The sequence below is a fragment of the Tamandua tetradactyla genome, chromosome 3 (genome assembly GCF_023851605.1).
Source record: "Tamandua tetradactyla isolate mTamTet1 chromosome 3, mTamTet1.pri, whole genome shotgun sequence".
NCBI classification, from domain to species: domain Eukaryota; kingdom Metazoa; phylum Chordata; class Mammalia; order Pilosa; family Myrmecophagidae; genus Tamandua; species Tamandua tetradactyla.
Window position 1 is genome coordinate 8,360,750 of NC_135329.1, and position 144,179 is coordinate 8,504,928.

The following is a 144,179-nucleotide window of genomic DNA, read 5'->3' on the forward strand; positions in this document are numbered from 1 at the left end:
ACAGACTGCCTTTTGAGATATGGTTCTACAAGGCTTCCACTTTTCTAGTGGGTTCACTAGAGTCCTGCTACTTAAGAATTCTTAAAGTCCAGGAATGAGTTAACTGAACTCTTAGCCCAAATTTGCACTATTAAAATGAGTTAACAGTTTCATCTGAATAAGAAAGGTAAAAATAATGTCAATATTTTTCTTAAGACAAGGTCAAAATACTTTCATCATTACTTAATATGGTTAGAATAGCCTAAAGAACAAAAATAATAAATACTAACAAAATACACTGATGAATAAAATTTCCTCCATTTTACAAACTGGAAGTTAAAGGAAACATTTTATATAAGGTTAAGTTGGAGAGGAACTGGGATGGGTTCTATTACAGTTTGTTTTACATTAAAGACCAGTGTCTCAACAGATAAATACAGCCCGCAGACCAGTGTTTGAGATTTGGCTTTACTTTACAAAAATACAGAACTTAAATACATGACACTCTCTATACAAGACATAAACAATTGGCAGATTTAACATTTTCAGTTGTGTCAACAGAAAGCAAACATGTAGATGACCTTTTAAGAGCAAAGGGTTTCTTTATACACTTTGTATTCACAGAGGGGAAGAATGCCTGGACAGCAATCAATGCAAGAAACGTACCCAAACAGTCCAATGTTTCAATAAAGTCATTTCACCAATAGGGCCTTTATTGCAGGGCTTAATATTGCACTCACTGCTTCTTAGACACAATCTAACTTAGCCACATCACAAGTGCAAGCTTTTTCTTCTCTAGAAATGTGTATGTGTAGTGGAAAAAGCCAATGTACCAGTAGTATTAACTAAGTTTTACAATTGTGCTAGATACCAGCTATGAGATGCAGGAACCCCACATTGCGACCCCTGCAGCGGAAGGTGCTCTTAGCTCTACCTTGCAGCTAAATTCAGGTTCAAAAGTTTTACAAAAATGCTGGCAGGCTAGGTCCGCGCAGACGCAGAGCTACCTCGCGGCGGAAGTGGGGCTGGCGGCCGGTCTGTGTGTAAAAAGTGGCAGCGCCGCACGGTGCGCAAGCGCGGCAGCTCTCCTGGGGGCAGGGTTAAGAGGCAGACTGTGGTGGCCAGCAGGGCTCAGAGCTGAGCTGGTCAGGATGGACGAGGACGTGCTGACCACACTTAAGATCCTCATCATCAGCGAAAGTGGGGTGGGCAAGTCGAGCCTGCTCTTGAGGTTCACAGATGATACTTTTGATCCAGAACTTGCAGCAACAATAGGTGAACAGCCCCCCCTCGCAGCCCCCTCAGCCTGACATTCCACCCAAGCCTGTGCAATGTATGCATCACGTGTCCACTCAACCCAGAACGGGGCAAGATGTCCAAGCTGCTAAACCCAGAGGAGATGACCTCGAGAGATTATTACTTTGACTCCTATGCCCACTTTGGGATCCACGAGCAGTTCTGCCTTGCATATGAAGGATGTAAAGAAAAATGAAAATGAAAACTGGACCTCCAAAGCATCTGTCATTATAGCAGTGTTTGAGAAGATGGATTCGCTGACTGGCATTCTACTACAAGTGAATGATGACAGCAGTTTAAGTGAAATAGATCAGGATCAAGAAAGACCTACAAAGAAAACATGTGATGAAAAGAACAAGGTCAAAAAGGAAATTAATTCTATGGGTGAACTTGATGACTTAACTCAGTCATCTGAAACAGCTTCAGAGGATTGTGAATTGCCTAGCTCTAATTATAAAAATTCTATGTTGCTAATTGAACAACTTGGAATGGTTTGTAAAGATTCTGTTAGCCTACTGAAAATCCAGGATGCAGTTCTTTCGTATGAAAAATTATTAGAACTTAAAAAAAATCGCTGTGAGCTACTTACAGGAAAAATTTAAAAAATGGAAAATAAGATTTAACTTAAAACAAGAAGAAGAAAAAAGAAGAAGTGCTGATATGTTGTATGACAAAATTAGGGAACAATTAAGAAGAAAAGAAGAGCAGTATAGTAAAGAAGTTGAAATGAAACTACAACTTGAATTCACTCTTCGAACACTAGATATGGAATTGAGGACTGTAAGAAATAATTTGAATCAGGTTGTAGAAGAGCGAAATGACACCCAGAGGCAATTTTCTCGAGAACCGAATGCCAGAAGAATATTACAGGATGAAATTCTGACTAATCACCTTTGTAAACAGAAGGAGATAGAAACAGCTCAAAAGAAAGTTTCTGATAATCATGAAAAAGGAAAAGATCTTTTGCATAAAAACCACATGATACAGGATGAAATTGCCATGCTAAGATTGGAAATAGACACAATAAAAAATCACAACCAGGAAAAAGAAAAGAAATATTCTGAGGACATTGAAATTGTAAAAGAAAAAAATGATGACCTTCAAAAGACATTAAAACTGAATGAGGAAACATTAGCAAAAACAATATTTCAGTATAGCAGGCAGCTGAATGTTCTGACATCGGAGAATGCAATACTAAACTTTAAATGAGAGAATGAAAAACAGAACAAGAAAAGGTTGGAAACAGAAGTTGGATAATACCATTCTAGACTAGCTGCTGCTATAAACGACCATGATCAAAGTCAGACATCAAAGAGAGATCTGGAACTTGCTTTCCAGACAGCAAGAGATGAGTGGTTTTGTTTGCAGGACAAAATGAATTTTGCTGTGTCTAACCTAAAAGATAACAATAGGATTCTTTCACAACAACTTTCTAAAGCTGAAAGTAAATTCAATAGCCTAGAAATTAAGCTCCTTCACCCAAGAGATGCTCTGAGAGAAAAAGCTCTGACTTTAAAATGTGTACAAAGAGACCTAAGCCAAACACAGAGGCAAATGAAGGAGATTGAACACATGTATCAAAGTGAACAAGGTAAAGTAAATAAGTATATTGGAAAACAGGAATCCTTAGAGGAAAGGTTATCCCAACTGCAAAGTGAAAATATGTTACTTCGACAACAACTGGATGACGCCCACAACAAAGCTGACAGTAAAGACAAGACAGTAATTAACATCCAAGATCAATTTCAGGATATCATAAAAAAGCTTAAAGCTGAAAATGAAAAACAGAACCTTCTGCTGGAAGACAGAAATAAAGAATTAACCAGTGAATGTAATCATTTAAAAGAACGAATGTATCAGTATGAAAATGAGAAAGCAGAAAGAAAATCTGAGGAAGAAAAGGAACAGTTAAGGAAACTTACTCAATTAAAACAATCTCTGGTATATCATTTGGATCAAGAAATGAAGAAAAATGGCGAATTAGAAAAAGAGATTATTGGATTTAAGAAACTTTTAGAAATGACAAAAAGGAAGTTAAATCAATATGAAAATGGAGAACTTAGTTTCCATGGAGATTTAAAAACCAATCAAATTGAAATGGATATTCAGATTAATATGCTAAAACATAAGATTGATGATGTTACAGCAAAACTTGAAACTGGATCTTCAAAATGCCTGCATCTGGACGCAAGAAATCAAGTTCTTCAACAGGAGCTATTATCTATGAGAGCAATATAAAAGAAATGTGGAAAACTGGAGAAGAATAAAAAGAAGTTGGAACAAGAACTAGTTAACCTCAGAAGTCATGTAGAAATGAATATGCTAGAATGTGGTCAAGTAGAACAGTATAAAAGGGAGATTGAAGAAAGAGTCATACAGGATATATCAGAAAACTTAAAAGAAGTCAATCTGTTTTTACAGATGCGGCAGGAATTGGAAAAAATATATAACTAGAGAATTAGAGGAAGAAGCTGCTACTGAATTTGAATCTGGATCCTATAGAACTTCTCTTCTAGGATCTACTGATGAGTCAAATCTAAATCAAGACCTAGTTTTAAAAGCATCACAAGAATATGCACAAATTTTAAATAAAAATGATATGATCTGAAAGATAAATAATAATTTTTTTACTAGGCTGTTTATATAATGTTTTAATGGTTTCCTCTTGTATGATGTGAAAATATTAACATATTTTTGTATACCTGTTTGATAAAAATTTATGTATTACTTTAAAAAAAAAAATGCTGGCAGATTCAATGAACTAGATGGGGTGCAGTGGAGAAGGAAATGACATTCCAGTGCCTACTGCTCAACCTTTTCCAACTTGAGACTGAAATATTTCCCTCTCCATCTTGCTTTTGTCATTATTCTATGAGGAACAGCTACTTCAAAACCGATTCACAGCTTACAGGACTGCTTACCATTCTGGCTTTCTTTTAGGAATGTAGCTGTCTGATCTATGACTTGATTATTTACCTAACAGTGAGTTAGTTTACCAGTTTACAGGTATAAAGAAACATTTACTACTAGTTGAGAATTCAAAATGTATATACTACAGTAAATTTCCTGAGGTCAATGTAAGCCTGAAAGATTAGTGTGAAATGTCTAGAATTATAGCAATTTATCTTGGATAGCAGCACAATGACGCCCCACATCAGGACTTTCCAATTAATAGGGTAACAAAACCAAGAACACGTTTATGTGAAGAAATGAAATGATGCTGCTGAAGTAAAAGAAGTAATGACAGTTACGTTGCAATGGGAATATCAATTCAAAAGGAGGCATGAAAGGGAGAACAGAGGAACAAAAGAAGGGTGCATTTTAAAGTGCTTAGGTAGGTTGGATGATTAATTTGAAATGTCTCTAGGGATTTCTAACAAGTTTAAAAAGTGTTACTTCTTGGTGACTCAGATGTGAAAGAAATGACTGTTAATAATGGCTGTTCAAACAATTTTTTTAAAAAACAATATTCTCTAACACATTTTTTTGGCTATTGAGATTATTCTGCTAAAGTTGTTACTCTCACTGATGTACTTTGAAATCCCAACTGGATGAAAAATTTTAATAAGTCTCAACTACAGGGTGCATATCTGCATCAAGAATTTAAATTAATGCATAGAGTTCTGTATAATTTTGTATGAAGTTGGTGCCAAGAAATCTTTTTCATGGCAAATTATGCTTTACTATCTCTTAATATTCTGCTCAAGGATCATAATAAAAATTCTGGGGCTCTGAAGCCTAAGTTCCTTATTTTCTTTCCTCTGCATAAGTGAAGCAGCATGTGGTCATACTTGACTTTAAGAAAGTGCTAGAAACTGATTCCCAAGACTAAGAATCAAAATCAGGGTAAATTACAAGTCACAGCTCCTTATACAGGGATGTGACTGGAAGCACTAAAGACCTCTTTCTGCTCTCACTGCTTATCTGCATATGTAGCTTAAGATAAGGGGACCGATCTAGTGTTTAGTGACAGTGATGGGAACTGACACTGGCTTTGTGTACCAGGCCACGTGCTGTGTGAGCCGTCATGCCCATCTGGGCTGTCACCACCATGCATGACCCCCTAATTCATAGGACTCTTAAATTCTGTGGTAAGAGTCAGATCTATGTGTGATAACTTTGGGAATGATGAGAGCTTGAAACAAAATTTGGGTCCAGAAGAACTGGAGTTTTACAGTCGCAGAAGTTAGTTAAAAGGCTAGAAGAAAATACCACAATAAATTATCTATCAGATTTCAATTTATAGAAAATGGCTTTTCTTCTTAAGTGTAAGGTAGATGCTATTTGGCACTTAGTATGGGATAACTGTTAAAAATTCATGGGGCAATAATGTTTCACACATTTTAAAGCCCCAATTAATGCAATAATAAGTGATGATGTAATGAGTCAAACAGTGAGACTGACTCTGTAAGATGAGACTATAGCAAGAAAATGCATTTCTCTATGTGAAATTAGTTTTCATAATGTCTAGTTTAAAATTATTATCCAGAAATTTGGAGCTCAAGCAAAAAATACAGAGATTCCTTCCCACACATGCCTTAAGATCTCTCCCTCCATCATCCACAAACGATCCATACTTGTCTCTGGTTAGCCAGGCCCAGTTCAAGGCTTGCAAAGGCACATGCTGGAAGTCAGGGATTCAAGAACAGAGAAAATGACAGCAGACATGGGGTACTGAAAAAACAAAAGGGGCAGGGAAGAAGAGGGAAAAAATAGAGACCAATACAGGCAAGGAAGCAAGAAAAGAGGCCCGGTTTGATGAGGGGCACTCCTCCTTTTCCTCTGCCTGTGACAACTGACAGAGAAGCAAGAAAAAGGAAAAGCCTCATGGGAGGACTCTGCTAGTACATCAAACCTACCCCAAGCTGAGCTGGGTCAGTCTTTTCCCTGGGGACAGGACCTGCCAGTTCTTCTGTCTAAGATCTGACTTCTGCTCCTAGTGCCCAGTGCACTCTCCTGCTACCAGCAGCCATCTCATGGCTAGGGAAAGGCCTCAGGTCCAGGGACAAGGCTAGCAGCAGCGCGTACCCAGGATATGTGGCTGCCGCTCTCTTAAGACTGGCTCATCTCTCCCCCTGCTGGTTGGAGAAGGAGGACAGAGTGAATGTCATCAAAGGGCTGCTTAATTCAGAAGTGGATCACCTCATTTCACATTGAATGGAAAGCTCATTCATTATAGAAGGATGGTTAAACGACTACCTAAGGAGCTCACTGTAAAAGAAGCAAGTTGTTTGTGAGATCACATCAAACTTTCAAAGGCTGTGCTATCATCTGTTTCTGCTTTTGTGGTCTCCCTTTCTGATGCTAAACCCCACACCCAATAGCACCCCAGCCCCAGAAGGGTGAGAGAGTCTTCCTTCCTCTTTCCAGAAACTTCATGGACTTTCCTGAGCAAAGTACCTATGGGATGCCACAATTAAAGAGCTTACAAATGAATGAGAAAAAATTATCTAGAAATACAGATTATCTAGAAATATGAAACAAATATGGTCAAGTGATGACTGGCTCTCCTCCCTTTATACAAATGCAGGCCATTTCTCTGCAAAATGTCTATGAACTGCTAACAGGCACCTGAATTACTAGTTTGCAAAAGACAACGAACACAGGAGTAGAAAAAGCAGTAAGCTATTATGGAGGTGAAACCTATGTTGGTTATCTCCCCTCTAGAGGATGTATCTGAACTCGAGTCCCTCACTGTCTTTTTTCTCTACTTTCTACTTGATGCTTTTCAGGAGCGCTGTCCGGGCATTCACAACTGCTTTGAAGGCATCTTCACTCCCAGGCGCCATGCATTTGTCGGGATGAAGAAGCACAGCGAGTTTCCTATATGCTTTATTGACTTCATCCCTGTGAAAAGGAGAAAAGGGCAATCAGTAACAGGGTCAGCCCCAATCTACTACATGTTTGGCTACACACAGTATCTCTTTCATTAAGCAGATTCCAAGTAATGATTACCCTTTCTCAAAGAAAGGACTAAAAGATTAGGAAATAAATAATATGTAACATACAAATAACAAAACACCATCACCTAATAAAATGTAAAATGAGGACATGAACACTAAAAAAATGCTTTAGTAAAAGAATGATCTGGTGAAAAGTGACCATGCTTGGAACCAAGCAGGTATGCAGAAAATCTCTGCTGACTGAAGGATGAGTGCACGGCATCTGGGGAAGGCTCCTGGAAAAGAGTTCTGAAAGAAGGTGGGCCAGTGGATTAACACAGACTCTCTGGGGAGACAGAGCTGACAGAGGCTAGCAAAGGAACGTGGGCATGGCATGTCATTCCACAAGGCAATGGTGCTTGGAAGTAACAAGAAACAAAGTTGGCTAGAGAATAGAGATCGGTAAGTGAAATGTTTCTTGAACACGAAACAAACAAAAAATTTGAACTTGATAAACAACAACAAAAAAACCCAGTAAGTGTTTCATGACAAAATTGTGTTGGAAAGCTGTTTTGTGAAGTTAGGGGGTTATTACAATCACCCAGGAAAGTGGTACAAGACTTTAGGTTAAAGTGTTTATGAAAACATTAAGAGTCAACATAGAGAAAGAACTGGCAGAAGCAGATGATGAGGTGGAGGAGAGATAAGAGAAAGGGGCTGAAATGGGTTCCAGGATCTCAGGGTACAAAGCCTGTGCAGGAGATAGTGACACCACCAACTTGGAAAGGGGCACCAGGAACGGGAACCTGAGAGTTACAGTGAGCTTGCTGAGACCACAGAAGAAAGAGAATCCTATCATCCAGAGAGGAAAGGAGCAGTGACAATGTTTCTCAAAAGATCCACAGGCACTTAGAGTAACCCAGCAGAGCTCCAGGTGAGATCTTTAGGCATTTGAGCTTCTCACTGAGCAAAAATGAGGTTGGTAGGGGCTGGAGACTGGACCCATCCCTCCCACTGCTCTTCCATGATCCCAGGTATTAGGCCTCCTACATAGGGTTCCCAGTAGTGTCCCTGGTGTCTTTATTTCCCACCTTCCTCTTGTAATAAGTATGGATATGGTAATTCCTCAAATGCCCAAACCTTTGCTTTTTTATTTTTTCATCAGAACAATTTCTAATTTGGTCTCCCCAATTAGAGAGAGAGAGTCTTGGGGAGATGGTCTTTACTATCTTGGATGTGATGAACAGTCTTAGGTGTCATACTGGAGACTAAGGTCACAGGGGCACGTTGACACAATTTTGAATCCTGCCCAAGGACATCCAGACACTGTGAGGAGCTTTGCTTTGTCCTCTGCACTAAGAGTGACTTTGAAGAATTTTAGACTTCATAAGAAACTCCCAATGGAGATTTCTGGAGAAATAAGACTGATTCAGGGGTTTAACAAATATGCCAATTCTGTCGAAGATGAAGATTTTCTGAAAGTTCAACAGTAAACACAGGTAGCACTGAAAAAAACATTAAAACTTCCTATAACAATGCAAAAAATGTTTTTAGATTTTTCCCAAATGTACTCAATGCTATAAAAACTAGCTTGCTAAATCCAGTGGAACAAAGGTAAGAGAAGTACTAGTTTACAATATGGAATTTATGAAGATCCTGTAAATTTGGTAAATCCTAGTTAACCACAGGGAATAAATAAGGAGACAAAAGTTCATTTTTCCTTCATGAACATTGTTCTAAATTAATTAGTAAGTTGATAAGGTGTAATTCCTTAATTTTAAAGCAATATCTCTTGGAGGTGAAATGGAAGAATTTAAAATGGAGATCTGAAAAGACATTTAAAGACCCCAATAAACTCTGTCCTATATATGTGAAGTCATTTGAATTCCTCTTGTGTTTTAAGAATTGTCAATAATGCCTGGCAAGTGGAGGGGACCAAAAGCTGTCTTCCTCTTCCCTTCCTCTCTTTCCTTTTGTACTGTATAATACTCAGATGGGAAAGAGACAGCTAATATTTTTGGTGTTAGAGTGCAATTTTAAGAGGTACTTTTTTCTTGCATAGACATCAAGGGGAACAGTAAGGCAGGAAGGCTAAGGTACAAAATAAAAAGACTGAAAACCCTTATAAATTATATTATGCATGGTAATGGTGGTATTATATCTTTAAAAGTTATATAACCATTCTGAATAATTATTTATTTTGCACAAGCAACAAAAATAGTGATACTACTTCTTTTCGTAAATAATTCTTTTGGGAGAAAAGGAGCTGGCTAAAATAAAATGTTTTAACACAAATGCACACACAAACAAAGGAGCTAGCAGGATTTTTGTTTCAAAGAGTGAGATAGAGGAACAGACAAGTGTCGTAGGGTCAAGAATCAATTACAGTACTAACTCTTTGGGATCCCTGAACATGTATTTAATTTCACTGAGTCCCAGTTTTTCCACCTATAAAATTAAAAGTTTGGACAAATTGATTGTTAATTGTTCTTCTCTTCTCTGAAATGATTTAATAAAATTCTGCTTTTGTAAGGTTACATTAGTTTCATAGCTCTTGTTCAACACAGACAAAAGCAGACCATACCACTCGTGTGAACGCCCCTTTCGCATTTGTATGAATGCGAACCCACTGCAGAGTTCCCTTATCAGGTAACTGAGCTAAGGCCTCCCTTGTGTTTCTCTGGTAATCAGTCAATCCAGTGAAACAATCTTGATATGTCTGCATTTATCGTCATATTTCTAGCCAATTAGAAGATGATACAGGACACCAGTAATTTTCACTATTGGATCTCCCTCGATAAGAGAACTCAGCATTAAGTATCCTAGAGCATCGCTTACCTTGAGGCCCCAGGTTTGACTCCCAACATGTCCCAACTATCTTTACTATTTCGAATTCTGCGAATGGTGTCTGCTTGTTCTTTGGTGAAACTAGCACTGCTATTCGTGACAGGACGTTTCCCGCCATTTTCACATAAATCAACTATGGATACATAAAAGGTCTGCAAAAAGAAAACACATCCCATAATAGAACCGATTCTATGAAAACAGGAATTCCTTTTAAACATCATTTAAAAGACTTCTAATAGATTCCAGTAACTTCTAAAAATTATTAATAAAGGAAATAAGTAGTTTAGAATTTTTTTGTTCTAGAGTTTATATGGATATATGTTTATATATTTTAAAACAGAAAATATATACAGAATAAAATTAAAACGGCTCATAATGCTACTGTCTGTCAGCTAACTTCACTTGAGGGTAAACTTTTGTAGATGCCACCTATTACTCCAAGATGGTAGTGGCAACAGTGCAGCTGAACTGGGCAGAACTATTTCCTCCCATGTCCCACACCCCCCACCCAAAATTTCCTTAGCTGGCAACCTAGGAGCTGCTTCTGAACCATCAGCTTTATTATGCTAAAAATTTTTCTGGTAAATAGGCAAGAGGGCTGTATTCCAGAGACACCAAGACTCAGCCACCATAACATACCTCTTAAATAAGAAATATCTCCTAGCTTCATAGAGGAACAATTGGATTCTACTTCTAAAAACAGATCTGCTGTCTCTAAAGACTTCAATATTTGACCTTATAACAATAACCAAATTCATCAAGGGTTGTATTTGATGACTTCTCAAAATACTAAAATGCTTTGAACAGACCTGTCCCTGCTCCGATCAAAAGGGCAGAATGAGACACTTTAGGGTTCTGTCCCTTAACAGCCAGCAAGAACTGGCAGAAGCATCTTAAAGCTCCAGAAAAGTCAGAGGACTGCAATGACAAGGTGGGCACCAAATCACAAAATAGGCTCCTTAAAAGTGGTAGGATCTCCTGGTGTCTAGCTGTTCCCCTCCTGTGCTGGTTTGAAATGATGTATGTACCCTAGAAAAGCCATGTTTTAATCCTAATCCCATTTTGTAAAGGCAGTCATTTTTTCTAATCCTTATTCAGTATTGTATGTTTGAAACTGCAATTAGATCATCTCCCTGGAGATGTGACTCAATCAATGGTTGTTAAATTGGATTAGGTGATAATATATCTCCACCCATTTGGGTGGGTCTTGATTAGTTTCTGAAGACCTATAAAAGAGGAAATATTTTGGAGTAGGAGAGAGATTCTCAGAACAACGCAGCCTCGAGAAGCAAGAGTCTACCAGCCAACCACCTTTGAGATGAAGAAGGAAAATGCCTTCTGGGGAGCTTCATGAAACAGGAATCCAGGAGAAGAAGCTAGTGTTCACCATGTGCCCTTCCAGATGAGAGAGAAACCCTGACTGTGTTCACCATGTGCCCTTCCACTTGAAAGAGAAAGCTTGAACTTCATCGGCCTTCCTGAATCAAGGTATCTTTCCCTGGATGCCTTTGATCAGACATTTCTATAGACTCGTTTTAACTGGGACATTTTCGGCCTTATGATTGTAAACTAGCAACTTATCAAATTCCCCTTTCTAAAAGACATTCCGTTCCTGGTATATTGCATTCTAGCAGCTGGCAAACTAGAACACCTCCCCTTCTGCCAGCCTGACAGAGAGCCAGACTGTGCTCCTAATGGGGACCCCTGGTCTTCTTTCTGGAGGGATCAGGGTAACCCTTGTGCACATACTGGGTGCATGTCTGTCTAATCCAATCAGTTTGGTGGTAGCCTGAGAGACCTGCCATTCTAGAACTTGCCCTGTGAGTAGGAGGCGGCTCACTGAGTTCTCTACAGAACACTGTGGGAAAGCAGTCAAGTGGTGATGCCTGGAGAAAGGGTTTGCTGGCTGTAGGGCCTGTAGGACCATGAGGAAACTGTTCCCAAGGGGAGAAGGGACATTTGGAACACTAAGCAAGGGAATTCTAGGGCCATGAGCATGCCCAAGAAAAGATACATGTACAAAAAGACCATGGCCCTACACTTTGGCCTGGAGCTATTCTCTAAACTCATTGTATGAATAAACCCTGAAGAAGAGCACCTACACAGGCCAATCTGCAAAGACTGGGAAAGGTGTTTTCTTTTATTTCTTCTACTTTTTTTCTTTTTTTAATTAGTTCTTGGCATCAAGAAAAGCTCTGTCATAACATTAGCTAGATACAAGCCTAAGGAACAAATGTGAAATTCCAATGATGACAGATAAAAATATCAAAATGTCCAGGTTTCAACAAAAGCTTACAAAACATACAAAGAAAAAGAAATGATGGCCAAGACAAAGGTAAAAATGAAAGCATTAGAAACAATGAGGAGGATCAAACTTGGGACATACCAGAAAAACACTTTCAAAAACTAACCCTAAATATGCTCAAAGAGCTAAAGGAAAACACAGACAAAGAACTAAAGGAAATCAGGAAAACAAGAGATGTTCACACAAAAAATATCAACACAGAGATGGAAATTATGAAAATGAACCAAACACAGCTGAAGATTACAGCAACAGAAATTAAAAGTTCCCTGTGGTCAGACTGGAGCTGGCAGAAGAAAGAATTAGAGAACTTGAAGAGTACCAATATACTCATTGTGGGAGTCCCAGAAAGAGAAGAAGGAGAGAAAAGGGCAGAAAAATATTCAAATAAAAAATGGTTGAAAATGCCCTAAACTTAACAAAGGACATATAAACATCCAAGATGTTCCATGAACTCCAAGCAGGAAAAAACCCAGTAGATCATGTTATAATCAAACTGTTGAATGCCAAAGATAAAGACAGAACTCTGTAAGCGGCAAGTGAAAAGCAACATGTCACATACACAGGAGACTCAATAACATTAAGTGCCGATTTCTCATCAGAGACCTTGGAGGCAAGAACGCAGTGGGGTGACATATTTAAAGTACTGAAAGCTAAAAAACTGCCAACCAATTGTTATATATCCAGCAAAACTGTCTTTTGATGATGAAGGTAAGATTAAGACATTCCTAGATAAAAGCTGAGGGAGTTTATCACCACCAGACTGGTCTGATGAGAGATACTAAAGAGAGTTCTACAGGTTGAAAGAGAAGGACAATAAACAATAGAACAAAGCTGCATGAAGAAATAAAGATCTCCTGTGAGTGTAACAACCTGGGTACATATGAATGCCAATTCTACAGCATTTTTGACTGTGGATCCACTTTTTACTTCTTAGAGGAATTAAAAGACAAATGCATAAAATGTAATGATAAATCAGTGGTTTTGACTCATAATGAATGAACATGTCATTTGTAATAAGAACTACATAATAGTTTGTATATACTGTTGAAGTTTAATTGGTATCAAAACAAAATTACTATAGATTTAGGAAACTAAATTTAAGCTTTATGATAACATAAAGAAAATGCTACAGAATAATAGGGGAAACAAATGCTAAAATAGAGTAGATTGAAATACTTGTGATCACTGAAAGGGAGTAGTGGTAAGGGGTATAGAAAAAAATGGGGGGAACAAACGTTAAAACATATTGGGTAGATGGAAATACCAGTGGTCAATGAGAGGAAAGGAAAGGGGTATGGTATGTATGAGTTTTTTTCTTTTTTCTTTTCATTTCTTTTTCCAGAGTGATGCAAATGTTCTAAGAAACAATCATGGTGATGAATATATAGCTATGTGATGAAACTATGAGCCACTGACTGTACACCAAGTATGGAATGTTCATATGTTAAGAATGTTCATATTTGTATGTTGTTTTGTTTTGTCAATAAAAATATTTTAAAAACAACAAAACAAACAACAACAACAAAATATTACAGAACATGCAAGCTCATAGAAACAGAAAGTAGAGTACAGGTTGCCAGGGGTGGGGAGTATGGAGAATGGGGGGGGGGGCGTTAATGCACAGTGGGTGTAGAGTTTCCATTTTGGGAGATGGGAAGGTTTTAGTAATGGAAGGTGGTGAGGGCACTGTGATATTGTGAATGTGATTAATACAACTGAATGGTGTTCTTGGGAATAGTGGAGATGGGAAAGTTCATGTTGTATTGTTTGTCTTCCATTTAAAAAAAATGAAAAAGCATCTAAAGAAACAATGACAATTAAATGCAATACATGATCCTACATGGGATCTAACAAAAGAGGCGAAAAGGCTCAAAGGAACATTACTGAGATGTATGAAAAACTGGAATATAAATTCTAAACTTTGTATGAGTGTTAAATTTCTTGAACTTGATAATCATATATGGTGGCTATGTAAGTGAATATCCTTATTTTTAGGAAATGTACATGGCAGTATTAAGTGTTCAAGGAGCATGATATATACAACCTACACTCAAGTGTTTAAATAATGAATTGATAGACCAACAGACAGATACATATATAGACAGACAGACAATGATACAGCAATGTTCTAGTTTGCTAGCTGCCAGAATGCAATATACCAGAAACAAAATGGCTTTTAATAAGGGGAATTTAATAAGTTACTAGTTTACAGTTCTAAGGCTGAGAAAATGTCCCAATTAAAATAAAGCTATAGAAATGGCCAATTTAAGGCATCTAGGGAAAGATACCTTGGTTCAAGAAGGCCGATTATGTTCATTGTTTCTCTCTCAGCTAGAAGGACACATGGCAAACATGGCGGCACCTGCTGGCTTTCTCGTGGCTCTACCAATAAGGGACTCTCTCCAAAATATTTCCTCTTTTAAAGGATTCCAGTAAGCAACTCCACCTTCAGTGGGTGGAGACACACCTCCATGGAAATCATCTAATCAAAAGTTACCACCCACAATTGGGTGGGTCACTTCTTCAGGGAAACAATCAAAATGCTCCCACCCAGCAATACTGAATGAGGATTAAGGGCATGGCTTTCTGGGGTCCACCACAGATTCAAACCGGCAAAGGCAAATATGGGGAAATGTTAAGATTAGTGCATCTGAGTATCTGGGGTGGGGTAGAGGTATATCGGAGTTCACTCTATGGGGTTTGTAATATTTTGTAACTGTTTGGTAAATTTGAAAGTATTTCAAAATAATAGTAGTAGATGCACACTGCTAGCAAAATACAAATAGTAAAGAAAATTGTAAAATGAAATCTATGTTTCCCTGCTTCCCAAGTTCCTCTCTGGGAGGTAATTATTGTTCATATATTTTTGAGTATCCTTACAGAACAATTTTTTATAGTATACCACTATAATATTTACATAAAAGCAATCAGATAAAACATACTGCTTAGCTCTTTGGGGTTTGTCTTTTTTTTTTTTGGAAACAAGTTCTGAGTTTATTCATTTATCCTCTCTAGCAAATAGCAAATACACATTGAATGTCAATGATACTAAAAGCACTTTAAATGATTAAAAGAAATCAATTAAACTCAGTACCATCACCACTTAGAGAACTGACTGTTTGTAGGGAATTTGAGCATGGATTAATATACCTACAATACAGAATATTATAGGATATTGCAGTTGACATGTCTGATACAAACTAAGGAGAAATAATACTTGAGTTGAGCCTTAAAAAATAGGATAAAAATAAAAAACAATAAATCATAGGACTGTACAACACAAATAGAAATCTAATGTAAACCACTGACTATATAGCAATAGTTACAATTACAATGTTATTATTTCATCAATTGTAACAAATATAACACACCAATGCAAGGTTCAACAATGGGGGAGATATACGAGAATTTGGATTTTCTGCATGATTTTTCTATAAACCTACAACTTCTCTAATTAAAAAAAAAGAGAAGTTTCAATCGGCTAAGAGAAGTACAAGGGCATTCCAAGAAAGAGATCTGTGTGCACCAAGATTACGCATATGGAAAACAAGGCTTTGTTCTGGGATTTGTGAATAGATTGGATTGCATATAAAGGGTATGAAGCATAGTCCTACTGCGTGTGGACTTTATTCTGCAGGTAACATGTAGGCCTTGAAGGATTCACTTAACAAGAGGGATATATAATAATAAGGACTTGAAAGATAACGATAATATTTTACTTTCGTATTGACCTTTAAAGTGTACTTTTGATAGGTCTCCATCACTTTTTTTTATCACCTTTTTTTGGTGTGTGTGATGTGTGTGACTGTAGCAGTCTAATACTTGAAACTCAAAAAGGAAACAATTGTGCCCCAAAACAGCTAAATATGCAGGTCCAAAAAATAAAGTTTCTTTTTTTAATTGCCACATTCCCTCAGGCCATTCATCTCCTTCAGCATCCCAAAGATTAAGCACATGTTCTGCTTAGCTATATAATAAAGTGGCAAACATGCTGCACCACTGATAACACAGGATAGTTGCCTATAAAACTAGACTTCTGATGCTGGGCTCCAGCTTCGTTTTCTCACAGGTCATCATCCTCATCCAGCAGTGCAGTTGTCTGAGTAATCTCTAAGTCATGTTCATACTGTGCTGCCAAATCTTGGTCCATGACAACCTCTTATAGGGGTAAGAGCAGGTATGGCAACAGATTCCAAGTTAGGGTCACCAATCAGTTTTCTAGAACGCCAAAGGAAGGGCTTTTCAAAGTTGTAGCTACTTTTGGCAGAAATGTCATAGTATGAAGATTCTACTTTCGATGGAAGACAATGGATTTTGCCTTAACTTTACTGTCCTTGATATCACTTTGTTTCCACACAACACAAAGGGGATGTTTTCACACACCTGTACCAGATCTTTATGCCAGTTAGGCACATTCTTCTAAGTAACTCTTGATGTTACAGCAAACATTATAAAGGCATGCTGGACTTGGATGTAATAGCCATCTCTCAGTTCACTGAATTTCTCCTGACCAGTGGTATCTCATACGTTGCATTTAATAGGTGCACTGTTGGTATGGAACACAAGGGATGGACCTCAACGCCGAAGGTGGCTACATACTTCTCAAATTCACCAGTCAAATGACATTTTATGAATGTAGTTTTTCTAGTACTGCTATTGCCAACCACTATAAGTTTAAAGTGAACTAGAGGTTCTCCTTGAGCAGCTACTGTGATGGTTCTTCCAGAAGCGTTCCTGTCTGACTGACCACCTAACTTTTTATTTTAACAAAATCAAATTTTAAACAAAAATTGGGTTTTATCACGGAATTCATCTTTTAAATTTTGTTTTCTGATGGGAAAGCAATCTTTTTGTTGTTTCTACAGACATTTCAATCAAGCAGCAAGGCTATATATTATTTTATGGATTTTTTTTTTAATTGTGAAAAATAATACATATACAAAAAAGGCAATAAATTTCAAAGCACAGCAGAATTAGTTATAAAATAGATTTCAGGGTTTGGTATGGGTTTAAATTATAATGAATTACACTATATAATGTAATTTATACCTTATAGAATGTATAAATGTGTTCTTTATACATTCTAGATATTAAAGCCCTATTGGATATGGGGCTTCCAAATAGTTTCTCCCATTGAACAGGCTGTTTTTTCATTTTCTTGACAAAAGTACTTTGAAGCACAAACATTTTAATTTTGAGGAGGACCCATTTATCTATTTTTTTTCACCTGCTTTTGTTTTGGGTGTCAAGTCCAAGAAACCACTACCTACCACAAGATCTTGAAGATGCTGCCCTACGTTTTCTTCTGGGAGAAAACTTATGGTCCTGGAGCTTATACTTAGGACTTTGATCCATTCTGAGTTTTTTTTTGTACAAGGTGTGAATAGGGGTCCTTTTTTGTTCTTTTAGGTATGGATATCCAGTTGTCCCAGCATCATTTGTCGAACAGACTATTCTGTCCCAGTTGTGCAGACTTGGAAGTCTTGTAAAAGTCAACTGACCATAGATGTGAGGGTATATTTCTGAACTCATAATTTGATTTCCCTGTCAATTTATCAATCTTTATGCCAGTACCATGCATGTTTCTTTTTCTATTTCAAGATGTTTTTAACTATTTGGGACCCATTACCCTTCCAAATAAATATAATTGACTTTACCATTTCTGCGAAGTGAGCTGTTGGAATTTTGATTGGGATTGCACTGAATCTGTAAATCATTTTCGGTAAAACATATCTTAACGATATTCAGTCTTCCAATCTATGAACACGAATGTCCTTCCATTTATTCAGGTCTTCTTTGATTTCTTTTAGCAATGTTTTACAGTTTTCTGCTTACAAGTCTTTTAGATCCTAGATATTTGATTCTTTTAGTTGCTATTGTAAGTGTTTTTTTTCCCCTTGATTACTGTTCTAGTTTGCTAGCTGCCAGAATGCAACACACCAGAGAGAGACTGGCTTTTAATAAAAGGGGATTTATTTTGTTAGTTCTTCAGAGGAAAGGCAGCTAACTTTCAACTGAGGTTCTTTCTTATGTGGGAAAGCACAGGGTGATCTCTGCTGGCCTTCTCTCCAGGCCTCTGGGTTCCAGCAACTTTCCCCAGGGTGATTTCTTTCTGCATCACCAAAGGCCTGGGCTGAGCTGTGCGTGCTGAGATGAGGTATGCTGAGCTGCTTGGGCTGTGCTACATTGAGCTCGCTCATTTAAGCACCAGTCAATTGAGTCAAACATCATTCATTGCAGCAGGCACGCCTCCTGACCACAGATGTAATCAGCACAGATGAGGTTCATGTACCATTGGCTCATGTCCACAGCAACAGAACTAGGTGCCTTCGTCTGGCCAAGTTGACAACTGAATCTAACTACTACAATTTCCTCCCCAGATTGCTCATTACAAGTGTACAGAAACGCAACTGATGTTTGCATGTTGATCTTGAATCCCACCACATTGCTGAACTTGTTTATTAGCTCTAGTAGCTTCGTGGTAGATTTTCCAGGGCTTTCTATATATAGGATCAAGTCACCTGCAAATAGTGAAAGTTTAACTTCTTCCTTTCCTATCTGGATACTTTTAATTTCTTTTTCTTGCCTAACTGCTCTGGCTAGAATTTGAGCATAATGTGGAATAACACTGGTGCCAGTGGATGTCCTTGTCTTGTTCCAGATCTCAGAGGGAAAGTATGCACCATTGAGTATGATGTTAGTTGTGAGTTTTTCATCTATGCTCTTTATCATTTTGAGGAGGTTTCCTTCTATTCCTATCTTTCAAAGTGTGTTTATCAAGAAAGGGTGCTAGATTTTGTTGAAAGCCTTTTCTAAATAAATCTAGAGGATCAAGTGTTTTTTCCCCTTCCATTTGTTAATGTGGTGTATTTCATTGATTGATCTTCCTGTGTTGAGTCACCCTTGCATACCTAAAAAAAACACCTTATCGTGGTATATAATTATTTTAATATGCTGTCAGATTCAATATGCAAGTATTTTGTTGAGGATTTTTGCATCTATTGGTCTGTAATTTTCTTTTCTTATAGAATTCTTATCTGGCTTTGGTACCAGAGTGATGCTGGCTTCATAGATGAGTTAGGTAGTATTCTCTTCTCTTCAATTTTTTGGAAGAGCTTGAGCAGGGTTGGTGCTAATTCTTTTTGGAATGAGTAGTACAATTCACCTGTAAAGCCATCTGGTCTTAGGCTTTTCTTTTTTGGGAGGATTGTGATTCAATCTCTTTACTTGTATTTGGTGTGCTGAGGTCTTCTATGTTTTGTAGAGTCACTTCAAGTTGTTTATGTGTTCCTAGGAAATTGTCTACATCATCTAAGTTGTTTAATTTGATGGCACAAATTTATTCATAGTATCCTCTTGTGATTGTTTTTATTTCAGTGGTGTCAGTATTAATGTCACCCTTTTCATTTCTGATTTTATTTATTTGCATCTCCTCTCTTTTTTTCTTTGTCATCTAACTAAGGATTTGTCAATTTTATCAATATTCTCAAAGGACGAAATTTTGGTTTTGTTGATTCTCTCTACTGTTTTTTTTTAAATTCTCAATTCATTTACATCTTTTTCTATTGATATATATTACATATTAACATACCATGTAATCATTCAAACTGTATAATCAGTGGTTAACAGTATCATAATATAGCTGTATATTCATCATCACAATAAATTTTTGAACATTTTCACTACTCGCCCCCCAAAAAAGTAAAAAAGAACACCTAAAACATCCCATACTCTATTGTTTATTTATTTTTGTCTTTTCTTTTTCTTACTCATCTATCCATATATTGGATAAAGGGAATATCAGTCAAAAGGTTTTCACAATCACATGGACACACATTAAAAGCTCTATAGTTATTCAATCATCTTTCAATAGAATCAAGGCTATTGTATCACATTTCAACAGTTTCAGGTATTTCCCTCTAAATACTCCAATACACCAAAAACTGAAAAGGGATATCTATATATTGTATAAGAATAACCTCCAGAATGATCTCTCAACTCTACTTGAAATCTCTCAGCCACTGAGATTTTGTTTCATTTCTCTTCCCCCTTTTGGTCCAGAAGGCTTTCTCATTCTTATGTTTCCAAGGAGATTAACTTCCCTGGGAGTCATGCTCCACACAGGGGGTAGGGCGGTGAGTTCACCTATGGAATTGGTTTAGAGAGGCCACATCTGAGCATCAAAAGAGGTTCTCTAGGGATTACTCAGGCATAATCATAAGTAGGCTTAGCTTCTCCTCTCCAGGAATAAGTTTCTTAAGGGCAAGCCCCAGGATCAAGGGCCTGGCCCATCATATTGACAGTCCCCAATGATTGTGAGACTACTGGGAATTCCCCAGGTAGGGAACTTTAATATTCCCATCTTTTCCCTCATTCCCTCAAGGGGACTTTGCAAATACTTTATCTTCTGCCCTGATTACTCTGGGATGTATAGGGGCAATACACCAACCTCTACAAACCAACAAGATCTCACTCCCTATTCAAGGTTCCATGTAATTATGTTGTTCTTACAAGTTAAATTAGATAGTGTGCTACTGAAAATATAAATTTTGTAACAAATAAACATCTCTTCCTTTGGTCTTACACAGAAGTTGAAGGTTTCAAATACAGACAATATCATCCTTTACCCTTTGGTATGATTTAGCCCTACCCAGATCAGTTGCATTTGTATCTATAACTGAAGTCTGATCACTTTTTCAGTGTTTTTAACAATAACTGTATGGGGTAATTCTGATTTTTATAGATGCAGAACCCTAGCTGCAAGTCTCAGGTATCACACAAATACCTGAAGTTCCAGGGAATGGCCAGGCTATACATAAAGAGTTACGCATCTCAGAATTTAGAAATAACTATTACAACTCCAGAACAGATGTGACTGTTGTAAAAGCTTACAATCTAGGAACCTTTGCAATAGGCCTTCACCTGATAACCTATGCTCTCAAATTCAATGTTCAGAATTTCACATTACAGTTAGTCCATATTAGTAAGGCATTATAATATTTGTCTTTATGTTTCTGGCTTATTTAGCTCAACATACTGTCTTCAAGGTTCATTCAGCTCGCTGCATGTCTTACAGTTTCATTCCTTCTTGCAGCTACTCAATAGCCCAATTTATGTATATACCACAATTCCCCCTTTCATTCCTCAATCCATGTACTTTTAGGCCACCTTCATCCATTGCAAATTCTAACACTGCCACCATAAACACCAGTGTGTAAATGTCCATTTCTGTCCCTGCTCTCACTTCTTCCAAGTATACACCTAACTACAGGATTGCAGGATCATATGGCAACCCCAACCCTAGCCTCCTGTGGAGCCAGCACAATGCCCTCCAGAGGGGCTGCACCATTCTACTTCTCTACCAACAGTGATTAGGTCCATCTCTCTCCACATTTATTCCAGCACTTGTATCTCTCTGTTCATTTTTAAATGGTTTTATTCTCACATCACACAATCCAAGTAAGTAAAAAATCTAAGTAAAAAATCAATGGTTCCCAGTACAATCACATAGCCATGCCTTCACCACCACAATCTGTATAAGGATATTTCAATTTCTAATGCAAAGACTCCCATATCCCTCTCCCGTATCCCCTGTTTATTGACATTTAGTTTAGCGTACTTCCTTTGTTACAGTCAATGGAAGCATACATATTACAATGTTACTGTTAACTATAGACCCTAGTTTACACTGATTGGATATTTTCCCTGTTGTCAACACCTTGCAATGTAATTTGTTCTCCCACATGGAAAAACATTCTTATATTTGTACATTTTTACTCTAGGTATCACTAAATTATATCATCCCTGTCTTTATCCTCTATATTTCCTTCTGGTGTCATACATGTCCGTAGCCCTCCTCCCTCAACCACATTCACACTTAGCTTTATTCAGTATACTTACAAAATTGTGCTACCATCAGAGAGTGTTGTGCTATCCATTTCTGGATCTTTACAATCAGTCTTGTTGTATAGTCTGTACTCCTTCAGCATCAAATGCCCAATTTCTACCTTCTTTTTTATCTCTTGATAACCTGTGTTCTTAACTTCAATTCTCCAAGTTCACTCATTAATGTTAGTTCATATTAATGAGACCATATAGTATTTGTCCTTTTCTTTCTAGCTAATTTTACTCAGCATAATGTCCTCAAGGTTCCCCCACACTGTGATATGCTTCATGACTATTCTGTCTTACAGCTGTGTAATATTCCATCATATGTATATACCACAGCTTGTTTAGCCACTCGTCTGTTGATGGACATTTGGGCTGTTTCCATCTCTTAGCAATCACGAATAATGCCACTATAAGCATTGGTGGGCAAATGTTTGTTTGCATCCTTGCCTTCAGTTCCTCTGAATATATACCTAGTAATTGGATTGCTGGTTTATATGGCAATTCTATATTTAGTTTCTTGAAGAACTGCCGAACTGCCCTCCAGAGCAGTTGTGCCATTTTACATTCCAATCAACGGGAATAAATGTGCCTCTTCCTCCACATCCTTGCCAGCACTTGTAGTTTTCTGTTTTTTTTTTTTTAATAATGGCCATTCAAGTGTGAGATATCTTACTGTGGTTTTGATTTGCATTTCCCTGAGAGCCAGTGAGGTTGAACATCTTTTCATGTTTCTGAGTCATTTGTTTTTCCTCTTCTGAAAAGTGTCTGTACATGTCTTTTGCCCATTTTTAATGCATTTTCTCTTATTTAAGTAGTAGTATTTTGATTCCTTTCTAAATTTTGAGGAAAATATTAAATGGTATTTTAAAAGAGGAGCATTTATGTATCAGAAGACCATACTTCTAAAGTATATTTATTTGTTCATGTTTTTGTTCATCCTTGCCATGAACATATATAATACTAAGATAATAATTAAGAAGCATAATTTTGTGTTCTAGATGTTTATGTTAACATTCAAAGTTATTTTCTGAATGATTCAAATCTTTGTGTTTAGAACTGCATAAAAAGAAAATTACAATGTGGTCAACATATTAGACTTTCAGCAACAATATTTGCTGCTTAAATACATGCAAGCACTGATCTATTGAATAAATCTTGCTTCATATTACTTCTTATAAAATTTGTCATTCCATAAACCCATGTCACTTCAGACTTCTACACTGATATTCTACATAATTTCAGTAGTAAGCCTTATTCAAAATCTTGACCTGTGGCTGAAATTTGTGCTAAAGGGTCCATATAAAGTATTTCATTTTCCATTATGAATTTTCTGTGCAATCAAGCTGAAAAAGTTTCTAAATTGATTTAGGATTGTTATTTCTCAGTATAAGAATATTAATGCTAAAGGAATTGGTGACCATTGAAGACATGCCTTCATTCATGACACCAATAAGAGCTTTATACAGCGTCAATTTACACTTGCCCTAGAAGTGTTGCTGTATGAATAAAGGATTTTGGATGATTGCTCATGAATAACATCGCCAGTATGAATTATCTAGCAGTTCTTTGAGGAGATTCATCCTCTGGTAAAGACCTGTCTCTCTATCACTTGGAACAGTGCATGAAGACTATTCCACTTTCATTAAATGAATGTCAAGAGTTCTCTCATGTTGTAAATCATCAGATCTTCTCACTAAAGACTTTGGTACAAAGGCGACTTTGATATTGACTCTCTCCAGTATGAATTGGCTTACACTGATGAAAGTAGTCAGGATGACTATAAACTCTACAGACTGATTACAAATGGTGTTTCTTCAATGTGTGAGTTCTCTTCTACGTTTAAAGGATAACTCAAGGGCTGAAATCTCTTCCCTATTCAAAACATTCATTGTATATGAATTCTCTTATGTAATCTAATGTCGGAACATTGACTGAAGGTTTCACATATATGGCATTCATAGGGTTTCACTCCAGTTTGAGTTATCGCACAGTGTCTAAGTTTATAAAAATACACTGCTTTCCCCACACAGATGATATTCTTATGGCATCTCTCCCCTGTTACTTGTCTCACGTTAGGTAAAACCAGACAATGGGTGAAGGCTTCCTCACATAGAGGATGTTCATTAGGTTGCTCTCCAGCGAGAGTTCTCTCATGTTGTCTAATGCTAGAATAATGGTGAAGGTTTTCCCACATAGATGATATTCATAAGGTTTCTCTCTATTGTGAAATCTCTCATGTTCTCTGAGGTCAGAACATCTAGTGAAGGCTTCCACACACAGATGACATTCATAAGGTTTCTCTTTGGTGTGAGTTCTATCATGTTGTACCAGGTGATCACATTGAGTGAAGGCTTTCCCACATACAAGACATTCTTAGGGTTTCTCTCCAGTGTGAGTTTTCTCATGTTTCTAAGATTAAAATAATGGGCAAAACAATGGGGGAAGGGATAAGAGTTAGGGGAGGTTTGGATTTTCTATTTGGTGAGGGTGTGTTTATTGGCTATCTTTCTCTTAGGAACAATGAAATTATCTAAAATTGAGAGTGGTGACTTTGGACATTATACATGAGTCCCAGTAGATGGAGGTGGCTAAAAGATGCACTGAATAAGAAGTAGATTGGTGAGTGATGGTGTATACATATGATTGAACCCTGTGTGTGCTGGTTTGAAGGGATGTATGTACCCTAGAAAGCCATGTTTTAATCTTAATTCTATTTTGTAAAAGTAGCCGCTTCTTCTAATCCCTATTCAGTACTGTATATTTGAAACTGTAATCAGATCATCTCCCTGGAGATGTGACTCAATCTAAGAGTGGTTGTTAAGCTGGATTAGGTGGTGACGTGTCTCCACCCATTCGGGTGGGTCTTGATTAGTTTACTAGAACCCTATAAAAGAGAACAAGAGAGAAAGCCAGGAGATTCAGAGAGGGTAGAGAATGCTGCAGCACTACGAAGCAGAGAGTCTACCAGCCAGTGCTTTGGAGATGAAGAAGGAAAACACTTCCCAGGGAGCTTCATGAAACAGGGAGCCAGGAGAGAAAGCTAGCAGATGATGCTGAGCTCGCCATGTGCCCTTCCAGCCAAGAGAGAAACTGTGACTGTGTTCACCATGTGCCTTCTCACTTGAGAGAGAAACCCTGAACTTCACTGGCCTTCTTGAACTAAGGTATCTTTCCCTGGATGTCTTTGATTGGACATTTCTATAGACTTGTTTTAACTGGGACATTTTCTCGGCCTTAGAACTGTAAACTAGCAACTTATTAAATTCCTCTCTTTAAAAACCATTCTGTTTCTGGTAAATTGCATTCCAGCAGGTAGCAAACTAGAACACTGTGCCACTACAAAAAGGAATGACGCTGTGGGACATTTGGTGAGGCAAACTAAGTCAGAAACAAAAAAGCAAATATTGTATGATCTCATTTAGAAGATACTTATAAGAAAAGTGGGGCCTAGATTGTGAGCAGTCATATTTAGTCTGGGCAGTAATTATTATTTCTGGATTCTGAGGGCCTATTTTATATATATAGAACCTGGTATTTAGAGATACGAATGAAGCCAACCAGGTTGGGATTAAGGTACTTCAGAATACAGGGGTAAGGAAGACATTATTTGTATTTTAGAACTTAACCTACTTTTTAAGACCAAAAGAAGAAAGGTTTATTTTGTCCAGAACCTAAATTTTCTGTAGCACATAATCTAGCTCAACTTGTCAGGACACATCATTTAAACAATCCAAGCACAGGGAGCCCAGAATAAGAATGAGAGCCTTTAATCCTGTAGAGCTTAATGTAATACCTAGACACATCCCGGTGTATATCAAGCAAATAATCAAAAGCATTGGCAAAGTCCCTTGAGGGATGGGAGAAAAAATCATGGAACTATTAAACTTTATCACCAGGAAAATCCCCGATACTGTGTCAAACATTAGGAACACCCAAATCAATAGGCCAAGCCTTTGATCTTGAGGCTTACTCTTGCGAAGCTTGCTTATGCATGTAGCAAAGAAGCTTAGCCTACCTATAGCATTTCTTACAGTCACCTCCTAAGGACCTCTTTTTTTGCTCAGATGTGGCCTTTCTCTCTCTCTCTAAGCCCAACTCTGTAAGTGAAACCATCATCGTCCCCCCTACATGGGCATGATACCTAGGGATGAAAGTCTCCCTGGTGGCATGGGACATGACACCCAGGAATGAGCCTGGTCCTGGCACCATGGGATTGACAATGTCTTCTCAACTAAAAGGGGGGAAAGACGTGTAACAAATAAGGTTATTAGTGGCTGAGAGAGTTCAAATAGAGTCAAGAGGCTACTTTGGAGGTCACTCTTACACAAGTTTCAGTTAAATACTGCTACCTATCATAACTTGCCAAACCCAACTAAAACTATTCCTGTGAATGCTAAAGAATACCTAGGGCATTATATGAGAGTCTATAAAGGTTCCATGCACTAAGATAACTTTCTAGAAACCTACAACCTTCAGATGACCCCCTGGACCAGGTAAGTCCTGATATGCAGAGGGGCCAGTCTCTCCAGAACTTCAACTAGTCCATCCCCTTATCTGATATTATCAATAGCCCCTTCCAACATGAAAAAGTTAGAATGGCCATAGGCCAAATATCCCTAAAGAGTGGGAAAATGATGAAAGGTGATGGTAGAGTTATACAGAGAACATAGGGTTTAACAAATGACTAAGTGCTGAATGATCATATTGATATTTCTTTTAGTCTCCAATACCTTAAAGCAGCTGGAAGTAAAAACCTAAAATTGTGGAACTGTAACCCATGCCAAACTCTGAAATCTGTTATACATTTAATTGTTGCAATATACTCTGAAATTTACTGCTTTTTTTGTATTTGTCATTTTTCACAAAAAAGAAAAGAGAAGCATAACAGAGAAGATAGGATTTAACAAATGAGTATGACTGCTAAATCATTATATTGATATTTCTTTTGGTCTCCAGTGTCTTGGAGCAGCTAGAAGAAAAAATGAAAAATTGTGGAACTATAACCCACACCAAACTTTAAAATCTGTTCTATAACTATTTGTTAAAGTGTACATGGAAATTTATAGCTTTTTTGTATACACGCTATATATCACAACTAAAAAGAAAAGCTTAAAAAACACACTCAAAATTTCCAAGGAAAGGGCGGGCTATGGTGGCTCAGTGGCAGAGTTCTCACTTGCCATGCCAGAAACCCAGGTTTGATTCCCAGTGCCTGCCCATGCAAAAAAAAAAAAAAAAAAAAATCAAAATTTCCAAGGAAAGTATGAAAAAGGAACAAAAATTATATCACAGTTAAATATGACTGTTTAAAACACAGCATGTTGTACAGAGAGTGCTTAAGTCTAGGGTATAGAGCGAAAACTGCTATATCATGCTATGGACCATATTTAAAAGGAAAACGTCAGCACTACCACAGCAACAGCAGAGGTAAATAATGGGGGGAGTTAAGGGGAAGTTTAAATTTCCTATTTGGTGAGGGGGTTTATTGGTTTTCTTTCTCTTGGGAACAATGAAATTATCTACCATTGAGAGTGCTGATGGACTATGGACTTTGGGGACTATACATGATCCCTAATGAACGCAGGTGGCTGAAGGATGCACTGAGAAGTAGATTGGCAAACAACGGTGTATACTTATGAATGAATATTGTGCTGCTACAAAAAAGGATGAAGTCATGAAGCAAGCGATGTGAATGAAAGTGCAGGACATTTGCTGAGGCAAAATAAGCTAGAAACAAAAGAACAACAATGGTATGGTCTCCTTTAGAAAATGCTTACAAGAAAACAAGGGCCTAGACTGTAAGGTTTTATAGCAGACGCATTTAGTCAGGTGTGGTAATTATTATTTCTGGATTTCAAGAGGCTGTTTTATATATATATATGTTTATATATATTTAATATATATATACTATATATATTTTTCACAAAAAAGAAAGAAAAAAGTTGATTGTGGTGATAAAAAAATATTTAATCCTTCTAGCCTCCTATATTCAAGAACAGTTAGAAGGAAAAATCTGAGAGGATTGTATGGTAGCCCATGACAAACTCTGGGACCTGTCCTGTAACTTCTTGTTGAAGAGTAGTTTGAAAACTATTGCTTTTTTATTTCTTTGCTTTGTATATATGCTATATTAAACAATAAAAAAAGTTAAAAAAAATAAAACAGCATGTAAAATTAATCTATGACATTTAGAGTTTAAAAGGTGACATTTCTTTACTGAACTTCTGTGATTTGATGTTTACACTATTTGTGATATATACATAATTTATTATAATGCCAGAAGAGCACCTACGTTTTAAATTAGACTATCTAATCACACAGAAAAAGGGTAAAGATTTTCCCACATGGATGACACTGGTAAGCTTTCTCTCCAGTGTGAGTGAGTCCTCTCATGTCTTCTAAGTTTAGAATAATGAGTGAAGGCTTTCCCACATAGATGACACTGACTGGGTTTCTCTTCACTGTGAGTTCCACTGTAATGTGCCAGGCCAGAGCTTTCAATAAAAGATTTGCCAATTAAATGATATTCATATGATTTACTTCTAGTGTGAAAATGTTTTGTTGATTAAAAGATGACTGGTCACTGAGGGCTTTTCCAAATAAACTGCTGAAGTAGTGTTTCTTTCCTTTGTGAGTTAACTCACATTAAGTCACTCTGGAACTGTGAGTACAATCTTCTCGCAATTCACGACATACAATGCCATTCTTTAGGAGTATGAGAATTCTGCTTCAATGACATGATGGTAGATGTCTCTTTCCTGCAGATATGTTACATGGGCAGCATTTTTTTTTGCATGGGCAGGCACTGGGACTCGAACTCGGGTCTCTAGCATGGCAGGCAAGAACTCGGCCTGCTGGGCCATTGTGGCCCACCCGGGCAGCATTTGCTTTTTTTTTTTTTTTAATTTTTTTTTATTAATCAAAAAAAAGAAAAGAAATTAACACAACATTTAGAAATCATTCCATTCTACACATGCACTCAGTAATTCTTAGTATCATCACATAGATGTATGATCATCATTTCTTAGTACATTTGCATCGATTTAGGAAAAGAACTAGCAAAACAGCAGAAAAAGATATAGAATGTTAATATAGAGAAGAGAATTAAAATAATAATACTAATAAAAAAATATATATATATAAAGGAAAAAGAAAAAAAACAAAAACAAAAGATACAAACAAACAAACAAACAAACAAAAAACCATATTTCAGGTGCAGCTTCATTCAGTGTTCCAACACAGTTACATTACACTTAGGTATTATTGTGCTGTCCATTTTTGAGTTTTTGTATCTAGTCCTGTTGCACAGTCTGTATCCCTTCAGCTCCAATTACCCATTATCTTACCCTGTTTCTAACTCCTGCTGGTCTCTGTTACCGATGATATATTCCAAGCTGATTCTCGAATGTCGGTTCACATCAGTGGGACCATACAGTATTTGTCCTTTAGTTTTTGGCTAGACTCATTCAGCATAATGTTCTCTAGGTCCATCCATGTTATTACATGCTTCATAAGTTTAGTCTGTCTTAAAGCTGCATAATATTCCATCGTAGGTATACGCCACAGTTTGTTTAGCCACTCGTCTGTTGATGAGCATTTTGGCTGTTTCCATCTCTTTGCAATTGTAGATAATGCTGCTATAAACACTGGTGTGCAAATGTCCGTCTGTGTCTTTGCCCTTAAGTCCTTTGAGTAGATACCTAGCAGTGGTATTGCTGGGTCGTAATCCATTCTGCCATTCTATGTCTTTTGATTGGGAAATTCAGTCCATTAACTTTTAGTGTTATTACTGTTTGGATAATATTTTCCTCTACCATTTGGGCTTTTGTATTATATATATATCATATCTGATTTTCCTTCTTTCTACACTTTACTCCATACCTCTCTCTTCTGTCTTTTTGTATCTGACTCTAGTGCTCCCTTTAGTATTTCTTGCAGAGCTGGTCTCTTGGTCACAAATTCTCTCAGTGACTTTTTGTCTATAAATGTTTTAATTTCTCCTTCATTTTTGAAGGACAATTTTGCTGGATATAGAAGTCTTGGTTGGCAGTTTTTCCTCTTTTAGTAATTTAAATATATCATCCCACTGTCTTCTAGCTTCCATGGTTTCTGCTGAGAAATCTACACATAGTCTTATTGGGTTTCCCCTTGTATGTGACAGATTGTTTTTCTCTTGCTGCTTTCAAGATCCTCTCTTTCTCTTTGACCTCTGACATTCTAACTAGTAAGTGTCTTGGAGAACGCCTATTTGGGTCTATTCTCTTTGGGGTGCGCTGCACTTCTTGGATCTGCAAATTTAGGTCTTTCATAAGAGTTGGGAAATTTTCAGTGATAATTTCTTCCACTAGTTTTTCTCCTCCTTTTCCCTTCTCTTCTCCTTCTGGGACACCCACAACACGTATATTTGTGTGCTTCATATTGTCATTCAGTTCCCTGATCCCCTGCTCAAGTTTTTCCATTCTTTTCCCTATAGTTTCTGTTTCTTTTTGGAATTCAGATGTTCCATCCTCCAGTTCACTAATTGTAGCTTCTGTCTCTTTAGATCTACCATTGTAGGTATCCATTGTTTTTTCCATTTTTTCTTCTTTGTCCTTCACTCCCATAAGTTCTGTGATTTGTTTTTTCAGATTTTCTATTTCTTCTTTTTGTTCAGCCCATGTCTTCTTCATGTCCTCCCTCAATTTATTGATTTGGTTTTTGAAGAGTTTTTCCATTTCTGTTCGTATATTCAGCATTAGTTGTCTCAGCTCCTGTATCTCATTTGAACTATTGGTTTGTTCCTTTGACTGGGCCATATCTTCAATTTTCCGAGCATCATCCATTATTTTCTGCTGGTGTCTGGGCATTTGATCAGATTTCCCTGGGTGTGGGACCCAGCTGGTTGAAAGGTTTTTCTGTGAAATCTCTGGGCTGTTTTTCTTTTCCTGCCCAGTAGGTGGCGCTCGTCTGTCTGCGGGTCCCACCAGTAAAAGATGCTGTGGCTCCTTTAACTTGCCAATCCGAATCTCGCAGTCGGCCCGGGAAACCGCGCGTGGAGGGGGTGTCGCCGGCCACCGCGGCTTGGGGGAGTGCCGGTCCAAATTGCCCAGCTGGCCCGAGACGCCAAGCGTGGCGGGAGGGCCCTGCTATCCAACGTTCCCAGTCAGACCGGGGAGCCACGTGCGTGGAGGGGACCCCAGTCCCCAGCCGCCCCGGCCGGGAAAACGTGCGGCCCTCGGGTATCTCACCGCAGCGGATTCTCCCTGCCCATTCAGCCGTTCCAGAATGGGGTACGCTGTCTTTTTGGTCTCTGTCGTGGCTCTGGGAGCTGTTTCGTATTGTTTCTGTTTCTTTAGTTGCTTTTCTGGAGGAGGAACTAAGACCCGCACGTCTTACTAAGCCGCCATCTTCTCCGGAAGTCCTAGCTTAACTTATTTAAGTCTCAGTTTCTTCACCTGCAAAATGGGGTCATAATAGCACTTAAACCTTAGGGTTGATGTGGGGATGAAATGGATAAAACACATCAAGCACTTAGCTGGGTTCTCATAATTCCACTTTCTCTAATGACATATCCTTTGCGGGCCTTGTCTCCCGGGATGTTCTGGGCCTGCAGCCGCTGGTCCAGGATGTAAAGCATCTCCCCGCCCAAGTTCAAGAAGAGCAACGGTAGCGTCTACACTGACATGATGCTGGGAGTAAGACCGGTGTAAGGCCCCGGGGCCTGTAGCCAGTGGCCTGCAGGCCCCGCTGTCGCATCCTCCAGCATTTGCTTTTTAAGACCACTTTCCACGCCTGAATTCTGGCTTTGGAAAAATCCATTTCCTTCTTTCCACAGTTCCTCCCCTCCATCCAATTTGGAAGACACATCTGATTTGCAGGTGTGATGTCCTTAACTGAAGTAATCTCATCAAAAGATCATGTGTATAATGGGTTCACAAGTGCAGGAATGGATTAGACTTAAGAACATGTTTTTATTCTGTGGAATATATACCTTCAAACCGCTATAGTGACCAAAGAATACGGTATACACTGAAGGTCAGTCAAGGGAAAAGTGATGACTGATCTTCAGCATCACATCTCTGAACAGCTTTTTCTGGGATATGTCCAGCAGAGCCCACTATTCCTGGGTGAATTCTATAACTACATCTTTCAATTTCACTAACTCCAGGGGCTGCATTGTCAAAAGCTCAGTAGACAATGGTTTTTCCCTGGGTTTTCAATCACAACCAGATAAACACGTTTCCCAATTTCCATCATCATACAGAATGGGGTAGAGAGCGGTCATTCATTCTTTTCTTCCAATTTGAGGCCTCACTTGAATAATCTTGCAGGGGATCTGGAACAATGTAGATACAGCTGGAGCAGTCCCAGAACTATGGGTGCCTACCTGTGGGGCCCACAGGAATCTTTTGCCCATTTTAAAATTGGGTTGCCTTTTTGTTGTTGTAGAATCTCTTTATATATACTGGACATTAAACCCTTATCTGATATGTAGTTTCCAAATATTGTATTCTATTGTGTAGGTGGCATTTTTACTTTCCTGACAAAGTCCTTTGATGTACAAAAGTGTTTAATCTTAAGGATATCCCATTTATCTATTTCTTTTTCATTGCTCATGCTTTGGGTGTAAGATCTAGGAAATCACCTCCTATCACAAGATCTATAACATAGTTTCCTTCATTTTCTTCTAAAAGTTTTATGGTCTTAGATCTAATGTTTACGTCTTTGATCCATTTTGAGTTAATTTTTGCATAAGGTGTAAGATTTTTTTTTTTCACTCTTTTGGTTATGGAGATCCAGTTCTCAAAACACCATTTATTGAAGAGGCTGCTGTGTCCCAGCTGAAATGGCTTGACTGCCTTATCCAACATCAATTATCCAAGATGAGAGGGTCTATTTCTGAATGCTCAATATGATCCCATTGGTCAGTATATCTATCGTTATGCAAGTAACATGATGCTTTGACCACTGTAGCTTTGTAATATGTTTTAACAGGTAATGTGAAACCTTCCACTTCATTCCTCTTTCTCGAGATATTTTTAGCTATTCAGGGTACCCAGTCCTTCCAAATAAATTTGGTTATTAGTTTTTCTATTAATGCAAAGTAATTTGTGGGGATTTTAATTGGTATTGCATTCAATCTATAAATCAATTTGGGTAGAATTAACATCTTAATTATATTTAGTCTTCCAATCCATGAACTTGGTATGTCTTTTCATTTACTTAGGTCTTCTTTGATTTCTTTTAGCAATTTCTTATAGTTTTTTCTTATAGTTTTTTTTTTATAGTTTTTATATTTATTCCTAAATATTTGATTCTTCTGGTTGTTATTGCAAATGGAATCCTTTTCATGATTTCCTCCTCAGAATGCTCATTACTAGCGTATAGAAATCAGTTATGTAGTTATGTCCCCTCTCCCATTTATTATCTTATTTGCATCCTCTCTCTCTCTGTCAGACTAACTAAGGGCCTGTCAATTTTATTGATTTTCTCAAAGAATCAACTTCCAGTTTTACTGATTCTATTATTTTGTGTTCTAAATTTCATTTATTTCTGCTCTAATCTTCATTATTTCTTTTCTTCTGCTTGCTTTAGGGTTAGTTTGCTATTCTTTCTCTAATTTCTCCATGTGTACAGTTAATTTCTTGGTTTTTACTCTTATTTTTTTTTTTTTACATGGGCAGGAACTGGGAATTGAACTGAGCCACCATTGCCTGCCCTCTTTTTTCTTTTTTTAAATACAGGCATTTAGGGCAATAAATTTCCCCCTCAGCACTGCCTTTGCTGCACCCCAGAAGTTCTGATACATTGTGGTTTCATTTTCTTTTGCCTTAAGATGTTTACTGATTTCTCTTGTAATTTCTTCCTTGATTCACTGGTTGTTTAAGTATGTGTTATTTAGCCTCCATATATTTATAAATTTTCCAGCTTTCTATCTGTTATTGATGTCCAACTTCATTCCTTTATGATCTGAAAGTGTTTTGTATAAATTCAACCTTTTATAATTTACTGAGACTTGCTTTGTGACTCAACATATGGTCTACCCTGGAGAATGATCCATGAGCACTCAAGAAAAATGTGTATCCTGCTGTTGTGAGATGTAATGTTCTGTAAATGTCTGTTAAATCTAGTTCATTTATCATATTATTCAATCTCTATTCCCTTATTGAGTTTTATCTAGACATTCTATCCATTGATGAGAGCACTGTATTGAAGTCTCCAACTATTATTGTAGAGATGTCTACTTCTCCCTTCAGTGTTGTCAGTGTGTGCCTCATGTATTTTTGGTCACTCTGGCTCAGTGCATATTTATGATTGTTATATCATCTTGATGAATTGTTTCTTTTATTGGTATAGTGTCCTTCTTTGTCTCTTTTAATTTTTTACATTTGAAGTCTAATTTTTTGGGTATTAGTATAGCTACCCCTCCTCTTTTCTGGTTGTTGATTGTGTGAAATATCTTTTTCCCACCTTTTACTTTCAATCCATTTTTGTCCTTGGGTCTAAGGTGAGTCTCTTGCAAAGAGAATACACATGGGTCCTGTTTTTTAATAAATTCTGACAGCCTATGTCTTTTGATTAGGAGTTTAATCCATTAACATTTAATTCTATTATTTTAAAGGCTTTCTTGTACCATTTTGTCTTTTGGATTTTATATGTCATATCTTATTTTTTCTCTTTTCATCCTTACTGACATTATTCATTTCTACACCAGCAGGTTGTCTAACTTTCCTGTGGAACCTCTAGACTCTGTGCTTTTCCTGTGCTGCCGAGCAGGTGGCACTTGTCAGCCTGCAGGTCACCACCCACATAAAGTGGTGCAGTTTAATTCTCAGCCTGCCAAGCATAGGTGAGACAGAGGCTGAGGTGGAAGGCAAGTTTAAGCTGTTTTAAGATTCCTAGCTCTTGGAGTATGTCCCAGGTATAAAGGGACACAGCCCTTTTTCAGTATTCTGAGCTCAGCCAATGAGACACCACTTCTGTTTTTTTTGTATTTTCTTCATCAGCCCCTTCTCCACTCTGCTGGGACAGAGAGACTTTAGGGTTACTTTCCTGCTTTCTCTGGCTTTATTTGTGCTCAGAGTTTGTATTCAACAATCCAGATTTGTTCATTAAAACTGAAACTGAAGTTTGGTTGAGCTATACCTTCCCTTGGTCCTAGTAGAGACTGCTTCTTTTTCCCACCAGGAAGTGACTCCAACAGCCTGCTGTGCCAGTGAGAGAGGGGTGCCAGTCTCCAAATTCAGGCTCTGAGTTCAGGGACTTTACTTACAGTTCTTGGCCCTTCCACCTGTCCCAGATTGGTGTACAGTGTGTGTCTGGTCGCAGATTTTTCCCAAACAGTTGTACCAGATAGTTTCTGGCTATTTACTAGCTGCTCTAGAAAACTAACTGAATTCCACATCTTTCAACACTACCATCTTGCCCCACATCCTCAATTCATTTACTTCTGCTCTAATCTTTGTTATTTCTTTCCTTCTGCTTGCTTTGGGATTAGTTTTCTGTTCTTTATCTAGTTCCTTCAGGTTTGAACTTAGGTCTTTATTCTTTCTTTAAATGCAGGTGTTTAGCACAATGAATTTTCTTTTCAGCATTGTCTTTGCTATATCCCATACATTTTTATATGTTGTGTTCTCATTTCATCTCAAGATATTTACTGATTTCTCTTGCATTCTTTTCCTTGACCCACTGATGGTTTAAGAGTGTGTGGTTAATCTCCATACATTTTTAAATTTTCCACTTCTCTGCCTGTTATTAATTTCCAGCTTTTTACATAATGGTCAGAGACAGGCCTTTGTGTAATTTCAATGTTTTCAAATTAACTGAGATTTGTATTATGACCCAACATGTGGTCTATCCTAGAGAATCACCCATGAAAATTTGAGAAGAATGCATACCGTCTGTTCTGGAGTTGCCTAACAGATTATTAATTTAAGTTCATTATCACAAAAGTCAAACAATAACCTATACAATGGGAGAAAATATTTGGAAACCACATATCTGGTAAACATTTTATATCCGTAATATATAAAGAACTCCTTCAAAAGGAAAAGACAAACACTCAATTAAAAAATGGGTGAAAGACATGAACAGACATCTCTCCAAAAAAGATATAAAAACAGCCAGAAAGCACATGAAAACATGCTCATTATCATGTGCCATCAGGGAAATGCATATCAAAACCAAAATGAGATGCCATTTCATACCCATTAGAAGGGGTGCTACTAAGAAAATGGAAAATTACAAGTGTTGGAGAGGATATGGAGAAATAGAACACTCATTCATTGCTGATGGGAATTTGAAATGGTACAGCTGCTATGGAAGACAGTCTGATGGTTCCTCAGAAAGTTAACAGAATTATCATATGTCCCAGCAATCCCACTAGTGGGGACATACCCAAAAGAACTGAATGCAACAACCTGGACATATATTTACACACCAATTTTCTTAGTAGCATTATTCACAATAGCCAAAAGCTGGAAACAACCCAGATGTCTATGAATTGATGAATGGAAAAATAAAATATGTTCAATACATTCAATGGAATATTATACAGCTGTAATAGGAATGAAGTTCTGATACATATGACAACATGGACGAACCTTGAAGACATGTTGAGTGAAATCAGCCAGACACAAAAAGACAAATACTGTATTTATTTCATTGATATGAAATAATTAGAAAAAGTAAATTCCTAAAGTCAAAATCTAGATACAGGTTATCAGGGTATAGAGTAAGGACAGGGAATGGTAAAAGACAAAGCTTAAAATATACAGGGTTCCTATATGAAATGATGGAAATGTTTTGGTAATGAATGGCAGTGATGGTAGCATAACATTGTGTATGTAATTAGCAGCCCTGAACATAGTTGAAGGGAGAAATGCTAGGTTGTATATGCAGTAACTGAATAAAATTTTAAAAATTCATGGCACTGCACCAAACAAACAGTGAACCCTAAGATAGACCATGGACAACAGTTAATAGTAGAATCATAAAATTGTGCTTCCATCGACTATAACAAATGTTCTGTACCAATGCAAAGTGTTACTAATAAGATGACATACGGAAGTCCTATGTTTTATGTATAATTGTTCTGTAAATCCCTAACTTCTCTAATAAAAAAGAATATGAAACATGACAAACCACTGTCAACCTTATTTTATCTTGAAACAGAAGCCTCCAATGCCCAATTCAGACTGTCAGCCAAGGATGAAACCTGCCTTCAAGAAGGAGGGCTAACATTTTGTGAGAAGAAAATTCAGCATAAAAGAGTGAATACGATCCCACTCAATAATTAGGATAATGTAGTCCTCTTTATAATTATAGAGCTACATTATTTAAAGCGCTAAAAATTCCCAAAATATCAGATGTATTCATAAGAAAAAAATGCATTATTCATGCTATTACCTCCTTCTAAAAGTATTTATAATTAAGAATTGTCTTTATTACTTATTGTTTTAAATAGCCTTCTTTCCTTGAAATTATTCAAGATTAAGTGACCATCCATTTAGGTTGCAAAATGAGTATATCCTTCTATTGCCTACTTGGTTGATGACACCTTATTTTTATGTGTGACTGAATTCTATAATGACATTAATTGCTATTAATCTCTATTTGCACCCCTGTGGGCTACAATATAGGATTATGTTATCTTTGGCAAGGTAATTTTGTCAAAGCATTGCTTCTGTTTGATTATGCATAAAATGTAACACTATCAGCCAAAGATAATTTTGAAGAAAATCTTTGTTCTACTTAAGTAGTACATAATAACTGTTTTTAAAACTAAGGATCACTATAACCACCTAGAGAGCTTTTTCAGAATATAGATTCCTGAGCTTCATCACACTATTAAGCTTCCAGTAAGTTGAGAGCCCAGAAACCTGTACGAGGAAAATTTCACCGGGTAATTCTGATGATCAGCCAGGTTTGGTATATGCTGGTCCATAACAGATAGAAGACAGTGCTCTCATTCTTGCTCTCTCTCCAGCTTCTGAAAAGAGCTTATTCTAATAGGAAATACCTATACTGTTTTTGCTTCACAAAACAAGCTAAAGTTTCACATGGTCAGCCCTGACACAAACCCTAAAATAACAAAAGGCTGGGTTACCTGGAACATCTCATTGATTCCCTCTCCAGTTTGTGCTGAAGTTTCAAAGTACAGGAACCCTTTACTTTCAGCCCAAAGGCGTCCTTCACTTTCATCTACACAGCGGTGCTTGGTACAGTCTATCTGAAATAGAAAAGTGGGGTGCAGAGAGAAGATTCCAACCTTTTCCCACTAGAAAAGGCACAGTGATGTCACTGTCAATACTTTACTGAGCCAAAAACAACTTCTAATAAACTCCAGCATTAGTGAGTAAAATTACTGGGACCAAAAGGAACAAAAATCCTAATACTGAAAGAAAATTGACAGTTAAGACCAAAAGGCCAGTGCCTGCCACTGCACTTCCTTCTCTCTATCCCCTGGGAAAACAGCTGCTACCACCTCTGTGAAGGCTGGCTTCATAATATCTACCATACCCAGGGGTCGTGGTCTGCTTTTCATATTTCCACAGTCCCCATTTCATCTACCTAAGGCCTCTCCTCCAGATCACAGTGATTATTAGGACTCACCTCTCCTGCTCAGTCACCAATATCTGGCCCCAGTATGGCAGGAGAAAAAAAATGGATAAAGATGTTGATATACTAGGTTTTGTTTTTTGCTGTTACTACTATAAGGACATATGTTTTGAAAGGTGGCTGATTCTATATTATAGAATAAGGAATTTTCCTTTTCTTTTTATTTGTTCCCCAAAACTCAAAAGCTACACTTTTCCCATAACGAAATCTAGAAAGTTGGTCATACCATTTCCAAAGCAGTTACCTTGTTGGCACACACTACAAATATAATATTTTCCATGTTTCCATGCGGTCCAAGCTCTTGCTTCATTTCTGCCAACCACGCATCAAGGGCATCAAAGGAGTCTTTCTGTCCAACATCATAAACCAGTATCACACCCTGTGTGTCCTTGTAAAATTCATTACGAACCTTCACATAAAAGAACAAATGTACAAAATACATACATTTTGAAATTTTATAAAACCACATCGCATAGTCGTTAACTTAGCCAAGTGCGTTCTTACGTGTATTTGTAGTATTGATTATTGCATCTCAATATGTACTGGTCTTCAGAGGACTTTATTTTTTATTGTTTTTAACTAAAGTAACAGATAAACATGATATAAAAAGTCTATTAGAACAGGACTTCTAATGGAAAACAACAGTCTATTGCCCCACTCCCCCCACATCTAGTGCCACATCCCAGAGACAATCAACCTTTAATTGTTTTTAGTAGACCTTAAAAGAACACAATTTATACAGTGTAAAGTTCTTCTTACGAAGAATTAGGAATATGTATGAATAATTTAAAAGAATTAAGGCAAAAATGACATAAGTATCAGCAAGGGCTATAGCCATTTATATATCACATCCCAAAGTTGGCTTCCCCCAGAATGCTGATAAGCAGAGCTTCCCTGTGACTCCAGGCTCTGTACACCAACTTTGGAACTCTGACCTCAGAGACTCAGTGTCATGTAATGGAAAAGAGCACAGGCTCTGGAGTCAGACAGATCTGGGTTCACACTTACTTACTAGTTGTGTGATCTTGGGCAAGTCACTTAACCTCTCTGCGTCTCAGTTTCCTCATCTGTAAAATGGGGATAATACTACTTACTTCACAGGGTTTTCATGAGGATTAAATGAGATAATGAAGGCAAAACACCTAGTATGGTACCTGGTAAGCAATATGTATTAGCACCTTCTCCCTTCCTTCCCTCCTTGTTTTCGTTCTCTGGTTGGCCTTCTTTGACGTTTTCATTAGAGATGCCAACTTGCCTTAAGGCATATCTACAATTCCCGGAAGAGGCAGCATAAAGCATAGGGCACACTAAAGTGGCAGAGGCAATGAGAGACTGGGTGGGTGAGGAGCAGTACTGACAAACTGGGAGTATGGGGCTAAAAAGAAATCTGCCAGCGGCCATTACGGCACATTCTTTTCACAAAATTCCAGTATGAATGCAGACTTATACTGGATGTGTGGTAAGAAATAAGAACTTATACACATTCAGCATGAAGTATCTTATGGGTTTCTGAGCATAGACAGACACCTGGACCAAGACTAAGTAGCTATTAATTTGCAAAAAACTAAGAAATGATCCCCTAAAGTTAAAACCAACAAAAGTAGAAAAAATTTAAAACAATAAAGAAAGACCAATAGTCTTCTCCTCTCAGTACGCATGGTCCTTAGTCCTTCTGCAGTAGTGAACAATGGGGACTTTCCCTTCTTTTCTGAAACTCTTGCTGCCTGGCCCCCCTATACCACATTCTCCTGGTTCTTCAATTACCTTCTTTCACCAGCTCTTCTCTCTACTGCTCCCACCCCCTTCCCACCACTAAGCTCCCCAAATCCTGTCCTAGGTTCCTCTTCCTTTCTTTTTAAATTCTTTCCAACTCAGCAACATCAACCACTTGCACAGTTTCAATGGTGAGAACTTCTGAGATGAACCCTTTCATCTGAACTTTCAGAGCTGCATTTCTAATTAGCACTAGATGCTTCCAGCTGAAAGCCCTGTTCAAACTCAGTATGTACAATAAGAAATCCATCACCTCATTCCTTCCCAAACTGTTCTTTCTCCTGAAATGTGACTGATGAAAGGTTAGTATTAACCTCTGCTACTTTCCTCTCCCTTTGCTCAGCAGATTCAAACAGTCCTGGCCAGTCCTAATGCTTCTTGTACCTGTCACTTCCTTTCCATTTTTGTCACCAACATTATCTCGACTACATTAGTGCAAGAGTATTCTAATCATCTCCCTAGAAACAATTTACAGTATGCACATCAATCTTTTTAAACCCATCTTGTCATTTATTTTCCCTGGCTCAAAAATTCTTCAGTTGTTTCCCAATACCAATCCTTCAAAGTTCAAGCTTTTTTAGATGACATTAAAATTTTCTGATTGGTCCTCCACTACCCTTCAAACTAGGTAACTTCTTGTTCCTCAAACCCATCCTATGCCTTCCTAACTACAACTGGAAATGGATATATTTCTATCTTCAATTTTTCAAGATCTAGTTATAATTATTACTATTATCTGTCATGAAGCTTTTCCTGCCCCTAACCCCTACCCTTTGCCAAACAGAATGTGCTCATATCACTTCCGGCCTGGTTTTATAGTTAGTACATCCAGTTGTCTTCCCTTCAAGAATGTAAGTAATGTGGAAGCATGCATTATTATGCATCCATCTTTGTGTCGCCCACAGATCTAGCAAATATAAGTATTTGAGACATATATGTTGAATTGAATGGCTGAATGTGCTGCAGTAGAGAACAAAATGGTGATGGACTGGCCAAAGGGGAAAAGAACTTTTAAATGTACATCAGGGAGATCTGCATGTAAAAACAGACTTAAGCAAGCACGACTGACATCTCTTTCAAGTGACTTGAGTCCACATTTGGAATCAGCAACTAGCTAGCTATATAATCTTGAGTAAATTATTTTATTACTCTAAGGCTTAGTTTCCTCATCCATAAAATGAGAAGTTTAAAGTAGATGATTGCAACAATTCCCTACAACAATCTTATTATTCTAGTCTCCCCAAAAACTTTTAATGTTGGTCCTGGTAGGCTTGCTATATCCAAAGTTTAATTAAATAGGGTGCTAAGGGGGTTAGGATTCTTTAATTCTTAAAGAAGTAGTTGCTGCCCAGCAGTAATGAAGTCGCCATCACTTCAGTGTCAGTGGACACCACATGGAGAGTTAGAACTCCTGCCCCCCCACCCAGAAATAAGGAGAAGTGCCCCCACTGCTCCCCTCATGTGTCAATGGAGGCTGTGGGAAAACCTGGACTTTCACCTCCACCTGGCTAGGTGGGAAACCATCTACTTTGTGGGTTAGAATAAGCTGTTAATTTAATATTACTCCAGCCTTAGAAAGTTTCTAAAATCAAGCTTCTGTAAGACAATTCTAACTCATACAAATACTCAAGAATTCAGTTGCATGCATCAGTGGCCACAGACAGCATTGGTGGTGAGATACAGACCCCAGCACTCCCCTCAGCAGTCCTCCCTTTGACACTTTCCTCTAAGACTGTAATCCGACATACTACACAGACCGGCAGCTCTCGGCAGGCACTCTGGGCAAATCTGCCAAGAAGACTGGTGACAGTGGAAGCGTTGATGGAGGACAGGTACTGAGGAACTGAGGAAGCCAGGGGCCATGAGGATGGCTGTGGGTGTTACACTAGGTATGTGTTGAGCAAGGGTATCTTCTGGCCAGTTTGGGGCTCAGAAAAAAGATTACTTGGTATGGTCAAAAGGGACTAAGGGTAAGGGTGTGAGCTGCAGACAGCAAATACATGACAAAAAAAAGAAAAGAAAAGAAAAAATCAAGGCTATTTCATTAAAAAAGTACTTCAGAAGTGGTGATTTCAAGGAGTTTCTATTAATTATATTTCTGTTCATATAAGCTGCTGAAAAACTCTATAACAATCTCAGGTTGCATTAATAGAAGTGTAGTGTTAAAAACAGAAACACTTAGTGCTTTTCACTAGTTTGGCCATATTTGCAATATTAGGTTCAGATTTTGTCTCCATGCCTGCTAACTATAGAACATACACAAAGGAGGCTGATTAGAAATGCTGATAGATCTTGTTGTGACAGGAATAAAAATGTTTTACCTGGAGAGGAGTAGACTAACATATATTAGAAAGGCTCTCTCGCAGAAGCCCAGACTCAGTCTATCTTGCTTCAAAAACAAGGCTAGAATCAGTGGTGAACATCAAAGGAACACATTACATAAAGAAGAAGATGCTAAACTAGAATGTTTTAACCTGTAAAGGATTATCTCATGAAGCAGTGAGACCCTATCATTAGATACTCATTTTCCAAACTTCTACATTCTGTACCACTCATAAATGTCCTATGTATAATTATTGTCCTGGGATTCCAACAACTTACATAACCCTTACTTATTTACCAGCTCTCAATTTAAATGTTGCTTCCTGCAAAGGACTTCCTGACCTCTCAGATAGGCTAAGCCTTGGTACTCAGGGCTCCCAAGCCCTCTGTCATCTATTTAATGACATATTTAAGTCCATACGGGAAAGGGATGCTATCCTTCCAATGTCCAGAGTGAACGCGGAATGTAGATATCTGGTAAATAAATGATGACCATCTATCAGGAATGCTGCAGACAGAACTCCTACACTGGGCAGGGGTCTAGACCAAATTAATTCTCAGGCATCTTCTAACTTCATTTATCTGGTGTAATTTATGTTAGCATTTCTGGTGGATAGTATCTTTGTCAAACTTCTGGTCAAAAAGACTTTTCACGCCTTTTTCACTAACAATAATTTATGCTTCTGAAATAGATTTAACCCCTTATAAGATTTCACATATAAAAAGAATCCATTTTACTTAAATAATGAGGTATACTCATAAAATAGAAGATTATTCAGTCATTAAAAGTTATGTTTCCCTAGGGAAGATGGAAAATGTACTTTTCCCTATTCCTCCTGTTGAATACAACTAAAATCCCTTATATATAAAAATCATAAATAAGATACTGAAAAAAGAGTAGAGAAGATGGCAGCCCAGCTAGGGACCTCGAGATCTTCAGAATGACATGGTGGTGAGTCCTCTGGATTTTCTTTTTGCCTCATTTATACCAGATATGTAACTAAAGAAATTAGCAACTCAGAAATGCTAATGGGTTCAGCAACAACAACAATAACAAAAAAAGCACAACAAAAACGTGTTCTCTCTGGTCAAAGGACCAGATGAGAAACCTTTAGACAATAACTACTCTACTCCAGTAAAATATCACAAAAAAAGAATTGTCTCTTTATTCTTGCCCATTCCAGGAAAGGAAGAGTGGGGAATCTAAACTCCACTTTTTCCAGACTGTAACAAGGTGCCCCAACACCCCTACTGAGTAGTGTCAGAGAAAGTCAAAAAGTGAGCTAGTACTTTATCCCCCTTGGCCAGTAATGAGGCCCCTGACCACTGTCTCAGTGGAGATCACCTGGGGAGCCAGTTCTTTCACCTAAAGAGGCCCTCGCCACTATGACATGGAGAGCATAGATAGAGGGACCTGGAACTCCCAATCACAAAGAGGAGGAGTTTCCCTTCCCTTGGGGAATCTGGACTTGTACCTTCACCTGGCAGTAATGAGATGATGCCCCCCTTCCCCGCCATAGTGGTATTAAAGAAAACCAGTTAAAACAGGTTTAAATAAGCTCCTGAGTCTCATGAAATAATACAAAAATGTACAGGTTTCAATACAAAATCATTCAAACAATGTATCATTTGTCATATCTTAAATGAATGAAAAAAGACAATCAACACAGATGTCAATAGAGAGATATTAAAATTATCTGACAAAGATGTTAAAGCAATTACCACAAAAATGAGTGAATGAGGAACTACATACTTCAAACAAAAAACAGAGAGAGGCTCAAGTAAAGAAATAGAATGTCTCAGCAAAGACACAGGCGATATAAAGAAGAACCTAATGGAAATTTTAGAACTAAAAAATACAGTAACCAAAATTAAAAGCTTAGCAGTTGGTTCAGTAGCAGAATAGAGGGATTCAGAAGAATTGCTGAATTGGAAGACAATACAAATGAACCAATCTGAACAAGAGAGAAAACAGTCTTTAAAAAAAAAATGAACAGACCTTGAGGGACCTGTGGGGCAACAACAAAAGATCTAATTTTCATGTCATCAGGCTGAGAAGAGGAGAGAGAGCAGGGCTGAAAATGTACTCAAAGAAATATGGCCGAAAACATTTTAAATTTGATAAGATCCAAGAAGCTGATAAAAATTCAAATAGGATAAACCCAAAGAAATACTCACCAAGATACATCATAATAAAACTTCAGAGAACAAAAGGAAAAGGCAAAATCTTGAAAGCAGCCAGAAAGAAATGACATCTTGCCTACGTGGAAAAAAAAAATTTTAATGACAGCACATTTCTCACCAGAAACCATGGAGGTCAGAGGAAGGTGGCACAAATTTTCCAGGGCGAAAGAAAATAAATAAATAACAATCCAGGATATTACACTCATCAAAAACATCCTTCAGGAATGAAGGGAAAATCACAACATTTTCAGATGAAAACTAAGAGAATTTGTCACCAGCAGATCTACTTTAAAAGAATGGCTAAACACAATATTACCTAACTGTAATATAATTATGTTAAAACACTGAATGAAGCTGCATGCAAGAATGATAGAGGGAGGAGGGCTGGGGACATAAATGAAATCAGAAAGGAAGATAGAGGTTAAAGATTGAGATGGTATAATCTAGGAATGCCTAGAGTGTATAATAATAGTGAAATGTACAACGTACAAATTTTAAAAATGTTTTTGCATGAGGAAGAACAAAGGAATGTCGTTATTGCAGGGTGCTGAAAATAGATGGTAATTAATATTTTAAAATGTCACCTTCTGTGTGAGACTAAAGCAAAAAATGTTTATTTGGTACAAAATTTATATTTTGACTAGTGCATTTCCTAATACAACTTATGTAGATAGTTTGATTGAATGTCATAAGTACTTTGAATCTCAGGTAGGACATGAGATTTTGTTGGTTTGTCCAGAGTGATGCCCCGATGAATCCCAGAGTGATTCGATCAGTGAGTGGAAAAGTATTTGCAAAGCCCCCTTCGGGGAATGGTGAGAACAGGGAGAAATTCAACTTCCCCAAGTTGAATTCTTGATATTCTCACAAGCAGTGTGGACAACCAAAGCTACAGGCTGAGCCCCCAGTCTTGGGGTTTGTTCATATGAAACTTAACCCCACCAACAATAGGTCAAGTCTACTTAAAATTTAGGCCTAAAAGTCACCCCCAAGAGAGCCTCTTTTGTTGCTCAGATGTGGCCTCTCTCTCCAGCCAACACAACGAGTAGTCTCACCACCCTACCCCTCTCTACATAGGACATGACTCCCAGGGGTGTGGACCTTCCTGGCAACGTGGGACTGAGATCTTGGAATGAACGGAGACTCAGCATCAAGGGACTGAGAAAAACCCTAGAATGAGCTGAGACTTAGCATCAAGGGATTGGGAAAACCTTCTCCACCAAAAGGGGGAAGAGGGAAATGAGACAGAGTGTCAATGGCTGAGAGATTCCAAACAGAGTCGAGAGGTTATCCTGGAGGTTATTCTTATGCATCAAGTAGATATCATCTTGTTATTCAAGATGTAATGGAGAGGCTGGAGGGAACTGCCTGAAAATGTAGAGCTGTGTTCCACTAGCCATGTTTCTTGAGGATGATTGAATAATGATATAGCTTTCGCAATGTGACTGTGTGATTGTGAAAACCTTGTGTCTGATACTCCTTTTATCTACCTTGTCAACAAAGGAGCAGAACATATGGCACAAAAATAAATAATAGGGGGAACAAATGCTAAAATAAATTTAGTTTGAAATGCCAGTGATCAATGAAAGCGAGGGGTAAGGGGTATGGTAGGTATAATCTTTTTTTTTTCTTCTTTCCTGTGTTGATGTTATTTCTTTTTCTATTGTCTTTTTATTTCTTTTTCTGAATTAATGCAAATGTTCTAAGAAATGATGAATATGCAACTAAGTGATGATACTGTGCATTATTGATTATGTATGCTGATGTTTTATTTTGTTTATTTTTTAATTAATAAATAAATTTAAAAAAAAGAATGGCCAAAGGAAGTTCTCTTAGTAGACAGGAAATCATAAAAGAAGGAAATTTGGACCAACAGCAAAAAATAATACAGTAAGCAAAAATGTGGGTGAATACAATGGGTTTTCCTTTTCCTCTTGTATTTTCTAAATTATATTTGATGTTGGAAGCAAAAGTTATAACACTTTCTGATGTGGTTCTAAATGTATGTAAAAGAAATATTTAAGATAATATAATACACAGATCAACCACTGAAAAAAGTTATACAGAAACAACTAAAGGCAGGCAGTAACTAGAGAGAGGTGATACCTGGAAAAAGAAAATGGCATTGGTGCCCTTCATATACCATGGCCCTCATGGTTGTTGACTCCTGCATTGCAGAACTTCCCACAGAACTCCATCAGCTGATCAAGCAAACCCTGAGAACATTCTCAGAGTGAACACAACCGGGTGAACATCCAAAAGACCCAGGAGAGGATGCAAACAAGATCTCTCCCTATTATAGGACAAAACTGTGTGGCCTCTATACATCCACCAAGGCTGATGTGATGCAGAAACTGAATGCAACACTGTCCGGAAAGCCCCAGATAAGACTGCTGAAATCAACTCTCTGTTGGAAGAGAGGCAGATTGCGGCCAAGACTGCAGGCCTGTATAATGACTCAGAGGACCCCTGGAACACCATGCACAGAGGGGTGCTGATGACCTACTGCAGCAGTCAGCCAATGACCCTGCCCCTGTAGATCAGGAAGCCTGGTGACAAGCCCCCACCCCTCTGTGAGGCCATTTCAGCCCTAGGGAACTATGTGGTCAAAACTGGAGACAACGTAGCTGCCTGGGTGAAGGCTGTGGATGGCGACAAGCAGTGGATCCTTGCCAAGTTGGTCAGTTACAGCCATACTATCAACAAGTATGAAGTGGGGACATTGATGAAGAAGGTAAAGAGAGACACACCCTGAGCTGGTGATGCATTATCCCCCTGCCTCAGTAGAAGGCCAAACCTGAGACGGACCCCAAAGCCCATTTCAGAAGGAGCAGCTCGTGTTGGCCCTGTATCCCCAGACCACCTGCTTCTACCATGCCCTGATCCATATGCCCCCACAATGGCCCTAGGATGACTATTCAATCCTGTTTGAAGACACCTCCTATGTAGAGAGTCCTCCCCTCCCCTCAATATGGCTCAGCAGTATGTGGTTGCCAGTAAGGAGCCCAAGAAAAAGTGAAACAGGCTAGGAGACTCATGGTCTTCTGCTGCCCTTTGGGGGTAAAGCAACAAAAGATTTTCTGAGATCAAATAAATATTCTTTCCTTCCTTGAGAAAAACAAAACAAAACTATAAACTAAAGACACAAAAGATAAACTAAAATGGAACTTTAAAAAATGCTCAACTAACATTAATGAGTGAACTTGGAGAATTTCAGTTAAGAACACAGGTTATCAGGAGATAGAAATAGGGTAGAGATTGGGTAATTGGTACTGAAGGGATAGAGACTGTGCAAAACAACTGACTGTAAAAATTCAGAAATAGATTGCACAATACTACCTGATTGTAGCACAATAATTTAAGTACACTGAATGAAGCTGAAAGTGAGAATGATAGAGGGAGAAGGGCTGGGGTCATGTATGAAACCAGAAGGAAAGAGAGATGATAAAGACTGAGATGGTATAATTTAGTAATGCCTAGAGTGTACAAGGATGGTGATTAAATAGATAAATTAAAAAATGATTTTGCATGAGGAAGAACAAACGAATGTCAGTATTGCAGAGTGTTGAAAATAGATGATCATCCGTATTTTAAAACTTCAACTTGTGTGTGAGACTAAAGGGAGAAATGTTTATTTGGTACAAAATTTTTATTTTGACTAGTGTATTTCCTAATTTAATTTGTATGGTCAGTTTAATGGAACACCATAAGTACATGGAATCTTGAATTGGGCATGAGATTTTTTTGGTTTGTCCAGGTTAGTGATGCCCTGATAAATCCCAGAGTGATTTGGACAGTAAATAAAGAAGTATTTACAAAGAAGTATTTCCTTGGGGAAATGGGGAGAAAGGGGGAAATATTCAACTTCCCCATTTGGCAAATTCCTGATATTCTCGCAAGCAGTGGGGACAACCAAATCAATAGGCTGAGCCCTCGATCTTGGGGTTTGCCCCTATGAAACTTATCCCTGCAAAGGATAGGCTAAGCCTACTTAAAATTAGGCCTAAGACTCACCCCCAGAGAACCTCTTTTGTTGCTCAGATGTGGCCTCTCTCTCTCTAAGTTGTGGCAAGCAAACTCACTGCCCTTCCCCTCTACATGGGACATGACTCCCAGGGGTGTAAACCTCCCTGCCAACATGGGACAGAAATCCTGGGATGAGTTGGGACTCTGCATCAAGGCATTGAGAAAACCTTCTTGACCAAAAGGGAGAAGAGAGAAATGAGACAAAACAAAGTGTCAGTGGCTGAGAGATTTCAAACAGAGTCAAGAGGCTATCCTGGAGGTTATTCTTTAGCCTCTAAAAAAATACCCCCTTTTTAGTTTATGGTGTATTGGAGTAGTTAGAGGGAACTGCCTGAAACTGTAGAGCTGTGTTCCTGTAGCCATATTTCTTGAAGATGATTGTATAATGATACAGCTTTTACAATGTGACCATGACTGAAAACCTTGTGTCTGATGCTCCTTTTATCCAGGGTATGGACTGATGAGTAAAAATTATGGATAAAAAAAATAAACAGTAGTGGGAACAAAGGTTAAAATAAATTGAGTATTTTTGCCTGCCATGCCGGAGACCCAGGTTTGATTCCCAGTGCCTGCTCATGCAAAAAAAATAATAATAAAAAAATAAATAGAGTAGACTGAAATACTAGTGGTCAATGAGAGGTATGTATGAGTTTTTTCTTTTTCCTTTTTAAATTCTTTTGCCGGAGAGATGCAAATGTTCAAAAAAATGATCATGGTGATGAAACACATTTATGTGATGATATTATGAATCACTAACTGCACACCATGAAAAAAAATGTTTGTACGTCAAGAATGTTTGTATACTTGTTTATTACAGTTTGAAAAATATTTTTTTAAAATGTTCAAGAAACCCACAAAAGGCAGGAATAAGAAAAATGGAACAAACAGAAATAAAAAACTAAAATGGCAGATTTATGTCCTAACACATCCATAAGTACACTAACTATAAATGTCCTCAATATACAAATTAAAAGACAAAAATTGGCAGAGTGTGTTTAAAATATGCTGTCTATTTTTGCATGAGGAAGAACAAAGGAAGGTCATTACTGCAGGGAGCTGAAAATAGATGGTAATTAACATTTTAAAATTTCAACTTATGCGTGAGACTAAAGCAAAAAATGTTTATTTGGTACAAAATCTATATTTTGACTAGTGGATTTCCTAATATAACCTATGTAGACAGCTTATTTGAACACCATAAGTACATGGAACCTTGAGTAAGGTATAAGATTTTGTATCTTTGTCCAGAGTGATGCCCCGATGAATCCCAGAGTGATTTGATCAGTGAGTGGAAAAGTATTTGAAAAATCCCCTTCGGGGAATGGTGAGAACAGGGAGAAATTCAACTTCCCCAAGTTGAATTCTTGATATTCTCACAAGCAGTGTGGACAACCAAAGCTATAGGCTGAGCCCCCAGTCTTGGGGTTTGTTCATATGAAACTTAACCCCACAAAGGATAGGCCAAGCCTACTTGAAATTAGGCCTAAGAGTCATCCCCAAGAGAGCCTCTTTTGTTGCTCAGATGCGGCCTCTCTCTCCAGCCAACACAAAAAGCAAACTCACCACCCTCCCCCTGTCTACGTAGGACATGACTCCCAGGGGTGTGGATCTTTCTGGCAATGTGGAACAGAACTCCTAGAATGAGTTGAAACTCAGCATCAAGGGATTGAGAAAAACCCTAGAATGAGCTGAGACCCAGCATCAAGGGATTGAGAAAACCTTCTCGACCAAAAGGGAGAAGAGGGAAATGAGACAAAGTGTCAATGGCTGAGAGATTCCAAACAGAGTGGAGAGGTTATCCTGGAGGTTATTCTTACACATTAAGTAGATATTACCTTGTTATTCAGGATGTAATGGAGAGGCTGGAGGGAACTGCCTGAAAATGTAGAGTTGTGTTCCAGTAGCCATGTTTCTTGATGATGATTGTATAATGATATAGCTTTCATAATGTGACTGTGTGATTGTGAAAACCTTGTCTGATGCTCCTTTTATCTACCTTGTCAACGGAGGAGTAGAACATATGGAATAAAAATAAATAATAGGGGGAACAAATGTTAAATTTAATTTGAAATGCTAGTGATGAATGAAAGGGAGGGGTAGGGGTATGGTATATATAAATTTTTTTTCTGTTTTCGTTTTATTTCTTTTTATGAATAGACGCAATGTTCCAAGAAATGATCATGACAATGAATATGCAACTATGTGATGATATTGTGAATTACTGATTATATATGTAGAACGGAATGATCAAAATAGGAATGTTTGCATTTGTTTGGTGTTTTTGGTATTTAAAAAAATTAGATTAAATTAAATTTAAAAATATGCTGTCTACAAAAAATCCACTTCAAAAATAATGATATTGGGAAGATGAAAGTAAAAGGATGGAAAAAGATATATCATGCAAACATCAATAAAAGGAAAGCAGAAATAGTTATATTAGAAATCAAATAAGGTATACATCAGAGCAAAGGAAATTACCAGAGGCAGTGAGGGAAATTATATAATGATAAAATATATAATGAAGACATAGCAATCCTAAATGTGAATATCCCAAACAACAAAACTGCAAAATACACGAAATAAAAACTGTTGGAAATGAAAGGAGAAATAGACAAATCCAGTTACAATTGGAAAAGTCAAGATTCCTCACTCATCAATAGATAGAATTAAACAGAAAATCAGCAAAAATACAGAATCAACAAAACACCATCAACCAATGAATCTAATTGAGATTTATAGAACACTCTATCCAACAATAGCAGAATTCACATTCTTTTCATATGCCCATGGACTACATCCTAAGATACACCATAAATGGGTGATTCAGCAAATATCAACAAATTTTTTTAAAATTGAAATCATACAGAATATGTTCTCTGACCACAATGGAATCAAATTAGAAATCAATAACGCACAGATAACAAAATCTCCAAACATCTGGAAACTAAACAACACACTTGTAAATAATCAATGGGTCAAACAGGAAGTCTCAAGGGAAGTTAAAAAAAAATTATTGAATGAAAATGAAAATATAACGTATCAAAATTACTAAAGCTGTGTTGAGAAGGAAATTTATAACACAAAATGCATATATTAGATAAGAGGAAAAATCTCAAATCAATAGTCTCAGTGCCCACTGTAAGAACCTAGAACAAGAAAATCAAAATGAATTAAGAAGCAAAAGGAAAGAAATATTAAAGATAAAGGCATAAATCAATGAAATTGAAACAGAAAAACAACAGAGAAAACCAGTATAACAAGGTAGTGGTTCTATGAAAGGATCACTAAAACTGGCAAAACTGACAAGGAAAAAAGAGAGATGACACAAATTATCACTACCAGGAATGAAACAAGCATATTGCTACAGATGATTCAGATCAAATGGTAAAAAATAGGGATAATATAGGAATACTATATTATCTTCACATACTAATTTGACAACTAAGAAAATAAGGACCAATTATTTGAAAAATGCAAATGACCAAAACTCACCCAATATGATATAGATGATTTGAATAAGCCTATAACTATTAAATAAATTGAATTCATAATAATTTTTTAAAACTCCCAGAAAAGAAATCTCCAGGTCCAGTTAGTTTCATTGAAAAATTCTACCAAATAGTTAAAGAATAATTAACATCAGTTCTACACAATCTCTTCCAGAAAATAGAAGAGTATACTTGCCAATTCATTTTATGAAGCTAGTATTACTGATACTAAAACCAAAAAAAAAGATCAGACAATTACAGACCATTACCTCTCATGAATAAAGTCACAAAACACTTAACAAAATATTGGTAAATATTTCAGCAATATATAAAAAGAATTACATACCCTGACCAAGTAGGGTTTACTCCAAGGATCCAAGACTGGTTCAATATTTGAAAATCATTACACTGATACATTACAATGTATCATTACAATCAATACATTGAAAATCACCACATTAATAAGATAAAAAAAATCACATGGCATAAATTGATGCAGAAAAGCAATTTACCTATTCAAGGTAAAAAACCGTCAGAAAAATAGAAATAGAAGGCAACTTTCTCAACTTGATAAAGGGTATCTATAAAAAACCCTATAGCTAACCATATACTTCACTCTTAACTTCAAGTTTAATAAAACATTTCCAAGACATATACTGACAACTACTCAACACTGATGAACGAAATTAAAGGAAAAAAACATGAGACAAAACCTTTGGGACCTAGTGCTAGGGAAAGAGTTCTTATACCTGACACCAAAAGCACAATCCATAAAAGGAAAAACTGATAAATTTGACTTCATCAAAATTAAATTATTTTGCTTGGCAAGACACCTCATTAAGAGGATGGAAAAAACAAAAAGGTACAGAGCAGGAGAAATCATTTGCAAATGACATATCCAACAATGGACTAGTATCTAGATTATATAAAGAACTCTTAAAACTCAGCAGTTTAAAAAAACCAACAATCCAATTAGAAAATAAACACATGAAAAAGATGCTCAACATCATTAGTAATTAAGGAAACGTAAATTAAAACCACAAGAAGTTATCACTACACCCCTATCAGAATGTCTAAAATATAAAATAGTGACCATATCAAATACTGGTGAGGCTGCAGAGAGACTGGATGGATCCTCATTGCTGGTAGGAATGTAAAATGGTGCACTCTCTGGAAAACAGTTTAGAAGTTTCCTTAAAAAAACTAAAAGTGCAACTAACATACAACTTAGCAATTGCACTTGTGGACACTTATCCCAGAGAAATGAAGACTTATAAGTGTACATAATAAAAAGTGTACACATAAAAATATGTACATAAATGTCAATAGTGGCTTTATTCTTAATTGCTCAAAATTGTAAACAACCCAAAAGTCCTTCAATGGGTGACTGATTAAACAAACTGCAGTGCCTCCATACCACGGACTCAACAATAAGAAGGAACAAACTATTGATACACACAAATTGGATATATTTCCAGAGAATGATGCTAAGTGAAAAAAAAAGCCAATCCCAAAAGGCTACATAATGACTCCATTTATATAACATTCTTGAAATGACAAAACTATAGAAATGGAGAACAGATTAGTAGTTGTCACAGGTTAAGGAGGGGGTGGAGTAAGGGAAGCAGCGTGGCTATAGGTTAACATGAGGCTTCCTTGTTATAAAGGTCATGTTTTGTGACTTGACTGAATCAGGGCGACTCTCCTGGCTTTTATACTACCATTGGCAGAAACTGGGTAAAGGGTAAAAGGGATCTTTCTGTATTATTTCTTCCAAATGTATGTGAATCTATGGTTATATTAAAATAAAATATAATTAATTTTAAAAAGGTTATGTTTCTGAAAAGGTTTAATGATAATTAAGTACATGAAATACACTGACTAAAAATAAACCAGAATATGCAGCTATATATGAAGCATGCTCTTGGTTAGTAAAGAAAATATATTTATACTGTGCCATTGTGGTGAAAAGACTAATGGGAATATACATAAATGTTACTATGTTTATGGGATAATGGGTGATTTTTATTTTTTCTCTGCCTTTTTTTTCTATGTTCTTCAGGTTTTCTGCACTAAGCATGCATTACCCTCATAATCAGAAGAAAAACAAAACAAAAACCTAAAGATGTTTCTCCATTGAAAAAGAGAAATGCATCCATCACAGCCAAAGTTGTATAGTTAAGTAGTGAAATGGCCAAACTAGAAAAGTGAAGTGTTTCCCTAGGGGTAAGAAAAAAAATAAATAAGTCGAAGAAGGAACAGAAGAGAATGGCCATGAGATTCAATTTGGGACTACTTAGAACTGATGAAGTGATTAAACAAACACCAAGTGGGGGTGCTTTAGCTTTTTCTGGAGAAAGCCCTCACACAAATGACTAAGGAGGGAACAGGACAGGTCACTCTAGTAGCCTGTTATGAAAGAAGTCACATTACTGAGATCTGAAGTCCAAGTATGAACACATTTATCTACATATATCTTGGGCTAAGGTATGTAAATAAACAGCAATAGTTCTCTGAAAGTTAAAATGTTTTATCTAAGTGTCTGAAATATTAGCAGCAAAATTTCCTAGCCCTACTTAAAAGGATAGCATAAGAAACTGACAGGTATCCTCCATTAAGTTAAAGCTTAGAAGGCAAGGTGTTAACACCAGCTAAATTTACCTGATTCCACCCATGATCTGAACATCAGTTGTTTCAGGTAATAATGGATCTTTCCCCAAATCCAGTGATAATACTGGATTCAAGTTTTTTCAAAAAGGTTTTCTTACCTCATAGAAGAAGGGATGTCCAGCCATATCAAAGATGTTAACTTTGATTTCTCTGTCTCTGACTTGTACCCTAAAATGTTCAAATGGAAACAATCCCAAAGAAGATCATGGTTTCTACATTCACATTAATATCATTTACGTCATTTACGAATTACAAAAGGGTATGCATGTGAAATTTAAAAGAGGCTTTCTTGGTGTTTCTTTTTTATTTGGGGTCATCTTTACAAGGAGCCAGCAACCTGGCAGATGATCCTGCCTCCTTATTTTAAGAATACTGAAGTCACTGGGAATAAGCATCCTTATTTACCTTTGCCTTAAGATATGTCAGTCCACACTCTTTAACCAGTAAAGGGCATTATTTTATGGTATTAAAAAGACTAATTTGGGACAATTAGGAGACAGATGAAGAAAAACAAAATGCTTTATTTCACCGAGTAAAATACATTTTAATTACAATTGATTATGTTTGGTCACCATGCAGTAGAATAACAAAAATGTATTATTATTATTGAAATCTGTGCAATTTTCTAGGGATCTTCATTTGTGCAAGAGCAATCAAGTCAATTTTTTTAGGAATTTGAAAATAAGGAAAAGACTAAAAGGGAAAGCATGATCATTCATAATAGAATTAACTGCTACTAATATCAAAGCATATTGCTTCTAGACTTTATTTTTAAAGAAAAATCACCATTGAAAGTGAATGGACACCATAAATAATGCAAACAATAAAGAAAAATACAAAGGTGAAAGTTTACTAGTTACTCCAAACTCTATTACCCAGAAATAACCTTCATTAATATGAGATGCACATCACTGCAGACTTCCACCTATACACAGATAACACTGAGAAGCAAAACTATTTCAATAAAAATAGATCATGTGATCATTTCTATTAGTTTCCCTCTAGTGGCTTTATTTTTTAGTTTTTTATTTGTATACATTTTAATAATCACATTTTATCTCATTATAGTAAGTAATTCAGTTCTCATTCTTTTCTGGTAGTTCAGAAGGTATTTCCTTGCCTGTAATGATGGTGCCTTGAGCCTCAGTTTGTTTCCTTCCTTTGTTTCCTGCAATCTCTTCATTCCATTTTGTTATTTCATAATCTTATCTTTGTTTTGGGCTTTTATTTTTACCAAATTTACATCCTTAAGCTATTTTGTAGCTTAAAGCAACTGGGAGAAATTTCTTCCTGTTCATTAAAGCAGGTATTCTCTTAGGCCGGGAACTAGCATAGCACATTCCTTTTTTTCTTTTTCACAGACATGTTTGATTGCCATGCTCTTTCTTTTCATCTTGCTCATGCTTTTGTTATATGATATTCTATTTGCTCAAATTAATATAATATGGGTAATTTCTAGAATTTCTCCCCACTTTATTTGAGACCAGTTTCACTTTCTCTTTAAGCCAGTTTGACAGCTGGGTATTCAATATTTTATTTTTCTGGAGCCATTGAAAATCGGGGATGGGTTGGGTTAAAAGGTACTTATGTGAGTGTTTGTATGCATGTGTGTAAAATAAGAGCTCAGCTGAGGCAATATGTAGGCTTTTAAAAAATATCTTAGTTCACGAGTTAGGGGTTTACCTCCTTACTTTTTTGGGAGTGGGGTGGGGTGGGGTGCATGGTCTAGGAATTGAACCCAGGTCTCCCACATAGAAGGTGAGCATTCTACCACTGAACCACCTGTGCACCTCCTCCTTATTTACTTTTTAGTTTTATGATTAATAAATTGTCTTTTTTATTTAAACTTGTAAAAAATATTTTGGTTCAGCTCCCTGTTCTAACATATATTATCTATACCAAGGCTTCCTCCACTTACTCAGGGAGATATATTTTATTCCCATGGGATGATATCCTCGGCCTTCAGATCATTTCTCAATTCAATATATAGACTTAGAGCGTTTATTTCTACTACTGCAAGAGCTCTGTGGTTGCATTATCTATTTACATACATGTTCTCCTCGTAGTCTTTTCTACTATTTCTCAGTCAGAAGGAGGAAAAGATAAAGATAACCACTTAGTGTGCATCCTCCAGGTTTGAGATTACTGGGGAGATTTCTCAGGGTTTTGCCCAAATGACTTCCTGCCTGTGGATGAGGAGTGGGGTATGAGGGCCAAGGTAGAGCCTGATGGTGCTGCTGTGCCTGGCTGCTTCATTCCAGAATCAGGTTGAAAACCATCAGATTTTCAAGTTTATGGCATTAGGTTATATTCCTTCTCTGTTTTCCTGCTGTAGGTAAATTTTTAAAATATTTTCTCTTTCTCTTCAGCCTTTTCTCATTTTGTATTATTGGTCAGTGATAACATCACTCTTCCTATATTCAAGGTCAAAAATCTTTCTGGTATCTCTGACTGCTTTTCATTTCCTGAATTCAATGCGCTACAAAGATGTATTCTTGAATTCTGCTTCAGGAAATATGGCAGACCAGATTTTCTTTAAAAAAAAAATCATGTTACAAATGACATAGAAATGCTAGGTTAAATACAATAAGCACCTTTCAGATGGAAACAATCCAAGTGCCAATCAACAAACAAGAGGATAAACAAAATGTGGTATGCACAAAACATCGAATATTATGCAGCATGAAATGAGGTCCTGAAGCATATAACAATGTGGATGAATCCTGAGGATATAATACTGAGTGAAATAAATCAGACACAAAAGGACAGATACTGTATAATTTCACTATTATGACTCTGATAAAGGTAATCTCATAGGCCGCACTGTAGAAAATAGCAAATTTAGAGGTATACAAAAGCTAGAGATGGTGGAAAGGCTATCCAATGAGTGTGAATTAAATGCAAGGGAAGAGATAGAAGTGATGGTAACTAATTAGTGTGGTTATAAGAAACATTACCTCTCCAGTATTCTAGAGCAGCTAGAAGTAAAAACCTAAAATTGTGAAACTGCAACCCACGTCAAAGTCTGAAATATGTTCTACAACTAACGGTGGTGCTGTGCTTGGAAATGTATAGCTTTTTTGTATATATGTTATTGTTCACAAAAAATGAAGGGGAAAGAAGTCAACTGGGATGATAAAAAAGTATATAAGCCTTCTAGCCCCCTATATTCTGGAGCAGCTAGAAGGAAAAATATGAGAGGATCGCATGTTAGCCCATGACAAACTCTGGGATCTATCCCGTAACCACTTTTTGAAGAGTGCTTTGAAAACTATTGCTTTTTTATTTCTTTGCTTTGTATATATGTTATACTATACAATAAAAATAAGTTTAAAAAAAGCATATAGATGAAAAAAAGAAACATTACCATATTGAAGGTGAATATGATTGAAAGGGGATCTATAGTGCCATATATCCCACTAATTAAATCTGCAATTATAAATAAGTTCTCACACGAACTATTTCAAAGGTTCAACAGCGGACAAAGAGTCAATAGTAGATGAATATAGAGGGAAACTAAAAATGCATGCTGCAGCCAATAGTTAACAAGAAGACACCAACAGTACCACAGCACTACCGGGGGCAACTGGGGCGGGGGGGAGGGACAAATGATAAGGGGTAGTATTGATTTGATAGATAGTGACACCCTGTTTGTCAGTCCTTTGTCATTACGGACCAATGAAAACTGTCTAAAATTGAGAGTCTGCTGATTGTACAACCAAGTGAGGATACTATAAGACATGGTTTATTTTGGACATTATCCCTGATGCCCAACAGATGGAGGGGGCCGAAGGAACAATGACTGAGAAGCAAAACAGTGAAATGTGAAACATTTATATTATGGAATACAATGCAGCTACAAAAAGGATATTGAAACAACAACAAAGTGAATAAACCTTGGAGACAATGTGTTGTGCAAAAGAGGCCAGAAACTAGAGAACAAATATGCTAAAGTCTCTTTCAGAAAAACATAAGAAAATTGGAGCCTAGATTGCAAGCCCTTATTGCAGCTGCGCTTAGTCTGAAGTGGTAAATGTAGCTCTAGATTCTGAGACACTGAGCTATATGTGTATCAGCTGGTATTTCCCTGAAACCTTGAGTAACTCTGTGACACCTAAGACCCAGAAATGGAGTGCTGCAGCCCTGAATGTTATTATAGCTATATAATATATAGAGAGAGAAACTGAAAAAGAGATCAGGCCTCATTAGAGTTAAAAACTAAGCCAAGCTGGCTGGGTCAAAGGTAAATCAGAATACAGGGTAGAAGAGGATAGTGTATGTACTCTAGATCCTCATCTACCATATGAGACCAAAGGCAGAGAGGTTTATTATGTTGTGCTGGTTTGAAAGGAAGGATGCCCCCTAAGAAAAGTCATGTTTTAATATAAATCCCATTTCATAAAGGTAGAATAATCTCTATTCAATACTGTATATTTGAAACTGTAATGAGATCATCTCCCTGGTTGATGTGATTTAGTTAAGAGTGGTTGTTAAACTGGATTAGGGGATGACATGTCTCCACCCATTTGAGTGGGTCTTGATTAGTTTCTGAAGTCCTATAAAAGAGGAAACATTTTGGAGAATGAGAGATTCAGAGAGATTCAGAGAGAGCAACACTACAAAGCACAGAGTCCACCAGCCAGCGACCTTTGGAGATGAAGAAGGAAGACACCTCCCGGGGAGCTTCATGAAATAGGAAGCCAGGAGAGAAAGCTAGCAGATGATGCCATGTTCACCATGTGCCCTTCCAGCTGAGAGAGAAACCCTGACTGTGTTCACCATGTGCCTTCTCACTTGAGAGAGAAACCCTGAACTATATCAGCCTTCTTGAACCAAGGTATCTTTCCCTGGATGGATGTCTTAGATTGGACATTTCTTTAGACTTGTTGTAATTGGGACATTTTCTCGGCCTTAGAACTGTAAACTTGCAACTTATTAAATTCCCCTTGTTAAAAGCCGTTCCATTTCCGGTATATTGCATTCCGGCAGCTAGCAAACTAGAACATATGTCTAGAATGCAAATTTTCTGTAACATATAATCTAAATCAATCTGTCTGGTAACTCATTTAAACAACCCAAACTCCTGGAGTCCAGAATGGAAATGAGACCTTGTAATTCTAGACAGCTTAATATAATATCAGGATATGTCTCATACTATGATAAACTGTTCATTAAAAAGAAGTGGTATCCCCCCTATGTGGGACATGACATTCAGGGGTGAAAGACTACCTGGCAGCATGGGAGATGACTTCCAGGGATGAATCTGGCCCTGGCACCACGGGATCAACAATTCTATCTTGACCAAAAGGGAGAAAAGAAGTGTAACTAATAAAGTATCAGTGGCTGAGAGAGTTCAAAAAGAACGAGAGGCTATTCTGGAGGTCGCTTTTATGCAAGCTTCAGTTAGACATTGCTACCTATCATAACTTGCCAAACCCCAACCGAAACCATTCCAGCCAATCCTAAAGAACACTAAGGGAAATACATAAGATTCTACAAAGTTTCCATGTACTAGAGTAACTTTCCAAAAAGCTATAACCTCCAAATGGTCCCTGGACCAGGTAAGTCCTGAAACCTAGAGGGCCCAACTCTCCAGAACATCAGCTAGTTCCATCTCCCTACGCCGTATTATTGACAGACCCTTCCAACATGAAAAAGCTAGAATGGCCACAGCCCAAATAACCCTAAAGAGTGGGACAGCAAGATCAAAGGTGATGGTGGAATCATACAGAGAAGGTAGGGTTTAAACAAATGAATATGATTACTGAATTACTGACATTTCTTCTGATCCCCAGGATCTTGGAGGAGCCAGAAGTAAAAGCCTGAAATTGTGGAATTGTAAGCCATACCAAACTCTGAAACCTGTTCTATAACTAATTGTGCTGAGCTTTGAAATTTATTGTTTTGTATATACATTATTTTTCACAAACAAGAAAAAAATTGTGATGATAAAAAAATATTTATTCTTTCTAGACTCCTATATTCTGGAGCAGCTACAAGGAAAAGTCTGAAATGATGTATGGTAGCCGATGACAAACTCTGGGATCTGTCCTGTACTTGCTGAAGAGTGCTTCGAAAAGTATTGTTTTTTCTTTTTTTGCTTTGTACATGTTATATTATACAATAAAAAGAAGTAAAAAAAAAAAAGTAGCAGTAGAGTCCCTTGAGGGTCTAAAGGAAAAAATATATATATACATATATACATATATGTATATGCATATGGAACTATTAAACTTTCCCACGTGGGAAACCCTAGGTACCCTTCTTAACCATTGGGGACTTGCAGAAAAACAGGCCAAGCCCTTGATTTGGGGCTTGCCCTTATGAAACTTGTTTCTGGAGGGGAGAAGCTAAGACTACTCATAATGAGGCCTAAGAATTGCTTCCAGGAAATCTCTTTTGTTACTTAGATGTGGTCTCTCTCTCTCAACCCAATTCTGCAAAGGAAAATCATTACCCTCCCTCCCCTCTATGTAGGACACGACATTCAAGGGTGAAAATCTCCCTGACACCGTGGGGCCTGACTCCCAGGGATGAGTCTGGCCCTGGCACCATGGGATTGACAAAGTATTCTAGACCAAAAGCAGGATAATTGTAATAAAACAAGGCATCAGTGGCCAAGAGAGATCAAATGGAGTCAAGAGGCTATTCTGGAGGCTACCCTTATGCAACTTTCAGTTAGACAGTGCTAATTGCCATGCTTTGCTAAACACCAACCAACATCACTCCTGTCGACTCTTAAAAACACCTAGGGCTTGGGGCGGTACAATGGTGGCTCAGTGGCAGAATTCTCGTCTGCCATGCTGGAGATCCAGGTTCAAACTCTGGTGCCTGTCCATGTTATATAAGAAAAAAAGAAAAACATCTAGGGCTTAAACTGTGACTCTATAAAAGTTTCATGTACTAAATTTGTTTTCTTGAAACCTATAATTCCTGGAGGGTTTCTAGGTCAGATTAATCCTGAAATCCAGAGGGATCAGCCACTCTAAGATTATTAATTAATTACATCCCCCTATCTTTTAGTGTTGACACTCCTTCTCAACATGAAAAAGTCAGAAGGAACATTGTCCAAAGATCCCTATAGATTGGGAGAAGGAGCAAAGGAGGAGGAGGTATAACAAAGAACACAGGATTTAACAAATAAGTCTAACTGCTGAAGCACTATACTAATATTTATTCTAGCCTCCAGTGTTGTGAAGCAGCTAGAAGGAAAAATCTGAGATGGATGAATAGTAGCCCATGACAAACTCTGTGATCTGTTCTGTAACTACTTATTGAAGTATACTTTGAAAATTATTGTTTTCTTTCCTTGCTTTGTATATATCCTATATTTTACAATTAAAAATGTTAATAAAACACAACAAGCAACTTTCAAATACATAGTCAGTTTTGCAAGAAAGTAAGAAAATTCCTTAGGGATTATAATCAAAGAGGGTACAGAAAACCAAAGTGATAAGCAAGAACTGATGTTCGGGCTTCTCTGAGGGTATGTGCCAATAGGAGACAATGGAGTGTTTTTATAGATATATACATACATATATATATATTTTACTGTGAAATATATATGCAAAAAAGCAATAAATTTCAAAGTACATTTTAACAAGCAGTTATAGAACAAATTTCAAAGTACAGTAACGGTTACTGTTCCACAATTTTTCTAAAAAGAAATATCAATATAATGATTCAGTAGTCATACTCATGTGTTAAATCCTATCATCTCTGTTACAACTCATTTGTTCTTTCTCCCATTCTTTATGGATATTTGGATGACGATCATTCTAACTTCTTCACTGAAAAGGGGTGTTGACATTATGGTGTAGGGGAATGCAACTTGATTGATGTTCTTGGGGAGAAAGGTATCTCTGGGTTTCAGGGCTTATCTAGCCTAGAAACAACCTGGAAGTTGAAATTTTCTGAAAAACAAACTTAGTGAACTTTATAGAGTCTCAGACAGAGCCCTGGGTATTCTTTAGGGTTTTCAGGAATACTGTTTGTTGGGGGTTAGCGTACTGTGGCAATTAGCAATATCTAGCTGAAGCCTGCATAAGAGTAACCTCCAGAATAGCCTCTTAACTCTATTTAAAATCTAAGTCTTAGTTATTGAAACCTAATTTTGTGACATTTCTTTTCCTCCTTTTGGTCAAGAAGGCATTGTGAATCCCATGATGCCAGAGTCAGACTCATCCCTGGGAGTCATGTTCCACATTGCTAGGAAGATTTATACCCCTGGAAGGCATGTCCCACATAGAGGGGAGGATAATGAGTTTATCAGCACAACTGGGCTTAGAGAGAGAGAAGCCACATCTGAGCAACAAAAGAGGTTCTGTGGAAGTGACTTGGGCATAATTACAGGTAGGCTTAGATTCCCCATTATGTAAGTTTCATAAGAGCAAGCCTCAAAATTGAGGACTTGGCCTATTAACATTGGAATTTGGGGTGGCCGGGAGGTGGTGGGGTGGGGTTAAAAGCCGCAAAGGTTCAGATGACAAGGCCAAGGGTCCATACAAGATGAGAATTTGTAAAGAAGCCCCCCTGTATTACTGCTGTAATTCTCAAGGATGATAAACTAAAGCTAAATGAAATGAAAGACAATGAAAAACTCCAACTACTTACCCAGAAAGATCTCTTGTCTCTCTTGGCTCCATTCTAGGTGGGTTTTGGGTCCTCCCCTGATCACAGCGCTGCCCCAACACAACAACATGGGTGTGGGATTTGAAGGTATAGTATCTTTATGGACTGGAAGATATTCCTAGCTGAGAAACTACTTCAAAGTGGTTCTGGATTAGTAATACCTTGGGGCTCTGGCAGAAGTAAACATATCAGGGATGGCACTAGAAATAAAGCAGAACACTATATTCCAACTATTTCAAATCTCGTTGCTTGGAATTTGGAAAACCATGTGAAGTTATGACTGCTATTTCTTAAAAAGAGGGTATGAAAAAAGGAAAATAAAACAAAATAATAGTTTGAGAATATGTAAAGAAGATCTGGTATAACAATTTATATTAGAAATTTTTACCTTAAAAAGATAGCAGTTGAGAAGGGATGGAATTGTGGTCTATAAAGTCAAGAACGAACATAAATACGTTCATACACAGAAAGGCAAAAGAGGTCAATTTAATTCAGAAGTCAGAAAGAGGATAACACCTTAGGAAAAATGGTTATTCAGTACCTCAAGGCAGTTTTTTTCTATGTTTGATCTTAAGACTATCTATCATAAATTTTAGAAGGGTTTGTTAAAAAATGCAGATTTCGGCAGTTCCGGGTCAAGATGGCGGCTTAACAATGGCAACATTTCAGTTCATCCTCCAGAACAACTACTAAATAACCAGAAACAGTACAGAACAGTGTACTGGGGCCACGTCAGTGACCGGACACACAGCATACCCCAGTCTGGACCAGCTGGACTGGATGCGAGCACCCCCCAGAACCATGAGTTCCCTTAGCTGCGGCAGCTGGCGCCACTTCCCCACAGGCCGCTTCCCAAGGGGAAAGGAATGGACTTTACCAGCAGCAGGGACTGGGCAAAATCAAACGCCAATTGTGGAACTAATTAACAAATTCTGACTACTAAAAATAGACCCCCAGCTTAGGTGAACCTGATCAAAGCGGAGGTTGCTCATTTTTGCCCCGGCTCCAAGGGGGCAGGACTGACAGAAAAAGGGGGGGAAAAAAAGAAGGAAACAGAGGTTTTTGTGGCTGTATATCTACAAAGGCTTGACTGCCTCTGGATACAGCAGCAGGACTTTTCAGGCTGCAACTGCCCCAGGCATAGGCAGAAGTGAACTCTTTTGGTGGCTTATCTGGAGCCTGTGCCTTTCCCAGGGCAGGGGTGAAGCCCCACCCAGGTGGAATCCCTCCATCAAGGAATTCAAACACCAGGGCTTGGTAATTTGAAGCCATTAAAACCAGCCTACAACCTCTCCTCTGTCTCCACCATGCCCCCAGCAGGGGGAGTCTGCCAAAGTTAAAGGTACCGCATCATCTTAAGCTGGTGGGACCTGCAGTCAGACAAGCACCACATACTGGGCAGGATAAGAAAAACAGAGTCCAGAGACTTCACAGGAAAGTCTTTCAACCTGCTGGGTCTCACCCTCGGGGAAAACCAACGCAGGTTACTCTTTCCTCCTGATAGGAGGCCAGTTTGGTCTGGGAAAATCTGGCTGGGGTCTATAATATTTAAGTAGACCCTCCTAAGTGTGTGTGTGTGTGGGGGGGAAGGCACCACACAAGCAGGGCAAGAAACAAGAAAACAAGAACTGAAAAATTCTCCTCTGTTAAACAAAACTTAAGCTAAAGGTCCAGATAAAGCTGAACGGAATATCAAAGAACAGAAAGACAACAAATTCATCCAGCAAGAAAACCCTAGATAAAAGAAGTGAAAGCAATCTCCAGAATAAACTAATTAAGGTAATTAAATGCCTAGACGCCAGCAAAAAATAACAAATCACACTAAGAAAATTGAAGATATGGCCCAATCAAAAGAATAAACTAACAATTCAAATGACATACAGGAGCTGAAACAATTAATTCAGAATATATGAACAGACATGGAAAACCTCATCAAAAACTAAATCAATGAATTGAGGGAGGATATAAAGAAGGCAAGGAAAGAACAAAAAGAAGAAACTGAAAGTCTGAAAAAACAAATCACAGAACTTATGGGAATGAAAGACACAGTAGAAGAGATTAAAAAAACAATGGAAACCTACAATGGTAAGATTTCGAGAGACAGAACATAGGATTTCTAAACTGGAGGACGGAACATCTGAAATCCAACAAGAAACAGAAACTATAGGGAAAAAAATGGAAAAATATGAGCAGGGACTCAGGGAATTGAAAGACAATATGAAGCGCATGAATATACGTGTTGTGGGTGTCCCAGAAGGAGAAGAGAAGGAAAAAGGAGGAGAAAAACTAATGGAGGAAATTATCACTGAAAATTTCCCAACTCTTATGAAAGACTCAAAATTACAGACCCAAGAAGTGCAGCGTACCCCAAAGAGAATAGGTCCAAATAGACATACTCCAAGACATTTACTAATCAGAATGTCAGAGGTCAAAGAGAAAGAGAGAATCTTGAAAGCAACAAGAGAAAAGCAATCCATTACATACAAGGGAAGCCCAATAAGACTATGCGCAGATCTCTCAGCAGAAACCATGGAGGCGAGAAGACAGTGGGATAATATATTTAAATTATTAAAAGAGAAAAACTGCCAATCAAGAATTCTATATCCAGTAAAATTGTCCTTCAAAAATGAGGGAGAAATTAAAACATTTTCAGACAAAAAGTCACTGAGAGAATTTGTGACCAAGAGACCACCTCTGCAAGAAATACTAAAGGGAACACTAGAGACAGATACAAAGACAGAAGAGAGAGCTGTGGAGAAGAGTGTAGAAAGGAAGACTATGAGTAAAGGTAAAAAGAAGGAAAATTAGATATTACATATAAAATCCAGAAGGCAAATAGTAGAAGAAAGTACTACCCATGCAGTAATAACACTGAATGTTAATGGATTAAACTCTCCAATCAAAAGACATAGTCTGGCAGAACGGATTAAAAAACAGGACCCATCTATATGCTGTCTCTACTCAAAGGACATGAGGGCAAGGACACAAATGGACATTTACACACCAATGTTTATAGCAGCATTATTAACAATTACCAAGAGATGGAAACAGCCAAAATGTCCATCAACAGACAGTTGGCTAAACAAACTGTGACATTTACATAAGATGGAATATTATGCAGCTGTAAGACAGAATAAAGTTATGAAGTATGTAACAACATGAATGGACCTTAACGACATTATGCTGAGTGAGATTAGCCAGAAACAAAAGGACAAATACTATATGGTCTCACTGATATGAACCGACATTAGTGAATAAACTTGGAATATTTCCTTGGTAACAGAGACCATCAGGAGACAGAAATAGGGTAAGATATTGGGTAATTGGAGCTGAAGGGATACAGATTGTGCAACAGGACTGAATATAAAAACTCAGAAATGAACAGCACAATATAACCTAACTGTAATACGATTATGTTAAAACACTGAATGAAGCTGCATATGAGAATGATAGAGGGAGGAGGGCTGGGGCATAAATGAAATCACAAAGAAAGATAGATGATAAAGATTGAGATGGTATAATCTAGAAATGCCTAGAGTGTATAGTGATAATGACTAAATGTACAAATTTAAGAAATGTTTTTGCATGAGGAAGAACAAAAGAATGTCATTACTGCAGTGTGTGGAAAATAGATGGTACTTAATAGTTTAAAATTTCAACTAATGTGTGAGACTAAAGCAAAAAATGTTTATTTGGTACAAATCTAAATTTTGACTAGTGCATCTCCTAATATAACTTATGTAGATAGTTGATTGAACACCTTAAGGACATGGAACTTTGTATAGTACATGAGATTTTGTTGGTTTGTCCAGGTGATGCCCTGATGAATCCCAGAGTGATTTGATCAGTGAGTGGAAAAGTATTTGCAAAGTCCCCTTTGGGGAATGGTGAGAACGGGGGAAAACTCAACTTCCCCAAGTTGAATTCTTGATATTCTCACAAGCAGTGTGGACAACTAAAGCTATACGCTGAGCCCCCAGTCTTGGGGTTTGTTCATATGAAACTTAACCCCAAAGGGGTAGGTCAAGCCTACTTAAAATTAAGCCTAAGGGTCACCCCCAAGAGAACCTCTTTTGTTGCTCAGATGTGGCCTCTCTCTCCAGCCAACACAGTAAGCAGACTTACCACCCTTCCCATCTACGTGGGACATGACTCCCAGGGGTATGGATCTTCCTGGCAGCGTGAGACAGAAATCCCAGAATGAGCTGAGATTCAGTAGCAAAGGATTGAGAAAAACTCTAGAATGAGCTGAGACCCAGCATCAAGGGATTGAGAAAATCTTCTCGACCAAAAGGGGGAAGAGGGAAATGAGACAAAGTGTTAATGGCTGAGAGATTCCAAACAGAGTTAAGAGGTTATCCTGTAGGTTATTCTTACGCATCAAGTAGGTATCATCTTGTTATTCAAGATGTAATGGAGAGGCTGAAGGGAACTGCCTGAAAATGTAGAGCTGTGTTCCAGTAACCATGTTTCTTGATGATGATTGTATAATGATATAGCTTTCACAATGTGATTGTGAAAACCTTGTTCTGATGCTCCTTTTATCTACCTTGTCAACAGATGAGAGGAACATATGGAATAAAAATAAATAATAGGGGGAACAAATGTTAAAACAGATTTAGTTTAGAGAGAAAAAATAAAACTATACCACACATGCAGCTTCATTCAATGTTTTAACATAATTACATTACAATTAGGTAATATTGTTATGTAATTATGTTAAAACATTGAATGACACTGCATGTGAGGTAGTTTTTTTTTCTATTATCGTTTTATTTCTTTCTGTTGTCTTTTTATTTCTTTTTATAAATCGATGCAAATGTACTAAGAAATGATGAATATGCAACTATGTGATGATATTAAGAATTACTGATTGTATATGTAGAATGGAATGAGTTCTAAACGTTTTGTTAATTTTTTTTAATTAATAAAAAAAGTAAAAAAAAAAAGATTTAGTTTGAAATGCTAGTGATCAATGAAAGGGATCAGTAAGGGGTATGGCATGTAAAACTTTTTTTCTTTGTTAGTTATATTTTTCTGTTATCTTTTTCTGAATTGATGCTAATGTTCTGGGAAATGATCATGATGATGAATATGCAACTATGTGATGATATTGTGAATTGCTGAGTGTATGTGTTGGGAATGTTTGTGTTTCTTGTAATTTTTTTTTAATTAATAAAAAAATTTTTTTAAATGCAGATTTCTCTGCCTCATCCCAAACCCAGTGAACCAAAAGTTCGGGGGGAAGGGTGGTGGCTAGGAATTTGCATGTTTACAAACTCTGCAAGTAATTTATATGGAGCTTCATCATATTGAAATCAGAGAAGAGAGAATGGACATCATTCCTCTTTCTTCTCCCAGTTGTGATTCAAATGGGTCCTGCCATCTTTTTATTGATCTCATTGTGATCAGCTGGGGAATGACATCTGTCCTCTTCTGGGCCAACCAAAGCCATCCCTGAGATTCTTAAACTTGGGACCAGAGTTTTAGTCCCTGTCTAGAAGTAAAGTTACAAATATGAACCTGAATGTTGCTGACAGCTGTGTAGAGAAAGCCTACTTAAAGAGACTGAAGCCAGTAGCTAGAGAAAGACATGGAGTGAAAATGACTTGGCTATATTATTCTGTTCCTGGTTCCCACCATCTCTGAGGTCCAGCTGCATCCTTGATGTTGGATTGTGTGAACTGATTGCTATCTTTTTTTTTTTAACTTGGTCTGAGTTGGGTTTCTATGAGTTTAATCTTTCTGATTTACCATGGGATAACCATCTTTTCCCAAAAAGTTGCAGCCAGAACAAGAGCAGTCTGTTGAATAAGCCACTAGTCTATGGCATGATACGGTATTTTTGTTCTTTAGGCTGCTCAAAGCAGATACAATGAAATGGGTTGGTTTAAACAACCCAGTTAATGGGACTTGATTAGCTTACAGTTTTTAGGCCAAGAAAATGTCCAAATCAAGATATCATCAAAGTGATGCTTTCTTCCTGAAGATTGGCTGCCAGCAACCCCTGGCTCCTGCCATTTGGCAAGACAACAGGAGGGCACTGCTGGTCTCTCCCTTTTCTTCCAGGTTTCCTGGCTTTCAGCATCTTGCTTCTGTGGCTTTTTTTCTCTGACTGAATTTCACTGTCTTAAAAGAACCCCACAGGAGGATTAAGCCCTATTCAGATTGAGGTGGGTCACATCTTAACTGATAGATCCTGAGGTACATACAGTTTCAAATCACCACGTACTGTAATTTCAATTTCATGGATAAGTCAACTAGCCAATTATATGGATTCAAAACAAAACTACCTTAAATAGGATGCCCTACCATAAACTGATAAAATCCTGTGTCCTGAGGTAGAAAAGGTTAAGAGAAAACAAGAAAGAAGAAAATACAAATTTTAGATGAAGAACTTCATATATTTCTAAGCAAGAGCTAGTTTTCCTTCTTAAAGAAAAGTTGCAGAAATACTCCCTGCTGCTATCAAATGAAAAGTCATGATACAGCAGCACTGCAGAGAACTTTTACTTGAGTTTTATGTATACTCAAGTAAGCTGAGTCTTTTTAAGTACAGTCATGAACGGTACATCTGATCTTGACTCTGTCCTTCACATATCTGACACTGTCTATTCATACACCCCACCTTTTTAATCTACCTTCTTAAATCTTACCCTCGTACACTGTAAGGATCCAGGGCATGGGCCCCACCCCCCTCCTCCATTTTGAGAGTGTCACACTGCTGCCTACATGACCAGGATAGATGTGAAAGTCAAAGAATATAAACCCCCCCCTCACTCCCCAATAACCAAATCTACAAGAGTCTGTTGAAACCCCGTTATAACAAAATCTTGCAAGACCGTTAAACTTTATAAGCTATTCCTTGAGCATGCCTCTCTCTTTTCTACTCTTGGCTTTGGGCAGAGTGCAGACTTTCATCTCCCAACTGACCGCCATTGGGAAAATCTTCCTCCTATCTATCTGTAAGCCTATAATTAAACTCATGGGTAACCTGTTTAGCATATTTGGGGTTGTGCTGGGCTGGAACATAACCTAATCTTGCAAACCTCCCCCATAGATACCTATGTTATCTAACAATAATTGAGTATCTACACGTGCAAGTACTGTGCTAGACAGTTGAAGATTTATGCTTAAAGCTCCTTCTTTGAGAAGCTTATAATTTAGTAGTAGATGCTAAGCATACACAATTTTGCAACACGATTTATAACATAGAGAGAAATATGGTCATTTGTAACCATGGTCATTTGTAACCAAAAAGAGTCCTGACTGATAAAGGGGGTGTTCAGAGGGCCATATGGGAAAAGTATTTACATCTTGAAGAACTGACAGGTGGAGATATAAGGAGAAAGGACATTCCAGGCAGACAGAATGAATAATGGCACCAAGAGACAGCATGAAGGGAGAAGTTCAGTGTGGATGGAGAGTAAAGGGTGTAAAGATACATATAACAAAGAAGAGGGAAGGGCAGGTTGTGGCCACAGCAGAGAGGGCCTGAAATTCCACTTACGATGTATGTGAACTACCTCAATTTCATTCTTTGGCAGTGGTATTTCTTGCTAGCTTAACCTTACCTCCCCAAGCTCAACATACTCTTCTGTGTGTGGTCATGTATCTATGCCAATACATTACATATAATGCAAAATTTGCCGTTTTAATCAAATTCAGTGGCATTAATTTCATTTACAATGTTGTGCTACCATCACCACTATCTATTATCAAAACGTTATCACCCCAAACAGAAACTCTGTAACCATTAAGCAATAACTCCCCATTTCCTCTGCCCCCAGACCCTGGTAAATCTCCAAACTAATCTAATTTACTTATTCTAGATATTTTTTGTGTGGAATCACATAATATTTGTCCTCTGTGTTTGGCTTATTTCATTTAGCATAATGTTTTCAAGGTTCACCCATGTTGTTCCTTGTATCAGAACTTTACTCCTTTTTATGGTGTAATAATATTCCATTGTGTGTGTGTGTGTGTGTGTGTGTGTGAGTGTGTGTGTATGTGTGTGTATACACCACCTGTTGTTTCTCCTTTCACCTGGTGATGGACACTGGATTGTTTCCACCTTTTGGCAATCGTGAATAATGCAGCTATAAACATCAAGTATCTGCTCGAATCTCTGCTTTCAGTTCTCTTGGGTATATACCTAGGAGTGGAATTGCGGGTCATATGGTAATTCTATGTTTAACTTTTTGAGGAATGCCAAATTGTTTTCCAAAGTGGCAGCACCATTTTACTTTTCCACCTGCAATACACAACCGTTCTAATTTTTCTACATACTTACCAGCACTTGATATTTTCCATTTTAAAAATAGTAGCCATTCTAGTGGGGTGTGAAGGGGTATCTCAATATGCTTTTGATTTGCATTTCCCTAATGACTAAAGATGTCAAGCGAACTTCTATGTATTTATTGGCCACTTGTTACCTTATTTAGAGAAATATCTATTCAAATCTTCTGCCTATTTTTAAATTGGGTTGTTTGCCCCTCTGTTGTTAAGCTGCAGAGTTCTTTATATATTCTGGATATTAAAATCTTTTAAGATATATGATCTCTAAATATCTTCTTTCATTCTGTAGGTTGCTGCAATGGTCAGGTTCACATGTCAACTTGACCAAGTGGTGGGGCCCAGTTGTCTGGTTGGGCAAGTGCTAGCCTGTGTGTTGCTGTGGGGACATTTCATGGACTTAAATCACGACCATGTTGGCTGCATCCACAGCTGACTACATTTACAATCAGCTAACAGGAGTGTCTTCTGCAATGAGTGATGCTTATCTAACCACCAAAAGACTTTTAAGGAGGATTCAGAAGAGACAACCACTCTTCCTGCTTCAGTCAGCCAGCCTCTCCGGAGAGTTCTTTGAGGACCTTCACTGGAGCAGCCAGCTCGTGGCCTGCCCTAGACCTTGGACTCTTACATCCCCATGGCTACATGACACACTTTTATAAATTTTATATTTATAAATATCTCCTACTGATTCTGTCTCTCTACAGACCCTTAGCTAATATAGTTGTCTTTTCAATTTCTTAATAACACCCTTTGATGCATGAAAGTTTTTAACTTTGATAAAGCTCAAATTATTTATTTTTTTCTTTTGTTGCTGATGTTTTTGGTGTCATATGTAAAAATTGATTGCCAAATCCAAGGTCATGAAGATTTGCCACTGGGTTTTCTTCTAAGTGTTTTACAGTTTAGGCTCTTATATTGAGGTCATTAATCCATTTTGAGTTAATTTTTTTTTTAGTTAATTTTTATATAGTGTGAGGTAGAGGTCCAGTTTTATTCTTCTGCATGTGGATATCAGGTTTTCTCAACTCCATTTGTTGAGAAGACTATTTTTTTCCCATTGTCTGACCTTGGCATTCTTTTCAAAAATTAACTGGCCATAGATGTGAGGATTTATCTCTGGACTCTCAGTTCGATTCCATTAGTCTATATGTCTATCCTTATATCAGTACCACACTGATGTGACTACTGTAACTTCGTAGTAAATTCTGAAATCAGGAAGTGTGAGTTCTTCAACTTTGTTCTTCTTTTTCAAAACTACTTTGCCTATTTGGGGCCCTTTGCAATTCCATATGAATTTGATGATTGGCTTTTCCATTTCTGCAAAAAAAAAAAGCTACTGGAACTTTGATCTGGATTATCCTACTCACGATTTGCCTCCAAATTTACCTTTCCCAAACCATTTTTGCTGGATTCTAAAAGGCTACAAAAATCATAAATCATAAGAGAAGTCTTCTGGTAGAAAATTTTCCACAGACTAAGCTTTTTTAGGAGAATATTTCAAAATGCTCTAAAAACACACCTGCGAATAACTCCACAGATACAGAAACATATTTATTTAAAAGTTAGGCTTTGTATTGCCATGCTGATCGTTTGTACCTTCAGAATTAACACAGGGTCTGAAAAATGGAATGCGCTCAATAACTTTACTAGATGAATGAATGAGATGATCACAACATATCTGTAAATGGCTCTTACTTCTCTTTTCCAATTTATTTTCAAGGCCTCTTATTTCAAGATTCCCTTCATAAGTGTATAGATGCAAATTTTAGAAACGGCTCTGAATTTCTGTGTAATTTATAAACCCAGAGAAACAATATACTCACTTTGTGACTCCATAGTCAATTCCAATTGTCGCAAGATACTTAGATACAAATCTTTTCTCACAGTACCGCTTTATAATACAGCTCTAAAAAAATAAAAACACAGGCATTTAGTAAATATACACTATAACATATACTAAAGAAGAACGTTTTTTCATTTATCACTGTGAAGAAGAAAGCATTTTCAAAAGTCAAAACTCTAAAATAACTGGAACAAAAGGGAAACAAATTCTAAAAGAGAAGAATTGAAAGAAAAATTATTAAATCTTTCCCTTATTGCCAATTATGGATATATCTTCAGTCTAATTATCAATTCTTGTGCTCTTCTCTTTTGAAGACCTCCCCTGTTCTCCCTTCAACAATACCACCAAATATTTATGCCTGGCCTTGAACTCTTTCCCAAGACTGCATCATCCTTGTTTCCAAATATCTATTACATTTGTTTCTACTTAGATGTCCCACCATCACCTCCAATTCAATATGTCCAGAAAATAACTAATCTTACACATGAAAACTGCTCATCCTTAACTAATCTTACACATAAAAACTGCTCATCCTGCTGATAGCTGGCATCGTAGTTCAGTGATAAGACTTTCATTTTGCCAATCACAGAGGAACAAAATATTGAACTCATGTTTGACTCCAGGTCTTTCTAAATCTTTTGAGAACTTCCTCTGTCTTCCCCTTAATTCTAATTTCCACTGGTACTACTTTGGTTTGATTGGAAATGTTTTATTGGTCTTTCTGTCTCCTTCTCCCAACTTTAACCAAGACTGAACATCACTAATGTTATTTCACTTTCCTAAATCAAAAACCTTCAGTGGCTTCCTAATATGAAGGGTCTGAAATCTAAACTCTTGTCCTCTAATCTAGGACCTCCATAATCTGGCCCTAATCTATCTTCTTTGTCTAAACTCTTCTATATAAACATGCCATTTCTGCAAAACTCACAGGCTGGGACTTCCTGACTTTTGTCATTACTTTCCCCTCTACTTGCAGTGAGCTTTCTTTCTTCTTTCGAAATCTTAGTTATGCCTGAAGGCCCAGCTCAAATTTTGAGCACCCAGTGATCCTGTCTGCATCTGAACTCCTCCAGCACAATATATAAATATACCACTTACATACACTGTTAGTACAGTATTATACAGTATATTATTGCACATTATATATTAGTAGAGTATACTACATATACTATTTATTTGCCATCAGTCATACACTGTCTTGTGCTCTTAGTTATTTCATCACATGTACATATTCACCTTATTTCTTTAGCTAGACAAAATCTACTTGCAGGCAGGCACCAATGTTTTACTTTCTTATATCTTTGGCAGCAACTAGCTCAATGCCATTCACAGACTTGGGCTTTAATAATCACTAAATGAACATAAATAAGCAGTATTAGATTAGGAGAAACATAGGCTGTTTATTATTATGAATTATTATATTATAAATATAGTTTACTTTTTATAAATAACATTATTTTTCTTTATTAGAGAAGCTGTGGGTTTACAGAACACTCAAGCATAAGATATAGGATGCCCAGGTACTACCCTATTATTAACAGTTTGCATTGGTATAGAACATGTTATAAAAATCAATATATAAAATGACTTGTATATGAATAACAATCCTTAGTACTCATGAAATTTGCAATGTAAGTGCTGGTAATGGAGTTTATTCTGCTCAAATCCTCTCCTCATGAGCCTCAATTTAAATTAAATAGACAGGACAGTTAATTTAAAAGGTACTTAACTCATTAAGACTTGAAGGAAGAATTTCTTTGGAGTGGCAAGGGCTAAGAGACTCTACTTTTAAAAACACTTTATAGGTTAAAAGCACTTGACAAATGTTTTCTCTCACAATATTCTTGAAAAACAAATATAGCCCTGTTCAAATTATTCATGAGATTAAGGGACTTGGAAATTCTTTAACTCTAGCATGCTAACTAAATTAAGTGTTTATAGAGATACACATTCAAATGTGTATACACATTTTAAAATACACATTTAAACTTAAAAGGTCTTAATAACCTTTTCCTGTATTAATCTGTTGACAGAACAAATTATGTTGATAGACTTTCTGATATTGAACCATACTTGCATACCTGGAAAAATCATACTTATTAATACTGAATTGTTTTTGATATATTATTGAAATTCATTGACTGAAATTTTATTTAGAAATTTTGCATCTCTGTGCATATGTGAAACTAGCATATAATTTTCTTTTTTGTTACTATATCACATTTTTCTATTTAGGTTCCTAAGAGTTCACATAATGAATTAAGGTGTTACTCATCTTTTTCTGTGACTTGGAAAAGTACTTGAAATTATGTTATTTAAAGCTTAAATAAAGCTCATTCATGAAACCATCTGGTTCTAACCTGTTTTGGATGGTAAATCATTGTTTTTTTCTAATTTCTTCTGATGTGACTAGTCTATTGGGTTTTCTATTTTTTGAGTCCTTATATTTTTATTAAAAAGCCTTCAATTTCATCTACATAACATGCTCCCATAGAAATGAATGTACTATTCTCAGATCATTCTTTTTTATCTCCTGCAGGATGTGATTACGTCTCCTTTTCATGTCAATCTTGTAATTTTTTACCTTCTCTATTTTATTTAAAAGATGTTTCAAGTGCTTATCTTTTTCTATGATCTTTCCAAAGAATTATCTTTTCCTCTTGGTTTGTTTCCTTTTTTTAATTTTTTAAATATTTAGTGTCTTTAATTTTTAAATTTAGATATAATTCACATACCATAAAACATCCTTTAAAGTGTGCAATTCAATGGATTTTAGTATCGTCACAAAGTTGTACAACCATTAAGTTCCCTTTGTTTTTAACTCATGTCCTTTTAAGTTTAAGTTTTGTCTTGAAGGTTTTATCATGGAGTCTTTCCTTTTCCTTACATTCTAGTTACCTTGTCATTTGTTTAGATTTTCACTTTGTACAAGGGCTATTTTTTTAGGGCATTTCTTAAAATCTAACTTTGAAGTTGTTTACTCATATATCATTTTATATTTTTAAAATTCTTTAAAATGGGTATGTACTACTTTTATCACAAGAGTAAAATAACATTTCTAAAGTAACATTTAAACCTTTTATCATCTAGAATTTATTTTTGAGAAAGGAATGCAATAGGAATCCACATTTCCAATTCTCCCAATAGTAGGTAGTTGTTAAACAACAATATTTATTAAATGGTCCCTACTCTCCCATGATTTCACTATATTCACTAAACATTGAATTTCCTTATGTGTTTGGAGTTTCTTTCTGGATTCAATTCCATTCCACTGATGTCTATATATGTATTTCCTTTGCTTTGCCAAAGGGAAAAGTTTAGTAGGTTTAGAATATATTTTAAAGTCTTGTAGAGTTTCTCCTCTCCTTTCTCTTCTTCTTTTTACAATTTATTCGGTTCTTCTCATGTTTATTTTTCCATAAGGACTTTACCAACTTTTTATCATGTTCTGAAAAAAAAATCCCATTGTATTTCACATGGAATTGATATGATTTATAGATTGTCTTAAAAGAACTGACATCTCTACAATATTGAATGATTCTATCTAAGAGGAAATGTATATCTTTACACTTGTTTCAGTAATTTTATGTTGCTTTGCACAGTTTGAAATTTTTCTTCACTTAGGTCCTAAGTTTAAACCTAGGTAATTTATTTTTGGTTATATACATTAAAATCGTTTTTCAATTATAAATGTCAACTGATTATATTTCTTTCCCCAACCAGATATATAGAACATAACAAAATTCTGTATATAAAGTTGACCTGAACCTGCTGTTTCAAAACATGATCCTTTCATACAAACATTTTGACGGGTTAGTTCACAGAATGTCAAAAAGTCTTACTTTAAATTAGAAAAAATACCCAATGCACATGAAATGAATGGTCACCTACTGGAGCTCTAATAGTTCTTAGAGACTGAGTCTTAAGACAGGCTGGGAATTGATACAAGACATCAAGAAGCCATTTCATGTACTGCCACTACAATGTGGCAACTACAATGTGGCAGTGGATCATAATGTTCCCATCATCTGATTCATAACACAGAAATACCAGTGGCATGAAAGGTTAGTTTAGCTGTTTTCTGGGCGAGAATACATTTCCACCCCAGCAAGCTCATCTAATGAGTCCCAAGGCAGCCGAGCTTAAACACAGGTGAATCTCTGCCAAGGACCACAAAAGTTAACTTTTGTGTATTAATTTTGTAACCTAACGCCTCATTGTTTTTTCTCATTGTTTTCAATAGTTTTCTGGGCAATTTTCTTTAGGTTTCTGGTAAACAATTACATAATCAACAAACAATGATATTTTGCCTTTGCAGTTCCAATATTTTATATATTATTTTTTTCTCTTGTCTAACTGCTTTGGCTAATACATCTAGAATAATGTTAAATAAATATGGTGATACTGTACACTTTGGGCTGCTTCTAATGTTGCATCATTAAGGATATTAAAATTATAAAAGTGATACATGTTCACTTAGCCAGTTTAGTACATAACTTTCAAAAGGTGTTTCTTTCCTCTTCTTTTTAATGCCTGGAGCTTAGGTAACATTCGATATACGTTGATTTTCAGTGAATGCTATGTTAATACATACATAAACATATATACAAAAACAGTATAGGATGATGATAAATGGAAAGACTAACACTTTGAAGCATTTCCTATGTGCAGGGCACTGGCCTCAACATTCTCATTAATAGCTCTTTGGGCACTGAGACCTTATCAGCTTTGATTCTGGTAGTGTACAATGGAGGAAAATGTACCACAATAAGAGTCTGAAGACCCAGGTTCTAATCCTGTCTCTTGTCACCGACTTGATGACCTTGGGAGTTTCTTAACCAACCGCTTCCATTATCCAGGAGAGACAACCTGGGAGAAGTGGAGGCTGTCTTAGAACTCACCTGGGAGAAGGCCCCCAACCACCCCACCCAGACTAGAGAGAGTGTATAGTCAATACCCGAGCAGAGGGAGCCAAGGGAACAGCAAGGTGATTAATTCTTCTTCGAAAGGATGGATGTAGTGACACTACAAGAAATAAAATAAAGAACAAGCTCCTCGACATTCACTGCGCTTCCCTGTGAGACACGTCAGCATCACTTATATACTTCTCTACCATGGACATGCAACATGTTGCAAATCACAAATCCTCACATGCACCATAGTAAGCTCCCTTCGGTCCCCAGGCACTGCTGGGTGTAACTAAACTTTCATTTTCCACCTCTAAGTCCCGGACGGGTCATCTGGAATGCAGATACTGCATCTACGCCGACGACCTGGCATGAGGACCTAGGCGCCTCACTCTCTTTGGAACATTCTGGGCTTGAGGTCACATCACCAGACAACTTCTTCCGGAGAGTGACGTCGGTGGAGGAGGGGGGCAACGCAAAGGTCAAAAAGGTCAGGTGGGTTTTCCTCCCAGAGCCGCGCCCTCCAGGAGCAGACCCAGGCCCGCTCAGGGGCGGAGAGGAGGCTGGGCCCCACGCTGTTGAGTGACCGCCCTTCCAGCCAATCGGCACGTCGCCCCGCCGCGCCGCGGTCCCGCCCCTGCCGCGCGGTGTACTCACTTTTCCCACTTCGGCGTTACCCATGGAGATGACTTTGATGCGGAGGGACTTGCTGCTCTCCTTCCGCTTCGGCATGGTAGCCTCCATCGCCCTCGCTATCTCGGGGCCACCGGCCTCCGTCGCTCCTTGTTCACTGAGCGGGCCTGTCCCTTATGCCTCCTCGTCCAATCGCGGACCCGCCGCTCTCGTCACTGCCTCAGCTAAGCGACTCGCCATCCCGCCGCTGCTTGGCAGCGGACGCCGGCGGTTGGGAACGCCGGGAGCCGGGGGAGGGAGAGGAGAGTCTCGCGATGCTACGAGAGGGCGGCGTGACGTCATCGCCAGCCCCCCGGGAGAGGGTTCTAGTTACCTGTTACCCGGGGTCGCGCTAGGGCTCGGGCCGCGTCCCTAGACAGGACGGCGGCTTCGGGGAGTGGCAGGGTTTGTTTCTGTGCCACGGCCGTAGGCATTTGCTGCGTTCAACGCTTAGTGGTGGAAGGTGATTGACTGTTCGGGGCCGAGCCTCGGGGTGGAAGTTTCCAGAATTGTGGGTTTGTTCGAGGCCCTTCCACGCCAAGGTTTCGTAGCAAATATGGTCCGTTTGGGGGGTGTTTTCTCTGAATTCTTATTCGAGCTGCTGCGCCGCCCCCTCTCCTTCCGACGCTAGGTTTCCCCTACTTGAGCTCCCGGAGGCGGGGTCAGAAACCGAGGAAGTCCGGGCCTGAGTTCTCGGAGAGCGGCCTCGGGCAGGACAGGAAACCGCTCAGCTCCGTTACTATTATTACTGTTATTTTTTTAAAGTGCTGTGCATTGGAAGTCCGAATGAGGGTTTTAGGCGCTTTCCTACTCCTCCTTAGCTCTGACGGCTTTGGGATTAGTGGACTCCTCTGTAGGAAAAAGCTCAGGCCGATGTTTCTGACGTTCCCGTCCGGTTCTGTCAGGCGCGGTAGCCGAGAGGGCGGTCATCCTGCCGCGCCCCCTCCGGGCCGCGCGTGCCCTTCGCGCCTCTCGGTTAACCGCCGAATGACGGCTGGGTGAGGACCGCTTCTAAGGTCGTCGCATTATTATTCCCATTCCAGGAGATGACAGAAGCAGCTGCTTAAATAAAAGTCAGTCTGACAGGAACAGTAATTTTTTAAATCAATAGCTTCAGAATTTTGAGTATTTAGTGACCTGAAAAAGAATGTCCGCCAGTTTCTCAGTAAATTGCAAAGGCAGAGATAGCGTCGTTTCTGTTCTCACATGGCTTTAAACATCTTACATATGTTGCAGGAAAACGATGGAGACTCAGAATTTCATAATTATGAATCAGATTCTCAAGAATTTGTAATTTTTAATTCTGAAACATGAAATGCCTTTCAAGAGACTAGCTTGATCTGGATGGTTTTCTTAATCACAAATAATATAACTCAATTCAATGAAGTTTTTCTAATTCATGATGAGTATGAAATATAAGTCCTGGTTAAAGTCTTAAAAGAATTGGATTTACATTTTGTTTTTTTAAAGAGATCTTTGGTTCTCTCATCATTCTATCGTGGTTCCTCAGCGCTCTACTCATTCTCAAAAGGGACTCCTTTTATAGGATTCCAGTAAACTAATCAAGGCCCATGTAGAATGGGTGGAGACACCATCTAAAGTTTTAATACCCACAATTGATTGAGTCACATCTCGGTGGAGATAACCTAATCAAGTTTCCGACCTATAGTGCTGAATAGGGATTAGAAGAAACTGTTGTTCCCACAAGATTGATTAGAATTAAAACATGGCTTTTCTAGGGTACATAAATCTCTTCAAACTAGCACCGCCCCTAATAAATAGTAGATTTCATTTATTCGTGTTAAGCATATTTTAATTTTTTGTGTGGGGGTGGTGCATGGTGCATGGTTTGAGAATTGAACCCGGGTCTCCAGCACGGAAGGCGAATATTCTGTCACTGATCCACATGTGCACCCCAAATTCTGTGTATTTTAAATGTGTATTTTTAAACTTATGAAATATATTGGATGTACTTGAGAGATATAAAGAATAATATAATGAGTACCTGTGTACCCACCACCCAGCTTAAGACATAAAAATTACCCATCCTGTGTGCTCTTCCCTGACACCTCTCTCTCTACAAGATGTTGTAACTTACTAAATTGGTGCTTTTAATTTCTAGAATTTTAAAAATTGTTTTCATATATATATATATATATATATATATATATATATATGTACCTACAATACTGTATTGTATAGTATCTTTTTAAATTCTTTATTTAAAATAACTTCACCCAAGAAAGTTTCAAGAATAGTTCCAAAAAACCCTCGTATGCCCTTTATGTAAATTCATCAGTGGTTAACATTTTGCCCCATTTGCTGTATCAATTGTGCTTATCTTCATACATACATGCATACATAACATATACAGCACACACACAGATACATATAGTTTTCTGAAACGCTTGAGAGTAATTTTCAGATATGTTTCTTTATCCATAAATCAATGTGTATTTCCTAAAAACAAGGACTTTCTCATACATAGCAACAATATATTCATCAAAATTGGGGAGTATGACATTGATATACTACTATTATGGATTCCTATGGTTCTTAAACTGCACTGAGGCATTCCAAATTCACAGGAGCTCTGCAGATATTTAAAATTTTAAAATTTCAGTTCGTTCAAAGCTGTTCACAATTTCAACTTTAGATGGCGCCACATTCCTTTGGATGTGCTGAAACTATGTGAAGCTGGGTTTTTCTGGTGTTCAAAAGCAAGCACAGTGCAAAAGTCATGTGGAAGAAGAAATGAGGGTGGCAGTACCCAATCTGATCCCAAGGTTTGAGAAGTTTTGTATTGCCCAACAGGTGCACACATGCCATTGTTAAGTAATTGTGGTTACTTAGCAATGAAATAAAAATATGTTTCTTTCAATTTACATGTATTATTATTATTTTTTAAATGACTCCTAAATTGCTAGGGCGTAAATATGTAATAAATTATTTGGACCTAGGTATTTCTTTTCGCCAGGGGGTGTCATGAAAAAAAAAAAGCACTGACATAGTAAGGGTGCAATGAACTGAGAAAGTTTGGGAAACTGGTCTAACCCATAGTTCATACTCAAATTTCACCATTTGTCCCAATAGTAAGTATCCTTTATAACTATGCTTTTTGTTTTGTTTTGCTTTCCTGGTTAGGAAACTAATCTAGGATCATTTAATTGTCACTTATTTTTAATCTCCTTTGATCTGCAAGGATTCCTCTGCCTTTCTTTGTTTTGAAAATGACATTTATATAATATTCCTCAAATTGGGTTTGTATATTCTTCTGGTTAGATTCTGTTACATTTGGCTGTAATACCAAACAAATGACATTCTGTCTTCTTCGGGGCATCATATCAGGAGGTTCATGATATTAATTTATTCCATTATTGATGAGATTTACTTTGAGTGGTTAATTAAGGTGGTAATCCTAGGTTAGTCTACAGTAAAGAGACTTTTTCTCCTTTATAATATATAATTTGTTGGGGGATACTTTGAGACTCTGTAAACATCCTGTTCCTCACCAAACTTTTACCTACCAATTTAAGGAATCCATTGATGGTTCTCAGTTAAATTGATTATTACTATGATGGATGCAAAATGGTCATTTTCTAACTCCATCCTTCCTCCTAATTTTATCAGTTGATGCTATGCCATAAGGAAGAGCTTTCCTTTCCTGTGTATATTCAGTTGTTATTTATTTTGGTCTATACTCAATTATGCTTCTTTTATTCCATGAGTATTCTGTTACTACTATTATTATTTTGGTGCTCAAGTTGTCCCTGATTTAGCCATTGCAAACCACTTCTAGCTGGCTTCTTTTTCCTTTTGCTATGTCTCCATCATTTTTTTGAGCTCTTCCTTGCTTTCTTACACAGCAATGAGACTTGGTTCCTTGGGCCTTTAATGGAGCATGGTATTTAGAAACCAAGCTCTACGTGTCAGGTGTGCTCATTGATGCTGGAGTGCCTTGACACTTTAAACGGAATGAACCAAAAAATACATATAGATACACGTATCTAAACCCATTTATTAAAACGTTAGTTCATACTGATCTTCCCAGTCCATTTTAATACAACACGGTTTGTTCTAGTTTCCTCCTTTCCATATTTGTAATTCCCTTTTTCAACAATGAGAAACTTCGCTCCTATTATCCTTAATAAATCTAATCATTTGTTCAGTCCAGCAAAACAGAAAGTATTTTCAGAATTCCTTGTCTATACTATTTAAGAGAAAATACCCTTGCAATTAGAGTTCAGTGTTTGTTTATAGCTCTTTTTGTCCTAAATGCAGGATATATAGTGCTAAAAAATTACTTGAGTTCTTTTTTCTTCCATCTTTGGTGCATTTATGATTTTCATTTGAAATAAATTTAAGTTATTTTGTTTCAGTTTGTACTTTATTTAAGGTCCCTGTCATTACTGTTAACTTTATGATATTGAGTTTTGAGGTATGTAAAACATTAACATGATTCCAAGAGTCAAAATGATAAAAATTGTTAAGAAAAGTTTCAGTTCTTGACCTGTCACCCCTTCCCATCTACCTTCTTTGGGTAGCCAGTCACGTGTTTTTTTCCTTCCTGGTTTCTTTTTATAAAAAAATAAGCAGTTACACATAAGTTTTCTTTTATTTAATCCTTCTTCATGCAAAAGATAACATAATACATATGTTCTTTTGGACTTTGCTTTTTTCACCCCTAGAAAGCACCTAAATTTTAGGTCACAGAGATCTCTCCCTCTTTTTTTTACAGCTACATAGTACTCCAATGCATGGCTATCCCATGTTTTTTTCAACTAGCGTTATATTTATTAGCATTTATGTATGTTCGTATTGTTGTGGGTGTATGTCCAGGGTAAATTTCTAGAGAATTGGAATTACTGGTTCAAAGGGTAAATGTATATTTAGTTTTGTTATACGTTGCCAAATTCTTTAATATTTTATTGAGGATTTTTGCATCAGTATTCTTAAGTAATATTGAACTGCAATTTTTTGTGCTATTTTTACCTGGATTAAATATCAATGTTATACCTGCTACATAAAAAGCATTTGGAAATTTTGCTTTGTTTCCTATGATCTGGAATAATTTACATGACATAGGAACTGTCTGGTCTAAAACCATCTAGATCTAGTGCCTATTGTGGGGTTGTCCTTTAATAACTTTCTCAGTTTCTCCTTTAGAAATTTGTTTGTCTAAGCTTTCCAGTTTTTGTTTTGTTTTGTTTTGTTTTTACATGGGCAGGCCGCAAGAATCGAATCTGGGTCTCCAGCATGGCAGGCGAGAATTCTGCTGCTGAGCAACTATCTCACCACCCCAGCTTTCCAGTTTTAATAAGATCAATTTTAGTTAACAGTATTTTCCTACAAAATGATCTGTATCACTTAGATTTTTAAATTTATTTACATAGAAGTCTGAAAAGTAATCTTTTTTATAAAAAAAATTCCTGTCTCAAAGGTAGTTTTCCCTTATCTTAATTTGAATATTTGTGCTTTATCCCCTTTTTTCTTGATGATGTTAGGTAAAAGTGGTTTGTTTAGGTAGTGGTTTTGTTACTTTTTCCAAGGCCAGGATTTTAATTTATGAATTAGATCTGTTATTTTTCTGTTATCTACTTAATTGACTTCTTTATTTAAAGTTAAGCATATAGAGGTCAGGTTCATGTGTCAACTTGGCCAGGTGGTGGTGCCCATTTTTCTGGTTGGGCAAGTACTGGCCTGTCTGTTGCTATGAGGACATTTCATAGAATTAAATCATGATCACATTGGTTGCATCCATAGCTGATTGCATTTGTAATCAGCCAAGGGGAGTGTCTTCTGCAATAAGTGACACTTAATCTTTATATACAGTAATATTCACCCTTTATAAATATTCAGTTCAATGAGCTTTGATAAACATATATACTCAGGTAACCACCACCTCATTCAAGATATAAAACATATCCATCATACTCAAAGTTCCAGTAATGGATTGAATTATGTCCCCCAAAAGACACGTTGAAGTCCTAATCCCAGTCCTGTTAATGTGACCCTATTTAGAATTAGGAAAGGATCTTGGAAGATGTTATTAATTAGAATGAGGCCAAACTGGATTAGGGTAGGTTCTGAGCGATATGAATGGTGTCCTTATAAGACATGGACATCAGACATTGAAAGACAGGGAGGAGAATGCCATGGGTTGCTGGCAAGCTGCCACCAAAAGCAAGGAGAGAGTCATGGAACAGGTTGTCTCCTACAAGATTAAGGGGAAGCATGGTCCTCCCAACGCCTTGATTTTGGACTTCAAACTTCCAGAACTGTGAGACAATAAATTACTGTGCCTGAAGCCAACTGGTTTCTGGTTCTTTGTTATGGCAGCCCTAGGAAATGAAGACGGTTTCCTTGAGCCCCTTTGTACTTGATCCCTTCAGCCCATTCCTAGTGTCTGTCAACCCCTGATATATTTTTTTCCTGATAACTTTGTTTTTTCTAAATGTTCATATGAATGGAATCATATGGTGTACAGTCTCTGTTGTCTAACTTCTTTTACTTAGCATAATGCTTCAGAGACTTATCCTTGTTGTTACATGTATCAAGACTTTATTCCTTTTTATTGCTGAGTAGTATAAGATTTTATAGACTCACAATTTTTTCTATCCATTTACCATTTATGGACATTTGAATTGCTTTCAGTTTAGAGCTAGCAGGTATAAAGCTGTTAGGAAGTTTTATGTAGAGATCTTTGAGCACATATTCATTTCCCTTGGGTAACTAAGAATTAAATAGTTAGGTGGTAGAGTATGTATTTGACTTTTTAACAAACTTCCAAACTGTTTCTCAAAATGGCTGTACATTTTTCATTCCTACCAAGAATGTACTAGGATTCCAATTTCTCCACTTCCTTCCCTATGCTTGGTATTATCAATCTTTTTAATTTTAGCCAAATTAATGGGTATTGGTGGTAGCTTCATTGTAGCTTTTATTTTCATTTCTCTGCAAATGATATTGAGCATCTTTTCATGTGTTTATTGCCCTCTTCATATAACTTCTTTGGAGAAGTGTCAAAGAACAAAGGAAAGTGTTTCCTTTGTTGTGTTTTTTTTTCTACTTTGTTGAGAGTTTAATACATTCATTTTCGTTCTTTACTTATATGTTATTTTTAGCATTTTAATTAATTTTTTGTTAGGGAAGTTGTAGGTTTACAGAAATACCATGCATAAAACATATAAATAACAGAGTTACCATATACCACCCTATTAACACCTTACATTAGTGAGGTACTTTGTTGTAACTCATGGAAGAACATTTTATAATTGTACTATTAATTAATATTCCGTCATTTACAATAGGGATCATTGTTGATATATGTTTTTGTTGTTTTTTTTTATATAGGCAGGCAGTGGGAATTGAACCCAGATCTCTGGCATGGCAGGTGAGAATTTTGCCACTGAGCCACTGTTGCACTGCCCTGTTGATATGTTTTATTTTTTAATTTTTTTTGTTGATATGTTTTTAAATCTATGGTTTCCCTCATGATGAAAGCTATGATTTCCCCTCTGATGACATATATAAAGTTTCCAATAACATTATTTTTTAGAAATTCTGTAGCCTTCATATAGTAGTTATTAAAGAAGGTTTTAAAATATTTAAGTGTATGGCAATACTTGGGTTTGTTTTTGATTTTGTTATTAATTTCTAGTTTTATTGCATTGTGATTAGAGATTGTTGTTGGTATATTTGTAATATTCCTACTTTTTGATACTTAAAGTTGTATTATTCACATACCTCTGTATCTCATCTTTTCTTCAAGGCCCATGTTTAATTTCTTCCCAGGTCTCACTCTGTAGTGGTCATCTCCTTCAAAGGCCTGATAATAATCCTAATTTGTACCAAAGCTGTGAAATTTTAAATTTCAGTATGTGTGTATGCATATGTATATGCACACACATTAGATTGAATCACACAAAAATCACTGAATATTTAACCATTTTTTAACCCACAAAAATGGCAATTCCATATGGTCTAACCATATGACTTGAAAATTTTGCCCAGGGATATCCAGATATAAATCCATATGCAAATATTTCCCAGATAAGCAGCCCCACAAGTGCTCTATCATACATCCTACAGAGTCACATAAGTATAAATTCCTCATTTCCATATTTCACATCCACTGTCCCATAACGCTTATAAACACATGAAATGACAAACCCATTCACAAATGTCCTTGCCTACATATACCAGATATGTGCACAGAAAACTGACAGATGCACAAGATGCAAATTTACACATACCCTCTCACACACTTTCAGAATAACTAACACAGTGGAATACACAGAGACTCCCACACATCCACTTGCACACACACATTCATACCCAGATGTTTCCAGAATAATTCTCAAGTTTAGCAGAGCCAGACATGTGCACCCTCATGGGAAAAATTCACCCACTCACTTCTAATCTTTCTTTTTGTGGTTCTGGAAAATCAGAAAACAAAGTGATAGCGATGTGTTTAAAATAAGAATTAATGAGCTCTGGGCAAGTATCTGAAGACCTCTTCCATGAGTAAAGTGCTGATTCCTTAATGCATGAACCTATAACATTTACTATCACTACTCAAAAGCCTTTTTAGGTTTAGCCCCTCAGTGAGGTTCCCTTTTCAGAGCTGAGGTTACACAATGAGTGACCTGCAGCTAGTGGGATGTTAGTGTACCTGATCCAAAGAAGGCCCGTTGTATTTCAAGTCACTGCCAGGCCAACTTTCCTGCTGGGTTAGGTGAAATGGAAACCAGTGATGTGATAGGTGAGCTGTACCAATTATGGGGTATATTCCCAGGTATAAGAGCAATAGCAGGAAACTGGCTGTAACTTGAATGGGATCTGTGGTTGAATGTGTTACTTCCTCGGGCTGCTTTCCAATCCTTTCTTCCTTGTTTCCCCACCAAACATTCTCTGGTTTCCATGGACACCAAGATTTACCACAGGCACATCACTGGAAACTCTGAGACAAAAACATTAGGATAAATCTGCTTTTTTTAGTCTTAGGGTCTTGTGAAAATTAGATAGGAATTGTTCTTGTAAATTTTTTTGCATTGAAATGTAACATATTACAGAAAAGTGCAGAAATCATAAGTGTACAGTTCAATGAAATTTTCTAAAATTAACCACTAGATCAAGATATAGACTATATCCAGCACCCAGAAACCCTCCTTGTACCCCTTTATTATCCCAAAGATAATCAATATCTGGACTCAACACCATTGATTTGCCTTATCTCCAAGTTCCTGTCTTCCTGTGACTTAAATTCTAGTGAGGAAGAGAAAAGCAAATAGATATATAACATAACACCAGTTAATGAGTAATAAGTGCTATCCAAATAAAGCAGAGTAGAAGCATAGAAACAACAATGGTGCTTTTAAATGGGGTGGGAGGTGGAACACAGGAGGCCTCTCAGGAGGTGATAACATGATTTCAGGGCCTGATTGCCTGAGGAAGAGAAATGAGAATAGCAAAAGAGAAAACTTATGGACAGTATTTACAACATAAATCCCTGTACACTAGAGGATGCATGATACCAACATTTGGTCAGGAGATGCAGAGAGAAGAAAAGGGGATGTCTGATAAACCTGACAGTGCCGAGCAGATGCTCTCAAAGGTGGTGAGAGCCAGTTCAAAGCAGCAGCTGAAACTGAGGGGTTCACCCATGGCAATAGCCACTGAATGAATGCAAGGGATCCATTGTAAGATCTAAGGAGACTGGAATAGTCTGAGCTCTAGGAACTCTGAAAGCCAGTGAGCTAAACTTCTTTTCAGGAGGAGACTGCACTGAAGAGAAGGTGCTGGGCGTGGAGTCAGCATTGAGCAGGAAAAGGATTGTAGAGACTAAAGGTCCAGATAAAAGCAGGAGTGCAGAACAGACGCTGAAAATCTGAGAAATAAGCCGCCATACTTTTTTTTAAATTTATTTTTTATTATCAAACCAATACACAAACGTGAACCTTCTTAGCATACAAATGTTCCATGCATGGTGAACAAATCATTGGCTCACAATATCATCACATAGTTGTATATTCATAACCATGATAATTTTTTAGGACATTTGCATCACTCACTCCAGAAAAAGAAATAAAAAGAAAAAAGAAAAAACTCATTCATACCACAACCCTTACCCCTCCCTCTCATTGACCACTAGTATTTCCATCTACTCAATATATATTTCAACTTTGTCCCCCCTATTTTTTCTATACCCCTTACCACTTCCTTTCATTGTTCACTAGAATTTCAGTCTACTCAATTTATTTTAACATTTTCTCCCCCTGTTATTTATTTATTTTTAATCCATATTTTTTTTACTCATCCGTCAATATCATAGGTAAAAAGAGCATGAAATAAAAGGTTTTCACACTCACATAGTCACATTGCATAAGCTGAATCATTATACAATCATCTTCAAGAATCATGGTTACTGGAACACAGCAGCTCTACAGTTTCAGACACTTCCCTCTAACTTCTCTAATACACCTTAAACTAAAAAGGGGATATTTATATAATCTGTGAGAATAACCTCCAGGATAACCTCTCAACTCTGAAGTCTCTCAGCCACTGACACTTTATTTTGTCTCTTTTCTCTCTTCCCCCTTTCGGTCAAGAAGGTTTTCTCAGTCCTTTGATGCTGAGTCCAACTCATTCTAGGATTTCTGTCCCATGGTGTCAGGGAGGTTTACACCCCTGAGAGTCATATTCCATGTAGAGAGGGGGAGGGCAGTGAGTTTGCTTGCCATGTTGGCTGAGAGAGACATAGGCCACATCTGAGCAACAAAAGAGGTTCTCTGGGGGTGACTCCTAGGCCTAATTTTAAGTAGGCTTAGTCCTTTATGGGGATATGTTTCATATGGATGAACCCCATGATTGAGGGCTCAGCCTATTGATTTGGTTGACCCACTGCTTGCAAGAATACCAGAAATTCTCCAGATGGGGAAGTTGAATTTTCCCTGTTTCTCACCATTCTCCCACGGGGACTTTGCAAACACTTTTTTATTCACTGTTCAAATCAATCGTCTATATTTCCTTCTTGTTTCATTTGTGCCCCCAGCCCTCTTCCCTCTATCATTCTTACATTCAGCTTCATTGAGTGTACTAACATTACTGTGCTACAATTAGGTAGTATTGTGCTACCCATTTCTGAATTTTTACACTCAGTCCTGTTGCACAGTCTGTATCCCTTCAGCTCAAATTATGCAAAATCTACCCTATTTCTATCTCCTGATGGCCTCTGTTCTTAACTGAAATTCTCCAAGTTCATTCATTAATGTTAGTTCATATCAGTGAGACCATACAGTATTTATCCTTTTGTTTCTGGCTAATCTCATTCAGCATAATGTCCTCAAGGTCCATCCATGTTGTTACAAGCTTCATTGCTTTATTCTGTCTTACAGCTGCATAATATTCTATTGTATGTATATACCTGTCATGGTCAGGTTCATTTGTGAACTTGGCCAGGTGGTGGTGCCCATTTGTCTGGTTGGGCAAGTGCTGGCCTGTCTGTTGCTATGAGGACATTTCATAGAATTAAATCATGATCACATTGGTTGCATCCACAGCTGATTGCATTTGTAATCAGCCAAGGGGAGTGTCTTCTGCAATGAGTGACACTAAATCTAATCACTGGGAGGCTTTTAAGGAGGATTCAGAAGAGACAGTCTCTCTTCCTGCTTTGGCCAGCGAGCCTCTCCTGTGGAGTTCATCCAGAACATACATCGGAGTCCTTAGCTTCACAGCCTGCTCTACAGATTTTGGACTCTATCTTCCCATGATTACGTGAGACACTTTTATAAATTTTATATTTACAGATATTTCCTGCTCATTCTGTTTCTCTAGAGAACCCTAGCTAATACAGTACCACAGCTTGTTTAGCCATTCGTCTGTTGTTCTAGTTTGCTAGCTGCTGGAATGCGATGTACCAGAAACGTAATGGCTTTTAAAAAGGGGAATTTAATGAGTTGCTAGTTTACAGTTCTAAGTCCGAGAAAATGTCCCAATTAAAACAAGTCTATAGAAATGTCCAATCAAAGGCATCCAGGGAAAGACACCCTGGTTCAAGAAGGTCGATGAAGTTCAGGGTTTCTCTCTCAAGTGAGATGGCACATGGCAAACACAGTCTGGGCTTCTCTCTCAGCTGGAAGGGCACATGGCAAATACGGCGTCATCTGCTAGCTTTCTCTCCTGGCTTCCTATTTCATGAAGCTCCCCGGGAGGCATCTTCCTTCTTCATCTCCAAAGGTCACTGGCTGGTGGACTCTCTGCTTCGTGGTGCGGCAGCATTCTCTGCCCTCTCTGAGTCTCTCACTCTCCAAAATGTTACCTCTTTTATAGGACTTCAGCAACTAATCAAGACCCACTCAAATGGGTGGAGACATGTCATCCCCTAATCCAGTTTAACAACCATTCTTAACTAAATCTCATCAATCAGGGAGATGATCTCATTACAGTTTCAAACATACAGTATTGAATAGAGATTATTCTACCTTTATGAAATGGGATTTTTATTAAAACATGGCTTTTCTTAGGGGGCATGCTTCCTTTCAAACCAGCACATCTGTTGATAGACATTTGGGGTGTTTCCATCTCTTTGCAATTGTAAATAATGCTGCTATAAACATTGGTGTGCAAATGTCCTTTGTGTCCTTGCCCTCATGTCCTCTGAATAGATACCTAGTGATGGTAATGCTGGATCATATGGCAATTCTATACTTAGCGTCCTGAGGAATCGCCAAACTGCCTTCCACAGCAGTTGTACCATTTGACATTCTCACCAACAGTGGATAAGTGGACCTTTTTCTCCACATCCTCTCCAGCATTTGTCATTTTCTGTTTTATTGATAATGGCCATTCTGGTGGGTGTGAGATGATATCTCATTGTGGTTTTGCTTTGCATTTCCATAATACCCAGTGAAGTTGAGCATCTTTTCATGTGCCTTTTAGCCATTCCCCTCTTCTGAACAGTATCTGTTCATGTCTTTTACCCATTTTGTGATTGGGTTGTTTGTCTTTTTGTTGTTGTGTTGAACAATCTCTTTATATATTCTGGATACTAGACCCTTATCTGATATATCATGTCCAAATATTGTCTCCCATTGTGTAGGCTATCTTTTTACTTTCTTGATGAAATTCTTTGATGCACAAAAGTGTTTAATTTTGAGGAGTTCCCATTGATCTGTTTCTTTAGTGCTCGTGCTTTGGGGGGTGCTGGTTTGAAAGGATATATGTAGCCTAGAAAAGCCATGTTTTAATCCTAATCCCATTTTATAAATCCAGCCATTTCTTCTAATCCCTATTCAGTACTATATGTTTGAATCTGTAATTAGATCATCTCCCTTGAGATGTAATTTAATGAAGAGTGGTTGTTAAGATGGATTAGGTGGAGGCATGTCTCCACCCATTTGGGTAGATCTTGATTAGTTTACTGAAGTCCTATAAAAGAGGAAACATTTTGGAGAATGCAAGAGATTCTGAGAGAGCAGAGTGACACAACACATGAGAAGCAAAAAGTCCACCACCCAGCGACCTTTGGAGATGAAGATGGAACACGCCTCCTGGGGAGCTTCATGAAAGAAAGTCAGGAGAGAAAGCTAGCAGATGATGTCATGTTCGCCACCTGCCTTTCAGATGAGAAAGAAACCCTGATCCTGTTTGCCAGGTGCCTTCTCACTTGAGAGAGAGACCCTGAAATTCAATGGCCTTCTTGAACCAAGGTATCTTTCCGTGAATGCCTTTGATTCGGCATTATCTTGGCGTTAGAACTGTAAACTAGCAACTTATTAAATTCCCCTTTTTAAAAGCCATTCCATTTCTGGTATATTGCATTCCGGCAGCTAGCAAACTAGAACGCGGTGTAAGATCTAGGAAATTGCCTCCTTTTATAAGATTTATAAGATAATTCCCTACATTTTCTTCTAAAAGCTTTATAGTGTTAGATCTAACGTTTAGGACTTTGATCCATTTTGAGTTAATTTTTTATAAGGTATGAGATATGGATCCTTCTTTTATTCTTTTGCTTGTGGATATCCAGTTCTAATAGGCACCATTAATTGAAGAGACTGTTCTGTCCCAGGTAAGTAGGCTTGACTGCCTTATCAAAGATCAATTGTCCATAGATGAGAGGGTCTATATCTGAACATTCTATTCAATTCCATTGGTCAGTATATCTATCTTTATGTCAGTACCATGCTGTTTTGATCACTGTAGCTTCATAATACGACGTAAAGTCAGGTATTATGAGACCTCTGACTTCATTTTTCTTTCTCAGGGTATTTTTAAATATTTGGGGGTCCCTTGCCCTTCCAGATAAATTGGTTATTGGTTTTCCTATTTCTGAAAAGTTAGTTTTTGGGATTTTAATTGGTATTGCATTGAATCTATAAATCAATTTAGGTAGAATTGACATCTTAACTATATTTAGTCTTCCAATCCATGAACACGGTATGCCCTTCCATCTATTTAGGTCTTCTGTGATTTCTTTTAGCAGTTTTTTGTAGTTTTCTTTGTATAGGTCTTTTGTATCCTTAATTAAATTTATTCCCAAATATTTTATTCTTTTGCTTACAATTGTAAATGGATTTTTTTTTCTTGATTTCCCCCTCAGATTGCTCATTACTAGTGTATAGAAACACTACAGATTTTTGAGTGCTGGCCCTGTAATCTACCACTTTGCTGTACTCATTTATTAGCTCTAGTAGTTTTGCTGCGGATTTTTGGGGGTTTTCAATGTGTATTATCATATCATTTGCAAACAGTGAGAGTTTTATTTCTTCTTTTCCAATTTTGATGCCTTGCATTTCTTTTTCTTGTCTAATTGCTCTGGCTAGAACTTCCAATGCAATGTTAAATAACAATGGTGACAGTGGACATCCTTGTCTTCTTCCTGGTCTTAGGGGAAAAGTTTTCAGTTGTTCCCCAGTGAGGATGATGTTATCTATGGGTTTTTCATATATTCCCTTTATTGTGTTGAGGGAGTTTCCTTCTATTCCTATCGTTTGAAGTGTTTTCAACAAGAAAAGATGTTAAATTTTGTGAAATGCCTTTTCTGCATCAATCAAGATGATCATGTGGTTTTCTGCTTTGATTTGTTGATATGGTGTATCATATTAATTGATTTTCTTATGCTGAACCATCCTTGCATACCTGGGATGAGTCCTAATTGGTCATGGTGTATAATTCTTTTAATGTGCTGCTGGATTCGATTTTCAAGAATTTTGTTGAGGATTTTTGCATCTATATTCATTAGATTGGTCTGTAGTTTTCTTTTCTTGTAATATCTTTGTCTGGTTTTGGTATGAGGATGATGTTGGCTTCATAGAATGAGTTAGGTCGCCTTCCCTCCTCTTCAATTTTTTTGAAGAATTTGAGCAGGATTGGTACTAATTCTTTCTTGAGTATTTGGTAGAATTCACACGTGAAGTTATCTGGTCCTGGACTTTTCTTTTTGGGGAGCTTCTTAATGACTAATTCAGTTTTTTTGCTTGTGATTGTTCTGTTGAGGTCATCTATATCTTCTCAAGTCAGTGTTTGTTGTTCATGCCTCTCTAGGAAGTCGTCTATTTCATCTACATTGTCTGGTTTATTAGAATAAAGTTGTTCATAGTATCCTGTCATTACCTCCTTTATTTCTGTGGAGTCAGTGGTTATGTCTCCTCTTCCATTTCTGATTTTATTTATTTGCATCCTCTCTCTTCTTCTTTTTGTCATCCTTGCTAAGGGCCCATCATCTTATTGATTTTCTCATAGAACCAGTGTCAGGTTTTGTTGATTTTCTCAATTATTTTCATGTTCTCTATTTAATTTATTTCTGCTCTAATCTTCATTATTTCTTTCCTTTTGCTTGCTTTGGGGTTAGTTTGCTGTTCTTTCTCTAGTTCTTCCAAGTGGACAGTTAATTCCTGAATTTTTGCCCTTTCTTCTTTTTTGATATAGGCATCTAGGGCAATGAATTTCCCTCTTAGCACTGCCTTTGCTGCATCCCATAAATTTTGATGTGTTGTGTTTTCATTTTCATTTGCCTCGAGTTATTTACTAATTTCTCTTGTAATTTCTTCCTTGACCCACTGGTTGTTTAAGAGTGTGTTGTTTAGCCTCCATATATTTGTGAATTTTCTGGCCCACTGTCCATTTTTGATTTCCAACTTCATTCCTTTATGATCTGAGAAGGTGTTTTGTATGATTTCAATCTTTTTAAATTTATTGAGACTTGCTTTGTGACCCAGCATATGGTCTGTCCTTGAGAATGATCCATGAGCACTTGAGAAAAAGGTGTATTCTGCTGTTGTGAGGTATAATGTTCTATAAATGTCTGTTAAGTCTAGTTCATTTATTGTATAATTCAAATTCTCTGTTTCTCTATTGATACTCCATCTAGATGTTCTGTCCAATGATGAGAGCAGAGAACCGAAGTCTCCAACTATTATGGTAGATGTATCTATTTCTCTTTTTGATGTTTTCAGTGTTTGCCTCATGTATTTTGGAGCACTGTGACTCGATGCATAAATATTTATCATGTTTTCTTGTTGAAATATTCCTTTTATTAATACATAGTGATCTTCTTTGTTTCATTTAACTGTTTTACATTTGAAGTCTGATTTGTTGGATATTAATATAGCTATTCCTGCTCTTTTCTGATTGTTATTTGCATGAAATATCTTTTCCTAACCTTTTATTTTCAACCTATGTTTATCTTTAGGTATAAAATGCATCTCCTGTAGGCAGCATATAAATGGGTCCAGTTTTTAAATCCATTCTACCAGTCTATATCTTTTGATTGGGGAGTTTAATCCATTAACGTTTAGTATTATTACTGTAAGGGCAGTACTTTCTTCTGCCATTTTGCCTTTTGGATTTTATATGTCATATCTAATTTTTCTTCTTTTTACCTTTACTGATAGTTTTCATTTCTACACTCTTCTCCACACCTCTCTCTCCTGTCTTTTCCTATGTGTCTCTAGTGGTCCCATTAGTGTTTCTTGCAGAGCCAGTCTCTTGGTCACAAATTCTCAGTGATTTTTCTCTGAAAATGTTTTAATTTCCCCCTCATTTTTGAAGGACAGTTTTGCTGGATATAGAATTTTTGATTGGCAGTTTTTCTCTTTGGGTATCTTAAATATATCATACCACTGTCTTCTCACCTCCATGGTTTTTGCTGAGAAATCTACACATAGGCTCTTTGGGCTTCCTTGTATGTGATGGATTGCTTTTCTCTTGCTGCTTTCAAAATTCTGTCTTTCTCTTTGACATCTGACATTCTGATTAGTAAATGTCTTAGAGTATGTCTGTTCTGTTTGGGGCATGCTGTACTTCTTGGATCTGTAATTTTAAGTCTTTTGTAAGAGTTGGGAAATTTTCAGTGATAATTTCCTCTCTTACTTTTTCTCCTCCTTTTCCCTTCTCTTCTCCTTCTGGGACACCCACAACATGTATATTCATGCACTACATGTTGTCATTCAGTTCCCTGAGTCCCTGCTCATATTTTTCCATTCTGTTCCCTATATTTTCTTTTTTCTTGTCAGATTTCAGATGTCCCATCCTCTGGTTCACTAATCCTGTCTTTTGCCTCTTGAAATCTAACATTGTAGGTTTCCTTTTTTTTTTTTTTCATCTCTTCTACTGTGCTTTTCATTCCCATAAGTTCTGTGATTTGTTTCTTCAGACTTTCAATTTCTTCTTTTAGTTCATTCCTTGCTTTCTTTATATCCTCCCTCAATTCATTGATTTGATTTTTGATGAGGTTTTCTTTGTCTATTCAAACATTCTGAATTAACTGTTTCAACTCCTGTATCTCACTCAATTGTTCCTTTGACTGGGCCATATCTTCAATTTTCCTAGTATGATTTGTTATTTTTTGATGGTGTCTAGACATTTAATTTCCTTAATTAAGTTAATCTGGAGATTGTTTTCACTTTTTTTTTTACTTAGGATTTTCTTGCTGGCTGATTTTGTTGTCTATCTGTTCTTTGACCTTCAGTTCAGCTTCTCCTAGACCTCTAGCTTGTTTTGTTTAACAGATAAAAATTTTTCAGTTCTTGTTTTCTTGTTTCTTGCCCTGCCTGTATGGTGACCTTTTTTTTCCCTTAGGAGGGTCTACTTTGGTATTATAGACCCCAGTCAGATTTTCCCAGACCCAACTGGCCTCCTCTCAGGAGGAAAGAGTCATCTGCATTAGTTTTCCCTGAGGGTGTGACCGAGCAGTTTGAAAGACTTTTCTATGAAGCCTCTAGACTCTGTTTTTCCTATCCTGCCCAGTATGTGGAGTTTGTCTGCTTGTGGACCCCACCAGCATAATGTGATTAAGAGCCTTTAACTTCAGTTGATTCTCCTTGCTGGGGGCATGGTTGAGTCAGAGCAGAGGTTGTAGGCTGGCTTTAATCACTTCAGTTTTCCAGTCCCTGGGGTCTGAATTCCTTAAGGGAGGAATTCCACCTGAGCTGGGCCCCACCTCTCTCCTGGGGAAGGCACAATGTCCAGGGAATTAACTTCTTTCACCTAACCTGGCCCTTTGTCTCTCAGACAAGCTTAATTCCACCCTTGCCTGGGGCAGTTGGAGCCTGAGAGGCCTTGCTGTTGTATCCAAAGAGCAGTCAAGCTGTAGAAACAGCCACAAAAAAGAAAAGAAAAAAGTCCTTTTCAGAGCAGGGCCCCTGTTCCTCAGGTTTCCCAATCAAGAGCTTAAGTTTGTATGTTGCTTCGTGTATCTCCAGGTCCTATGTGCCCCCTCCTTTCCTTCAGGCCCCAGACCTTTTCAAGAATTTTGTGCTGTCCAATCTAAAAAACCCTGTTGTTGTTTTTTTTCTTTTTCCAAAAGCCCTGCCCTCTCTGCACTGGGGCAAAAACCAGCAACCTCAGCTTTTACTTGAGGTTTAGCTGAGCTGGGGGCCTATTTTTAGTAGTCAGAATTTGTGAGTTAATTCCACAGTTGGAGCTTGGTTGATCTCAGCCCCTTGCTGTTAGTAATGTCTCTTTCCTTTCCCCTCTGGGAAGCAGCCTGTGGGGGAGGTGTGTTGGCCTTCACAGCATGGGGGAACTCAAGGCTCTGGGTGGGCTTGCAGTTGGTCCAGCTTGTCCAGACTGGTGTATGCTTTGTGTCCAGTCACTGATGTGGCCCCAGCAGTTGTTCTGTACTGTTCTTGGCTATTTACTAGCTGCTCTGGAGGATGAATTAAATCCCACACCTCATTAAGCTGCCATCTTGGATCTCAGCTGCTATACTTTCCACATTTCAGAAAACCATCACATGAGACAGCACTAGAATTTTAAAATTAGGAAAACTCTTCTAAGCTATGTCTCCCTGTTAAATGATCAGGTAAAAAAAATCATGTTAGAAAAAAGAAAGAGCAACATAGAAGGATCCAGGTCAAATGCCATACAAAGTTATATAAAGAAAAAGAGAATGTGGAACAGGATAGTAATGAAAGCATGCCAGGAAAACACACCAATAATCCAGAGGGAAACTATATTTCAAAATCAGCTAAAAACAGTGTGTGATATGCTATGAAAATGCAACAAAAACAAGAGCTGGGAAAATCTAGAAATGAGGTGATACAATTTGGGAATGAATTAGGAATAAAAGAGGAGTCATTTTAAAAACGAAGAGTACACTATAGGAAAGACATAAATGCACATAATGCCTCAAAAAATACGTACGGGATTGCAGGAAGATGGTAGAGTAGGAAGCTCTGGGAACCAGTCCCTCCACCAAGACAGCTATTGAACTGGCAGGAAATGTCTGAATCAACTATGTTGAAACTCCAGAGTCAAGTGGAATACTGTGCAGCATCCAGGGAGGAGAAGGAGGATGAGGCTAATAAATTGTGAAAAATACCACTCTGAGAACTCAGGAAAATGTCTATCATATCAGTAGCTGCATTCGTTATGCATTAACTCCTCATTCTCCCACCTACCCTCACCCCTGGTAACCTACAGCCTATGTTCTGTCTCAATGATTTTCCTTATTCTAGTTATTTCATATATGTGAATTACACAACATCTATTCTCTGGTGTCTGGCTTATTTCACTCCACATGATGTCTTCAAGGTTCATCCATGTCGTGGGATATATCAGAACTTAGTCCTGATTATATCTGAGAATTCTCCAGTGTAAATATAAACCACATTTTATCTGTTATTATGTTGACAGATACCTGGGTTGCTTCCACCTTTTGGCTTTTGTGATAATGCTGCTATGGACATTGGTGTAAAAATATCAGAGTTCCTGTTTTCAGTTCTTCTGAATATGTACATAGAGGTGGGATTGTTAGGTCAAATTGTAGTTTATGTTTAACTTTTAGAGAAACTGACAAACAATTTTATACTGTGGCAACACCGTTTTACATTCCCAGTAATAGAAGGATTTAGTTTTCAGTGCATCTTTACCAGCATTTGTTATTTTCCATTTAAAAACTAATAATCATTTTAAGAACATAATGGTCCCAAATTTTACAACTCTCATTTTATCTAGTATGGATAAATATACATGTCCATGAAACAGAACATATGCAAACCAAAATAAACCCTAATAAATCCGTGCCAAAACACATACGAATCAGAATGTCATCTGCCAAAGATAAAAAAAGGATTCTGAAAGAAGCAAGAGAAAAGTGATTCATTATTTACAAGGGATCTTCAATAAAATTAAGTTCTGATTTCTCATCAGAAATTATGGACATGAGAAGGCAGTAGTAGTATGATATATTTAAGGTACTGAAGGAGAAAAACTGCAAACCAAGAATTCTTTATCCAGCAAAACTGTCCTTCAAAATTGAGTAGGAATTTAAAATATTCACAAATAACAGAAGCTAAGAGAGTTCGTTAACAAGCGCTGCACTATGAAAATTCTAAAAGAGTTCTGTAGGCAGAAAATAAAAGACAGGAGAGAGAGGCCTGGAGGAGAGAGTATAAATGAAGACTATAATTCAGGGTAACTGAAAGGATAAAAAAAGAGACAAAAATGAGAGATTTCATATAAAACCCAAAGGATAAAATAGTTTCAGTAGGTACTTTCTTCACAATAATAGCATTTAATGGTAGTGGGCTAAACTCTCCAGTCAAGGGACACAGATTGGTAGAATGGAATTTAAAATATGATCCATCTATATACTGTTTATAAGAGACTCAGACTCAAAGGATACAAATAAGTTGAAATAGAAAGAATGGAAAAAAGATAGTCCATGCAACACTAACCTGGGGTAGGTGTACTAATCCTGGACAAAATGCACCTTAAATACAAAAAATGCTGTTAGATAGGGAAGGACAATATATATTAATAAAAGAGGTAAGCCACTAAGAAGAAATAACATTCATGGATATGTGTACCTAATCAGTGTGCCCCAAAGTACATGAGGCAAACACTGTCAAGGCTGAAGGGAAAAATAAAAGCTTCTACAGTGGTAGTTGGGGATTTCAATACATCACTCTCATCAAGAGATAGGATATCTACACATGGGTGCATAAGAAAACGACTTGAATGAAATGATAAATGAACTAGACCTAACAGATATTTATAGAACATTGAACCCCTGGAGAGCAGGATATACATTCTTCTTAGGTGCCCATGGATCATTCTACCGATGGACCACGTTGGGTCACAAAACACATCTCAACAAATTTGAAAGGACTGAAATTACACAAAACACTTTCCCTGATCATAATGGAGTGAAGCTGGAAATCAATAACAAACAGAAAGGGAAAAGTCACAAATATATGAAAGTTAAGCAGCACACTCACATAATCAGTGGGCCAAAGAAGAAATTAGAAGAGAAATCAGTAAATATTTTGAGAGAAATGAGGATAAGAACATAACATATCAAAACTTATGAAATGTGGCAAGGGCAGTGCTCAGAGGGAAATTTATAGGCCTGAATTCCTGCATTAAAAGAGAAGAAAGAGCTGAAATCAAAGAATTAACTCACAGCAGGAGGACCTAAGAAATATAGATGCAAAACTTCTCAACAGGGTACTTGCAAGTTGAATCCAAAAGAACATTGAAAGAATCATATACCATGATCAAGTGGGATTTATGCCAGGTATGTAAGGGTGGTTCAATACAAGAAAGTCAATGTAATATGCAGCATTAAAAAATTGAAGGGAAAATCCACATGATCATATCAGTTGATATAGTAAAAGCATTTGACAAAATCCAGCATCCCTTCTTGATAAAAACTCTTTGAAAGATAGGAATAGAAGAAAACTTTTTCAACCTGGTAAAGGGCATGTATGAAACACAGATAACATCATATTCAATGGTGGAGGGCTGACAGCTTTCCCTTTAGGATCAGGAACAAGACAAGGATGCCCACTGTCACCACTCTTAGTCAACATTGTGCTAGAAGTTCTAGTTACAGCAATTAGGCAAGAAAGAGACAAAGCCATTCAAATAGGAAAAGAAGAAGTAAAACTCTCACTATTAGCAAATGACATGATTCTATATTTAGAAAATCCAAAAGAATCCACAACAGAGCTTCTAGAACAAATACACGAGTCCAGCAAAGTGGTGGGATACAAGATCAACACACAAAAATCAGTAGAGTTTCAGTACACTAAGTAATGAGCAATCTGAGGAAGAAAAAAAGAAAGAAAATCCATTAACCATAGCAACTAAAAGCATCAACCAACTAGGAATAAATTCAGCCAAAATATAAGGAAAGAAGACTTAAATAATGGAAGGACCTTCCATATTTATGGATTGGAAGATTAAATATAGTTGAGATGTCAGTTCTAACTGAACTGATTTACTAGATTCAATGCAATCCTACTGAAAATTCTAATGGCCTACTTTGAAGAAATGGAAAAGCCAATCATTGAATTTATTTGGAAGAGCACAGGGCCCTGATTAACTAAAAAAAAAATATGAAAAAGAGTGAAGTTTGAAATGTCACACTGCTTGACTTTAAAGAATATTACAAAGGTAACATGGTCAAAATAGCCTGGTACTGGCATAAAGACAGACATGATGATCAATGGAACTGAACTGTGAGTTCTGAAATAGACCTAATTAAGCATTTGTGGTCAATTGATTTTCAACACGGCAGCCAAGTCTACTCAACTGAGACAGAAAAATCTCTTCAACAAAGTCGTGCTGGAGAACTGATTTCCACATCTAAATGACCCCTGTTTCACACCTTATGTAAGGATTAAGTAAGGATGGATGAAAGACCTAACTGTAAGACACAGGACCATAAAACTCCTACAAGAAAATGTAGGGACACATCTTCAAGATCTTGTGGCTTCCTTAGACTTGACACCCAAATCACAAGCAATGAAAGAAAACAATAGATAAATGGGATCTACTCAAAATCAAATATTTTGTGCATCAAAGGGATTTCTCAAAAGGGTGAAAAGGCCCCCTGATCAATGGGAGAAAATATTTGGTAACCCCATATCCAATGGGAGTTTAATATCCAGGTTATAAAAGAATCTTACTACTCAACAAAAAAGAAAACAACTCAATTTGGGAGTGGACAAAAACTTGCATAGACATTTTCCAAAGAGAAAATTCAAATGAAAAGCACATGAGAAGATGCTCAATATCACAACCTGTTAGGGAAAGGCAAATCAAAACCACAATGTGATATCATTTCACACCTACTAGAATAGCCATTATAAAAAAAAAACAGAAAAATAAAAGTGATGGAGAGGATGTGAAGAAATAAGAACACTTATTCACTGCTTTTGGGAATGTAGAATGGTGCAGCCATTTTGGAAGGCAGTTTAGCTGTTTCTCTGGAAGCTAAATATAGAAATGCCATATGATCCTGCAATCTTGTTACTAAGTACATACTCAGAAGACTTGAAAGCAGGTACACAAACGCAGCATTTGCACACTGATGTTGGTAGTGGTATTGGTCACAATTGCCAAAGGACGGAGACAACTTGGAGAAGACAGAATGAGGGTAGAGAATGGAAAGTGGTTGCTTAATGTGTATGGAATTTTTAACTAGGTTAAATTTAAATGTTTCAAAATGGATAGAGGTGAGTGTAGCACAATCTGGTGAGTTTAATTAATGGCACTGAATTATGAGTGTGATTTTGGTTGAAAGGGGATATTTAGTGTTGAGGATGTCACTGAAAGGAAAGCTAGAGGACAAAACATGGGGTTGTATAATACAGTGAACCCTGTATGAATGATGTTCATGATTAATAGTACAAATATTAAAAATGTCCTCTTATAAACTAGAACAGATGTACACTATCACAAGGAGTCAGTATGGTATATGGAGAAAATGTACCTACTGCAAACTACAGACTTAGTTCATAGTGATATTTTAATATTCTTTCTTCAGCAATAACAAATGTATCACACCAATGTTAAGGTTCAGTAATAGGGAGAGATAAGAGATATGAGATGTGTTTTGTTGTTTTTGATTAACGAAAATTTCATAAAATTGTGACTAGTGCACAACTAAGTTATAATAATGTGAACAATTGAGTATACACTTTGGATGGATTGTATGGTATGTGAATATATCTCAATAAAAATGCTTTTTAAAAGAAAGAATAATATTCATTTTAGAGTGTGTGAGGTGGTTTCTCATTGATCTGCATTTCTCTAAAGACTAATGATATTAAGCATGTTTCATGTACTTATTGGCCATTTGTATATTCTCTTTGTAAAAATGTTTGGGTCCTTTGCGTGTTTTTAATTGGCTTATTTGTCTTTTTGTTGATGAGTTATAAGATTTTTAAAAATATATTCTGGATATTAAACTCTTATTGGTTATATGGTTTCCAGATATTTTTTCCCATTGTGTAGGTTTTCATTTCACTTTCTTGATAATGTCCACTGATGTTACAAAGTTGTAAATTTTGTTGAAGTCCAATTCATCTATTTTTGCTGTTGTTGCTCATGATTTTTTTTAAGAGGGGATTTAATTTTTTTATTTTTAAATTTATTTATTAATTAATTTAAAAATTAGGAACAAACAAAAAATTAACATATCATTCTGTTCTACATATATAATCAGTAATTCTCAATATCATCACATAGTTGCATATTCATCATTTCTTAGAACATTTGCATCAGTTCAGAAAAAGAAATAAAAAGACAACAGAAAAAGAAATAAAATGATAACAGAGAAAAAAAAATTATACATACCATACCCCTTACCCCTCGCTTTCATTTATCACTAACATTTCAAACTAACTTTATTTTAACATTTGTTCCCCCTATTATTTCTTTTTATTCCATATGTTCTTCTCGTCTGTTGATAAGGTAGATAAAAGAAGCATTAGACACAAGGTTTTCACAATCACACAGTCACATTGTGAAAGCTATATCATTATTCAATCATCATCAAGAAACATGGCTACTGGAACACAGCTCTACATTTTCAGGCAGTTCCCTCCAGCCTCTCCATTACATCTTGGTTAACAAGGTGATATGTACTTAATGTGTAAGAATAACCTCCAGGATAACCTCTCGATTCTGTTTGGAATCTCTCAGCCATTGACACTTTGTCTCATTTCACTCTTCTCCCTTTTGGTCAAGAGGTGTCCGGAGCTTCTTCTCTTGGTCTCTGGTCCCCGGCCGGCGGGGGAAGACGCTGAAGAAAAAGACTCGGACACACTCCTCCAGGTTTGTCGTAAGTGCCAAGTTTTACTGGAGCTAAGCTTACACACCTTGTTACATTTCTCACGCAGGGGGGAGACTCCCTGCGGGGGACAACCTCTATGCGGCCGTCAAGCACGGCTCTCTGCGGGCTGTCTCCCCGACTTCCCGCCCGGGGTCCTAGATATAGTGTGGTGATTACCAATGGCTGAGCTACACGTACAAGGCTGGGATAGGTGGATAGGAGAGGCGGGCGTGTACATCATGGGCGGAAGTGACGATCGGGTGCCATCTTGGCCCGAACGTCGGGTATACGTATAAGGCGGAAACAGGATGCGGGCGCCATCTTGGCTCACTCGATGGGCGGGGGGAACTCTAGGGCAGGCTGCGGCGTGTCCACTAGGCCCGACCCGGGAGGCGGCTCTCCACATCTCCCCCTTTTTTATTCATTTTGACCCAGTGTCTCCATTGATGAGTGTGCTCCCATGAGCCTGAGAGGCCCACTACATGATTTGGTGCTTTGGGGAGTCTGGACTAGGCTCCAGCCATCTTGCGGCTGAACCTCTGGCACCGACCAGAATGCTCACCTCATATAGAGACCGGAGGGCCCGTGAACCGGAAACCACGTGACCCTCCCTGCAGTGCTTCGCCTCGCAACCGGGTTATGAGGGGGGCAGGAGAGCGGCAACCAGAGTCGAGAGTGTCGTAGGTGTCTCTGTGCAATGGCTTAAGTCTAGTCTGGCCAGGACCGCGACTTTGCCTAGAGACCCTCTTTCGACCAAAATTATGACTTCTGGTGCCGCCACTTATACCCGGGATACAGTCATGGGCTTTGCGGCAGACCTTACTTTCGAGCGTCCCGCCTTGAGTGGCCGTGACGGGCCACGCAGTGGGGGGGAGGACAGGGCTACGGTGCGGGTGTCGCCAGGGGCATCAGGGGCAAGTGACATAGCCAACATAGTGGTGACGCGTAGCGCGATTGGCAAACGAGAGGATCAACGTGTCGTCGGTAAGGGGGAAAGACTCATTAAAGGACATACATGAAATGTTGTTAGTTAAAGGCAGATAATGGAGGCTTAAGGAGGGAGCACGAGTGAAGAGTTGAGGAGAGGCGGGAGACCCAGCGGAAAATGGACTGAGAAGGCAAAGGTAAGTTAGAAGGAAGCTCGTAGTGGGAAAAGTGGGGTTAAAGCTAATTTCTCTTCTACTCGGTCGGAGGGTCACTTGCACTGTTGTTGTCATCTTTTCGGTCGTCGCCATCATCAGTAGGGCTGGAGACCGGGCCTGATGGTTCAGGTCGAAAACTTGCTGACTTGTCGGGCAGCAGTTTCTCGGCGCCCCCGGGCGGTGTCACGGTTCTCACCAGTCTCTCCGGAATCCACACCGGCTGGCGTCCTGGTTCCTCTCCGCGATGATCAGGCGCGGAAAGACAACCACAGACTCCGGAGGCACGTCCTCATCAGCTCGCGGATGCAAAGGGAGGTTCCCCGTACGGGCCACCACTTGTCCGGAGCTTCTTCTCTTGGTCTCTGGTCCCCGGCCGGCGGGGGAAGACGCTGAAGAAAAAGACTCGGACACACTCCTCCAGGTTTGTCGTAAGTGCCAAGTTTTACTGGAGCTAAGCTTACACACCTTGTTACATTTCTCACGCAGGGGGGAGACTCCCTGCGGGGGACAACCTCTATGCGGCCGTCAAGCACGGCTCTCTGCGGGCTGTCTCCCCGACTTCCCGCCCGGGGTCCTAGATATAGTGTGGTGATTACCAATGGCTGAGCTACACGTACAAGGCTGGGATAGGTGGATAGGAGAGGCGGGCGTGTACATCATGGGCGGAAGTGACGATCGGGTGCCATCTTGGCCCGAACGTCGGGTATACGTATAAGGCGGAAACAGGATGCGGGCGCCATCTTGGCTCACTCGATGGGCGGGGGGAACTCTAGGGCAGGCTGCGGCGTGTCCACTAGGCCCGACCCGGGAGGCGGCTCTCCACAAAGAGGATTTTCTCAATCCCTTGATGCTAGGTCTCAACTCATTCTAGAGTTTTTCTCAATCCCTTGATGCTGAATCTCAGATCATTCTGGGATTTTTGTCCCATGTTGCCAGGAAGATCCACACCCCTGGGAGTCAGGTCCCACGTAGACAGGGGAAGGGTGGTGAGTTTGCTTGCAGTGTTGGCTGGAGAGAGAGGCCACATCTGAGAAACAAAAGAGGTTCTCCTGGGGGGTGACTCTTAGGCCTAATTTTAAGTAGGCTTGACCTAACCTTTGTGGGGTTAAATTTCATATGAACAAACCCCAAGACTGGGGGCTCAGCCTATAGCTTTGTTTGTCCACACTGCTTGTGAGAATATCAGGAATTCAACTTGGGGAAGTTGAGTTTTCCCCCATTCTCACCATTCCCCAAAGGGGACTTTACAAATACTTTTCCACTCACTGATCGAATCACTCTGGGATTCATCAGGGCATCACCTGGACAAACCAACAAAATCTCATGTCCTATACAAAGTTCCATGTACTTTAGGTGTTTGACCAAGCTATCTACATAAGTTATATTAGGACATGCAGTAGTCAAAGTATAAATTTGTACCAAATAAACATTTTTTGCTTTAGTCTCACACATAAGTTGAAATTTTTAAATATTAATTACCATCTATTTTCAGCACACTGAGGTAATGACATTCTTTTGTTCTTCCTCATGCAAAAACATGTTTTAAATTTGTACATTTAGTCACTGTCATTATATACTCTAGGCATTCCTAGATTATACCATCTCAGTCTTTATCGTCTATCTTTCTTTGTGATTTCATTTATGCCCCAGCCCTCCTCTCTCTGTCATTCTCACATGCAGCTTCATTCAGTGTTTTAATATAATTGTATTACAGTTAGGTAGTATTGTGCTGTCCATTTCTGAGTTTTTATATTCAGTCCTGTTGCACAATCTGTATCCCTTCAGCTCCAATTACCTAATATCTTACCCTATTTCTATCTCCTGATAGTCTCTGTTACCAACAAAATATTCCAAGTTTATTCACTAGTGTCAGTTCATATCAGTGAGACCATACAGTATTTGTCCTTTTTTTTCTGGCTAATCACACTCAGCATAATGTCGTTAAGGTCCATTCGTGTTGTTACATACTTCATAACTTTATTCTGTCTTACAGCTGCATAATATTCCATTGTGTGTATATACCAAGTTTGTTTAGCCACTCATCTGTTGATGGGCATTTTGGCTGCTTCCATCTCTTGGTAATTGTAAATAATGCTGCTTATAAACATTGGTGTGTAAATGTCCATTTGTGTCCTTGCCCTCACATCCTTTGAATAGAGACAGCATATAGATGGGTCCTGCTTTTTAATCCATTCTGCCAGACTATGTCTTTTGATTGGAGAGTTTAATCCATTAATCTTCAGTGTTATTACTGCATGGGTAGTACTCTCTTCTACTATTTGCCTTCTGGATTTTATATGTCATATCTAATTTTCCTTCTTTTTACCTTTACTCATAGTCTTCCTTTCTACACTCTTCTCCACACCTCTCTCTTCTGTCTTCGTATCTGTCTCTAGTGCTCCCTTTAGTATTTCTTGCAGAGCTAGTCTCTTGGTCACAAATTCTCTCAGTGATTTTTTGTCTGAAAATGTTTTAATTTCTCCCTCATTTTTGAAGGACAATTTTGCTGGATATAGAATTCTTGGTTGGCAGTTTTTCTCTTTTAATAATTTAAATATATCATCCCACTGTCTTCTCGCCTCCATGGTTTCTCCTGAGAGATCTGCGCATAGTCTTATTGGGCTTCCCTTGTATGTGATGGATTGCTTTTCTCTTGCTGCTTTCAAGATTCTCTCTTTCTCTTTGACCTCTGACATTCTGATTAGTAAATGTCTTGGAGTATGTCTATTTGGATCTATTCTCTTTGGGGTATGCTGCGCTTCTTGGATCTGTAATTTTAAGTCTTTCATACGAGTTGGGAAATTTTCAGTGATAATTTCCTCTATTAGTTTTTCTCCTCCTTTTCCCTTCTCTTCTCCTTCTGGGACACCTACAACACATTTATTTGTGTGCTTCATATTGTCCTTCAATTCCCTAAGTCCCTGCTCATATTTTCCCATTTTTTCCCTATACTTTCTTTTTCTTGCCAGATTTCAGATATTCCGTCCTCCAGTTCACTACTCCTTTCTTCTGTCTCTCGAAATCTACCATTGTAGGTTTCCATTGTTTTTTTCATCTCTTCTACCGTGCCTTTCATTCCCATAAGTTCTGTGATTTGTTTTTTCAAACTTTCAGTTTCTTCTTTTTGTTCTTTCCTTGCCTTCTTTATATCCTCCCTCAATTCATTGATTTGGTTTTTGATGAGGTTTTCCATGTCTGTCCGTATATTCTGAATTAATTGTTTCAGCTCCTGTATGTCTTTTGAATTGTTGGTTTGTTCCTTTGACTGGGCCATATCTTCAGTTTTCCTAGTGTGATTTGTTATTTTTTGCTGGTATCTAGGCATTTAATTACCTTAATTAGTTTATTCTGGAGATTTCTTTCACTTCTTTTACCTACGGTTTTCTTGCTGGATGAATTTGTTGTCTATCTGTTCTTTGACATTCAGTTCAGCTTTATCTGGACCTCTAGCTTAAGTTTTGTTTAACAGAGGAGAATTTTTCAGTTCTTGTTTTCTTGTTTCTTGCCTTGCTTGTATGGTGCCTTTTGCCCCCCACCCTTAGGAGGGTCTACTTAGATAATATAGACCCCAGCTGGATTTTCCCAGACCAAAATGGCCTCCTATCTGGAGGAAAGAGTCACCTGCGTCCGTTTTCCCTGACAGTGAGACCCAGCAGGTTGAAAGACTTTCCTGTGAAGTCTCTGGGCTCTGTTTTTCTTATCCTGCCCAGTATGTGGTGTTTGCCTGCCTGCAGATCCCACCAGCGTAAGATGATGCAGTACCTTTAACTTTGGCACACTCTCCCTGGGTTCTGTGGGGCTTGCAGCTGGTCTAGCTGGTCCAGACTGGGGTACGCTGTGTGTCTGGTCACTGACATGGACCCATGAGCTGTTGTGTACTGTTTCTGGTTATTTAGTAGTTGTTCTGGGGGACGAACTAAAAGGCGCACATTGTTAAGCTGCCATCTTGACCCAGAATCTCTGCTCATGATTTTGATGTAAAATCTATCAACCCATCACTTAATATAAGGTCTTGAAGAGGCTTCCCTGTGTTTTCTTCTCAGAATTTTACAATTTAAGCTTTTATATTAGGTTGTTGATCCATTTTTGTGTATGGTGGGAATAGGGATTCACTTTCATTCTTTTGTGAAATATCCAGTTTTCCTAGAGCCATCTATTGAAGAGATTATTTTCCTCCATTGAGTTAATGTGGTACCCTTGTGAAAAATCATCAGCCATACATACATGGATTTATCTTTGTCCTTAATTCTATACCATTGGTCAGTATATCTAACCAGTATCAAATTGTTTTGATTACCATAACTTTGTAAATTGGGATGTTTTGAAATTGGGAAGTTTGAGTTCTCCAACTTTGTTCTTCTTTTTCAAGGTAGTTTTGGCTATTCGGTACCCCTTGCCATTCTATATGAATTTGATGATTAGCTTTTCCATTCATGCAAAGAAAGCTGTTGGAATTCTCCCACTTCTCTGGAATTGCCATTTTCTTTCTTGTTTATGGCTAGAGCTATCAGTTTGTGACTTTTCTGAACAATTTTTGCTCCCAAACAGGTAAGAAAAAGAAATTTTAAAAAAAAATTTAAGGTAATTTTCTTTAAGACTCTTCTGCCATTCTACCTGTAGAGGTTACAACAGTAGATACCCTCTGTGCCTGCTCTTCAATCAAAATCAGTGATCAGCAATCTGACCACCCCCCCCCCACAAGGTTTAAAAGACTAGGTCCTTATTGCCCACCCAAGTACCAGCAGGCCACACCAGAAATGGGGCTCTCCCAACAGCTGCCTGCCATGCAGTTAAAGGAAATGGAGGGTGGTAGCCATTATCCAGAAGGTAAGATTCACTGATATTTACCAAATGCATCATCTTTTTCCTGGATGCTGCAAATATTCCACTAAATTCTAGGAATCCAAAATAGTTGAATCAGGCACTTCCAACTGGCTCAATAGTTCTTTCAGTAGAGGGACTGATTCCTGGAGCTTCCTACTCTGCCATATTTCCATAATCCTCTCTGTTTCTCATATTTGAAAGACAGTTTGCCACATATAGAATTCTTGGTTGGCATTTGATTTGCTTTGTTAATGCTGCCAGAATGCAATATACCAGAAATGGAATGGATTTTAAAAGGGAATTTATTAAGTTACAAGTTTACCATTCTAAGGCCCTAAAATGTCCAAACTAAGGCATCCAGAGAAAGATGCCTTGACTCAAGAAAGACCAATGTCTGTCACATGGGAAGACAGGTGGCTGGTATCTGCTGGTCCTTATTCCTGGTTCCATTGCTTCCAGCTTCTGATGCCAGTAGTTTCCTCTCTAAGCATCTCTGGGCCTTCACTTAGCTCCTCTGGGACACAACTCTGGGTTATGGCTTGCTTAACATCTCACGGGAAGGCACATGATGACATGTGCTAGGTTCTGCATCTCCAAATGTCCGTGTCTAGGCATCTTCTCTCTCTGTCAAAACTCCAAGAATTTCCAAATGTCTGTATCTCTGTCAGCTCTGAAGCAGCTGTTTTTTCCAAGCTGTTCCCTCTTTTAAAGGATTCCAGTAAACCAATCAAGACCCACCTTGAATGGGTGGAGCCACATCTCCATCTAATCAAAAGATCACTCCCACAATTGGGTGTGTCATACCTCCATGAAAACAATTCATTCAAAAGGTCCTACCCAGAACTGGGTATGTCACATTTCTATGGGAACAATCCAATAAAAAAGATCCACCCTACAATTTTAAATCAGAATTAAAGAACATGGCTTTCCTATGGTTCATAACAGTTTCAAACCAGTACAGCGTTATTTTCTTTCAGCACTTTAAATATGTCATCCCATTGTCTTCTTGCCACCATGTTTTTTTTTTTCCATTCATAAAATTTTATTCCACTTACATCAACTTAATACACGTGTTCTTAACAATTATGCTTGGATTGTTCATGAAAATTTCATAAGACATTAAACAAAATAAGCCATCATCAGGTTATTTCCCTTTTAGCTATTTTTACAGCACATTCATGTGAGGCAAGTATCAAAAAAAAAAAAATCACAAAAGCAAAAAACCTAAAAAAAGTTAAATACTTTTTTTTGTTTTACTGCTGTGCTTAAACATGAAGTAATGAATTTAAGCAGCTCATTTTTTTTGTTGGTTAAATAGCTTTAATGTGTAACAGTAGGCCAACTGTGGAGGACTAGGTCCTCAAGGTCCCAGCCTTTCTCCCATGGTGTCCTGGGATCTGTGTGCCTGGACCAGTCCCATGCCTGCCCCAACCCCAAGGCCCCTAAGTCCTGGAAAAAGGCGGGAAAGGAAGGTGGATGGTGGGAGGCTGAGCCTGAGGCCTCAGGGAGACAAAAACAGGGGCTAGTTGAACTTGGCCTTGGAAAAATCCATCTCTGGATGTTGATCCATGAACTTCTTCAGAATCTCTGCATCGTTACTTGTACATCTGTTCTTGGTTTGGCTAGAACATTTAAATACAAATAAAATGAGTGTAGCAAAAATAATGAAAGCAAAAAGCAGGTAACTTTACAAACAATGGAATGTGAACTGTTTCTGCCCTTCTCCAGAGTAAATTGGGTCACAACTTTGTCTAAAGGAACACTTCTGCACCTGTAGTCAAAGGTGTGCACATTGAGATTGTGTATTCCACAGATACACATGGTTAAACATGTATTATCCATGGGATATCTATTTCTACCACAGCCTTGCAAGTGCTCTAACCTCAAACTACCCACAATAACTACACTTGTGACTGGAACCAAGTATCCCTTTTATCCCCACCAGGAAAAACCAATATTTAGTAGGCAGTTTTCTTTACTTAGACATGGAAGCAGTTTTAACATTGGCCCTTGTGAAGCCGCAATGTACCAAAAGTACTATGCCAAACGTTTATAACTTGTATAAAAATTATACATGCCCACATTGGCCACCTCAGGATGAAAGCAGATAACTCTCTAAATGTTAACTGGCTCTACTCCCCTAATATTAAACATAAAAACCACATGGGAAATACAGAAACTCAAATAGAAGTAATGTAAACCTGTCATAAATCATAAACAACAACAAAAAAAACCAAACTATTTGTGGGACAGCATGGATAACAAATGGTCTACTGTGTAAATTTTAGAATGAGGCAAACAAAAGTTGGAAGACCAGTTAGTTTTCCCTTCCTTCTCCTGCTTCAGCTTCATCTCTTTGGGTATCCAATGTCCACAATGTCAACAATAATGCAGTAACTACATTATTAGCGTGCTGTCTTTGTACGACTCTTCACTTAATGTATCAAGTTCAGCAATGGCTTCATCAAAACCTGTCTTTGCAAGACAGCAGGCTTTCTCCAGGGAGTTCAGAATCTCATAATAGAACACAGAAAAGTTAAGGGCTAGACCCAATCTGATAGGATGCATCGGTTGCATTTCCTTTTTGCTGATTTCAAATGCCTCTTGGTATGCTTGCTGTGACTAATCCACAATCCTTTTCTTCTCATCACCAGTAGCGATCTCAGCCAAGTAATGATAGTAGTCTCCTTTCTTTTTTAAACAGAAGACTTTGCTCTCTGCTCTGAGGCATTGGGGATCAAGAATTTTTCCAAAAAAGACAGTACATCATAGCGGATATCTCTTAACTTGGTCTCAGTTTTCTCTCTGTATTTGCGAGCCATCTGCTGTTTTTTCTCAGCACCTTCTGTCTTTTGCTCAATACTTGAGACGACCCTCCAAGATGACCTACGAGCTCTTACAACATTTTTATAAGCAACTGAGAGAAGATTCCTCTCCTCATTGGATAATTCAGCTCGTTGCTCAGTTACAGACTTCATGCAGGCTGCCATGTCATTGTATTGCTCAGTCTGCTCGGCTAGTTTGGCCGTCTGCATCAGCTCATTTTTATCTGTGACTGGATGTTCTGTGTCTGGAGTAGGTGGCAGTAGACTGCCACCATAGTTTCTGATGGGAAATTGGCACTTTACCTTATTACACCTCCCTGTACATGATACATTGCTTCGCTCCTGCTGCTCTCAGGATTCTTTCTCTGACTTTGGCATTCAAATGTCAAATGTGATCTCTTTGAATTTATCCTGTTTGTAGTTCATTGAGCTTCCTGGACATGTATATTTATGTCTTCTAATACATTTGAGAAGTTTTCAGCCATTATTTCTTTGGATATTCTTTCTGCCCCATTCTTTCATTCTTCTCCTTCTGGACTCCCATTTTGCATATAGTGGTATGCTAGATGGTGTCCCATGGGTTCCTCAGGCTCTGTTCACTTTTCCTCATTCTTTTTTCTCCTCAGATTACATAATTTCCATAGTCTCTTTTTCAAGTTCACTGATTCTTTCTTCTACCAGCACCAATCTGCTGGTTAATACCTCTAGGGATTATTTATCGGATTATTTATTTATTTATTTCAGTTACCATGATCTTCAGCTCCATTATTTCTGTTTGGTTCCATTTTAGAATTTCTCTTTTTAAATTCTCCTTTTGTCATCTATTGTTTTCCTGATTTTCTTCAATTCGTTGTTTGTACTTTCCATTAGGTCTTTGAGTATATTTAATACATTAAAAAATATATTTATCTGGCATATCCAATGTCTGGTCTTTCTCTTTAAGGGTTTCCAATGTTTTATCTTGCTCTTTTCATGGGCCATCATTTTCTTTTCTTTGTGTGCCTTATAAACTTTTGTTATACACCAGACATTGTCATATTTTCTTACAAGGAGAACACCAAACATACTTTATTAGCACAGAAAAGCAGCCATGACAAGGCACAGCAAGCAGAAACATTCATTAGCAGTCAAGAGCTAGTGTTGTATAGGAACAGAGCTTTTCTTCTTTGTAGCATTGGTAAGAGCCATAGGAGATACAAAATAACATTTTGCAACAGCAGGTAAGGAAACCAAGGGGCACTCTCCAGTGATACCAGACACATTAACAAAAATGGAGTTGACTACTTTAGTGCAAAATGCTTGGGTAGAACTGTAAATTCAGTTCAATAGTAAGAATAAAACACTAGAACTTGATATTTCTTCCAAAAAGAGCTCAGTCAAGTAGTATTGTATACTATTCTAAATGACAAAAATGTGCTAAGTAAAGTTATTTACAGATACAATGGTTGTACATTTCCTTTAAATCTGTAATTTCTATTCAGATTTTTCATTAAAATTAACTGCACTGAAATTCTACAAATTATGCTTCAGTAATTCAGCTACTAGAGTTTACAACAGTGATAAATACTGTATCCAAATTATTAATTACTCTTTAACATTCTGGACATCAGTAACCACTGTAGTTATTATTATCTGACTTGTCTGGATATCATCTATCCTCATTTTCTTCATGGTTCACAAACTTTTCATGGGAATAGGAAAAGATACAACTTTAATCAATCAAAAATTAGACTGCACGTGTTAAGTTAAAAAAAAAATCACATGTAGGATTATATTGCAGGATCTATTCCAATGCCTGTTTTAAATTAAAGCACTCATTAGAAAATTGATACTTAGGGCCTTTAATAAATTTCTACTACTAACTTTAAAATTTTTAATTGCTACTATTTAGAAAACCTGGTTTACTTAACAGTACCTTTTGCAAAAGAGAAAAGGACATTGAGTATAAACTATATCAACATTTAAGTGAACTGTACCATGCCTTTGTGGCCAGAAAAGTGCATTTCTTTCCTCTTTTTTCTTTTTTTTTTTTTTATGGGCAGGCACCGGGAATCAAACCCAGGTCTCTAGCATGGCAGGTGAGAACTCTGCCTCCTGAGCCACCATGGCCCGCCCTGCATTTCTTTTAAAAGGAAGACTGTCTTTATTGTTTGAACTTCCAAAGCTTGAGTTGTAATAACTACAAATATCACTATTTTTGGAAGGTTATTGAAAAAATCCTTAGAAAAAATAATAATTTCAAACATAAGCCACTCATCCAATATTAATAATTTGTTCTTCAGTAAAAAATAGAATTTTTCATAGCAAATACCCTAGAATTGCTTCACTCAGTTACCATAGCCATTAAAAGCCAAATCTTTAGCTAAATTGGCAAAATGCTTTTGTAGGCCTTACTGAACACCTGCAACTCTATCCTGTGATGTTTCACTAGGAACAAGGTTTATCTAAGTAACAGCAGCTCACACCTGACAGACACACTAAGTTTACATATTGTACTGAAAAAACCCAACACTGATAAGCGTGCTTGCTATAGGTGTACTCTCTGATGCACATAAAAGGAGATCTAGTTAATGCCCTTTGGGGACAGGAGAGTTTACTTTGCCTTGACTGGTTCTCTTTCTAACCAGTGAACCCTAACTTTTTGTTTATAGTGATACTCATTTTAAAAATCCTGTAACATTGATGTTAAAGGGAGCCTATCAATTCCATCACATGTAGTGCATCTGTACATTATTGCACAGCAGATATATTGCAGACTGAAAGGAAAAGTCCTGTTTAGTGAAATAATAAGCAATGGTTCAAAAAATATGCAAGGGGGTGCATGGGTGGTTCAGTGATAGAATGCTCACCTTCCACGCAGGAGACCTGGGTTCAATTCCTGGACCATGCACTCTTCCCCCCCACCATCAACCCATCAAAAACAAACAAACAAACAAACAAAAACACATGCAAGGACTGGGATCTTCGTAATGTTCCAAAAGTCCTGTTACAGTGGAGGAGTGAAATGCACATGGGGTGTGGGCATCGAAACTAAAGTTGTAATTCCATTGTTCAATTCAGCATGCAGGGAACTGTCGTAGTGATGGAAGCTCACAGAGAAAAGGTAGTCCTTTGCATAGAGTCCCTGAGCAAAAACGTGCCTTCAGGTTTCCTTCAAGAAAGTCTTCTGCTTCATAACGGTACATCAGTCCCCAGTAACAAGGATTACCTATAATCTGAAGCAAACAGGACACAAGGCAGTGGATGTCACCCATCTGTGTACGGACTTTCCAAGCTCCCTGTCTGCTAATATGGACATGGCTGTCTCCAGATCCCTGGCATTGCTTATGCCTATGTGACTGCAAACATGGGGTGGTTGTGTCCTCTCCTGAGTCACAATTAGCTTGTGGAATTGTGGAATTGTCTCCACTTCTTTCAGTCATTCTGGGAGTTAACTTGGTCCAAGTTTTTATAATGCATTAACCTGTGTGGTAGCTTCAAATGTATGAATTTGTGCATGGGAATGGGAGCAACCCCTTCTTCAATTCTAAGCTGTCTTCTGTAGAAATCAAAGATGGATCAAATGTATCAAAAAATGTTGACTGTGGACTCACAGGAGCTGTTTAATTAAATGCCATTTGGGGGCTAAATCTGAGCCAGCAGGAAAAGAGCATATCTCAATCATTAATTCAGAAAGATGTATTTTTCTTTTATTAGAAAAGAGAGGGTCTAGACTGCTTGTTGTAAATTCCCATGGGAAAATACAACCCAACAGTATCCTGCAACCCCTGTCTCCGAGAGCAACTCCCTACAGTTCTACTGAAAATGCTATCCATGTCGGGTCCAGAGCTCACGCCATATCGCCTTTTTCTCCTTTGGAGTCCACTTCGAGTTCTACCAAACTTATCAGTATCCAGTGAAATTTGTCTCTGTAGAACAGGAATGGGTCTTCTTCCCACTCCATGGAGCATGTCAAGAGTAGGAGTCTCTTCGTGCAAGTCTTGTTCCTGGAGTGACACACGGATCCTCATCCTTTTCAATGCTTATTTCAACAATCTGAGGGATTTCAGTGGCATAGTTGTGGTTTCCCCTTGGAGAATCCTTTGAAGGGCTTAATCCTAGTTGTAAGGCAACATTTCTCTTCAGTACTGCTTTGCTGCTGAGGAGTTGGGTCTCCTATACAGATGTTCTTCTCCTTGAGAGTCAAACATCTGTTCAAGTTCATGAGCACTACAGCTTCCTCCGTCGTGACTGAAGAGATTCTGACAGCTCTATTTGAAGTTATTCCACATTTTCCCCACTTTATCCATTGATTATAATATCGGTTGCAGTGTGCAGGGCAGCCTCCTCCAGGGGTACCTGCCACCAAGCAGTCACCGAGAGGGCAAATCTGCCACCTGCCCACCACCTGGTTCTGGCCCCTCCAATGGCCTGAGTGAGCGCAGTCCCATTTTCTCCTGACAGAGCCCCAGGAGGCTCTGCTGGATGCCCCTACCAGGCCCCCACCCCCTCTCCCAGCCACCTCCCCCTCTTCACCCTTTTTCTCTCCCCTGGTCCCCCAACCCCCACCAGAATGGAAAATATATCTTTTTATGTGTGTGTGGGGGAGTGGTGCATGGTCCCAAAATTGAACCCGGTCTCCCACAAGGAAGGCGAGCATTCTACCACCAAACCACCTCATTTTAATATTTTATTGTGTCATCTCTGGAATTCAGTCACTAAGGTGTCTGTTTCTTAAGCTTATATCCAGTTACAACTGAGACTTCCTTGAATGCCAGGAGCTAACAAAAAGAAAAGAAAAGAAAGATCTTTGCAGATTGGCCTGTTGAGTGATCTCCTTCAGAGTTTAGCCACCTAACAACTAGTCTAAAGAATAGCCCAAGGCAAAAGCATAGGTTACTACTACAAGTCTTTTCTGAGCATGTGTCTTGTCCTGTACATGTGTATGTGACCTTTGGAATTCCCTCCATTTGCGTAGATCTAAATGTAACTATTTTGGTCTAAAAGCCATCTTTGTCTGCTGTGATTTGATTGCTCTCTTATAGCATCTAGCTGCCCTTTGGGCTGATACTACATGATAGACAAGTTCTGGGATGGCTGGTTTGTGATGAGTTCCTGGTTCAGGACTTCAGCCTCCACCAGACAGATTGGTGCAGATATATGTGCACTATGAAGGGAGGTTACTCAACTCCCTTCACTACCAGGGCTATGACCCACAGTGGGCATGTAGCTCGCTCCATTCTGAGCCAGGGCAGGGGTGGGGAAAGGGCTGGCAATGACTCTATGAGGTTTTCTTCTCATTTGTATGTTGCCATTTTATTGATTCAGTGTTTGCCCAGTTACTGCTAGCCTTTAACTGTTTTCTGGAACTCTGATGAAGATGGTTCTGCCTGTTTTTGCTCTCTGTGGGAGAATGGAGCCCTAGGGTATCTCATTCTCCCATCTTAGCAATGTCACTTTTTCCATGAGCCTTTGTTTAGACATACAATAGAGAATGTGCTTCAGACAACGAAAATGACTGGAGAACCATAGACGTAAAGGCTGGTGGTGGAAATGAAATATGTATTTACTTCTAAAACTAAAACTAAATGAAAGTTATAGGGGAGGGAATGTATTATGAATATATGCTCTGAAAGTTCCATTACAACCGAAACAGCAGGGAGAGACTCAGGGAAGCAAATGCAAAATCTTTTTATCTGTTTTTCTGTAATCATATTGGTGATTGTGATGGTATCACTTTTCTGAGAACGTATTGTGTATAATAATATATATAAAGAAGTGAGTAATTACATAATACATACAGGGCATCTTGAAGACAGCACCCAACCTCACAGAATATTGTCTCCAGTTGGTGTCATAACCAAGTCTTCAACAGGCCCTTCTCTATAGGTGGCTGCTTCTGGGTGTTTAGAATATAATAAGACCGTGATTAGTACTGCTTCTCCACACTTCCTTTGCTATATAACGTGTTCTCTGGTCAACAATGATATTGTCTGGTATACTATGATGTGGGATAAGCCATTCTGTAAGCCATTAATGGTGATGCTGGCAGAAGCACCAAAGGCAGGAAAAAGGCTAATCCTATACAAACTAGGTGTCTATACTTATAAGGAAAAAGTGTGACTGCTTAATTTAAAAAGATTTGGAGCTTTTCTAGGTGTCATGGTTAGGGACACGTGTCAACTTGGCCAAGTTGTGGTACCTGTTTATCTGATTGGGCAAGCGCTGGCCTGTCTGTTGCAATGAGGACATTTCGTAGGATTAGGTCATGATCACGTCAGCTACATCCACAGCTGATTCCATTTGTAATCAGCCAAAGGGGAGTGTCTTCTGCAATTAGTGATGCTAAATCTAATCATGGGAAGCCTTTTAAGGAGGACTCAGAGGAGACAGGTTCCATTCCTGCTTTGGCTGGTGAGCCTCTCCTGTGGAGTTCATCCAGGCCATCCATCGGAGTCATCAGCTTCGCAGCCTGCCTTGTGGATTTTGGACTCTGCATTCCTGCGGTCACATGAGACACTTTTATAAATTTTATGTTTGCAAGTGTTCCCTGTTGATTCTGTTTCTCTAGAGAACCCTAACTAATACACTAGATATGTTTTAAATATCAGTTTTGAATTTAATTCTGTTGTCTGAGATAATTTTCTTTCAGATTTGCTCTTTGAAATTTATTAAGATTTATTTTATAGTCCAATATGGTTGATAGTGTAGAGTTGTTTAGAATTTCTTTACTCTTGTAACTGAGAAGTTAGGGTTTAGGGGATGATTATGATTACTGCATCATTATGTAGATATTCTGTTTTACTTTCTGGTATATTAGAAAGGGGAATACCTGAAATCTCTGAACTGTAGTCCAGCTGCCTTGATCTCTAATAATGATTATATAGCTTTCATCTTGTTACCTTGTGATTGTCCAAAGCTGGTGACTGACCTCACTTGTACTCCCTTTATCCGATTTTTAACTTTAGAAACTCATAATCACAAGGGCAACCCCCTAATGCTAATGGAACTTCAATCAGCTTAGAACTAACCATTAACTTGGTTCTAGCACAGTTACACTCCTTTACATTTGTAAATTGTTTCTGCCTATACTTGCTATCGAAATAATAATAGCTGATCTCTTCTCCTTCCTGCCTATATTTGCTATTGAAATGGTAATGACTCCATGTCCCCTTGTTTGAGTCCATAAAAACCTTGAATTCCTGGTTGGACCACAGTGGCTCAGTAGGCAATGTTCTCGCTTGCCATGCTGGGGACCCAGGTTCAATTTCCGGTGCCTGCCCATTGGGGCAAAAACAAAACAAAAACCCTTGAACTCCTTAGACAGAGAGATTTTTTGACTGACAAGGCCATCTGCTCTCCTATTTCATGCCTACCAATAACCTTTCTCTCTTTGAAACCCTGGTGCCTCAGGAATTGGTCATTGGAGTGCATCAGACAGAGAACTCACTGCTTTTGATCAATAAACACTTTCTGATTTTTTTCTATTCTGTCAATCAGTGGAAGAAGAGTGTTGATATTTCCAGTTATAATTTCACTCATTCTGTCTTCTGCTTTTTCCAATCTGCTGCCAAATCTGTTGATTGAGTTTTTAATTTCTGTTAGTATATTTTCAATTTGTAGGTTTGATGTGTTTCTTTTTCAAATATTCTCTGTCAAATTTTATAGTTTCCAGCCATGCATATATTTCGAGCTATTATTTTACTTATTTAAACATCATCAACATCATTATTTTTCAATATGTGTCTGAAGTCTGGACTGATCTGCTTCTACTGCCTGCTGTTTCTGCTGAACCACATGCTCGGTTATCTTTGAATTGGGGTTGTGAACCCTTAAGGGAATCCTTAAGTAAATTCATTTTAATTAAAATTTATTTTAATTCTCTTTACTTTTAAAGAGATTTTAATTCTCTGGAGACTTTCTCCAGAGACCATTTATTTTTGTTTATGCCAGTTTAGATTTACTACTGGTTTGGTTGGACTTTAATTCCATAATTTGAGGCTTCTTGGTCTCCCCTAGAGATGTTAATTGGGTCCTCAAATCTACATAAGACTGGCTAATGGTTTCAACCTATCAAATATGGTTTTCCTTTTTTTATGCACCCCCACCCCCACTCTACCAAGCTCCAAGGCAACTCTTCCCATAATACCCTGGATATGAAAGGGTGGAGGCAATTTGCAGCTTCTAAACATTTTTCCTAATAATGTATTCCTTTGGGGTTATGGCTTTATCCCCTTTTCCCCATTGTTACCGGACAAAGCCATGGATTCTTCTGCCCCGCGCACTCAATAAGCAATTCCTGAGATACCAGGATTTCAAAGAGAAAGTAGTAGAGCAGACAGCCTAAAGGCCCAAAATCCCTCTCCTCAAACTGCAGTAATTTGGGTAGTTTTATTAGAGAAAAGGTGGGCAGGGTTTAGGATAATGAGCACCATGATCCCAGATGATGTAATTACAGGTGATCTAATTACTGAGCATGTGCAGATTGATTAGTCACCGAGGGTATGAAAGAAGATGGCGGAATGGGGTGTCGGTGACTTCTAGGTTAAAGTCTAAGCTACTGCGCCTGTCAGGTGGGCCCATTTAGGTTAAATCCAGTCTCGCTCATCAAGATGATTTGGGACTTGGGGTGGGTTAGTTCTGGGGACCCAAGACCCTTCATTAAACATTAGGGTCTGTCTTTAGTGATTACAAGACTCTAAAGCTGAAAAACTGGATAACTAGGTACAGGTGAAGGTTAGTTACAAGGTTTGTACAATCACAGGGGCAGAAGATAAGGGCTATACAACCATTATCAGAGATCAAGGCAGCTGGAATACAATTCAGAGATTTCAGGTATTTCCCTGCTTACTCAGATATGCCAGAAAGCAAAAAGGAATATTTGTATAAAGATTCAGTAATCAAAATCATCCCTTTAATCCTGATTTCTCGGTGGGCACTGGGCTTTGATTTCTGGTCTCTTCTACTTCGCAAGTCTGTCAGTGCAGTTTCCATATATATATAGACAGATATCCTCAGGAAGAAAAGTCACTGCAAGCACTATGTTTGCTTCTTTGAATTCCGGCTTTCTCTTTTTCTCTTAGGTTTTTGGCTTGATGATTCCTTTCTAGCTTGCCAACTCTTTGATACTTTTGGGAAGATGTTCAAAGTGTCTTATTCAGCATTTTTATTGTTTTCAGCAGGAGTATTAGTCAAATAATCTAGCCTGTGATGACCAGAAACCAGAAATCTTAATGCGTCTTAATTTATGTCTTAAAATAAATTTATGTTAGTCTTTGACTGTGAAATGAGTCATGTGGGGAGAGAGGCAGGCTGCAGGAGTTCCATCTTCCTTGTGTGATTCTGGAACAGCTGCATTCATGAGGATTTCCTGAGTCAGTGTCTGCCTCCTTGTGGCAGAAGCAAGGTACTTCAGGGCCAGCAGTTGCAGTGGAAGTTTTCTCAATCTAGCTTCCTTCATCATGGCAGAGCCAGCATCCTCTTTGGCAGCCCAGGGAGTTTGTGGTTTTAGGTATCGTTTCTCAGAATATTCCTTGTTCTTTAATCCCATCATTGAGTCTGTGAGCTATTACCCTTAGTAGTCCCTTCCAGTAAAAAGTAATTATAGCAAATTCTGTTGTCTGCAATTTAAAAACCTTGGCCAAAGCAATAATATACTAAAAATATACAGCAAGTGTGCTGGTTCGGAGCTGTTATGTACCCCAGAAAATCTTCTTTTAATCCATCCCTGTAGGGTCAGACCTATTGTGGGTGGGACCTTTTGGTTCAATTGAGATGTGCCCCAGCCCGTTCAAGATGGGTCTTAAATCCTGTACGGGAATCCTTTATGAAAGAACAGAGAGAGAAATGCCCAGAGACATTTTGGAGCGTGCCATTGAAACCAGAGCCCAGGAGAGCAGGACCAGCAGACGTCACCATGTGACAGAGGAACCCTGCGTGCCAGCGGCCTTTCCTCAGGGAAGCTTTAACAAATATCATTGTTAGTGGCAAAACATTAGAAGCATTTCTTCTTAAAAAAGACAATGGTTGAAGACAGGTATTCAAGCAAAATACTTGTACACTAATGTTCATAGTAGCTCTACTCACAATTGTCAAAAGGTGGAAACAACACAAATGCCCATCAATGGATGAATGGATAAACAAATTGTCTTATATACATAAAATTGAATATTATTCAACCATAAAAAGGAGTGAAGTTCTGATCATGCTACAACCTCAAAAACATTATGCTAAATGAAAGAAGCCAGAAACCAAAGGTCACATCTTGTCTGATTCCATGTATAGAATTTACAAAATGCCATCCCTCTCTTTACCTTGGTTTTCCATTTCCTTGCCTTTGATTCACTGACCCCTCCTTTCCACAACTCCCTGTTGCTTCCTTGCTCCCATATTACCTCCCAAATCTTTTTTTGTTCTTCTCCATCTCACATCAATCTTTTCCCTCCGAACTATGCCACTTATTTTTTCTTCCATTTATTTTGGCATTTTTATCATTTAGGGCATAGAAAGGGAGAGGAGAAGAGGGGGATGGAACGTAGTGATGGGAATTCAGAATTGGCCATATGCAGGCCAGATACAGCTCATCAGTTTTCCTTCAGGAAGTATCCAAGAGCTGGCAGAAAGCCAGCCAAGAGTCATTGACACTCGCCAGCCGACTTGTGAGGAAGAAGCCATGTAGTCCAATGACGCCTTACTGACCTTGAAAACAAAATGATTAAAAGATCAGAAGCAACCTAAATATCCTTCAGAAGGATACAACCGCAGGAAAAAAGCTAGTAAAAAGAATGAAGTAGCTCCGTATCACTGATAGAAACTAAGAGATAGTTAAGGAAAAAGCAAGGTGCAGAGTAAATGTCACTGTGTGTGAGTATGTGTGTGTATTTAAAATTCAGACAGATTTGTAATTGTGGGTGCCTGAGGGTGGGAGATTGACTTTTCACTAAATACCCTTTAGTAACTTTGTACTTTGTACTATGTGTAGGTATTGACTCTTCAGAAATAGATGCTTATGAGAAAATAATAGTAAGTAAAGATATTGGAAACAGACTGAAAATGAGATGGTGCCAAAGAACAGAATTTCAGTTTCTGTACCACATGTTACAAGGACAAAAGGGATGCTGTGAGGGACAGCATGCTCCCCATGAAGGCTAAGAAGAATGTGTTATTTGAAGGCAGACCTGCCAACCAGACCCAAAAGACTTTGGCTTAAATTGTGAAGCAGAGGAAGCACAGAGCCAAGCTACAGCTGCAAAATTAAACACCACTGTGAAGATACCAGCATCTGAGTTATAATTGGGAAAGGATGGGTTGCTTAGCACTGGCTATGCCCACAAGAGAACCAAAATTAATATAGCCCCGTGTGAACACTCTAAATTGAGGAAGCATAAAAATCCCCTGTGTAGTTGCAAACTGGATACCAGTTTTCAACCTGCCTTCTGCTAGAAAAGGAGAGGAAGTCTGTGGTGGTTCAAGGTTTCTGCCCAGCTCCATCCACACAAACCAGATACCCTGGGGATCCCCAGCTGCTTTGGCACTTACTGTCAACCAGGCTTTGGAACCACTGCTTCAGGCAGTTACCAGAAACCCGAGAAATTCACAGAAAGGTCAAGGGCAATGCATTAGTTGGGGTCCTCAGGGAAACAGAACCAACAGGCGATAACTGTAAATATGACATTTAGAAAGTGTCTCACGCTACCATGGGGATAGAATAGTCCAAAATCTGTAGGGCAGGCCATGAGCTGGCAGCTCCACTGAAGGTCCTCAACAATCTCCCCAGGAGAGGCTGGCTGGCTGAAGATTCTCTCTTCTGAATTCTCCTTAAAAGCCCTCAGGTGATTAGAGTTAGCGTCACTCATTGCAGAAGCTGTTCCCCTTAGATGATCGCAGATGTTATCAGCCAACAGACTCATGATTTAAGTCCACGAGATGTCCTCATAGCCACAGAAAGTCCAGCACTTGCTTGACAAGACATCCGGGCACCATTGCCTGGCCAAGTGACACATGAACTGACCATCACAGGCAAGGATCTGAGGTACAGTTGACACCTGCCAGTGCAATGGTGTGGGAGCAAAACGCTTAGAGGCTGAGAAATGCCACCCCCTAGTCATAATTTCCAGGGTCCTCCCTAAGAACCAAACTGTTGGCTTGGTGCCAAGATTCTTTTACCATATTAAAGAAAAGATAGCGGGATGGATGCATAATTCCTGGGATTCAAATGACAAATTTATAACCATGTATCACTGAGAAGAGGGAAAGCAGATCCATTGATGTGTTCACACAAGAGTGGGCTATGCCCTGGGGTCGGTGGAGCAAGGTTGGGGGCTCAGGGACACCCAAATTGAGACAATATAAGAACAATTTTATACCAAAAGATTTAATAAAGACAGTATGATGACCTCAAGGATCCCCCAGGAATTCTCAGTATTGGTGAGGGCTCTGAAGAGCAGAAGAAACTTGACAGAGAACCAAAGGAGAAAGTAAGGCCTGGGGCAGCAAGGGAAGGGGTACAGATGGGTCTCTGCCGCTCAAGTCAGAACTCTGCCCAGGGAGTTTCAGTGCATGGGGGTAAGCTGTACTCCAACCCCAAGAAGGTGCTCGGGGGAGCTAACCCAGCTCAGACCAGACTTCCCAGCCTGGTTTGCTTCCAGCATGGTAGAGTGTGTCACATGCAGCATCCCCGTGAATGCCTGGCTGCCCGGCCCTTGACATATCTCAGACTTCAATTCATAGACCACATTTGGAACTCCGGAAGCTGGATGTGTTAGTTTGCTAGCTGCCAAAATGCAACATTCCAGCACTGAAATTGCTTTTATAAAGGGGAATTTAATAAATTACAAGTTTACAGTTCTAAGGAAGTGAAAGTGTCCAAATTAAGACACCAACAAGAGGCTACCTTTACTCAAGGAAGATCCATGGGTTAGGAACACCTTTGTCAGTTGGGTCGTCATGTGGCTGGCATCTGCCTCTCTAGGTTCTGGCTTGCTTAACATCTCGTGGCAACATCTGCTGGGCTCCAAACATTTCCAAACATCCGTGTCTCTGTTCTCCACATGTCCACATCTGTGTCAGCTCTACTGCAACGTTTTTGTTGGAATCTGAGCCTTCGGTTATTTCTCTAGGCTCTGTCATTTTTGAAGTTTCTTCAAAATGTTTCCTCTTTTAAAGGATTTCAGTAAACTAATCAAGACCCACCTGGAATGAGAGAAGTCACATCTCCATCTAATCAAGAGTCAGTATCCACAATTGGTATAATACCCACAACTCTCCATGGAGTTAATCTAATCTAAAGATTCTAACCTACATTATTGAATCAGAATTAAAGAAAGGGCTGCTTCTGCAAGACTGAATCTGGATTAAGACACGGCTTTTCCAGGGCACATAATAATACTTTCAAACCGGCACACTGGAGTAGCACCATAATAGCTTCAACTGTGGCAAAGAGGAACATCCAGGGGAGCCTGCCAGGACAGAGGGCTTTGCCCAGGGAACATATCCTTTCTTTCATGTGACAATTCAACTTTTCCTAGAGAAGATCCCCAATCCTCAACCTTGAAAATTTTCAACAGAAACTATGAATAACTGAGGATCTGGCAGCAGCTCTAGAAGCACCTAAAAAGAATTACACTCCCCCAACAGGGGGTTGGACAGTGAATATAAAAAAAACAGTGGGTGTTCTGAATAGATATTGTGTCACTCTGTGTGCAGAGTGACAACATCCCGACCAGGAAGAAAGGAAGAGTTGGGAGTTGGGGGAGAGATACATGGAGATCAAGAGGAGTGGGGGGAAAGGAGCTTTTTATGAAGCATTACTGTTTTGAATCAGTCTTTATTAATAGTCTTTGAAGGATGCAAGTAGAAATTGGAAAAAAAATACTTTTTTTTTGCTGGACTCTGTTTATTCAACTGTGACACCAGGCTGAGACTGGTGCCACAAGCTCAGGGTCCCCTTTGTGTTATACTAGGCTCCAGCCTTCTTAGGGACAGTGGGAACTGTAAGACAGTATTTCATGCTTCATATATGTATTTATTCTTGAATGGGTAAATTAATCACTGAAAATTGCAGATATTAAAGAGAAGAGATGAAAACTCACAGGCCGTGAGTTGAAGGAGAGGTAAGGCTCTACAGCAGTAGAGCAATAACGATGAAACAGAGTCATTTTCTTGGAGGACGAGAGTCTAGAAGAGGATTTAAATTTTAAAAATAGGAGTGGTTGTGTGGTTTAGAAAAGCAAACTCCAGGAATATGGGATTGAACACAGCCTTAGGCATGGTGCAGAGAGAAGGTAACCACCAAGACACTCTCTAAAGACATAGTTCCATGTTCCAACAGAGCCTTATTTCATTCACTTATTTTTCATTCATTCAGCAAACATTTATTGAACAGCTACCTATTTGACAGTGCTGGAGAGTAATGATCAATAACGCAAGGGCCCTGACTGTGGAAATCTTATGGTCCAGGGTAGAACTCAACGAACTATGGCCTGTGAGCCAAATCCAGCTGTTTTGGTAAAGTTTATTGGAATACAGCCACACCCATTCATCTACAGATTGCCAGTGACAAAACAGATTTATTGAGATCTAATCCACATATGATACAATTCTTTCTTCAAAAGTGTACAACTCACTGTTTTTTAGTATATTCACAGAGTTGTGCAACCATCACCACTGTCTTATTTTAGAACATCTTCATCACCCCAGAAAGAAACTCCAGACCCATTAGCAACCATCACTCCCCTTTCTTCTCTTCCTCCAGCCCTACGTAACCACTGATCTACTTTCTCTCTCTACAGAGTGCCTATACTGGACATTTCGTAGACGTGGAATCATGTGGCCTTTTGAGTCTGGCTTCCTCCTCTTAACATCACCTTTTCATGGTTCATCCATGCTGCCATTTGTGCCAGTCTTTCTTTTCCTGGTTCTATGCTGCAGCCCCAGGGTTGATACCCTAGAAGGCTGGTGTATTAAATCATCAGTCAGTTGATTGCATCTGTGGCTGATTATATCTGTGAACAACTAAAGGCACATCTCCTACAAATGAGATAATTCAATCAGTCGAAGTCTTTTAAGGGAAAAGAGAGACTCTTTTACTGCTTCTTCAGCCAGCGAGCCTCTCCTGTGGAGTTCATTCAGACCCTTCATTGGAGCCATCAGCTTCACAGCCTGCCCTATGGATTTTGGATGCTTCCATTCTCACGGTTGCATGAGACACCTTTATAAAGCTCCTATTACAGGATCTCTCCTGTTGGTTCTGTTTCTCTAGCGAACCCTGACTAATAATTTATCAGAAAATATTAAGAAAGAACCAATCCCTAATGTGAAAGTAAGGAGGAAGAGAGAGCTGGGGCATCATCAGATAGGTACCCTAGATTTTAGAAAACCAGATCTGCAAAAACAGAGAAAAGATAATTTGATCCAATAGTTAAAAATCCAAAAAGGGCATTATTAACTTAAAAGTAAATTAAAAATTATTGGTACATATATATTTTTATTTATTTCTCCCTCAGTAATTGTTTAACAACATTTCAATTTGTCTGGAACTCTGTCACCCCAAAACAGCTGGGTGGAGTGTCAACAGAACTGGTGGGGTATATTTAGGATGGTCTGTCTTAAAAAGAAAGGCCACGTGGCGCTAAAGAACTTCACTTTGGGGACTTCTGGGGCACCCAAAGAGAGACACATCCTCCTGAGCAGCCAAACTCACCGAGGGGAAGCAGACAAGGGGTGTTGCCCTGCCCAGGACAGCGGGAAGAGTCAGGAGTTTCGGTACAGGCCACAGTCAAAGGCCGGGGGCAGACATGCTGGGAGGAAGGTGCCAATTTGCTGGGAGCTTCCTCTCCTTTGAGCAACTCTGGCACCCTCGGAAGAAGCCACTGAGGCTACTGTATCCAGCAATGCTTAATGATTTCCTGAACTGAGCAGGGAAGGAAGGAAAGGGAGAGATGTTTGTGTTAGTTTCCTATTGTTTGTTATAGTAAATCACCCTAAATTTAGTGGCCTAAAGCCACACAGATTTATTATCTTACAGTTCTGGAGGTCAGACATCAAAAATCAGTCTCTCTGGGCCAAAATCAAGGTGTTGAGAACCTTCTGGAGGCTCCAGGGAAGACAGTTTCCTTGCCTTTCCCAGATTCTAGATGTCGTCTGCATCACTGCCACCTCTGCTTCCACTGACACATCCCTGCTCTGACTCTGACCCTCCTGCCTCCTTATTTTTAATTTATTTTATTTCTTTTTAGAGCAGTTGACGATTTACAGAAAACTCATGCGGAAAGTACAGAGTTCCCATACACTGCCTCTGCACACACGGGTTGCCCTATTATTAACAGTAGCTGGGTCCCTCTGTTACAGTTGATGAACCACTGTTATTATAATCATATTATTAGCTAAAGCCCACAGCTTACATTAGGGTTCACTTTTTGTGTTGTGCAGAGGTGTGGTTGTTTACTTTTAAAAATTTTGTTGTGGTGACATATAACATAAAATTCCCACTAAGCACTTTCACACATGCAATGCTGTGGTGTTAATTATGTCCACACTGTTGTGCTTCCAGCACCACCATCCATTACCAAACTTTCCCACCACACCAAACAGAAAGACTTTAAAAAATTATTTCTATATGTATACGTATATACGTATATATATATTTTTAATTCTCCTTTTTTTTCTTTTTAACATGGGCAGGCACCAACCCGGGTCTCCGGTGTGGCAGGCGAAAACTCTGCCAGGGAGCCACCGTGGCCCGCCCTATCTTTGTCTTTATTAGAGAAGCTGTAGGTTTACAGAACCTCATGCAGAGCGTAGAGTTCTCATGGCCTTGTGAGAACCAGGCCCATTGGACAGTCACCTACCCCCACGATCTTTCCTTAAACACATCTGCAAAGTCCCCTTTGTCACCTAAGATAATCCATCCGTTCCGGGATTTAGGATGTGGACATCTTAGGGAGCTACAATTTCTCTTTCCACAATGTCTAAAGAAAACAGTGTGAATACAAGAGAAGCCCTCAATTTAAATGTAAATATTTATATAGAGATATAGAGATATAATGTGTGTGTGTTTATGGTGTGTGTGTATGTTGTGTGTGTGTGTGTATGTGGTGTGTGTGGTATGTGTATATGTGTATGTATGTATGTCGTGTGTGGTGTGTACCTGCGTATATGTTGTGTGTGTGGTGTGTGTGTGTGTACGTGGTGTGTGTGTGGTGTGTGTACGTGTGTGTGTGGTGTGTGTATGTGTGTGTATCTTGAAGAGAGGCCTAGAAGCACGCGGGGAACAACAAGAGGCCCTGAGAGCTGACCGGGTGAGGGCGCTGGGCTGGGCAGGGCCGTGGGAGTGGGCAGGGCGCCCCTTGGGCTCAGACCCCCAGCCTCTCCCCAGCCTCCCCTCGGCCTGACTTCAGGCTTCAGCTTCTGCGCCTGGCAGCCGGCCCTCTGCCACAGGTCGGTTGAGGAGGGTCCCATGGGTCGCCTCAGCACCAGGCCGCCCCCCCCATCCCCACCTTAACCCCCGCCCTCCCACCCCACCCAGTGGCCACAAAACTGCAGGAGCGCTTGGGGCCAGGGGGCAGTGGCCAGAGCGGCTGGACGTCCTGCCGTCCAGGGACAGGTCCGCACCCACACCACTTCCCAGAGCCCGCCGGGAGCTCCTGTGGGAGAAACCCTTTTCTATTTCATCTGCACCTACATCTGAACTCCATTTTACATTTATCTAGTGTTACTATATACTGAGTTTTCCACAAATGCAACTGCCAGTTAGATTGAGAGAAGTTTGTTTTCTGTTTGTTTGTTTGGTTGGTGGGTTGACATGTCTCTTGAGTTTCTCTTTCCTCCAAAAATTTTTATTGTGGAAACATACATGCACTACTGCATTTTCCAGTTTAACCACTTTCAAGTCTACAGTCCAGTGGTGGTAATTACATACACAATATTGTGCTGCCATCACCAAAACTTTATTTTGTTTCTTCAGGAACTTTACCAGGAGTTTCTCAATGTGTCAGAAAATCATGCCACACATGGCAGCATCTTTCATGTTATTTGAGTCAACACATCTGTGTCCGTCTATTTTTGTGGGCATCCAGTTCATGGTGGTTTTGCAGATTATATAAAAATATACTTATTTTATTTTTATTTCCAAATGGTGAATATAAAGAAAAAAGGTCAAAAGATGAGTACCTTAAAGCTAAACATCTTCATTACAAGTGGGCACAAACATCTGTCTGCTTCTTTGTGTTTTCTAGTTTAGCTGGGTCTGAGTATTTACATATTAAAATAAAAATTATTTTATTATAAATTATTTTCCTTTATGTCACAGAGCAAGATAGCAATTTTATGAAAGGCTACATTGCTTATGAATTTCATTTTAGTAAAGGAGGTAATGAAATATCTTTAGTAAAAATGTGGTATTAGAGGGGTGAAAGTTTCCCTGGCAATGTGAGATGTGACTCCCAGGGATGAGCCTGGCCTTGGCACAGTGGGATCAACAATGCCATCCTGACCAAAAGAAAAGAATTGATACAAATAAGGTGTCAATGGCTGAGAGAGTTCAAATAGAGTCGAGAGGCTACTCTGGAGGTCACTCTTACACAAGCTTTGGTTAGACATTGCTACGTATCATGGCTTGCCAAACACCAACTAAAACCATTCCTGCCAACCCCGAAGAACACCTAGGACTCTATTTGAGATTCTACAAAGGTTCCATGCACTATGATTACTTTCCAGAAACTTACAACCTCCACATGATTTCATAGACCAGATAAGTCCTGAAATTTCGAGGGGCCAGCCCTCTCCAGAACATCAACTAATTCCATCCCCCTACCCCATATTACTGACAGCCCCTTTCAACATGAAAAAGTTAGCATGGGCAGAGCCCAAACACCCCAAAAATTGGGAGTAAGATTAAAGGAGAAGATGTAACAAAGATAGGATTTAACAAATGAGTATGACTTTTATTTCTTTTAGTCTCCAGTGTCTTGGAGTAGCTAGAAGTAAAAACCTAAAATTGTGGAACAGTAATCCATACCAAACTCTGAAATCTGTTCTATAACTAATTGTTGTATGTTTTGAAATGTATTGCTTTTTGGTATATATGTTATTTTTCACATAAAGAAAAGAAATATTCCACAGCTGTTAAAAAAAAAAATAAAGGTGGTATTAGGTCTTTTAGGATTGGACAACTGTCCTAGAATATTTAAGGAGCTTTTAAATATAGGTGTAGACCTAAAGTCCATAAACTCACTGTCTCACCCTCTCTCTCTCACACACACACACACACACACACACACACACACTTGTTCTTGTACACTGTGCAAAGCAAACCTCCCCTTATAACATAGCTTATTTATCACAAGCAATCATATATAACACATGCCAAATGATATATTCCAGAACATAACAACATCCTATGGAAAGACTGAACCGAACTAGTCTTTACATATCCTTGACCTGGACTCATATTCTTGGAGTGAGACCAAATGAAAACAGCTTTTTTTTTTCTTTCTTTTTTTTTTTTTTAAACTTTTCTAGCTAAAAGGAACCATGGTCTTAAGACTGCACAGTCTACGTTAATAGTGAATTTGTATATGCATTTATTACACTATATTGCAAGGCATACTAATTGCAAATATAACATCCTTTCATAACTTTACTCCCCTCCTTCCTTAAAGTGACATGAAACAGGGCTGTTGGGCTGTTGTGTGAGGATGTTTCATTGATCTCATCACTTCATGCTTTCGTGTCTACGGAGCCCAGAGTGGAGAGCGTCTGCCTAGATACAAGGCAACTTCAGAGGCCTGAATCCCTCGCAACTCCTCTCCTTTCCTCCTCCTGCCTTTCTCCCCGCAGCAGCTCTCCTCCGCTCCACTCTTCTCCCTCCCACTCTTTCTTCCACTCGTGATGCCTCCCCCCCCCCCCCCCCCCCCCCCCCCGCAGCACGCTGAGTCACCGGCTCCCGAAGCCTGATGGCCCAGCAGGGATGCGGGCCCGGCCTCCCGCGGGGAGACCTCCGCAGCTCCTGCAGCCTGTGCGGCACCAAACCTGTCGCTGAAACTAAGGGCATTGGGGCGGAGGCGAGGAGAGCCTGTGACAGCAGTGACCAGGCCGTGCTGGGGGACAGGCGGGGAGACAGTGGCCCACGTGGGGGCAGGTCGGGGCTCCACGCACCTGCTTGGTCTCTGAGCGGGAAGCCTTGGCCCAGTGTGACAGCAGAGAGTAAGCGGGTGGTCTCCCCGCGGTGTCACCCGGCACCAGGTGGGCACGACTTTAGCCCACCCCCTGCTGTGCCTGGGACCAGTGGGCAAATTTCTCTTTCCTTTCTGTTCCCTTCGCTCCCTAGTCCCACTTTCCCTGGGGAGGCAGGGCTCATGGGGCCTTTTCATACTTGCTATGAGGGAATGCTCAGGAATCCGCAGGTGTTCGAGTTGTATAAATCAGGGACTTGGGGAAGTCAGTGTGCGCCTGCAGGAATCCAGTCCTGAGGGCAAGAGGGAAGGAAGATGCTTTTCTCTCCTCCCTTCCCTAAGCTTTCCAAGCTTGATATATTTTTTAAAGTGCTGCCGTTCTTTTTGAAACTTAATGTCTCACCCTTAGTCTTCTTTAACCTGGGATCCCTGCTCTGTTGAAAGGGGAAAGACACAAGCTAGAAGTGTCCATAAATTCGTGGCTTCCCTGAATGTGAGAATGATAGAGGGAGGAGGGCTGGGGTCACAAATAAAATCAGAAGGAAAGATAGACAATAAAGACTGAGATGGTATAATCTAGGAACGCCTGGAGTATATAATGATAGTGACTGTGCAAATTTTAAAATGTTTCTGCATGAGGAAGAACAAAGGAATGTCCATAATGCAGGGTGTTGAAAAGAGATGGTAATTAATATTTTAAAACTTTAACGTATGTGTGAGATAAGCAAAAGATGTTTATATGGTACAAAATTTATATTTTGACTAGTGCATGTCCTAACATAACTTATGTGGACAGCTTAGTCGAACACCATAGTACTTGGAATTTTGCATAGGGCATGAGATTTTGTAGGTTTGTCCAGAGTGATGCCTAGATAAATCCCAGCGTGATTTGAACAGTGAATAGGGAAGTATTTGCAGTGTCCCCTAGGGGGAATGGTGAGAAAGGGGGATGTCATGGGCAGGTTCATGTGTCAACTTGGCCAAGTTGTGGTACCTGTTTGTCTGGTTGGGCAAGTGCTGGCCTGTCTGTTGCAATGAGGACATTTCATAGAATTAGCTCATGAGCACATCAGCTGCATCCACAGCTGATTCCATTTGTAATCAGCCAGATTGTATCTTCTGCAATGAGTGATGCTTAATCTAATCATGGGAAGCCTTTTAAGGAGGATTCAGAAGAGAAAGGCTCTTCCTGTTTCAGCTGGTGAGACTCTCCTGTGGAGTTCGTCCAGACCCTCCATCGGAATCATCAGCTTCACAGCCTGCCCTGTGGATTTTGGACTCTGTGTTCCTGCGGTCACGTAAGACACTTTTATAAATTTTGTATTTGCGAGTGTTCCCTGTTGATTCTGTTTCTCAGAGAACCCTAACTAATACAGGGGAAAATTCAACTTCCCCAAGTGGAGAATTCTTGATATCCTCACAGGCAGTGGAGACAGCTAAAGCAATAGGCCAAGCCTCCAATCTTGGGGTTTGCTTAAATGAAACTTAACCCCGCAAAGGATAGGCTAAGCCTATGTAAAATTAGGCCTAAGAGTCACCCCCAAGAGAACCTCTTCTGCTGCTCAGATGTGGCCTCTCTCTCTCAGCCAACACAACAAGCAAACTCACCACCCTCCCCCTATCTACGTGGGATATTGACTCCCAGGCGTGTGGACCTTCCTGGCAACGTGGGACAGAAATCCTAGAATGAGCTGGGACTTAGCATCAAGGGATTGAAAAAACCTTCTTGACCAAAAGGGGGAAGAGCGAAATGAGACAAAATAAAGTGTCAATGGCTGAGAGATTCCAAACAGAGTCAAGAGGTTATCCTGGAGGTTATTCTTATGCATTAAATAGATATCACCTGTTTAGTTAAGGTGTAATGGAGAGGCTGGAGGGAACTGCCTGAAAATGTGGAGCTGTGCTCCGGTGGCCATGTTTCTTGAAGATAATTGTATGATGATATGGCTGTCGCAGTGTGACTGTGTGGTTGTGAGAGCCTTGTGTCTGATGCTCCTTTTGTCTACCTTATCAACAGACAAGTAAAATATGGATTTAAAATAAGTAAAGAATAAGGGGAACAAATGTTGAAATAAATTTAGTAGATTGAAATGCTGGTGATCGGTGAAGGGGAGGGGTAAGGGATATGGAATATATGAATTTTTTTCTGTTTTCTTTTTTTAAAAATTTATTTATTAATAAGAAAATTTAACAAACGAACTAAAACATTAACATATATAACCAGTAATTCACAATATCATCACTTAGTTGCATATTTATCATTTCTTAGAACATTTGCATCAATTCAGAAAAAGCAATAAAAAGACAACAGAAAAAGAAATAAAACGAAAACAGAAAAAAAAAGATTATACATACCATACCCCTTACCCCTCGGTTTCATTAGCATTTCAAACTAAGTTTATTTTAACATTTGTTCCCCCTATTATTTATTTTTATTTCATATGTTCTATTCGTCTGTTGACAAGCTAGATAAAAGGAGCATCAGACACAAGGTTTTCACAACCACACAGTCACATTGTGAAAGCTATATCATTATACAATCATCATCAAGAAACGTGGCTACTGGAACACAGCTCTACATTTTCAAGCAGTTCCCTCCAGCCTCTCCGTTTACATCTTGAATAACAAGGTGATATCTACTTAATGTGTAAGAATAACCTCCAGGATAACCTTTCAACTCTGTTTGGAATCTCTCAGCTATTGCCACTTTGTCTCATTTTACCCTTCCCCTTTTTGGTCGAGAAGGTTTTCTCAATCCCTTGATGCTGAGTCTCGGCTCATTCTAGGATTTCTGTCCCACGTTGCCAGGAAGGTCCATACCCCTGGGAGTCATGTCCCACGTAGACAGGGGGAGGGTGGTGAGATTGTTTGTTGTGTTGGCTGGAGAGAGAGGCCACATCTGAGCAACAAAAGAGGCTCTCTTGAGGGTGACTCTTAGGCCTAAATTTTTAAGTAGACTTGACCTATCCTTTGTGGGGTTAAGTTTCATATGAATGAACCCAAGACTGGGGGCTCAGCCTATAGCTTTGGTTGTCCACACTGCTTGTGAGAATATCAAGAATTCAACTTGGAGAAGTTGAATTTCCCCCATTCTCACCATTCCCTGAAGGGAACTTTGCAAATACTTTTCCACTCACTGATCAAATCACTCTAGGATTCATCAGGGCATCACTCTGGACAAACCAATAAAATCTCATGTCCTACCTGAGATTCCAAGTACTTAGGGTGTTCAATCCAACTATCTACATAAGTTATATTAGGAAATGCACTAGTCTAAACATAAATTTTGTACCAAATAAACATTTTCTGCTTTAGTGTCACACATAAGGTGAGATTTTAAAATATTAATTACCATCTATTTCAGTACCCTGCAGTAATGACATTCCTTTGTTCTTCCTCATGCAAAAACATTTTTAAAATTTGTATATTCATTTTTCGGTTGTGTTGCTAGTTCTTCTAAACCGATGGAAATGTACTAAGAAACGATGATCATGCATCTATGTGATGATGTTAAGAATTACTGATTGCATATGTAGAATGGTATGATTTCTAAATGTTGGGTTAATTTCTTTTTTTCCGTTAATTAATAAAAAAAAATAAAAAGTCAACTTAAAAATGATGGGAAGAGTGCACGGGTGGTTCAGTGGTAGAATGTTCGCCTTCCATGCAGGAGAGCCGGGTTCAATTCCCAGACCATGCATTCCCCCCCCCCCCAAAAAAAATGGTGGGAAAACTTGTGGCATTTTTCTTGCCCTTGCCTCACCCTCTTCGCAAGGTGGTAGCAGTCTTGAAGACGGCAGCACACGTTCTCAATTGTAGGACCCTCGTTCCTGGCTCCAAAGAGAGTAAGCAAACCGTATTCTCAAATAATTGCATTTGTTATCTGTCTAACCTATCTGTGTTATCTGAAGGACTGACACAAGACACCTGCTTTGTCTCACCTAACTCAGAACTCACTCGGGGCAGAAAAATGGTTATGTAGAGGGCTTCCTTGGAAACATTGCCATACCAAACTTTGAATTGTGCTCTACAACTACTTGTTAAAATGTACTTTGAAAAAAATGTTTTGCATACATATCATATTTCACAATAAAAAAAACATTTAAAATAAAAAAAAAATTTGTATATTCAGTCACTATTATTATACACTCTAGGCATTCCTAGATTATACCATCTCAATCTTTAACATCTATCTTTCTTTCTGATTTCATTTATGCCCCCAGCCCTCCTCCCTCTATCATTCTCACATACAGCTTCATTCAGTGTTTTAACATAATGGTATTACAGTTAGGTAGTATTGTGCTGTCCATTTCTGAGTTTTTATATTCAGTCTTGTTGTACAGTCTGTATCCCTGTAGCTCCAATTACCCAATATCTTCCCCTATTTCTATCTCCTGATGGTCTCTGTTACCAACAAAATATTCCAAGTTTATTCACTAATGTCAATTCATATCAGTGAGACCATACAGTATTTGTCCTTTTTTTTTTTTTTGGCTAATCTCACTCAGCATAATATCCTTAAGGTCCATCCATGTTGTTACATACTTCATAACTTTATTCTGTCTTAAAGCTGCATAATATTCCATTGTATGTATATACCACAGTTTGTTTAGCTACTCATTTGTGGATGGACATTTTGGCTGTTTCCATCTCTTTGCAATTGTAAATAATGCTGCTATAAACATTGGTGTGCAAATGTCTGTTTGTGTCTTTGCCCTTATGTCTTTTGAGTAGATACCTAGCAATGGTATTGCCGGATCATATGCCAATTCTATATTCAGCTTTTTGAGGAACCGCCAAACTGGTTGTACCATTTGACATTCCCACCAACAGTGAATAAGTGTGCCTCTTTCCCCACATCCTCTCCAGCACTTGTCAAGTTTCTGTTTTGTTGATAATGGCCATTCTGGCAGGTGTGAGATGATAGCTCATTGTGGTTTTGATTTGCCTTTCTCTAATGGCCAGGGAAGTTGAGCATCTCTTCATGTGCCTTTTAGCCATTTGTATTTCCTCTTCTGAGAAGTGTCTGTTCAAGTCTTTTTCCCATTTTGTAATTGAATTGGCTGTCTTTTTGTTGTTGAGTTGAACAATCTCTTTATAAATTCTGGATACTAGACCTTTATCTGATATGTCGTTTCCAAATATTGTCTCCCATTGTGTAGGCTGTCTTTTTTACTTTCTTGATGAAGTTCTTTGATGCGCAAAAGTGTTTAATTTTGAGGAGTTCCCATTTCTTTCTTTCTTCTTTTAGTGCTCTTGCTTTGGGTGTAAGGTCTATAAAACCACCTCCAAGTATAAGATTTATAAGATATTTCCCTACATTTTCTTCTAACTGTTTTATGATCTTAGACCTAATGTTTAGGTCTTGGATCCATTTTGAGTTAACTTTTGTATAGGGTGTGAGATATGGGTCCTCTTTCATTCTTTTGCATATGGATATCCAGTTCTCTAGGCACCATTTATTGAAGAGACTGTTCTGTCCCAGGTGAGTTGGCTTGACTGCCTTATCAAAGATCAATTGTCCATAGATGAGAGGGTCTATATCTGAACACTCTATTCGATTCCATTGGTCAATATATCTATCTTTATGCCAGTACCATGCTGTTTTGACCACTGTAGCTTCATAATATGCCTTCAAGTCAGGCAGCGTGAGACCTCCAGCTTCGTTTTTTTCCTCAGCATACTTTTAGCTATTTGGGGCACCCTGCCCTTCCAGATAAATTTGTTTATTGGTTTTTCTATTTCTGAAAAGTGAGTTGTTGGGATTTTGATTGGTATTGCGTTGAATCTGTAAATCAATTTAGATAGAATTGACATCTTAACTATATTTAGTCTTCTAATCCATGAACCCGGTATGCCCTTCCATCTATTTAGGCCTTCTGTGATTTATTTTTACAATTTCTTGTAGTTTTCTTTGTATAGGTCTTTTGTCTCTTTAGTTAAATTTATTCCTAAATATTTTATTCTTTTGGTTGCAATTGTAAATGGGATTCGTTTCTTGATTTCCCCCTCAGCTTGTTCATTACTAGTGTATAGAAACACTACAGATTTTTGAATGTTGATCTTGTAACCTGCCACTTTGCTGTACTTGTTTATTAGCTCTAGTAGTTTTGCTGTGGATTTTTCAGGGTTTTTGACATATAGTATCATATCATCTGCAAACAATGAGAGTTTTACTTCTTCCTTTCCAGTTTTGATGCCTTGTATTTCTTTTTCTTGTCTAATTGCTCTGGCTAGAACTTCCAACACAATGTTGAGTAACAGTGGTGATAGTGGACATCCTTCCTTGTTCCTGATCTTAGGGTGAAAGTTTTCAGTTTTTCCCCATTGAGGATGATATTAGCTGTGGGTTTTTCATATATTCCCTTTATCATTTTAAGGAAGTTCCCTTCTATTCCTATCGTTTGAAGTGTTTTTAACAGGAAAGGATGTTGAATTTTGTCAAAAGCCTTTTCTGCATCAATCGGGATGATCATGTGGTTTTTCTGCTTTGATTTGTTGATATGGTGTATTACATTAATTGATTTTCTTATGCTGAACCATCCTTGCATACCTGGGATGAATCCTACTTGGTCATGATGTATAATTCTTTTAATGTGTTGCTGGATTAGATTTGCTAGAATTTTATTGAGGATTTTTGCATCTATATTCATTAGAGAGATTGGTCTGTAGTTTTCTGCTTTTGTAATATCTTTGCCTGGTTTTGGTATGAGGATGATGTTGACTTCATAGAATGAATTAGGTAGCTTTCCCTCCACTTCAATTTTTTTGAAGAGTTTGAGCAGGATTGGTACTAATTCTTTCTGGAATGTTTGGTAGAATTCACATGTGAAGTTATCTGGTCCTGGACTTTTCTTTTTGTGAAGCTTTTTAATGACTGATTTGATTTCTTTACTTGTGATTGATTTGTTGAGGTCGTTTATTTCTTCTCGAGTCAAAGTTGGTTGTTCATGTCTTTCTAGGAAGTTGTCCATTTCATCTACATTGTTGTATTTATTAGCATAAAGTTGTTCATAGTATCCTGTCATTACCTTCTTTATTTCTGTGGGGTCAGTGGTTATGTCTCCTCTTCCATTTCTGATCTTATTTATTTGCATCCCCTCTCTTCCTCCTTTTGTCAGTTTTGCTAAGGGGCCATCAATCTTACTGATTTTCTCATAGAACCAGCTTCTGGTTTTGTTGATTTTCTCAATTGTTTTCATGTTCTCAGTTTCATTTATTTCTGCTCTAATCTTTGTTATTTCTTTCCTTTTGCTTGCTTTGGGGTTAGTTTGCTGTTCTTTCTCTAGTTCTTGCAAGTGGACAGTTAATTCCTGAATTTTTGCCCTTTATTCTTTTTTGGTATAGGCATTTAGGGCAATGAATTTCCCTCTTAGCACTGCCTTTGCTGCGTCCCATAAGTTTTGATATGTTGTGTTTTCCTTTTCATTTGCCTCGAGATATTTACTGATTTCTCTTGTAATTTCTTCCTTGACTCGCTCACTGGTTGTTTAAGTGTGTGTTGTTGAGCTTCCACATATTTATGAATTTTCTGGCCCTCTGCCTATTATTGATTTTCAACTTCATTCCTTTATGATCTGAGAAAGTGTTTTGTATGATTTCAATCTTTTTAAATTTATTGAGACTTGCTTTGTGACCCAGCCTATGGTCTATCCTCGAGAATGATCCATGAGCACTTGAGAAAAAGGTGTACCCTGCTGTTGTGGGGTGTAATGTTCTATGCATGTCTGTTAAGTCTAGCTCATTTATTGTAATATTCAAATTCTCTGTTTCTTTATTGATCCTCTGTCTAGATGTTCTGTCCATTGATGAGAGTGGGGAATTGAAGTCTCCAACTATTATGGTAGATGTGTCTATTTCTCTTTTCAGTGTTTGCCACATGTATTTTGGGGCATTCTGGTTCAGTGCATAAATATTTATGATTGTTATGTCTTCGTGCTGAATTGTTCCTTTTATTAATACATAGTGTCCTTCTTTTTCTCTTTTAACGTTTTTACATTTGGAGTCGAATTTGTTGGATATTAGTATAGCTAACTCCTGCTCTTTTCTGATTGTTATTTCCATAAAATATCTTTTCCCAACCTTTCACTTTCAACCTATGTTTATCCTTGGGTCTAAGATGTGTTTCCTCTAGACAGCATATAGATGGGTCCTGTTTTCTAATCCATTCTGCCAGTCTATGTCTTTGATTGGGAAGTTTAATCCATTAACATTTAGTGTTGTTACTGTACGGGTAGTACTTTCTTCTACCATTTTGCTTTTTGGGTTTTATATGTCTTCTGTTTTCTTTTTATAGCTTTTTCTGAATTGATGCAGATGTCCTAAGAAATGATCATGATGATGAATATACAACTATGTGATGATAGTGTGAGGTACTGATTATATAACAAGAATGGAATGATGATATGATAAGAATGTTTGCGTTTGTATGTGGTTATGTATCATAAATAAAAAATTAATTAATTAAAAAAATTTTCATGACTTCCTCTAGCTGCAGGATGAGAGCTGCTGGTGCCTGTAGCTCCTGGGAGCATGGGCTGGTTTAAAGAGACAAACTCTCCTCTCCATTGTCTTGAGCAGGTTTCTGCCTCCCCCTGATCCCTTTGGGCATGAAACTTGGTAGTAAAAGTCAAAAGAATTAAAGCTAAAGGTTGGAATAGGTTCCTAGGGTGGAGGTGGCTGTTTCTCTTTCTATCAAACTCTGAGACAGGAAACAAGGGGCCTCTTACCATTCACATCCATGCAGCTCTGGGAAGGGGCTTCCTAGAAATGGGGTACACCAGCAGCTCCAGCCTTGGGTGGAATTGGGAAGTAACTATATCTGATCTTATGTCTCCTACCTTCTTTTCTTTGCCTCTCCCCCATCCCTTGGCAGTGTTCTCTCTTCCTTCTGATTTCCTTCCTTCCCGGGGATCACATCCCAGGTGCTGCTCTACCCAGAAATACCCATGTCAGACCCTTGGGGGAAGAAGTTCATACGCTAAAACCCTGTCTCCTTTCTCCTCTTCATTTCATCACAACTCTGGTTGTATTGGGGAGGTTTATCTTAGCTAGTAGTTAGGAGAAAAGCATCTAATTAAGCTAATTTAAATTAAAGCCATGAAAATACTCTTCTCAAACAGCTTGGCTATTTCCCCTTTCTACTAAAAATAATTACACAGGATTCCTAATTGAGCTGACGTAAGGGAATCTTCTTTAACCAGAGGCTCCCCTCTTTTCCTTTCTCAGAGCCTACAACCTTCATAGGCCCCTTAAGAGAAGGCTTCCTTGCCATCTCCCATCGTCACTCAGAAATTTCCCAGAAATGTAAGGGGAAACCTGGTGGATTCCAATGCCCAGGGATCATCCCCTGAGATGCATTTGGCATGTTCAGCTTGAAGTGGTCCTTAGACTAATCACATCCTCACTCCTCCCTACTTCCTCACCTACCCAGGAGCTGAGAGCTGCCAGAAGCAGAGTAGATTCCTGTTGGCATCAGAGGAAAATAGATGCAATGGACCATTTGTGATGAGGAAGGATTCAACAATCTTCTGGAACAAAAATAACAGAGGTGTCGGCTCCGCCGTTTATGCCGGGTCCTCCCAGGCTGCTCTGGCCTTGGAGGAGACTCAGGGGACCACAAGAACCCAGCCTGAAATACATGGGTCACTTCTGGGGTGGGTGAGAGGCAGCTCTGATGAGAGCACTCTTCCTGGACCTCAGGGCCAGAGAAATGCTAGAGGGTGTCTCCACGCAATTTCTGAAAAGGCAACTGTGCTGGTTTGAAAGGATGTATGTCCCCTAGAAAAGCCATGTTTTAATCTAAATTCCATTTCATAAAGGCAGAATAATCCCTATTCAATACTGTAGGTTTGAACTGTAATCAGATCATCTCCCTGGAGATGTGATTTAATCAAGAGTGGTTGTTAAACTGGATTAGGTGACGGCTTGTCTCCACCCATTTGGGTGGGTCTTGATAAGTTTCTGGAGTCCTATAAAAGAGGAAACATTTTGGAGAATGGAAAAGATTCACAGAGAGCAGAGAATGCTGCAGCAGCACAAAGCAGAGTCCACAA

The 144,179-nt window shown here is 38.4% G+C and overlaps 1 protein-coding gene and 4 pseudogenes across 2 annotated transcripts; 2 read left to right on the forward strand and 3 right to left on the reverse strand.

Annotated features, from left to right (window-relative positions):
* Positions 1-290: 290 nt before the first annotated feature.
* Positions 291-80,562, reverse strand: DNAJC27 (DnaJ heat shock protein family (Hsp40) member C27). 2 transcript variants are annotated; one of them, XM_077152292.1, is made up of 7 exons: positions 78,992-79,558; positions 74,015-74,097; positions 55,361-55,430; positions 39,044-39,208; positions 38,288-38,410; positions 9,996-10,156; positions 291-7,122 (listed from the first exon to the last, which is right to left on the reverse strand). In XM_077152292.1, the coding sequence occupies exons 1-7, from the start codon at positions 79,094-79,096 to the stop codon at positions 6,990-6,992; spliced, it is 840 nt and encodes a 279-aa protein (XP_077008407.1). In that variant the 5' UTR covers positions 79,097-79,558; the 3' UTR covers positions 291-6,989. The 2 variants fall into 2 exon arrangements, with proteins under 2 accessions (XP_077008407.1, XP_077008408.1); XM_077152293.1 differs by lacking the exon at positions 78,992-79,558 and adding an exon at positions 79,599-80,562 and having other exon boundaries at positions 292-7,122.
* Positions 1,410-3,729, forward strand: LOC143675485 (ankyrin repeat domain-containing protein 26 pseudogene; annotated as a pseudogene).
* LOC143675945 (SAGA-associated factor 29 pseudogene) lies at positions 47,223-48,097 on the forward strand (annotated as a pseudogene).
* A 32,904-nt stretch (positions 80,563-113,466) lies between the features above and the next one.
* Positions 113,467-114,228, reverse strand: LOC143676951 (14-3-3 protein zeta/delta pseudogene; annotated as a pseudogene).
* A 2,339-nt stretch (positions 114,229-116,567) lies between these two features.
* On the reverse strand, positions 116,568-118,263 carry LOC143675946 (suppressor of cytokine signaling 5-like; annotated as a pseudogene).
* Positions 118,264-144,179: the final 25,916 nt, after the last annotated feature.

Bases quoted from the DNA above. Each gene is read 5' to 3' on its own strand.
- DNAJC27 (XM_077152292.1), bottom strand. From the start codon at position 79,096: ATGTCGAGGAGCTTGTTCTTTATTTTATTTCTTGTAGTGTCACTACAT. The intron at 74,098-78,991 runs GTATTGACTATA...TTATTTTTTTAG, and splicing joins CCTTGGCTCCCTCTGCTCGG to AGCTGTATTATAAAGCGGTA. The intron at 7,123-9,995 runs GTAAGCGATGCT...TCCTTTTCACAG, and splicing joins GTCAAACCTGGGGCCTCAAG to GGATGAAGTCAATAAAGCAT.